The following is a 131,589-nucleotide window of genomic DNA, read 5'->3' as shown; positions in this document are numbered from 1 at the left end:
GCGTGCAGACCGAGGCGGGGGTCGCCGACCTGTGCTGGGTGGCTGACAGGGGCATCCTGGTGGCCTCCGACTCCGGTAAGCAATCCTCCGCCGAGGTGAGTGGCGGTGGCGTCCCCTCTGCTGAGCTGGGTGTCCCCCCGTTCCCCTCCTCTGAGGTGCGTGACCCTCTCTCCATCTCATAGGTGGGGGTCTCTTTCACTGAGGTGGGTGTCCCCCTGCATCCCCCAGGTGCTGTGGAGCTGTGGGAGCTGGAGGAGAACGAGAGCCTCATCGTGAACAAGTTCTGTAAATACGAGCACGATGACATCGTGACATCGGTGTCCGTCCTGGCCGGCAGCACCCAGGCTGTCAGCGGGGGCAGGGATTTCTGGTGAGTGTCCCCAGCCTGGCAGCCGTGTGCCCGGGCTGTGCTGGGAGCTCACTGCTCGCTCTTGTCCACAGCGTGAAGGTCTGGGACATCCCGGAGCAAACGGTGCTGCACTCCTACAGAGGTGAGTTCCGACCCACCTCCCTCTCTCCTTTTTATAGGCCCCTTTATATGCCACTTTGATCCTTTCCCCCCAACCCCTTGTCTGGCTCCCTCAAGCTCAGGGGTGTCACAAGGACTTGTGGCCATGGTTGGATTGGGCAGCTCATCACTTTGGTAGGAAGCAGTTGGCGGCTGCTGAGCAGAAGTTATCCTGTGTCTGGGCATAAACTATTCTTTGTCCAACTGCTGTGCCTCTGGAGGTCCTTGGGAGTATGCGGGAAAGTTGGATCCAATCTTTGAGGCTCTTTATCCTTTTGTGCTTTTGGTAGCTCACTCCGCTGCAGTGACATGTGTGGCTTCCTGTCCTGGTAAGGACACTGTGTTCCTGTCCTGTGCTGAGGTAAAGCTCACTCTATTGTCTAAACCTACCCCATAGAATGAGATTTAACTTTAGGTATTGACAGTTTAATGCACTTAGAAACCACCTCTTGTGTTGCAACCTGCCTCCCTGTATTATTGCAGTGTTGCAGTCTGATAAATTTATAATCAGTTTACCAAGCTGATTCCTACAGGTTTGTATCAAATTTTGGGAGCTCCTAGTTCTGTCCTGGGGATGACTGAAGGCTGCACTTACTGACAGCACCATTTTAACCCAGAGGAAGAGGCAGGGTCATTTTGCCTGTGAGTCAGCAGTGAATCTGAATTTATGCCACAAAGAAATTGTAAAATTCTTCTCATTCCTTTTGTATTTATAGGACAACAGAACTTTACTCTGGGACACCAGATGCCCCAAACCAGCTACCCGAATTGGTATGTCTCTGTGTGCAGTCACTGCTTCTTCATGAGTTCGTGTTGGAAGAAATAAATTATTTTATGTCTGATTTCTAAGTCTTAACTCTAAATCCAGTGATGTGCCTGTTAAATCCAGTGATGTGCCTGTTAAAACCTAAGGAGGTCTAACACTGTCACAGATAATAAGCTTAAAACCCTTGTCGTGATGCAGTAGCAGTGCTAAATGAGTTAGAGCAGGAATATCTTTGTGCTGCCTCCTTCCACACTCACCCGTTTCTTCCCTCGCAGTTTGCAGTGCCTGTAATTACCTCCCTACCTCAGTCATGTGGCATCCACAGAAAAGTGACATCTTTGTCTTGGGTAAGAATCTTGACTCTCACCAGGCAAAGCAAGGGCATTATTTTCACAGAACAGATTTTGCTGCTAACTTCCCTCCCCCTCTGTCGCAGGTGATGAAAGCGGAACAGTTGCACTGGTGGACACAAAGAACCCCGACTCTGCCCTCAGCGCCGCTGTGCACGCCCGAGGCATCACGGGCTTTGCTTTCTCTGCACACAGGTACCGAGTGATACTGGCACAGAACGTGGGACTGCATCCCCTTAACAGCCTGAGTTATTTTTGAGTAAAACCTATGAGAGTGCCAGTTTTGGTCATCTTATCAAGGAGATTGTAGCAAAGAACAGAGTAAACCAAACGTTGTCTCACTTCTGACTCCGTGAATGTCCATGACAAGAATTCTGCAGTTCCAGAATTACTGACCCACACGCTGTGGGGATTTTTCTAATTACAATCACCTCTGGTTAAAGAAGGATCACTCGCTTTCAGACTCTAATAGAATATTCCCGCTCAGTGTGCTGGCACCCTGCCAAATGCTGATGAAAACATTTTTGTAAGATTTTCTGTGAGTTAATTCGCTGTACCTGGGTCAGGATCACTAAGACTCCTGCTTTTCACAAATTTATCCCTAAAATTTCTTGAATTTGATTGTTCTAACTGTGCTCTCATCTCTCTCTAGTTCTCCCTTACTGGCTTCAATCAGTGAAGACTGTTCAGTTGCTGTTCTTGACTCAGACCTCTCAGAGGTGTAAGTACAGACAGAATGTACTCACTGCTGTTGTCTTCTTGAGTTAATTACTAATACACAGAAACCCGGGTTTGGGGTGGAAGGGACCTTAAAGATCATTCATTCCACCCCCTGCCATGGGCAGGGACACCTTCCACTATCCCAGGCTGCTCCAAGCCCCGTCCAGCCTGGCCTTGGACACTTCCAAGGGTGGGGCAGCCACAGCTGCTCTGGGCAACCTGGAGTTGAAAATATTCCTAAGCAGAGGAGCATCATCCTAACAAACCAGCACTTAGGGATTGCACAAGCCCACATACTCCCAGTGCTTGATGGCTAATGGAGTGTTGGTGTTTTCCAGGTTCAGAAACCGTTCTCATCGAGACTTTGTAAAAGGCTTGTCCTGGTCTCCTTCAGATGATGCCTTGCTCACTACAGTTGGATGGGATCATCAGGTTTTACATCACACTGTCCCCATACCAGCTGGTGAAGCTTCTGGAATCAACTGTGTAAAAGAATAGTTTTATAAACTCATGGTCCAAGTTCCTTCCTGGCATCACTTTGATTCTGCTGAAGTCGCAGGTGTGTGAACTGGAGTGGGGATGGTCTGTTGTCTGCCTTGAAGCTTGTGGCTAAGAAGGTTCCTGTAGTAATTTTGATTTAGGCATAAGTTAGTTACAAACCAAGCTTTACCCTTTCCTCAGGAGTGGCTTCTCCTGTAATAAAAGACTTTGGTTTTACTCAGAAAAAAATTGACTTCAGGCACAGAGGAGACTTGGAGAGACAGGGAATTAGGTGTAATGAAAATAGAAATAAAGTCAAAAAGACTTGATTCCTTCCTCAGTTCTCCAGACTACCCATGGAATTAATAGAACCTTTTGGGGGAGGTTAGCAACACACCTCTTGTTGGGTAAAAGTGAGAGCCTCACCCATGAGCAAAGTTCTTTGCTCTGTAAATCAGGTGGAATGAAAAGACCTCTTGGGATTCAAGGACTGGAAGGGTTCCAGTGCTGTCTTTGATGCAGCACATGGTTGAGAGTGTTGGGCCTCAGTACCAGTGTGGAGCCTCTGGTGAGCACTGGTTGTGCACTGGTCTAAAACACCAGTGTTTGGTGTCAGGATGTAAAATGAGGATCCCAGCTGGAGCCCTGTTGAGTAAACATCTTTGGGGTGGTGCTGGAGTCCTGGGATGGCCAGCACGTGCTTGGCCCCAGGGCCAGTTGAGGGGACTGCCAGAGGCTGGGAGCCAGGAGGGAGCGGGTGCTGTGCTCTTTGACACCACGTTTCATCTCCTCTGTGCTGAAGGCAACTTAGCAAGGATAAGACCTGTGAACGAAAGGCTTATTTGAGGGAAAAACTGGACTAAGGACTTCAGTTGTCATGTGCTTGCTCCTGTACCAGACTCTGCTTAGTGATAAACCAGATTCATGCACTTGTGACGAGTGACCTCTTGTGCTGGCGACTGAGGGGACAGGACATTCCCCTACTCCCCAAAACAGACTCCACAGAACCCTGAGAGGTGTGTTTGTCAAATACCACATACATTTCTAACTCAGCTGTTTCCCTGGAACATATTTACCTGGAAAAAGTCATTGCTCTGCATGCATTGCTGCTGCTCTAGATAGGGCTTGGTCTGGCCTAGTATTTCCTAGACAGAATTAAGCAAGTCCTGACTGATGAAACAAAAATGATGTTGAAATGAATGTTACTCTGATTCTTTAGCATGATAGCAGCACTTAAATGTACACTGCTTCCAGTTCTTACCTCTGCATACACATAGGTTTAGTTGTGCAAAGCCCACAATTAATTTTTAGGCAGACTAAGCTTTCCCAGGCTCTGTACTTTTCTCATTTACTCTTTATAAACCTCACTTGCTGCTTTTTAAATTCCCGTGTCATACAGGTGTTGACAGAGCAACTTCCTGTTCTAGAGCAGTGTATGGCCAGAAACAGTAAATGATTATAAAAACTGACACATTTCTTCAGAAATACCCCTTGAACCACAAAGTTCCCTGTTAGGGACCTCTGATGCTGTACTGAAACAGGTCTCGTGCTGGTTCTGAAAAAGTTGTCTTGGAAGATGGTTTTCATTTGTAACTGGGTTTAAGTTTCACTGGGCCACTTCTGTAGCACTGAAGAGCCAGCTGAGATCATCCACACAGTTAAAGTTGTGATTTCAGTCCCTGATATTAAAACTGTTCTTAAATAAATGTTCACCGTGTTCCTGTTCAATGCCAGGGTGCTACAGTTCTTCAGCACTAGTGCAAGGCAGGCTCTGGGTCCTGCTGCTTTTCAGGAAGTTTTTCTTTCCAAAGGTCTGAACATGGGTTTCCATCATGCACAGCTAAAAAGAAAAGTTCAAATGTCAGACATTAAACCACGTTAAGTTCTCATATTGCCACACCTGAGCAAAACACAACAGCACATGGCAAAAGACTCGTGGTGGATGGTGAAGCCCGTAGGGACAGCAGGTCACTGGTGGTATATTAACTCTGCTTTTACAATCAGAGACTAAAAACCCCTCAACGCTTCAGCATCTGGCAGATGTTTGTTGTGCCACAGGATGGCAGCAGCTGCCCTTGACAAGGGCAAGGCAGCACCGCCCCAGCTCTGCACCTTGCCTTAAAGGGTATCTGCTTTTGGGGTTTCTAGCGCTTGCACTTGGGGTTCTTTCACTCTCGTAAGGGAAGCACAGAAGAGCAGCAGTTCAGGAGTCACTCCTGGGTTCAGCTTGGCTCAGAGTTGTTGTACCAGTGCTGGCAATGCTGCAGTAGTCACACGGACACGTGGGCAGCGTGGCACGAACGCCACCAAGCCCACATCAATCCTTGCTGCCTTTGCAGCTCTCTGCCAAGGAATGGAGGGAATTCTGTGGGGTTTGTGGCTTGCCCAGCTGTCCCTGCACCACATGCCTTTCAGGTTTGGGGACATCCACTGCAGCTTCAGCAAAAGCTTCAAGGCATACGTTGCACCCTTTCCCTCCCTCAGAGCCTGCTTCTGTAGCCAGAGCTGGATGAAGGAGGTGAGAATGCAAATCAGTTTGAGTGGAGAGAAGCCACTGCAGACAAGCCTTTTATGTTGCTGCTTGTGTTGCTCACACTGCGCTTGCAGTTTTGGGCACAACATTCGAGTTGGGACTTGCAGCAAGGATGAGAGTTTCGTCCCTAATGAACGGCTCCAACCCAAGAACTATTTATAGAAGCTGCACCAGCTCCTCTGCCAGCCTGCCCAACCAGCTGGGGGTGAGTGACAGAACTCTTGGGGCTCAGCTGCCCCTTCAGGCCTTGACTGGGCTTCTAAAGACACTGAAACGGCCACGGGCTTTGGATCAACTGCTCAGAGAAATTGGACCGAGCCCTGGGTGAGCTGAAATTCAAACCCTTGCTGAGCTACATTTTCCCATCCTTCCAAGGACATGCAAACTTCTCAATCTTCCAGCAGACAGACCACATACGCAACACTAGAAAAGAAGTCAGACCACACATGTAATAAAACAATACATCCAGAAATGTTTAATGCAAGAAGGTTGGTGTTCAATGGCACTCATAAATAAGAGACTTTGTTCAATACTTTACAGCTCATGCTCTGTTACACTCCCCTAGCAGGAACGTGTGAGGAAGAGGCAGCTAAGTTGTATCACGACTTAAATGACCACACTGCAGCACAGAGGGTGAAGTGAATAATTCCACGCTCAGGCTTCAGGATTGCTGTCAGCACTGGGCTGAGGCAGGTTGCTTTGCACCATTAATACCCCTTAGTTTTGTTTCTTCTTAACTCTGTTGCTAAATGTCTATAGTGAAAGCTGGGAGGAACAGAAACAGGAATCCAAGGACAGTTTATCCACATACCTGACAGAGTATGTCTGCCCCAGGAAGAGGGAGCTCTTCCCCATCCCTGCAGTCCTCATTTCATGAGAGATTTAACTCTGTCCCCAAGTGCTTTGGCTGCCAACAATTTGACAGTGGTTCCTTTGTCACAATGGCCCCAGAATCAATGTCGAGTTGTTACTGAAATACCAGAATTTGCTGAATGCATTCAGGAGAAGCAGGGATAGTCCCAAGTGTTTAAAGAATAGAAGTGTTCCACTACTGAAAACCTGCGTGCTAACCAGTTCTACAATTGGGAGCAGAGTCCAGCCTGATTTAGTGACAGCTCAGTCCCCTGTGCAGTCCCAGAATGGTGTTCTTGAATGAAGAATGGCTATTTTATAAAGCTGACTTATATTATCATGCTTCTAATACTAAATTAAAACAAATTTATCTGCTAGAAATGAGACACTCCATGGTGTCTAAGACTATATTTTGACTACACAAGAATTGTGTGTCTGGGTGAAGTAGCAAATGTGACATTTAAAGCTACTGCCACCATGGGAGTGTCACATTTTTCTCTAAAAAGAAAAAAACTTGTGCTGGGGAGATTCCAATTCTTGAGGTGGAAAATTGCACACACACACCCCCTGCCCTCCCCACTTCTGGGCAAAGTCAATACTAAAAGCTGAAATCGCCCACCCAGCCTTAAAATTGTTTTTGAGAGCTCATTTGCAATTATAGCTTACTATTTTGGAAAAAAAAAGTATCAGGAAGAAAAAAACATTAAGTTGCAATGTTATCAAAGTGACTTCTTCTTTCAAGTTAAACTGGTGAAACTTCATCCAATACTAAAACATGACCCTGAAACCCCTCAAAGAGGAACACGGATTTACTTCCACAGACGAATAAGAATCCTCAAGATGCTGTATTTTGGGGCGGGTGGTATTCCACGTGACACCTGGCACACTTAAATATCCTTATAGTTACTCCTTAGTTACTTTTCTCCATGAATATTTTTTTAAAACCAACACCCGGATATTTAAAGTTTATGATTTCAATATTGGCTGGGGTGAGCAATGGAAATCTTCCAAGTCACTGCAACTTACTGGCATAAAAATGCCCTTTGAATTAGCTATTAGACCGATTATTTTATTTGCATTTTCATTTTATTCACAGCAAAGTAAAGTTCAGACTACTTTAAAGCTGCTGCAATATCTGAACGGGCTGTTAAATTATTAGGTGAAGCTGGAAATAAAACAGAATGTCAATGACATGATACAAGTATCAAGATAACTTTTGAGAATTCCACCGTGAAGGAAAATTTATCCCTGATTTTGAGCTGAACTGTAGAGCAAGATCTGCTTGCAGGCCACGTACAGGTGTGTGCAAGGCAGGGTAAGCTGGAGTGGAACCAGTGGTATTTATAGCATTGAAAATAGAAAGTGCTTTCCATAAAAATAGACTAATGTCTCAAAGTGCTTTTAGTTTGTCAGTGATTAGAAAATATTCTCTACACGTTTTTACAGTTATCTTACAGTGACTTTCAGCAAGTTTACCTATGAGGAAGATTCTCTATTTCTAGTTTCAGGCCGCTGGCTATTCACAGCTCAGGTCAGCTGTCGTGAGACCCCATGGCTCACTCTGAAGGCTAAAACCCTCTTTAAGGCTACTCACACCTCCCACCCCTGCACAGCCACCACCAGCTCTCAGAGGCACCAGCGGGAAGCAGGGACAGGTTTGCACACCCAGCCCCTGGAAAAGCACTGAGGGAAACACCGGGAGCCAGCTCCCTTCAGGGTGTCACTGCAGACACCCCACACACCACGAGGATAAATAGTCACACTGGAATTTAGCTTCTTGGTCCCCAAAGCAGAGATGGAAGCCAAGTCTCAGTAGAAGAGTTTATAAGGACACTGGGGGGAGGTTACAGGGGTGTGAAGTGGCAAGAGACCCCTCGGGGAGAGCACCAGCAGCACAGCACCTTGGCGAGTCGCTGGCACCCACCCACCAAAGGAAAAGGATTGCTCCATGTCCTGTGTCTCCAAAGTGCTTTACAGCCATCCAGCCAGGCCTCACAGCCTCCTTCCATGAGGAATAATTACCAACAGAAACATTTACAGTGACCAAAAGGCACAGCAAAGCAAGGCCCCTGCTCCCGAAACTGCTCCTGGAGAAGGGGTCAGAGCCCAGCTCGGCAGGACAGGCCCTGACTGCCCAGAGCTGGGTTTAAGGCGTAATTCATTTGCTCCAGACTCCTGAAGGACAGAAAGGGTAAGGATCTAGGCATCCTAAACTCTCCTCCTATCCCACTGGCCTCACATTCCTATTTTAATCCCTGACATTTAGCTATACACTGCTTTGCTTCCATTGTGCACATCTCCAAGTTGGTTTCTCCCTGCTCCCAAACATGCTGGAGTTAACCCAATTAAAAAAAAACAAACTGAAATCCATCTTTCCAGTGGTGATACTCTTTAAAGAGAGCTAAGGATGCTCTTTGGCTTTCCTAGACTGAAATTCTGAAAATAATCCAGGAGGGAAAATGGGAAAAAGGGAAACCACGTTAGCTCATGTAACAAGGCAGCAGCCTGCCCTCCGCAGTAACTACTCTCCATGACAGTCTTTTTTGAGAAAAGTCCAAGTCTCGGGCTCGCTCCCCACCTTCCTCATCAGCAGTTTCAAGCAGTGCATTTTCAGGCTGGGTTGGGACCATCCCCTGGTGCCCGTGGAGAAGGAAAAGACCAAGCCAGGCGCGTTCTCGCCCTTTCCCAGCCGGACGCCAGCAGGGCAGCCCCGAGGTCCGGCCTACCGGTGGCTCTGGTAGGCGTAGGAGATGGGCTGGCGAGTGCCCGGCCTGACCGTGAAGGTGTTGGTGGGTCCCCCGTACTGCGAGGTGCCGTGGGCAGGCCTGGAGGGGAAACAGAGGGGAAGTCACCGAAAGCCCAGGCAGACCTTGGTGTTTAGTCAGCCTTGCAATGATGTATTTTACTGCTTCATGTCTCCACTCAGTGAGGTGGGGAGGGGAGGGAGATGGGCACCAGGGTCACAGCTGGCACCAGGGAGGAGCCACGGAACAGTCACTGCCCTTGGACCAGGACAGCAGGAGGAGCCGGGAGTGAGCACGAGCCAAGGGGCAGCGACATCACTGGAGCCCTGGTGCTGCTCTGGGGCCGGTTAGGGACACCGAGGACAGGAAGGGGTGGGCTTAGGGGGACACGTACCTGCTGGCTGTCAGCACGCTGGCAGGAGAGAAGTCCCCGTTCTGCCCCTTGTACTTGGCGTCAGCCCCGGTGCTGCCGTAGGCCGTGGGCTTCCCAGCAGCGTCCGCGGATGCCCGCCTGCCCTGGGCGCTCGAGGGGCCGTTCCTGTGGGCAGAGCCCAGGCGGCTCTGAGCCCCGGCTGTGGAGCTGAACCCCCCGGGGCTGTAGGAGGAGAGGGCGGAGGAGAGGGTGCCTGAGGCCCGGGGGGCTGCGGCTGCCCGGGGGTAGGAGCTGTCGGGCTCCGACATGTACAGGCGCTTCTTGATCAGCGGGCGTGGGTTGGGGCCGTGGCTGGAGAAACTCGTGGAGCTGCTGTAATCCAGGCACTGGGGCGTGAAGTCGCCGTTCCTCCAGCTCTTCTCCAAGGGCGGTGGAGCTGCTGGCTCCTGGCTGCCCCCGCAGCTGCGGCTGTAGCCAGACCACCTGAAATAGCGTGGCTCACCTGAGCCCCGGCTGCTGTCAGGGACACTGGGGCACTTACGGTTCTCCTCCCGACTTGGGAGGGGACCCTCATCCACCTCGTTGCTGAATTCGGGAGGTGGGGGGATAATCCCATAGTCCAGCGCCGTGTCCCCATTCTCCTCCTCCTTGGGCACTCTGTGGCAGGCTGGGCTGGGCTGGCTCGGCTGCCCCGAGTCCAGCAGGCCCCGGAGCAGGCTGGAGGCAGCGGCTCGCCGGGGCCCGGAGGGCTGTGCCTCGCCAACTGCCCGCACGTCCCGGCCCTGCTCCGAGGAGCTGGAGAAAGAGGGGGGTTTGCTCCAACCGGAGCCCGCTGGACTGGCCGCAGAGGGCCGAGGCACCACGGTGAAGGAGTAGGGCTTGGCCTCGTGGCGGAAGAAGCTGGTGGAGGTGGTGTCCGACGAGGCACTGCTGAGTCTCAGAGGCGGCTTCGCCCTCAGCGCGGCTGCCCCGTCCCCGCCCTGGCGGCCCCGCTGGGCGCGCTGCCGGGCTGCCAGCAGCAGCGCCATGGGTGAGCCCCGCTCCACGCGCTCCCCCGTCACGGGGTGGATCAGCACCTCCTCCTGCCCTGCTCCTGAGGTGTCCGGGGGGCTCCTGGCTGAGCTCCCAGGGCAGGGGGTTTCAGCTGAGCCCAGGGCATGGGGCAGCTCAGCCGAGCTGGCCCCAGCCCGGTGCACTTTGTACTGGAAGACGGCTGAGCTGGGCTGTGGTGCCGGGCTCTGTGCAGGGGACACAGGGGGTGATGGGGGGGTGGGAGCAGGGGGCTCCTCTGCTGGTCCCTGAGGTGGGTCTGGGGGGCTCACGCTGCTGTTGAGGGACCCAGGAGCAGGGCTCACGTTCTCTGTGGCCTTGCCAGCAGCAGGAGCAGGATGGTCCTTGTGATCTGTCTCACCCTTCTCCACAGCAGCCACCCGCGTTGGGAGTGGGCTGGGGACCGGTTTTGGCACCACTGAGTCACTCATGCCAGGGGGGCTCTTCCTCAGACCAGGGGGGCTCTTCCGCACTTCCGGGGTGCTGATGCCATTCTCCACACCCTGCTTCTGGCTGCTGAGCCCTGGGGAAGGTTTCCCCTCTTTCTTCAGGGACAGCATAGCCTCCAGCTCGTTCCTGATCATCATCACACTGCGGGGCTGTGGGGCAGGGTTGCTCTCTGGGCCGGTGATCGCCGTGCTGAGAGAGCCCCCGTTGGTGCTGGGGGGGCTGCTGGGCACCTCCTTCTTCTCGCTCTCCCCTCCCTTGGATAACTCCGTGTCCTTCCTGGTGAGCTGGGGCTGGCTGAGCCCTGGCTCACGGCTGCCAGCACGGCTGGTACTGCTGTCCATGGGCTGGGGAGCACCCAGCTTCTCCAGAGGCCTCTCCTCCCGGCGCGGGGAGCGCAGCAGGGCCGAGAGCTCATCCCGCAGCCTGTTCAGGTTGTTGGCATCCTTCCAGTCATCCTCGCAGGTCGGATAGTCCGGAGGAGGGAGATCCAGGTCGTTCGCAGTGAGAGGTTCAGATTTTGGAGGGGAGTCTCTCCCAGCTGTTTTCAGCTGGGGAATCTTCTCCCCCTCTGAGCCCGGCAGCAGGGACCGGTGGCCGGTGGCATTTGCCCCTTGGCTGAGCCCTGGGCCCGGCTTGGGGCTCAGTGGAGGGGGTACAGCTGGCTTCCCAACGCCCTGTCTAAGCCCGGAATTTCTCTGCTCGGCTTCTCCCAGCCGCGCCTTGGCCGCGGGTCTGATGGTGAAGCAGGGTGGGAGGGGAGGCCGGGCGTGCGGCTGCCTGGGGATGGGCTCCTGCCGGCCGGGCTGGCCCTCCTGCACCGGGATGGACGAGGAGCGCGCCGGGGCCGGCGGCGGCACCTTGAACGACCTGGGGAAGGTGAGGTGGGGCTCGGGCTTGGGCTGCAGGCTCTCCTTGGGGCTGGGGGCTGCAGGCGCCCCGGCCTCGGCAGGGCAGAGCGGCCCCTCGGCATCCGCCTGCCTCGTGTTCAGCACCGTCTCCGACTTCCACTTGGAGATGCTGGGGGCGAAGGGTGCGGGGTCCCGGGCACCCGGCGGGGCTGGTGGGATGAAGTCTGGAGGAGCCGGAGTGCTGGGGGAGGACAGGGCAGAGGTGGGAGGCGGCGGGGCTGCCACGGCAGGAGGTGGTGGCACAATCTCAGGTGGCGGTGGCGGTGGCAGCATTTCGGGGGGTGGAGGGACCGGCGAGGCCGGAGGGGGTGGCACAGGCACCGGTGCTGCTGGAGGGGGTGGTGGGGGCACCGATGGCGGTGGGGGGATGTCTTCATCCATGTCATCCCCGTCGAGGGCCTGCGGGCGCAGGTCCCCCACCGAGCTGTAAATCCGATAATTGCCATTGACCTGGGAGCCAGAGCCTGGAAAGCAGCGAGAGCACAGCTGTGTGAGCACCTCTCCATCAGCACTGAGCCAGCCTGACCTGTGCCAGTGGCCCTCCCAGGGAGCCAGCCCCTTGCTAGGCTTGTCTAAAACTTCCTGAACTCAAACAGCCACTCTGCCTCACCCCTCAGGAATTAATTAATTTTCAATTACTTCAAAAAATAATTAATAGCAGACTCTATTTTAGCATGAAAATATATGAGCAGACTGTCTGCTCCAGAGCTCGGTACACACACACTTCCTGCCCCGAGGGCACGGTGAGCACTTTGTGCTGGCCAGGACTCCACAGAGAAGATCCCTTACCAAGAGCTGCCTTTTCCTCAAAGTCTTCTGGCACCGACGGCGTTGGCACAGCCACCCCATGGGATTCTTGGGCGTTCTGCAAGAGTTGAGAAAACAGAGCTGTCAGTTTTACGCCCAGGGATCAGAGCGAAGGGCTGACAAGCAGCCAGTAATTTGTCCACACAAACTGGAGCCTGATGGGATCCAGGGCAGTTTCTGCGATATGGAGGTCCCTGTGGAAGCTGCTGTTGACAGGGTTTGAGGGGATGAGTGAAGTGTTCAAGGCTGCACAGGCCATGGACACAATTCCCCCGTGGTCAGGTGCGAGGGCAGGAGAGGAGCTCAGCTATTTCACATCTCCCCTCGGGGCTCCCCAGCCCACCAGCAGCAGCACCGGCTCCTCACCATCCATGTACCAGCAAATTGAGCAGCTCCCCTGGGTTTGGAGGGTATTTTTCTGCAGCAAGCGCTGCCACAGTCACGTACACACCGCGCTGAGGCCACAGACAGACCTCCAGCCTTTTGGGAAACTGGCACCAGCATATCTGAACACTCTGGGGAAAACTGCTCCTTGTGTGGCTTCGCTCTCAATTACTCCCTTCACATTCAAGCTGAGAACTCAGCAGCGCCTTTAGCTGGGACAGGACCAGCAATTTAGCAGCCTACACATCTGGGAGGACGCCTAAAGCGAGGGCACTGCGGGTAATTAGAGCCACCCAGCGTGAGCCATTCGGGCAGGCTGACTCACCCGGAGCGCCCATGGGGCGCTGCCAGCAGCACAAAGCCTCTGCTGGCCCCGGACTCAGGGCTGGGCTGGCTCTGCGGGGCTGCAGGGGCTCCGGCACCCACGGAACACACGGCGCTGCCGAGCCGGGCACGGACGGCGGTGGCCAGCACGGCCCGGCTGCCACTCGCCAGGGCCCGGGGACAGCCTGGGGCACCACGAGTGTGTCGGAAAGACACAGAGCTCCGAGGGAGCGTCCAGCGAGGGACACGGCGCGGGCAGTGGTCGGGGACACGCTGCCCCATCCCCAGGCTCCACATCCACCCTGCGGCTTTCCTGCTCACCCCAGGCAGCTGTTTGCAGCTGTTAACAGCCCTTGACAAAGGAAATGTTATCCTGCCATCAGCCTGCGCCTCTCCCCAAGCTATTTCCTGCACACAAAAGCCTGGATAATGATTGAGCCCCTGCCCTTTGCCTTTCACTGCCATTATCACCATTTTTACATCAGATTGCTACGGGATTCCAAAGTCTCCTTGATCAAAGGTCAGGTTGGATTTGTTCATCCAGCCCCATCCAGGCACATTACGGTTACACAGTGCCGTGTCTGGGGAGCTCAGGAGCTGCTGGGGCAGAGCTGATTCAACAGCAGCACCTGGGCTCCTGCAGAAGAGCCCTGGAATGCCCCAGCTTTGGCCAAAATAATAGGAAAATACACATATTTCACTTGCTACGTCCATCACCCTGCAGATGACCAAAGATCCTCTACAACCACAAAGAAATGAGCCAGTTACTGGTGAGCCAGGAGTGAGTGGGAATTCACATTCCTGGGATTGCACAAAGGATCAGACAACCCCGTGCCGATGGAGAAGCCAAGGTCTGCAAAGGCATGAGCCCAGATCCTTAACTTCCTCTGAAAGCCAGAGGGAAGACAAAGGCCAAGAGAGGCACTTCAAGAGCTGATAGTTAAATTGTCCAGAGCAATGAGATTCCAAAACCACAAAGAAAAAAACCCCAGCAGTTCCCATTCGCTGTGGAAATCCATTGCTGCTGGTTTCCAGAGCACCCTGAGGGTACCTGCCCATGTACAGGGAAACAAAGACGTCTGAGCTCTGCATTACAAGCAGCATATGCATCACCTGCCTGGACAGCGGTGGAAAGGGACTGACAGTCAGAAGAGAGCTATGCAAAGCTGGAGGACACAGTCTGCACTTCATAAAGGAGCAGTAATTTTGGACGTGTCATTTCAAACTGGGCAAGCCTGTTCATCGCCAAAACCTTCTGTGGCAGTTGCTAATGCTCAGCATCTCTCAAAAACCACCCATCCCCACGTCATGAGCTGGCTTCTAAAATGGAAAGCATCCCCAGCACGCTGCCAGTCTGCGGACATGACTGGCAAGATTGTTCCCGGGGTTTGCTCGGGGTGTGGCTAGCCCAGAAAACCTCCAGCTGATTCAGAGCAGGCTCGGGGTGCTGTGCCAGGAACCTGCATTTCCAGTTTGTGGTACCTGAATCAGATTTGTGCCTGCTGAGGATCCCGTGGGGGGAAGCTTTCACTGTAACCACCAGGAATCACTTTTCATCCCTGGAACAGTCAGACGTCCTCAGTGCAGGGAGCCTGCCCGTCCACAGGGTCCCCAGCTCCCCGGGCTCTCAGGAGCCCCCTCTTCCCACCCATTAAATGACCAAGGTTTGAGGCTGCCCGTTACAAAAGCCACCCCAAAATACAACTGCTGAGCACCCCGGGGGCTCGGAGAGGCCAAGGATCTCTCTGAATATGAAGAGCTGTCCCTAAACTTGTTTTTGAGCTAGGGCAGTCTGGTGGTTTGCTGAAGGCATTTATTCCCCTGGGATGCCAAAGCCCTGCCTGCAGCTGCAGTGCTGGGGAAGCCAGGGGGGCAGGGGGACGTGGGGGGACCCCTCTCCTGAAATCCCTGCTGCAATTCCGTGTGGGACAGCCCAGGGCCACGGGGGAAGGGAAGCTGCTCCGTGTGGGAAGAGCTGCCAGGTGCAGAGGCGCAGGAGCTGCGGGGAAGGGCGTGTGCATCCTCCTGACTCACTCGGAGCTGCTCCCCGTGGGTGGGGGGAAAGGGTTAAGGCAGGAGCTGCAGAACAGCCCCGTGCAGGTGTGTACCCGGTGCAGGTACGTACGTGGCAGCAGAAGAGTCTGTGCCAGATCAAATCATGATCAAACCTCCCCAAAATAGTGCAAACATCCAACACAGACCGATCCTTCAAAATGCTGCCTTTTCCTACTATTCCTTCAGTTAAAGCCCAGGTTTGTGAGGGACCCTCACAAGGGAAAAGGAGCCCCAGGGCCAGCTGTGCCTCTGCAGGCAGCAGCAGAGCACCAGGCCTTGGGTGACAGCCCTTAGGACTTGTTAATTCCTCTACCACACACACTTCCATCAGCAGAGGTCACCTCCTTGTCAAGACCAAAGGATTTCAGCGTTTTACTGTCTTCACTGACCTCCTGACCTGCAGGTATCACTTCAATTTAGCTGCTGATATCTCTGGAGCCTCTCTGAGCACCCTGCTCTAGTGGCAGGGGGTGGAACAAGATGAGCTTTAAGGTCCCTTCCAACCCAGACCACCATTCTGTGAATCCTGTGCCTCACTGTGCTCTTTAGGGGATAAGACCTCTGGAAAGTGCAGCATGGGGTCCCTCCTAGCCAGCCACAAGCAAGTGTGGCTTCTGGAGTTAAAACCACCTCCAGGCCCTCTGCTCTGGCTGTGTTGGCCCTTGCTGCTCCAGGCCCTGCTCCCAGCTGCTGCTGGAGCACTGGCAGCTCTGCTGGGAAAGAATCATCCCCTGCACACCCACAGCATCACCTCCTGATTCCTCTGCTGCAGCAGCACTCAGTTCAGCACTGCTGGCTCCAGCAACTGCCTGATCCCGGGACAGATCCTGCCAGCAGTGGGGAGATAAACTGCAGTGCAAGCCTGATCTATCATCTCCATGCTCAGCAATTATTCTTTAATTGAAAATGCAAGTCTGACGGTGCTCACGCCTCTCCCCCGAGTGCCTCGTCCATGTCCCACACCAGCCCTGAACTCAGATCACCTCCTAATCCCTCGTACCCAGCGTCATTACAGAGTGGTTTTGCTTTCATTTCTTCTCTCCCTCGGGTAGGGGCTGAGAGCAGCAGCCAGCCCGGCTGGTTCTGGGCACCAGTTCCACCCCAGCAGTGACTCGGGCACTCACCAGGGGCAGGAACGTCAGCAGCGGCCGGACCCTTGGACGGGGCTTAAGCGTTGCTGTGCCAGAGTCTGTCACTGTCCCAAAGCGATTGTCACCGTAATACACCTCGATCACATCACCTGAGGGGAGAGCAGACTGTTAACAGCAGCACTGAGCTTGGGCAGTGGGCAAACAACACCGGACACTGCGGAATTTTAAAAAGAGCTGTGGAGAATTTGCTGCATCAGCTGCCAGGAATGGGCAAAACCCACCAGATTCTGAGGAAAACCTGGGTGTCTTGGAGGTGAGTGGAAGACAGGGAGAGAAAGGTCCTGTGTGTGCAGGACAGGCACTCACAACCCTGTCACACACCTGCAGAGCACGGAGAGCCTTCCCTGAGCTCCGGGGATGGAACTGAAGCAGCTCAGAAGGATCCAATCCTGATCTGAGCAGCTGGAATTGAGGGGGGAGGCAGCAGCAGAGCTGACCAGGAGGAGGGACAGCTCCTGCCCTTCCTCCCCTGCTGAGCACTCTGTGGGCAGAGCACTGGCATCCAACCCAGAGGTGATTCCAGGTGCTTCACAACACTCCCACACTCCAGCCTGCTTTAGGTGACTTCCCACAAAATACTGCTGTGGATGGAGGGAGACACCAAGGCAGGAAGTCACAGGGTCCTGGTGTGACAAGCAGGAGAAGGCATCAGGAATTCTTGGTTCCCAGCCTTGTGCTTTCACCTTGAACCACACCTCTTGGGCCGGTTTTTTTCTGACAGTGAATAAAGCTCATAAAACTAATTTAATTACATTCTTTGTGTCTGATTAGCAGCATGAATTAACAAGCAGAAATACTGAAGCACGTAAACCCCACCTTGGCTGGAAGGAGATACACAAATAACTCGTAGCCAAGGAGACCGACATTAAAGAAAATCTGAGAGTTTGGGGAAGGAGGGGGAAGCAACAAAATGGCTGTGATTGAAGGGAAAACTGCAGGAGAGTTCCCAACAAGAGATTTCAATAGTGAGGAAGGGAGGAGAGGAAGGAGGAAGAACCAAGCAACCTCGACCCCAAAATGCAGACACCAAGTAAAAAGCTTTCTTCTTTTGCCCCCTTCCCTAAAAAGTCTGGGAGCACAGACCTCAAAGCTGAGCCCCTGCTGAAGTGTGAGGCACAGAAACAGGTCCTGTCCAGTATGGGAAGCTGAGGAGCAGAAGGGTGAGGGTTGTGTAAGCTCTGGGCTGCATTTCCAAGCCTCCCAAACCCAAAGGCAGCGCTCTCCAAAGCGGGTCTGTGGCCGAGGAGCTCCGTGCCCCAGAGTCCCTGATGAGACTGTGCAAGCCACGGCCTCTGCCACAGCCCCAGCCAGTGTCCCACTCCCTCCTGCGGGTCCCTGCTCGCCCTTGGTGTGCCCTCCCCACACTGCCTGACCCAGTGCCAGGGTCCCCACCCCATCACACACTGCCCTGGCACTGGCTGTGGTTGTCACCAAGTCTCTGCCCTCCTTGGATGGGCAGAAATCAGGAGGAAGCTCACAAGGAAACAGCTTTACACCAGGTCTGGTGAAAAAAGAGGAGGGCAAATGCCTGTGTGTGCATCCCACAGAAGGAAAGCACTTGCATGAACACCTGGAATGAAGAACGTGACCACGCCAGGGGCTGGGCATGAGGCAGCACAGCCTCTGCTGAAGAGTTGGAGGCAGATGAATTCCACACAACCTTGAAACACACCACTGAGTCCAGAAGCATGTCAGCTTTTCCCTTCTCCCACCCAGCACCCCCCAAGTTACCCTGGGACACCCCCAGAAATATCCAGGGTGCTATCACTGCCCTTCCAGGCAATTGCAGCTTCCTCTCCCTGACACCAAACTTCTCCCACCACAGGAGATTCTTTACACAAAGGACATTTTCTTCAGCTTTCAAATCACCAATCAACCTGTGCTTCAGTCAGCCTGGTCCTACCAAGATTTTACCACTTCCCTGCCTGGGAGGGGCCTGAGCATACAGGAGGAGCTTCTGGAATCCCAAGGACAGAGGTGCCAGCAAATTGCCTGGAAGTGTTCAAGGCCGGGTTGGATGGGACTTGGAGCAACCTGACCTAGTGGAAGGTGTCCCTGCCCATGACAGGGAGTGGAATGAGGTGAGTTTTAAGGTCCCTTTCCACCCAAACTCTGTGATTCTGTGATGATTAATTCTGTGGGTGACCCCGCATTCAGTGAGTAAGGAGCAGGAATTAAGGGCAACAGGAGAGTTTGGACTCAGACCGCCTGAGCAGCAACAGAGTAGTTCTGAGACTTGAAATGATGAGTTTTATATTTAACAAGTCGCTAGGTAAACCCAGTGAGAAACTGGATTAAAGATCACAAGGACTTTGATCCTAGATTACTAAGCATCGCTACCCTGAATGCTTTAATTAAAGTAAAATGAAGTGCTTGTAGTTGTGTTTTCTTTGCTAGATAAACAGGACTTGCCTGCTGGGAGCCTGTCACCAGCAAGACCTGAGCTCTGCCAGCTTCGTTTCCTGGAAGGAGGGATCAGGAAATGCACCCTTGGAAGCTGCGGAAAGCAGCTGGCTCAGAGGACTGGCCTTGCTTCGGCCACTTTTTGACATTCAGCCTGTCCTGGAGACATTTGTGTTTGCTCAGCCATGGGAAATTAAATAAACAATTTGCCATGCATGTAATGGAACTTCTTCCTCGCCGGGGGTTGCATCACCTGGAGGAGGCACAGCAGGTTTGAGCCGGGGTATCCACAGCTCCCAGGAGGAGGAGGAGGAGGAGGTGGCATCAGTCACTATATTCAGGAATCTCTGAGTCAGGGACATGCAAACCTACACCCATTCCACATTGCTTAACTTGTGTTTACTTTGTAATGAGAAACTAAGGTGGAGATCAGCAGGAGCAGCGGACTCCTCCTGGCAGCAGCGCTGGTGTGAAGCTCTGCAGGAAATGTCCCAGAAACAGGGCCAGGGACGGGGCTGGGTGGGGGCCCAGGTACAACAGAACTGTCCCTTGGGACTGTCCCTTGGGCTGCTGAGCAGGGAGCAGACCCTTCCTCACACCGACCCACACACACCACTCTGAGCGCGGTCCCTCAGCCCTGGTGTCACTGTCACAGCACCCTCCACAAGCCACATTCAGGGCAGAAATGCCAAGAGGATGCTAAGGAGTGATCCAACAGCTGTTAGGCTCAGATTTCAGGACTCCTGGCTTTTCCTTTGCAATCTGACCCACACCTGAGCAGAACGCTTTTGTACTGCCATTGCAGAACTGCAGCCACGGAAATCAGGCTTGTAATAAGCAGACACAGCAACTTCTTTTCTTTTTTTTTAATCCAAACCACATCAGAGAGAAGCTTGAATCCTCCTCAGATTTACGACAGTTAGAAATCAGCAATTTTCTTCCTAGGTTGCAGAGTTGCATGAAACTGCCTGTCACATTTTCATTTTATCTTGGTTTCAGCAGCTTGGCCTTTGGGGTGTAACCACCTCGCAGTTGCTTTCACAGACAATACTTCACCCTGCACAGCTCAGCAGGCAGCACTTCCATTTTTTTTAATCTTGGAAGAGTTTGTTGGGCTCTTACATCCACCAAACTTCATCCACAAACTGCTATCTTCTATCTACCTGGATCCATTACTATTAATTTGGCTCCCTCCTACATGAGCCTCCAGGGCACCGTATTGCAATTAAAACCACAAAGAAACACAAATAAATCCCGAGGAATATGCAACCCTCAGCTCCCTCCTCGCTCGCAGCCCTGCGATAAACAGGTTCATGAGTAAATAACTAAAACCTGGGAAGGCGCAGATCAAACATGGCGTGGGAAAGCGCGACGGGAAGCAATAAAACAGATTCACAGCCACTCATCAGCCTCTTTTAGCCAAGTTTAACTCGCCGGGTGCGGCGAGCCGGCCCCAGCCGAGCTGCGGACCGTCCGCGCCCTCTCGGGCCCGGGACCTGCGCTGCCGCATCCCGGTGCCACCGGGCGCTCCCGGAGCCTCCGAGCCGGGCGCTGGAGGAGCCCCCGCCGCTCCCCGTCCCCACCCCACCCTTCTCCCCCCGCGACCGCCCCGGCCCGACCCCGCACGGCTCGCGGCGGGCGGGGGACACTGACCGGTGCCACCCGCGCTGTCCGAGGTCACCTCCTGCGTGAAGATCCAGGGCGGGTTGGTGGCGAACAGGGACGTGGCGGTGGGGCTGGAGTGGCGCTTCCCGAAGAGGCGGCTGAAGGTGCCCTGCACCGAGTGGTGATGGTGCTTCTTCATCCTGGCCGAGCCGGGCGCTGCCGCCGCGCTCCCGGCCGGGCATCCCCGCGGCACCGCGGGACGGGGCCGAGCGGCTCCGGAGGGGCGGGGACGGTCCCACCCCCGGCCCCGCCCCCGCCAGGTGCCCCGGTGTGTGATCAGGGCGGCCACAGCGGGAGCGGTCGGGTGTGAGAGTCACGGAGTGACCTGAGCCGCAGGGGATGCGCGGGGATCATCCCAGCGCGGCTGCGGCCCTGCGCAGCCACCCCGAAATCCCACCCTGTGCCTGACACCTTTGTCCAAGCGCTCCTTGCGCTCTGGAGAGCCTGGTCCAGTGCTCAGCCACCCTCTGGATGAGGAACCTTTCCCTGATATCCACCCCAAACCTCCTGACCCAGCTCCGGCCGTTCCCTCGGTCCGAACCCTCGAGGGGTTTGATTTTTCTCTCTCTCCTTTGTTTCTCTGTCCGTTCACCTTCTGCTGAGCCCCGGCTTCCCCGGCAAGGCCAGAAACACCCGGTGAGACCGGGGTGCTCCGAGGGTCTGAGTGCTTTCGATGCAAAACCCTAAAGCCAGTGGGACTTGACCCCAAACCATTTCTAGTTTCAGGTACAAAAGCAAATTTCTAGCACTGCTAACGATTTTTTGTGCCATGCAAGTAAAAATTGAGAGTTAATGAGTAACACTAGCTACTAATAAATGTAGGGAATTCTGGAGAACTTTAAACCCCAAATAGTTGTCAAAACATTAACTCTGAAACACAGCTCCCAGCTTCAGGTTAAGGTCTTACATCTCTTTCTCTCTCTACCACATTCTGAGAGTGAAAACAATATAGATTTCTTTTTTCAGCGATAAATATCACTTATGTAATTACTTTGAAATGATGCTTTTCTTGTGGAAAGTGTCTTCTTTTTTTGCCTTAAAGTACAAATTAGAGCAACACATTAAATCCCCTTGAGGAATGAAAAATGAGCACTGCTATGATATTCCAAAAGGGAAGTCTAATCGTGGCACAGATTGTGAGGCAGCACTTAAATAAAGTGAATTATGAATGGGAAATGGGGAAGGAAAATGAGAATTAAAAAGTTAAAATTCAATCCCGTGGTTGTGCTAGAGGAGCTGTAATGATTTAAAGCGTTTTCCAGGGGATTTAACCCGGGCCGCAGCTCCGTCCCGCTGGTCGGATGCCTTTCCCTGGCTGCAGCGGGCAGCCCGCTCCCGGCTCCCGAATCCGCTCCCGGAGCAGGGGTGGCTTTGTGCCCTGCAATTAGTGGGACTCTCCTGACAGTTATCTTAAGTGCTGCTTGTGAGACGGAAACGCCGCTGCGGACTGGCACCCGCCCTGGCACTCAGCAGGGACCGGCTTTAGTGGGGTGGCAGGAGAAGGGATTGTCCTGCCTGCGGGGAGGAGTGGTGGTGGGATGGAAACTGGGAAACAGCAGAGCTGCATCCTGCTGAGCTTCAGGCAGCATCGCAGCATCGCAGGATCAGTTCGGTTGGAAAAGACCTCTGAGATCACCGAGTCCAATCTGTGGCATGTAAAGAAAATTCCCTGGGACCTCTCGAAAGCAGAAATCAGGTGGAATGAAGGACCCACTCCCTGCTGGAAAGACAAAGGACACAGTATCTCTACAAGACAGGCAAGGCAAAAGTGCTCGCTGATATCCACAGTCCTTGAATGACCAAATGGAACAGGACACAAAGAGAGGCAGTCATGGAAAAGGGAAGGAGAAGAGGAACTGTTTTAAGAAGCGAAGCCAATAAAATCCTGTGGAATGAGAGAGCCTGGGCTCGTGCACAAAGGTGTCCCACAAAATCTCATTACAGCAAGGAGACTTCAAAGGGGCTGCGGGGCTGCAGCGCTGCTCTGCGTGAGCAGAAGGGGTGATTCAGCTCCCTGACACTGCTCCGAGGAGTTCCTGAGCCCCGGGGCTGGGGGTGCCACGGCCCTGCCCCTGCCACCCCACCAACAGCACTCCTGCCTCACCCTGGGTGGTGAGTGCAGGAAAACATCACCCTCACAACATGAAGGGATTTTGAGGTGAATTTATTATCCCACTGAACACCAGCTGCTCAACAATTCTGCCAGGGCTCCTGTGCACACTCCCATTTGTTTGTTCCAGGTGAAAGATGTTTGTTCTTTACCTTCCACCTCCCAGCAAAGCACAGACCTCTCCTCAGAAAGGCAGAAAAAGCTCGGGAGCAGCACAGGGAGCAGGCTGGGTGTGCTGCTGGGCACGGCGACTTCTGTGAAGTGCAAACTCCAGAGAAACAGGAAAGTTGCCAGGTTTGGTGGCTTGGCTGTATTTTTAAGGAAGGACAGCTGTCAGTCCTGAGTGACTGAGGCCACACAGCTAAAGGGACTGGTGGGCTGGGCTGGGCTGGGCACGAAGCTCAGGAAGGCGCTTGGAAGATCTCCAGCAGATTTTATGGCATAGAAATTGCCATGTGAGCACTGCTGTGATGTAACACTCCGCAGTGTGAGGCTGCCTTTGATCCCAACGGGGGTAAACACCCCAGAACAATCTGCTTTTGCATCAGGGTGAGGAGCTGCACCTTCAGCTGTGGATCGTTCCTGCTGCACTCACGGGTGTGAGAAGGGTTTCCACAGTGAGGGCAGCACTGGCTGGACCTGGAGCAGGGAAGAGAAACCCTCAGGTGTGGCTGCAGAGCAGCAAACAGCTCTCATGGACAGAGAACCAGCTCGTGCCAATGACGACAAGGGCAGCTGGGGGTGGCAGGGCCAGCAGAGCGTCCTGCAGAGCCCGGCCGTGCTCCAGGCAGCAGAGGTGGGTCCCAGGAGAGGGTAAATCCTGGTCCCCATGGCTGAGCCTCTGCACCCTCTGCCCCACTCAGCCGAGCCACCCCTGTGACATCCAGCACCCTGTGCCACCCCCACGGTCACAACGGCCCCTGTGCTCACAATGACCCCGACGGCCCTGACAACCAGCCCTGCCCACGCTGGCAGGGCCGCCTCCTGCTTCACCCCCGACAGACCCACACTCCAGGGCCTCCATCACCGAGAAAACCTCACAGGTGGGTGTCCCAGGCTCACAGCTTGGCAGGAGGGACATGTCTCACCATGTCCCCTTCCTGTGAGCTGAAGATCCTTGCCCTGAGGGTGACCAGCACGACAAGGTCCCAGTGATGTCAGCGTGATGCTTCATCCCATCCCTGCTGCGCAAATCCCGCTGCTGCCGTCAGCCGGCTTTGCCCCCGTGGTGCCGAGAGCTCACAGCAAACCACACGTGGTAGTCCTGGGATGGCTCCTGGGATGGCTCCTGGGATGGCTCCAGGGGGACAGGTGAGGAGCTGCCGGCGTGGGGACAGTCCCTGAGCGGGGACAGGATGGGCTCCAGCAGCTGCCCAGGGAAGTCCTGCCCAGGGAGCACCACTGAGCCCTTCCTGCCTCCCTGATCACGGAACCAGCCTTTCCCTCTGACCCACCTGTGGGATTTGCTCCGACAGACACCAGACAGTTTGGGAGGGATTAGGGATCTGTCTGCATAGGAATGGGTGCAATAGGATTATGTGGGACTCTTCATTCAGGCACGGAGCGCTGGCAATGCCATAAATAGCACCGGGACCTTAAGCTGGTGCTTCCCTCCACGGCAGGGATCACGCAAGCAGGCGCATTCACCCGGGCAGGGAGGATGTTCCTGCAAACCTTCAGGTGCCCCAGAGGACAAGCAGGAACCGGGGGCAGCCTAGCCCCACGGCAGGAGCAGAGCCCAAAGCTCAGCACGCCCTGGCTCGGTCTCTGCCTGTCACTGGAATGACTGTCGGGGCTCCAGCGCCCAGCGAGGCTTGCTCATCTTGAAGGCATCTACATGACTTAGCAATTGGGTTGCCAAGGCAGCTCCAGCCTCCCCTCCACGCCCCAAATACAGGGGATTAATGCCTTTAGTGCTCCTGCTGGGTGGGTGCAGAGGCAGCAGCACAGTCGTGTGTGTACTTGTCTCTTCCAAAGTGAGAATGGCCGGGAGCTACCAGCGCACACGTGTGTGAAAACAGCAGTTTCTGAACAGTCTAAGTCCAGAGCAGGGGTACACAAACCTCACTGAAATGGCAGTGGTGGTATAAAATCTGCTTTTCAGGAGTCAAAATCCCATTAATTACCCCTGGGCAAAAATGGACTGAGGTTTCCTTGCAGCAGCAACTGCTGAAATAGCCCCTGGGTGCTGAGGTCCCGCCTTCCAGGCTGCCCCTGGGGAAATGAGTGACAAAAAGAGATGGTGAATCTGTAGGGATCTGGTGATTCCCCTCAGAGGCTTTAAGGAGATTTCTAAACAATTTGTGGGCATTCCCCTCCTAATAGGTTTAGGAGTCAGGGAGCAGAAATAGCACCGAGTACGTCACGGAAAGCAGGAAACCTCTTTACAAGGTTAAAAATAAGCAAACAGCAAAGTGTTTATTTAGGACAGGCAGGAGTAGAGCTGCTTATTGCTGAGGGAAGAGCCAGTTTCCATTCGCACAGAGGTGTCGTCAGTGAAAACAAGATACCTGAGTCATGCTTAGGTAACAGCAGCAGAAATATCTCTGCCATCAAGCACAGCCCTGCAGCAGCCATGGGTCACAGGTGACCCCATGTGTGTCCTGGGGCTCATGTCCACCCCCCTCCTCTGCAAAGGGTTCTTGCAAATGCTCAGGCCAAACGGGCTCTTTCCCTGGTCCTTGTGCCCTGCGCGGGACCATCACATTTCTGGGGGAAAAACCCGCTTGGAGATCCACTGAGAGCAATTCCCAGAGCAGGAGGAGGCTCTGGGAGGAGGGTGGCGTGAGGTCCCTGCAGAGGCACCCAGAGCTGCTGAGCTGATGCTCCAAAGGACAGTGTCAGGCTCTGCCACCACTGCTGCATCCTCCTGCGTCAGATTGTGTTGAAGCATTTTCAAGGCAGGTTTGCCATGGCTGTGCTTTGGTGACAGCTTTACCAGGAGCGTGTGCTGCTGGCATTTATCACTGTTGTAACTAAGAGTCAAGAGACAAGCAAGTCCTTTGTGCCTCATCATTTGTCTTTCTCAGCATTTGTCTAAAGTCACTTCCATATTTCCAGAACATCATTTGAGTTTAAACTCCCTTTCTCTTTAAGCAGCACCACCTCAGATTTTTGGCTTAGGATGTGTAACCCGCTGACACCTCAGCACTTACACTGCCCCCACTGCCCTTGCAGGAGCTTCCCAGGCTCTCCTGGTGGGGGTGGTGAAGGGTGGGGGCAATTGCCACACATTTTTCTGGATCTTTTGCTCCACAGGTGGCTAAAACACCAGAAGCCCCTGGCAAAGACCACACAAGACCCGAGGGAATGGAGAAGGCCAAAGCAATGCCAGAGGTCACCAACACACCTCCCATGCCGAGGAACCGACCGCCTCCAGCTCCTCCTCTGGGCTCTCGCTTTGTCCCGTTTGTTGCCCACACCGGGGGCCGTCCCCTCGGCTCCTTCGACTTCGTCTTCTACCGCCCAGAGTGCTCCAACTCCCTGGCCCCCTTCTGCACCATGCAGAAGCCCTTCTGCAGGGCCCGCTTCCAGGAGGGCACCGACCACTGCCGGAGGAAGATCGACGTGGAGAACGCCAACATCATGAAGTGGAGATCCATGCACGGCAGAAAACCATAGCTGAGAGCAGCAGAGCCCAGGCAATAAAGCACTGAAACAGCAGCTGGCGTGACCTCAACGTCCCAGCAGCGTGTGAGCTACGGCCAGCAGTGAGCACTGTGCCGAGGGATGGGTGGGGACGCTGGGCCACTGCTCCCCAGAAAAATATGCAGTGTGGATTTTGCTCTAAAAACCTTGTCCAACTTGTCCTGCCATTTATTGCCCGCTGCACTGGGTGTCACAGCACAGGGCACTGAGTGAGTGAGTGGCCACCCAGCCCAGCTCCTCTGGCCTCGGCACAGGCTGGGCTGGAGCTCAGGGCATCACTGAAGGTTCACCTTGCACAACAGGGGCCTGGCGGCGAGCACAGAATTAGCACATCCAATTAGTGTTCCTCAGCTTAATTCCTTTTCCATAGGTGTTTTATGATTGTGTAATGCTGCTTTTTTTAGTAGAGTTATTCCTAATTTACTTTGGTGCAGAAGCAACACTGGGCTCTTTTACTTGTTAGGTAACTACAGTTGTCAGGTATAAACTATGTGTTATGGATAAACTCTCTGTGGGAGAGACCCAGGAGTCACATCCATTAATTTCTAGCCAAGGACCTGGCCCATGATGCTTTCTGGGGATATTTTATTCCTGAGTCCTTCTCAGAATGCTGCGTGTCAAAGTGAAAACAGCATTGGATTTGGCTGTATTGACATGGAGAATTTTTCATGGTAACCCATCGTCAGTGAAAATTGAATCTGCATTTAACTCCACTGGTGTGAGCTGAGTTTGTAACACAGCAGCCAGGACACACTCCTGGGATGAGCAGAGTGCGGGACAACTTTGAGGAAAAACCACTCAATTAGCAGGGCTAAGACTGGACATGGGACTCTGCAGCTGGGGGGAGAGGGCCCTTCCCATCCCTGCTGTCTGCAATTAAAGCACTTAAACCTTTACCATTCAAAGCAATTATGTTTCTGTATTTGACTCCTCACCCCAAATTCACCCTCCTGGTCACCCCTTCCAGGACTGAAGTGGCACTTCCCCCTCCCTGAATTCCAGGCTCTAGAGCCCCTCTGGAATCCTGTGGCAGAGTGAGGTGAAGGGAAAGCAAAAAGCAGTAACAGCACAGAGGATCCAGTGTGGTTTTCTCTCTTTCTTCTTGCTCTGGTGCTGGTGCAAAAGTTGTTACTCATGTGACACCAGCCCCCCCCAACTGATAAATGAAGTGGATTAAGAGATTAGCTCATCACAGAGAAAATTCCACCCTCCTAATCTTCTGCTGGGCCTGTAATCTGCAAGACTTCCCCATTTTACCTCTTTTCTATTTTAACCCTGACCTCTTAATGCCTGGCAGGAGCCCACCACCCCCCCCTGAGCCTCATTGGCTGGGGAGGGATTTGCTGGGTACTTAAATGTCACCTTCCCATCCAAACGGAGTTCTGTGCTTTTGGGTTTTCCCAGGAAGACGAGTCTCCCGTGTCCATCACCACCACGGAACCTGTACAGCACCAGGCACTTCGGGCTTTCCTGATGCTCTGACCCCTGCAGTGCTGGGGACGTCTGGACTTTGAAGGCAAGAAGCAGAATTGTGAAATTTTTTTCCTAAATTTCACAAACCCTCCATTTTCAGCTGCAAAGGGACCAGCACTTGGTGTGGAGATGGGGAACATGGACGGGAAAACCGTGGAGGAGCTGAGCACCACCGAGTGCCACCAGTGGTACAAGAAGTTCATGACGGAGTGTCCTTCTGGCCAGCTCACCCTCTATGAGTTCAAACAGTTTTTTGGCTTGAAAAACCTGAGTCCAGCAGCGAACAAATACGTTGAGCAAATGTTTGAGACATTTGACTTTAATAAGGTAAATATTGTCCTTCCCACTCGGCTGCGCAGGGATCGGCCGTGTCTGCGCCCTGGGATCCCGTGTGCTGGGGCTGGGTGGGTGTGAGAGAGAAATGGTTCTGAGTATGTACAGCCTGATTTACTGTGGCCTCATAAATTGTAGAATCAGTTCTGGAACGTGAAAAATGCCAGGAAAAGCTCTTCACCCACTGCCTGCTCTGCGAAAACACAGAGACACCTCCCAGAACTGATATTTTCCTTTTAAAACAGTGGGGTTTTATCTGGCAGTCTTTGATCCCTTTAAAATGAAGTGCCCTTTAATCCTTAAACACTGGATGTTGTGACAGTAAGGACTCAGTGGTGTGAGGACAAGGGCTGCATTCATGCAGGGACAGCACGAGCCACCGTCCGCAGAACAGATCGGGGCTGTTTGCGTTGTTTGAAGCTGTAAATGGATTGCAGTGGGATTGATTTTATTCCATGTGCTCCCTGCCATGGGATAAGGAGCTCGGGCTCCCTGTGGAGAGGCTTTGTGCTGGACCCCTGGGACGGGGCAGTCCTGGAGCAGGTATTTGGGAAGGCAGTCCCAGAGCAGGTATTTGGGAATGCTGCTCCCCCAGCTCGGGAGCTGTGCCAGGGAAGCAGATGGATGCTGTGTCTCCAACAGGAAACAGCATCCTCCTCTACTTGTAAATGATGTGAAATTGCACTTCCTGAGCGATGAGGAATTTATTTTATGGCAACCCAAAGGGCTTAGTGGTATTAATCCCATTGACAAAAATGCAAATCAGGCCCTAAATCCTTCAGGTGTTTGGTTTGTGCCTTGGCCTTTACCTTGCTCACTGCCCTGTGCTTGAATGCACTCCTGAAAAGGGAATTGATGCACAGGAAATCCTGCTGGGAAAGGGGCTTAGTAGCTATTTATACCTAATCTGGCTCCGGCAGCAGCGGGATAAAGCAGATGATCTCCTCTGGAACTGGCCCTGGCCCTGCAGGGCCGTGGCTTTGTTCACTGACAAAATCCTGGCTTATGCTCTGCCCCTGGTTTGTAGCGGGAATCACGGAATCATTAAGGCTGGAAAGGGCCTCTAAGATCATTGAATGCAGCTGCTAAGCCAGCTCTGCCGGGTTCACCACTGAGCCGTGTCCCCAGTGCCACATCCACACGGCTTTTGAGCACTTCCAGGGAAGTGCCACAAGCCACAGCAAGAACCATTTCCCTTCAAAGTTCCATGGAATGCACTGTGGTGGGCAGGAGGCATTTCAGCAACCTTCTGGAAGCTGTGAGCATCATGGGCAGTGTCTGGGGGAAGTTTGGTGGCCTGTGAGCTCATCCCAGCAGCTTTGCAGTGGTGCCACCACCCTGGGTCCAGCTGGACGTCTCAAACACCGTGGTGTGAGCTGGGTGGGCAAACACCCAGCAGGAAAGTCAAAGATAAAAGTGTTTGTGCTTTGGACGTGACCAAACGTGGAGCAGGTACAGAAATGGCACAAGGACAGAGAAACACCTTCCCAGCCCGAGATGTCAGCAGCGTGCTGGGGTGACTCCTGATTTTACTCCTCTCCTGGAAATGAGACCCCCTTGCAGGAGCAAGGAGCTGTAGGTGTGTGCAGGCAGGACGAGGTTGGGTAACGTATCAGGGTTCATCTACATGAACCTCTCTGACCTCTGAATTACCACTGCTTTGGGCTGGTAATTAATGCCTCGCATGTGTTAATTCCCTGAGCACAGCCCAGCTCTCAGTCCCCAAGCCAGGTCCACCCACCCAGTGCCTTCCCAACCTGTAACGGTCCAAGGTGGACCTGATGATCTTAGAGGCCTTTCCCAGCCTTAACGATTCTGTAATTCTATGATTCTACGACATCTCTGTGCAGATTAGGTGGAACCTTGGCTTTAACCACTGTGCTCCACAAGCCCCTGGTCTCAGGGCGGAGGGAGCAGCTCCAGAGGGGACTTCCAAAAGTGACCAGGAAAATCACTTACTGCCTGCCTCTCTGCTTTTAATCTCACCATAGCTTCTAAACTTCTGCTTTTAGGACGGCTACATAGATTTTATGGAATATGTGGCAGCTCTGAGCCTGGTGCTGAAGGGGAAGGTGGATCAGAAGCTGAGGTGGTATTTCAAGCTCTACGACGTGGACGGGAATGGCTGCATTGACCGGGCTGAGCTGCTGAACATCATCAAAGTGAGTGGGCTCAGCTTTTCCATTCCTGCCACAGATGGGCACTGGGTGCAGGGAGACAGGGAGGCTGTGACAGGAGCTCCCAACCCCGTGAATTCCATGGTGGATTAGCAGACACTGCCCAAACCTGCTGCCTGTCCTCTGCCAGTGCTCCCAGCGGGCGCCTCCTCGGCTGGGCCTGCCTCCCACGCCCCCTCGGACACCCAGCAGCCCCTTGTCCTCTCCTGGCACGCTGCTTAATGCTGTTCGCTGAAACTGGGGCTGAGATAAGCACTTGAATTTAATCTAAGAGTTTTCAGAGGTGACCGGCTCCCGGCTTATGCCAGCACACCCACTAAAGCTTGTAAAGCATTGATCGCCTTTTTAGGTGATTTTAATCTCCAGTTTTTTAGACAGAACTTATTCCTTTCAAAGCCTAACTGCCTGAAAACAAGTTTTAGCCCTGAAAAAGAGTTTGGCCTTTCATGTCTGGTCACTTGGCCACTTGTTCTGATGGACACACAAACCTGCAGAGCACTCAGTAACTCCTTGTGCCCCTCGCTCCCTCCAGGCCATTCGATCCATCAACCGCTGCAACGAGACGATGACGGCGGAGGAGTTCACAGACATGGTGTTTAACAAAATCGACATAAATGGAGATGGTGAGGACCTTCCCTGGGCAGTGCCACTGCTCCTGCCTTCCCCCTTACCTGCACTCCAGGCTGCCAGAACAACTCCTGCTGCTGGATGTCCCAAAACACCAGGACAGGGAGAGCTAGCAGAGGGGGGCTCCCTGTGAAGGTTGAGCTCCCCGTCCCCTCTGGGCTGCCCGAGGGGACACCGCCCACTTCTCCTCCTGGGTGGGGATCTGTGGTGGCATTTGGGGTACAATACATAGCGCTGAGACCCCAATTTCAGGGTCTGTACCTGTCCTGGGGGCAGCTGCGAGGGCGGCGCGGGGAGGAGCGAGGCTGCGGGGTTTGACAGAGCTGTTGTGACCGTGCTCTGCAGGTGAGCTGTCCCTGGAGGAGTTCATGGAGGGCGTGCAGAAGGATGAGATGCTTCTGGACATCCTCACGCGCAGCCTGGACCTGACACACATCGTGCGGATGATCCAGAACGACGGCAAGAACCCGCACGAGGGGGAGCAGGATGCCCAGGCTGCCCAGTAGCTCCTGGGATGCTTTCCCTTCGCCTCCCCCCTGGCACTGTCACCTCGGATCGGGCTGTGGAGCTGGGAGCTCCCACTGACAGACACTGGGAGCAGGATCTGCCTGGGCAGCGAGAGGAGAGGCCTCTGCAAGGAGGGGGTGCAGAGCTGGGCTCGTCTCACACGGCTCTGGGATGGCCTTGGGGCCTCTGGACGCTGCTGCTGAGCTCAGAGGGGGCACAGCTGGGGCCCCCCAGGCAGGGGAGCAGCACGAGGCTGTGCAGGTCAAGAATGCACCGAGAGCACCCCAAAATTCCCACTGAGGCCGTGGCCAACAGCTCCTCGGGGGGGTCCAACCCCTGGGCTGCCCAGGACTTGGCCCCAGTGAGAGGGGTCCTGGAAAAGCAGATCTAAACCTTCTCCTTCCATTTCTATTTCCAGAGCAAGCAATCACTGGTTTTGGTCACTCCTTCCTTCACTTGTTATTATTTGGTCAGCAGTGATTAGTGATAATGCGAGTTAAAACATTTATGAGCTAGAAAAAGGGGAGGGGTGAATGCAGTGGCTTTTCTCTGTTCAAAAGCATTAAAAACATCGAATGGTGCCTTTTTTAAAGAACCCCCTGAAGTGTACGGGAATGTGTCTCCCTGAAGCATCTGGAAGGAAGGAAGCGTTCCCAGATAAGCAGAATCAGCAGTGCAGGGGAGAGGGAGGAGCGCTGTAGGACTATTCCCGCACCTTTCACCGCCTGGATAAGGAGCTCCAGGAGGTTTTGGCTCCCATGTCTGCGTGGGCTTTGAAGGGGGAGCTGCTAGAGAGGAGTGAGGCTCAGCTCTGAGCGCCCACAGTAGCTGAGGACTCCTGAGCAGGCCCTGGGGCCCAGCACCTCCAGGGTGGGATCACGGCCAGCCCCCACAGAGCCCAGAGCCAGCTCCTCCCTGGAGCCCCCGGGCAGAGCGGCCTCACGCCCCGAGCCGGGGCTGCCCAGGACCCCGACACGCACAAGGGCGGCTGCAGGAGCGCAGCCTTGCCCCAAACCATCCCTGAGCTGAGCTGGGAAGAGGTTCCTCACCAACCAGAGCAGTCCCAGGCGTGGTGAGGCAACACAGGACACCAGGAAGGATTTCTTGCCCAGCTGAGAGTTTTGCTATTTAGCACTGGGTGTTTGCAATTCACAAGCAGCTTTCTGACCATTTTTCCTGTGCATCTTTTTCATTTGACAGAGTTTTACCTGGAAGCTTTTGTACTTCCAGTCCTACAGTGAACCAATAAAGGTGTTTTACAATATTATTTCAGGTGGTGCTTCTTCTCTCTTCCAATCAATCCTTCTCTTTCCAGCAGGACAGATTAAGTGGCTCACACAAGTACAGAAACTGCTCTGGGGTTGTTCTCAGGCTCACAAACCATCCTGGACAGGAGCCCTGGATGGGCCAACTTGTCCACTCACGGCAGTGCAAGAGGGAGCAACTGCAACCCCTCATTAGAGGTGGGCTGAGCTGTTTACTCAGAGTGTAACTCTCCTTCTTGCAGCAAAACCAACTCCCCCACAAATGACCAGCACAAAACTCAGAGTCCTTTGGCTTTGCACCAGCACGAGGAGGGAGCTGAGCTCAGCGTGGGCTTTCTGAGCAGCCTCCTTGGGCAGAGATGCCTCTCCTCTGCCCCTCGGGAGCAGCAAGAAGCAGCTCTGAGCAGCCAGATTTCTATTTATAAAGCCAAAGTTGTTCTAAAAGGGCTGTCTCAGAACTGTCCTCAGGCAAAAAGCACCTTTCAAACCTCAGTGTCTCTCTCCAAAGGATGTTTTTTCAGCCTCTAAGAGAGCAAATATGAAATAATTAAAAACTAATACGATGAGTGTCTCGGCCTTAACTCATGCATAATTAATTTATTTCAAAATCCTGATGGCTGCTGAGGTGCCTCGGGCACGCTGCTCACCCCTGTGCCAACACCCCGCAGCGGGGAGGCAGCACGGGCTCTGCTGAGCATGGGGGGAATTTTTGGGAGCTGCCCTCAGCCTGATCCCCTGATGGGTGATTCTCGCTGATATCCCATCCCAATCCCCGCTTCCTGTCGCCCCTGTCCCCATCCCCGTCCTATCCCTGTCCCCATCCCTGTCCCATCCCCATCCCCATCCCATCCCCGTCCCATCCCTGTCCCATCCCTATCCCATCCCTATCCCCATCCCTGTCCCCATCCCATCCCCATCCCTGTCCCATCCCCGTCCCATCCCTGTCCCATCCCTGTCCCATCCCTGTCCCATCCCTGTACCATCCTCATCCCATCCCTGTCCCATCCCCGTCCCATCCCCGTCCCATCCCTGTCCCATCCCTGTCCCATCCCCGTCCCATCCCTGTCCCATCCCCGTCCCCTCCCCTTCCCCATCCCGGTTTTTGGGACCCCTTTTGTCCCCCCGCGCTCCCGCCGTGTCCGCCCGTCCCGCAGCGCCTTCTGCCGGCCCCGCCGGGAACAGCGGGAACGCGCCGGGCTCGGCCGCACGGACCCCAAACCCGAGGGGATCCCACAAACGGGCAGCGGCAAAAACATCCCCGAGTGCATCCCCGGGGGTGCCCGAGAGGCACAGAAGTGCCACAAACCCGATTCTCGGCCAGACGCTTCCCAAGCCCCTTTTCCGCAGGTTTTGGCTGCTCTGCCGGAGCTCCGGCGCTCCCGCAGCACTCCTGCAGCACTCCTCAGATCCCAGAGTATCCCCTAAATGCAGGATCTTTAAGGGTGATGCCCTTGAGACACTTTCTAAACTTCTGAGGTGCACTTAACTTTGAAGAAAAGAAAGAAGAGAAAGAAGAGAAAGAAGAGAAAGGGAAGGAGAAGGAAGAATAGTAAGGAAAGGAAAAGGAAGGACAGTAAGGGAAAGAAAGAAAAGGAAAGAAAGGAAGGAAAGGCAGGCACGAAGGCAGGAAGGAAAGAAAGGAAGAAAAATAAAGAAGGAAAGGGAGGAAAAGAAGGAAAGGGAGGAAAGGAAGAAAAGGAATTTTGCCATGGCACAGCTGAGCACAGGCACTGCAAGAAAACCACTGAGACCACAGCCAGTCCCTGCAGTGACCAGCACGGGGCTGAGGAGGTCACTCCGGCTACCCACAGGAGATTTTCAAAGGGAACTTGGCCACGGGTGCTTCGGGAGTGACCTGGACACAAACCCTACCCCGGGCAGCCCCGAGTCCCGGGGGAGCCGCCGCTGCCCAAACCTCGGCTGCACACGGAGCACGGCCGAGCACAGAGCGGGTGCGAGGATCCTCCCTCCTCCTCCTCAGCCTTTCATTGCTGCTGCTCAGCGCCTTCTCCAGGGATGCATCTCCCAGAGAGTTTTAGGATGTGATGCCTCCTTGGCTCCTGCTCCCTCTTCCCTTCAACAACAGCCTCAGCTCCACTTTCCAACCTGATCCTTCCACCTTGAGTCCTGCCCAGCTGCAGGGACATCAAACCCGGGAGCAGATGGTAGCCCGGAAAAATCACACGGCATTTGTCTTTTCCAAGCCATCCTGTTTCCCAATTTAGAGCAGAAAGAAATCCAATCAGTCAAATCCAATTCAAGCTGGGCCTAAGTCTGGAAAACCGATTATGCAAAATGCCTGACATCAGTGCTTGATGTGAATGTTGAACGGAGTTTGGGAGGACTCAGGGTGTTTATACCCAGGGATTTAAAAATAGCACTAAGGCCAAAGCACCTTTGATTTCTTGACAAAAGATTACAATTGATAAGAGGAACAATTTTCCATTGGGTTATGCCAGCTCTGACACAAACACATCCCCTGCACCTCCATCCCACATCTGCCCAGGCCACAGGACGTGGAACCACCCAGCTCCTGAGCCCTCAAGGGTCCTGTTTCAGTCCTGGAAGGGTTAAAAGAGAAGCGTCTGATTGCAGCAGTCAGCTCACTTTATTTAAGCACCTATTTCAAGTTCCATTGAGAAACATTATTTTTTAAATGATACTCTCATGGTTCCTGCTGTCATCACAGGAAGTTAAACAAAGAGGCTCCTTCCCTACTCTGCCTCTGCAACAGCATCGTCATCTCTGCCTTATCTCTGCCTTATCTCTGTTTTACCCAGCTGTTCCAGCAGCTCCTCCCCTAAATTCAATATATCAGACTCACAGGCTACAGTTTCAGTCAGATACTCAGGTGCTTGCACAGATCTTCACCTAATTAACAAATAAGTACTACAAAACAAATGTTTTTAATAAATATTTCTTTATTCAATTCCTGTTTTACAAAACTTCTACCAACATCTGTACAAGTGCTCACCAGGGGAGGGCTGCTGGCCTGGGGGTCCCCAGACAGCCCCTGCAGAGCCTGGGCTGACCAGGCGAGCAGAATTGGAGAATTTGGAGCATTTCAGTGAACCAGCAAAATGCAACTCTAGGAACTAAAGAGCCTCTCTAAAACTGTGCAAGAAGCAGAGCGTGTTACCTTGGTTGAGATGCTGAAATGTAAGGAATTCGAGATTTGTATCCTCCAATGAAAACATTTTTTTCACAAGCTGGAAAATCAATAAAAGTGAATGTTTTCATCCAGGCTCCCAAGTCAGATTTTTCTTTCAGATCTTTGGCTGATAAACTATTGACTAGAGAGAGCTTTGACCAACTGCCTCAGAGCAGCATAAAGCGTGAGTCTAATCAGCTCTGATAAGTCAGCTCACCACCAACTGGTCTGTATTTACAGAGAACTCACAGAAAGGCTATTTCAAAGTGGAAATGTGCACGATCTGAACGCTAGCATTGATTTTGTCTTCTCCTGAACACTTCCTCATGGAATTTAAACTCTGGGTAAACTGACAAGACCACAAACCAGCAAACTAATCAGCTAATGAGAGTTCTCACAGTCCTAATTAAAGGCCACAAAAAAGGGGCTGTAAATCTTTTCATTGGTATGACCTGGCCCACTGATCCCATGGGAAAATTAAAATGAAAGAGACAAACTCATGTTATTTTCCTGGGGAGTTTTTTTCTTGTAAATGAACCAATACATCCAATAAAGTTGAACCAAAATATTGATTCAACCCAAATTCATTTTCCACACACATCTATGTAGAAACACGGGTCAGGACAGCAGAGCTCAGCCTGCAACCTGTGTAAATTTTATATCTGTGGTCGGGGGCTAAATTAAGTCCAGTGTAAAACCACTGTACTGGAATTTTTGTCACTTTTTCCATTCTTTTCAAGGCCGGTTTAGACAGGGCTTGGAGTAACCTGATGTGGCATCCCTGCTCGTTGCAGGGGGCGTGGAACTGGAGGAGTTTTAAGGTCCCTTCCAACCCAAACCATCCATGATTTATGATTCCGTGGTCCTGCCAATGGAGCAGCACAAGTCCTCTCATTGCAGATACTGCCAAGCAAAACTCTGCTCTTCCCTCATCTCTGCTTCCATACTAAACTTCTCCCACTGCAGTGAAAATCCTGGAGCTCCTTGAGCTCATCCACTGTTCCCAGAGCAGGAAAAGCTGTTCCAGAGCGATGATTCCCTAAGAACCAGGGGCTCAAAAGGAGCCGAGTCACACCCGTGCCGTTCTGTCCTCTAAACGGGGCTGTGAAATGTCAGTGTTTGGAATCAGCACCTATCAGCCCCTCAGGCCTCGAGCAGGCAGAAGGAGCAGACTCTGGTCCCCAGGAGGGAGGGGAAGGAGTCCCTGCTCCTCCTGCCCAGCCCTCACGTTGTTTCCCTCAGCTCTGAGTGTTGTCCTGGCCACTGCTCTGATCCAATTCTCATTTTTGGTAGTTGTGTGTTGGTCTTCAGGAATCTGACATGAGCAGCAGTAAAGGCTACAAAACACACATCGAGACACCCTGAATGCCCAACACCTGCCAGAGCAGCTGTGTTGGTGTGAGCTGTTGTAACTCTGCAGCAGTGAGCGATGCCAGCACCAGTCTGCTCTGGAGACAGCACCCCTGGCTCCTTTCCTCACCTCCCAGTCCCATCTGTCACCAGCTCCAAACCCTGCTCAGGGTCTGCTGCAGGAAGCCACAAAAAGTTTGTTCCTTGGGGTGTAACCAAAAACCAGAGCTGACAAACACAGTATTGTGTACACAAAAGGACTTATTCATGGGCCAGAAATAGTCCCTGGGTACCAGCGGTGCTCAGCACGTGGGTTTTACATCGAGATACGGCTCCTTAAACCACTCAGGTTTTCATCTGCATGCTGAGATCGAATTAAAAAGGAAAGTCACTACCAGGCTAGAGGAAGGGTCACACTTGGGAGTCAGCATCAGGTTTTCAGCTGTGCCAAACCCGAATTTTCTCAGAACAAAGCACTCTTCCTCCTCTGCTCAGTGATCCATCCCCCAGGGTTCACATCCATTTGCAACATCTTCATCACCCACTTGTCCCTCCTGGCTCCATCAATGAACTCATCAAGAGACAACTGCCCTGTGGGTGAGGAGGGGGACACGAGATGGGCAGTCAGAACACAGAGATAAGAGACAAGGAGGAGGCAGGAAGCAATTCCAGCCATGTGTCAGATAAAATGCTAATCAGACACGACCTTACTTAATTTCCCCACCTCTGCCAGGCCAGGCAGCTAAAGACAAACCAGGGGCTGTGACCCCGGGCATTCCCACCTGCCCCATCCAACAGGAGACTCCAGATGCTGCAGGGACTCACCCAGGCTCTTCCAGGACCGGTGCCAGTCAGGTCCTGCTAGCCCCAGTTTGACTGGAACCAGCGTCTTTACTCAGCTCTTTGTGCTGGGATTGGGACCTGCCCTCTGGTTGCTGGGGGCTGTCAGAGGATGGGATCTGAGTGACATCCAAATCCAGACAGAGCAGTGACTCCTTGGTATTTTACATTAAAATAACAATGGAAAAGATTTCACCCTGCTGCACCTTCAAAGTCACTTTTGACTGTGGAACAGAGCAGAACCAAACCCAGCGTGTGCATTGTGAGTAACACAATAGAGCCAAGTGATCTCTGGGCAGCCAGGATCAGAGGCAGCCAGCCCAGCACAGGTGAGCTCTCATCAGGCAGGAATGCAATCTGTGCCATCCATCACTCACCATCCCCGTTCTCATCCACCAGCTGAAATATCCTGTCCACCACCTCCTCTGGTGTCAGCAGCGGGGTCCTGTCCTCCACGTCCGACCAACACACCCTCTTCAGCCTGTAGATGGACTGAAAGGAGTTCACAAATTAGGAAAGGGACTGGAAAATGAAAAGCAGTGAACTCCATTATCATCCCAACACTGAGAAGGTCTTTTTCAAAGGCTGTGGGTTTAACCTTTCTGGAAAGATCTGCCCCTCAACAGCCTCAGATCTAGAACAGAACCCCTGACCTTATGCCTACCCTCACTGCACGTTAATTACCTCATTTGCTCTGTGCAGCTGCTGCCCTCCTGTTTCCCTTACACATATTGGTCAGACCTCAGGGTTTCTTTGCAAAAAACAAAGCAACAGTTCCACAGACGGAAAAAATCATAAGCCTTGACTGTGATTTTTTCCTAACATCCAAAGCCAGGCACATCTGGACTAACCCAGCCCTCTCTCTGGGGAAGCTGTGCCCAGGCTGCAGATCAAACCTGTATTAGCACAGATTTTGACCCCCAGTTTCTGCTCCCCTTTGCCATGGGAAAGGGTCAGATTTTATCTACTCCTGTGGCACCACCTGTCCATCGTTACCTTTACTGCTTAGGCTGAAGGGTTTTGTCTAAAGTCTTCCCAGAGAGAGGATTAGCAGTGGCCTCACAGTTCTGGACAATTCTTGGTTGACCTCAAAACTATAATGGGTCGTGGCCCAGACAGGCTGCCCTGCTGCCACACCAGCTGCTGCAGGTGACCAGCTGCTCACCCTCCCCAGCCGGAGGCCCTGCTGTCCACAGGGGCAATTCCTGGCACTGCACTCCCCTGAGATGCTCAGATGGGTGATAAGCAGTGGTTATCACCCTGCCAGGCAGTGCTGTGCAGGGGAACCATCCCTGCGGTGCTGCAGCACAGCCACCGAGATATTTCAGCTCAGGTAAGAGCACAGGTACCTGTCCCTGGCTGCCTGCTCAGCCCCACAGCATCCTTCAGGTTGGAAAAGAGACCTTCAGGATCCTCCAATCCAACTGTTCCCCCAGCACTGCCAAGGCCACCCCTAACCCCTGTCCCCAGCTGTCACATCTACACAGCCTTTACATCCCTGCAGGGATGGTGATTCCTGTGTCACGGCTGGACAACACTTTCAGTGAAGAAATTTTTCCTGATAATCATCTAAACCTCCCCTGGTGAAACTCGAGGTGATTTCCCCTTGTTCCATCACTTGGCAGAAGACACCAGCTCCCACCCTGCCAACCAAACCATGGAGTCACTGCGAGGCCTCTTCTCACACCTCCACACCATCACTGGTTACATCCAAGGCAGGACACAGCAGAAACCCAGAAAGGCACCGGTACAAAGGAATTTCGGTGCTAATTGGTGCCTCTCAGGGTATTCTCACCAACCACCCAGGCAGGACACAGCCCCAGCAAGGGCATGGGGTGAAACCCTCCTCCCCAGGCCAGCACAGGGAACCTTGGTGCTGAGAGGTTGAAAAGAAAGGCAGAGCAGAGCTCCAGGATCTCCAGAACCCAGAGGGTGCATTTCTGGGCAGCAGCAGGGCCAGGCTGCCCACAGTGGGTACAGCAGAGCCCTCAGACACCCCAGCAGGCTCCAAACCCTTTCACCAAGGTCAGGCATTTTCACTTCATCACCATCCACAGCTGCCCTGAAACCTGATTATCACAAACCCCATACACATCATAACATTGCCAAAGAGCAGGGATTGCTTAAAAAAGTGATTGGGCAATGCCCACTTACTTCAACAATTTCCAGCAGCTCAGGTTTATCTATGCAGCCATTCCCATCCTTGTCATACACTTTGAACGTCCACCTCAGCTTGTGTTCCAGTTTTCCTCGTAAAACAAGATTCAAGGCAGCTACGTATTCCAGAAAATCAATGGTGTTATCCTGTGGCAACAGAAAAGCAGCAGCTGGATGACATTAACTGGGTAGAAAGTTGATAGAAAACTGCTTTACAGATTCCAGAAAACCTAGGTTAAAACTGCCAAAAGGATAATGCATGGGACAGGTCTTTGTCAGGCACTGTAAAGAAGGTTTGGAGCAGTTCAGGACCAGCAGCAGGCACAGCCACACCCTGTGCACCTCCTCCCCCATCCTGTCACGCACCAGCAGCCCTTAAAACCAGATTCTCTGTCCTGTCAGGGAAGCTCCCATAAATTAGGAATGGGACTTCATCTTTTATGCACAGTTTGCTCTGCTACCTTTTCTGCACAGCTTTCATAACAGAATTTGGGACCCGAACCTTTCATTTTTTGCAGGAATTTGGGTTTTTACAACTTGGAATTCTGAGACAAGCCTGACCTGCCCACATCTTCCATGGCCTTTTTTAATCCTTTCTCACAAACTGACTTTTGCTGCCACTTCAATGTGATTTTGCTGCTGTTTTCAAAGGGAGCTTAAGGGAGATGAGTTGATCAGAGATGAACAACCTGAGTCCCCCTTTCCTGTATGGATACAAGGAACAAACATCCCCACACTTGGAATGTGATCGAGAGCTTCAGGAAAAAAATAATTGAACCATTTGGCAAGCGTTGCTCACCCAAGGCAGCTGAGTGCCACTCTTTGAGAACCCAAAGCATCCCAGGCTGCCCGTGGCAGCAGTGCAGGGGATGCAGGAACTGTGACTAAACCAGAAAACCCACTTCTCCCAGGTGTCTCATGACAAATACGGCAAAGGGAATCAAGACCAGAATGTCTGAATTGTTCAGCATTCCTTTCCTTCTGGAAAGCAAAGCTAAAATCAATATTTTATTACAAACCACCTGTTCATACTTGATGCAGACACTTCCTCCGACACAGAACAAGCCTGAGTAGGACTTTCCTGCACTGTAATTTCCCCCCAATCTCAACAGAGAGATGTTTCTGCCATGTGGGAGCCTTGGCTGTTTGAGGGCGTTACAACACTGTCTCAAAGTGTGACTGCCTAAATTAATTCAATCTTAGTCCTTTCAGGGGACATTCTGACCTTAATTTAGGTAGAGATTTGAGGAGATAATCCAGACCAGCCTGTGCTCCTTCTCCTGCCCTCGGGGGTTCCTCGCCCCCACCTCAGTCCCATGAAGGGTGGGCACAACCCAAACACCTCCCCACTGCAGAAATTGTTACACAAATACCTGTAAAACCTTCTCAGCACTTACCCCATTCTTGTCAAAAGCCCTGAACATGTTCTCCACATACTCTGCTGCTTCCTGATTATCGTGGACCCCGAAGAACCTCTTGAACTCGTGCATGAAGAGGGTCCCACTGGGACATTCCACCACAAACTTCTTATACCATTCCTGCAGCTCTGCAACATCAATCTCTCCTTGATCCTCTTCAGCATTGGTGAACTGCTGTCCCATTTTCCCCCAGAAAGCAGGATTAAAAACAGAAGGAAAAGAAGAAAAGTCCTTTGTTCTTTTTCTTCTTGCTGTCTCGTGCCTCTGTCTGATGTTAATGCTGTGTCACCTTCTCTCTTCTGTGTTTTAGTTTCTTGTTCCTCCTCCCCTGCCCAGCTCCCGGTGCTGCAGCTCCGTGTGCTCCCCAGGAGATCTGAGAGTGGCTCCTCTGCCCCGGAGCACAGAGCACTGGGCACGGATAAAAATAACTAAAGATCATTAGAAGATTCCCACCCATGAGCCCCAGAGACCTTCAGATGTTCTGAGCTGTGCCCTATTTAGAAGCAAACTCCAGGGGCTCAGTGTCTTTCTACACATTAATACCTCCATGTCAAAGAATTTGGGAGCCGAGGTTCCCTTTGCACACAACACACAGCCCCGCTCTGTCCTGTAGAGTCTTCCAGAGGAAAAAAGGGATTATAGGGGAAGGAACATTTATCTTTGCAATGCTGGCTGTATTACCTGCCTGTGGGGGTTGCTCAGTGCTTCAGTGAGAGGGGGCATAGGAAAAAACAACAATCACAGAGAGGAACTCCTGAGAAAACAAACACTTCCATAAAGAAACCTGCTAATGCATTAAATTAACTGAATGTCTGCTGTAGCTGTGCTCTACAAAATGGTTGAGAGAATTAGTGGAGGCACCTGGATACAAACACACACATTCCTCTTATTGTCACATCTCCATCTTATAGCTTTAAGCTAAAAAGAACAGGAATTTTTTCCATATTTTTAGAGCATATTCTTCTTATTTCCTTCCCCTTTTTGTGTCCATGGGAATTCCCCTCCTGCCTACCCTTCCCCCTGACCCTCATTTACTGAGTTGATTACAGACACCAAGTGTGGCTCTTCCTTCCCTGGGCTCCTTCTGTCCAGCACCGCTCACAGCCGTGGCTCAGCCCCTCCTCTCCACATACACAGAGCCCTTTCCTTCTCCTGCAGGAGCCACCAGCTTTCCTCCACACCAAACCAGTTGCTCTGAACCCAGTCTGTGTCCGCTGGAAAGAATGACCTGAGCTATAAATGTGCCCAAGCCAGCCTGATATCTTCATTAAGAGGATTGGAGCAGCATTAATAGAAAACAATAGATTCTCCTATCCTAATGCCAAGGTCCAGATGGATTTAAGCTGCTCACTTTTTTGGAACAATTTTTGGTGTTGGTTAGGTAAGAAGAGCCTCTCTCATGGAAGAATACTGGCTAAGAACCAGGCTGAAATTTGAATTTGATATTGCAGAACAGTAGAGCAATTCATGCAGCACTGTAAGAGTGGGATTTGCTCTGAATGCACTGACACCTGCAAGTAACCCAGCAGTGTACTATGTGCATATATATATATAAAATATATATATATACATACAGAGATTTGCAGGAGTCTAATACAACCTTACACTGTTACATGTAAGGATACCCAGGCAAGGTTTGGTTTCACTTAAAAGAAGAGCAAAGAGAGGATAGAGACAACACAGCAGAAGCCTAGAGATGGATGGGAAGGGCCAGAGAAGTTGCCAGAAAATTTAAGACTGTTCTATTTAAATTAAAGCATTTTTATATAATAATATTCCTGTCTATCCTCGCGCCCAGAAGAATGCAACACAGTTAATGAACTCAACCCTTCCCTTTGGAAATGCTTCAGCTGAATTTCACCTCTGACTTGGAGATGCCTCGTCCACAACAGAGCAGCTCAAGGGCTGGCTCATCAGAAAAATAACAGTAAATCCATCCCCCCCGTTTTTCTCTTCATAGAGCTACTGGAAAGAAGTCTTTGGTAGCCACAGTCACGTTTATAAATTATTTTATATAATTTTTGGAATTATCTTGCCTGGTGAGGCCAGGAGTTCTCCTGAGGTCTCAAACAGCCCCAGGCCACAGAGGTGCTGCCAGGACAGCGGTGGGGAGGATCCATTCCCTTTTCCTGCAGCACAGCTGGGGAGTTTGGGATGTGCTGGGGTGAAGCCTCTCCACCATTTTGTGCAGCTCTCCTGCACGGAGCTGCCTGCTGGAATGCGAGTGCTGAGAGCGCACAGCAAGACTCCACATGCCCAGGACATTGTCTTGACTCATTGCATAATTTTGTTTTGCCTTATGGGAACTTGGTGCTCTGTTCCCAGGAGAGAAAATGGTTCCTCTTTGTTTTGATGACTGCAATCTTCTCCAGCCAGGAACAAAGGGCTGCAAGAGACCTGGAGTACAAAGCCCAGCTGCTGCTATTGCAGGTTTCATGGCATACAATCGTGTTGATAAAATAGTGATATTAATTTGGCACTGAAATAAAGTAAATCCCATAGCTCCTGGTATGAAAATTCCTCTGCATGTCCTCTGTGTGCTCTGCAGACTGCACTGAGAGAGCTGCTGTCTCTCAGCCAGCAGGATGTCACTTAATAAGGCACAGTTTATCAGTCAAATTACTTCTTACTTTGATTCAAAAAAACTGATGCAGATAGAGGTAAATATAAACAGAGAGAAGTAAAAATAAAAAGAGTCATTTCTAGAAAACACTGCAGTGAAGAGGTTGGTGCTGTTTGTCTGCCTGAAGGAGCAGGATCAGCGCTCTGTGTGTTGTGTCAGAGCGAACACTTTGGATGATCAGCTACAAACAGGTAACATCTGATTGCATGTCCTGCCTAATGAGTTATCCCTGGATTATCACCTCTACAGCTCCAAAGCTCCGGAGTTTCCCAGCCAAAAGCATGGAAAAAGACAGCCTATTTCCCGTCAGCTGCCTACCCCAACGTGCTGCCACACGCTTCAGCACAGGCTGGTAGAAACTCAAGAGGAAAAAAAAAAAACACCAAACCCTGCAGAGGGCTGGGAAGACTCATTTGTTTGGCATCTGTGTCGGTGCTGGGAAGGCAGCAGTGGCTGTGGCAGAGGCAGCAGGGTGCTGGCAGGCACAGCTGCCTGCCAGAGGGGACCAGCTTCAGGGAGACTGCAGGCAGGACTGGACCCTTCTCCCGAGCTGGAGCTCCCAAGCTGGAGCAGTCCTCACCCAGCTGTTTTGCCACATTGCTCCATTTTTTAAATCCCCCAGCCCTGACCTGCGGGTTGGGCATCTTGAGTGTCCTTCCTGTGTGCCCAGGAAGGGCAAAACTCCACCCAGGCAGCTCCCAGCACTGCCACAGACAGCCAAGGCAGCAGGAGCACGAGCAGCAGCACTGCTGGTGGCTCCTTCCATAGCTCCCCAAGCATCCACCACAAACAAAGCCAACCCAAAGCATCCTTAAATTTCCCTGTCGTCGCCAGGCGGGATGGAGGCGTGGACAGCAGGAATGCAGGGAGGATGAACGGCAGTTTTTGTGCTGACCCATCTGAGGAGAGATCAAAGAGCCTGGAGTTCAGCCCAATATCTCCCTGTGTCTCTTCCCAGTTGCTCCCAAAATTGTCCTACCACTGCATGTTTTTATACAGCAGGAATAACAAGGGTGTTTCATTGCAGGAGCAGCTGTCCCTTGATTTACACATCAGAAATGGTCAGGTACCACCAACGAAACCCATCCACTGCAGTGTCACCCAACACAGAGAGCACTGGCCCTGGGGTATCTTCTGCTGATTGCCAGAAAGATTTTCTTATGTGCTGACAAACTCCTGCTAAATATTTCCTCTGAGTGGAATTCCATGCTGGATGAAGCCTGAATTATCCACCTTGCACTTGGCATCCGGCAAGGCAAACTTCCCCAGAAAAATGTTGAATTGTTTTGTCTGTGTGTGAAGATCTCCAACATTTTGTCTAGTTCCAAAGTCTTGGCTCAGGACTGAGCTGTGGGTGTAAGTCAGCCTTCCCAAAGGCAGGGTTCAGCATTTTCCATAGGGCTCATGATGAGAAGGAGAAGGGAAATTCCCATTTTTTTCTGGTTAATTGAAACTGAATGGTGAAGTATTGTATGATCCTTGAAACCAAGATTCACCACTGAGTCATGGCTCTCCACCTACAGGGAAAATAAATAAGACGCGAGGCTGGAGGGCAGGAGACTGCGGAGGGACCAGGGAGAAGCTGCTGAGCCCCTTCCCAGGGGTAGGTGTGACCCCAGAGTGGGGATGGAGGCAGGGAAGAGGGACATTTTTATGCTTTTCAGAGAAAAAAGTATGTGCTTGTGGCTTTAATCAGAGCTGACTTCAGGGTTTGGCTTCATCCCGTGCTGTCATTGACCGGATATGGACCTATATGGATGGATTTAGGACAAGAGGAAATGTACTTAAATTGTGCTAGGGGAGGTTTAGATTGGATATTTGGGAGAATTTCTTCACTGAAAGGATGGACAAGCACTGGAACAGGCTGCCCATGGAAGCGGCAGAGTCACCGTCCCTGAAGTGTTCAAAACCGTGCGGATGTGGTGCTAAGGGACACGGTTTAGTGGTGGGCCTGGCAGTGCTGGGTTAATGTTTGGACTCAATGATCTTAGAGGTCTTTTCCAGCCTTAATTATGCTGTGATTCTATGACTCAGCTGAATATGCTTTGAACTGCGAAAAAGCCCAGGAACTTTATGTTTTCTTCACAAAATATTCCATTTAAAAGGCAAAGATATCCCGTTTAAAAGCAAACTTCCTTTCCTAAATACTCCGTTTACAAGGGGGGAAAAAAAAAAAAAAAATCCCGTGTGGAAGTTTCCTAAATACTCCATTTGACAGGAAAAGGGCCGCGGCAGAAGGCCGGGGGATCGGGCGCTCCGCTCGTCCCGGGTCCCCGTGCGGGGTTCGGGGGCTCTGCGGGCTCTGCGTGCGGTCCCCCCGCGGGGGCGGGGCGGGCGGCGCGGCTGCGCCGAGCGCACCTGGGCAGGTGAGGGGGAGGGCGGGGCGGGCGCTGCGTGAGCGCAGCCGCCGCTGCCCGAGCGCCGCTGCCCCACGCGTGGGCCCCGCGGGGCGGCCCCGAGCCCCCGCGGGACGGACCCGCCGCAGCCCGACGGACGGACGGATCGATCGATAGAAGACGGACGGACGGACCGGGTGAGCTGTGCGGGGCTCGGACGGGACCGGCCGCGGGATCCGCCCGGCCCGGGAGCCGCCGGGCGCGGCCCCGTCCCGCGTAGAGCTCCCGGGCGGAGCGGGGCCGACGGGGCTCGGGGCACACGCGGGGCTCCGTGCGGGGGTCCGGAGGCTGGAGCGCCCCGGCCCCGGCAGAAGGGCGGCGGTGCGGGGGCGCCGAGCGGGTCCGGGCGCAGCCGGGAGGGCAGAGCCCGCTGAAAATGCCAATTTACCGCTCCTTCCCATCGGCTCCGCGGGCTGCGCTCTGCTAGCCCCGGGCTACGCCTTTCAAGTCGGTGTAAAGCGAGCCCTAAAGTTAGGGCAAGGCTGGTGTTTTCCCCCCACCCCCTTCACCCACTGCAGTTTTCGGATGGCAGCTGTTACACCCCAAAACCCCGCACTTCATGTAACAAACAGCTCGTTCCCCTTCCAACTTCACGGGCTGCCTGGCCGTGGCAGGGGCTGAGGTGACCAGACTGGGATGCGGAAACTGGGAATTCAAAGAGTTAATCGTGTTCAGGTGTGTTGGGGGCAGCACGGGTGGTGGGAGGCAGGAGATGTACAGAACTCTGAAATGTGGGAGCCCCGGGCTCTCGGTGTAGGGAGGTGATTCGGCGTCGGATGGAAATTCAGCCTCAGTTTCTCTGGGTGAAGGTTTGTCTTTGAAAAAATTAATAAGTTCCATGAAATACAGGATAATGTAATCAAACAAAGGTAACGAGCAAGGAGCGGGGTCTGTGGGTTCGCAGCAGTGAACGCCGAGCAGACCCTTCCTTCTCCAGAGGCTTTAATGGATGAGGTGGAGCAGGAACTGAATATATCTGGGTCTGCAGGTGGGGAGCGAAAGCATCTGTGCAGCAAACTGCATCGGGCTTCAGGTCGGTTTTCCTGGTGCTCCGTGTGTTGTTGGACTGTCTGGCACCTCAACCAGAGCCCCGAGTGTCACCAGAGCTGGCCGGGGCTGTCCCTGACCTTGGTCACTCCTCGGCAGCCCTCGGGGGAGTGGCTGCAGGCTGGCTGCTCCTTCCTGAGTTTGAGTTGTTCTTGTCGGGGTGAATGTCTGCAAGGAGAAATACTAATAATTAGGGTACAGGGAGTAATTACATCACTGACCAGAGATGCATTAGCAGCACAGGGATGTGCTAATTATCCTCACACACCACCCAAATTGAGTGGGAATAAAGAGAACTGGATAATCCCTGGGTTTGTGCGCTGAGGAGCCTCGAGAGAGGGCCAAGCCTGCCTTGGCAAAGCCGGTGAGTGTGCACAGACATTCCCCAGGAGTCTGGCATCAGTGGAACCCACCGGATCGAAGTTGAAGGTTGTAAGAGGCTGACTCACCGTCTGAGCCCAGCAATGGGATTCAAGTTGATTTGCTCTCAGTTATTGTGTCAACAAGTCATTGGTGATAAAAGGTCATAAAGCATTGTGGTGTGGAGCACTGACAGACGCTGTCTGCGGGCCCAGGGACAATCCCAGCCAGCACCCACCTTGTGACCCGACTCCTCTGCTGTGAGAGGGGAATGAATCTCTCCTGTTCTGGGGGTTTGAATTTACTCCTGGTCTTGCAAACGTGTGTGCACAGCACACGATATTAGAAGGGTCTGCTTGCAGAGTTCAGTGTAAAAGAGATCGTGGAAACCAGCCGTAGTAAGGGTTCTTTAAAATGTCACTTTTTTTTTTCCTTTTCAAGAGAAATCAATACCTGGTTTTGGTCTCAGTTCTAAGTCCAGGATTAATCTGGACCTTGTGTCTTTGCAAGCATGCTTCTGAAAATTTAATTCTGACAGCATTTTCAAGATAGAGAACCAACACAGCAGAGTTTCAGGAGCACTAAAATAATTTTGATGATTGCTTCCTGACCCTTTGCAGTTCCTGGGAAACAGTCTGGTAATGTGACCACACATTTTCAAACTATTATTTAAAGGTGGTTTGCAGTTGAAGCTGAACATTTTCTTTGCAGAAAAGATTAACAGATAAACTGAGTTGTGTTTGGATTAATTTTGTGTGAGCACTTGCATCTGAATGGGATCTGCAGGTATTTGGACAAATAAAACCTGTTCCTAGACTAGTTCTTGGATAGGATTTTTTAAAATTTTCTCCATCTCTGCTACCAGATGCATTTTGCAACTCCTCCGGCAATATTCAGGGCTTATGGCAGAGGTTTTACTTGTCCTGTAACTGCTTTATTAATGGGAATATTTGTAATTTCTCACCTCTGTTTCAGGATTTACAAATGAATATAGGAGATGCACCTTCTGAGCACATGTGTAGTGCAGAAATCCCCTCCCAAAATCTAAAGATACTGAATGTTGCCTCTTCTTGGAGAGGAACGGGCATTAATTTTGCTTGTTTGGCTTTGTTCTACACAAGGAAAATATTGTTGGCTGGCTGCAATTGTGTGAGCAACACGGGATTACTTAAGAAAAACATTAAGTAAACAGCACTCGATTTTTAGCAGCAGTGCAGGCAGACTTGCAGTTCATGTCCTTCTGGATAAACATCCTGGTTATTACAGGTCAGTGCTGTTTGCCAGTGATTGTGCTGCATTCAGGGCATTCATGGAAAAGTCATTAAATGACTTTCAGAGTTTGTCTCTGTGGTGAAAGAGCCCCCTGTGCTTCAGCCTGGGCCCCTGCACCTCGGCTGGGCTAAAGCCTCTCAGTTGGGTGAGCCTTTCTCCTCCTCCGTGCCAGTCTGACAGGACTGAAGGAGCAGGAGATCAGATCAGCCCCTTCTCCAAGGTGTAAGTGGAGGCTTTTGAAATTCTGCTGCCTGTTCTTGCTGTTGCTTGTTTGTGGCTTTATCTCCTGCTCAGGGTTTGCAGCCCAGGTCTGCTGGGGGCTTGCCCTCCGTGTGCTCGTTGAGCACAAATAACGTGCTCTGGAATGTTGAATTGTGGAAGCTGTATTGGAACTATTGAAGCTGTTGTGCTTGTAACAGTTCTGGGCCCCACTTAGTGAGGTGTGTGTGACTCTTCCTGGCAGAGGAGTCACCCAGCTCGATCTGGTGGTTTCAGGGTGCAGTAACATACACAATACAGCAGTTACACAGCATAGGGCCTTTTCTCGTTAAATTAATTCAGTTTTTTTGAAGCAAATGAGTCCCAAGTAACCTCTAGCAGTGGCTCTGCCGTTACCCCAGCAGATCATGGCCCTACACCCGCGGAGGGTGCGCCTGAAGCCGTGGCTGGTGGCCCAGGTGGACAGTGGGATGTACCCCGGGCTGATCTGGCTGAACCGGGAGGCGAAGCGGTTCCAGATCCCCTGGAAACACGCGACTCGGCACAGCCCCCAGCACGAGGAGGAGAACACCATCTTCAAGGTGAGGCAGGGGAGAGCTCGGGGATCCCACGGCTCTGAAATAGAGACAAAAGGCTGGATTGTTGGCCCAGGAGCTGGACAGGCATCTCGGGAGCTGTTTCTAGGCACGCTTTATTTATCTGACCTCAGAAAAGCCACTGTGTGCACCTGGATGCCAAGCTTGGCACTGCCTGAGACAGTGTTGAGTGTTTTAACCCTTTCCCACCACCAAAGGGCAGATGCTGTGTGATCCGTGGTCTCTGGAAGATGACTGCTGTTGGCTTCATCCACTCGGGCTGGGATGTGGTAACTGGCTTGTTCTTGGCAGCAAACCCTGAAATGCTGTTCTGTAAATCTTAAGGGGTCCACCACAAGCTCATCACAAGCAAATATTAGTGCTGTCCCTAATATTCTTATCCCAAGGGATTCACTGTAACTCCCTACACTCCTTTGAGGAATTTCTGACCTCTGTCTTGGAGGGATCTTGGACCAATAATCAGATTTTGGGGTGAGAGAGGGAGAGGCCAGCCAGATGTCTGTGGCTGTCCTTCCACTCCATTTTAACCGAATCCATTCCTCCTGCACAGGCTCCCTGTCAAAAATGACTTCTGGTGTTGAATCTGAGACCCACAAAATCTCTAACCCAAAACTGCTAATGTTCTTCTGGAGTTTGGATTTACATCTTTTTTTCTCCACTTTATTTTAACGGGAAAAACTATTAAAGTGGGAATTTCCATTTTTTGTTATCACAAGAGCTCTAATTAAGACTTCTGCAAGAGAAGGGTTTGACAGTGGATTTGTTTGGAAGTATGATTTCTGATAAAAGCTGCTCTGTGGGGAGGGCTGGACTGAGCTGGCTGTACTTTGTCCCCAGGCATGGGCCGTGGAAACGGGAAAGTACCAGGAAGGAGTGGACGAGCCAGACCCTGCAAAGTGGAAAGCCCAGCTCCGATGTGCACTTAACAAGAGCCGGGAGTTTAATTTGATGTACGATGGCACCAAGGAGGTGCCCATGAACCCTATTAAAATTTATGAAGTGTGCGACATCCCGCAGTCGCAGGGATCAATCATTAATCCAGGTGAGGGCCTTGCTGACACGGGCTGGCTCCTGGGCAGGCCTTTGTCCAAGGCACCTCCTTCCCTCTCTGCATTAACTCTTCAGCTGCCAGGTGAAGACTGTACTTAAACTAAAAGGACTTTGAGTCATGCTTTAGTACTAAAATTAATAAAGCTGCACACAGTTGCATGTTTTCCTGCTAAACAATCTAATATTGGCAATACTGTGTCTTACTCCATCAATACTTTACCTTCGCTTTCTAGAATTATGTATTAAACTGAAATTAGCATCTAGTATGGATCAGATTTATCCTTTTTTACTTATATTTCAAAAATACACAAATGAATATCCAATATTGTGCACAACCAATATGAAGATATTTTTTCAGTGTTTCATGCTGATCATCCACCCACAAGAATGTGCTTGTTTGCAGGTTCCACTGGTTCAGCTCCGTGGGATGAAAAGGATAATGATCTTGATGATGAAGAGGAGGAAGAATTGAATCAATCTCAGCATGTCCCAATTCAAGAGACATTTCCATTTCTTAATATCAATGGTTGGTGGCACAGACTAATGTATTAGTGAAGGTATTTGTTTGTAAATTGGCACATGCTTGAAATAAAATCTTGATTTACTGAAGAGTTGTGTCCTTTTTGTAGATTCTCCGATGGCTCCAGCCAGTGCAGAAAACTGCAGCCCTGAAACTGTGTGGCCAAAGAACGAACCCCTGGATATGGAAATGCCCCCGACAGCACTGCAGCACGACTTCTTCAGCAGCCCCGAGCTCTGGATCAGTTCCCTGCCAAGTATGTGCATGGGTTTGTAACAGTGCTTCTGCTTTTGTACTTTAAAACCTCACAGAAAATAGTGTTTTACCTTTTTCTTCCTGTGGCTGTTTGTGGGTGAGCGAGGAGAACTTGTGTAGGTTAAATAGAACTGTGTGTGGTTTAAACATCCCTGTGAAGGCAGCGGGGCTTGCATGGTGTCCCTGCTGCTGATGATCCAGGAAAAGCCCCACTGACGGTTTCTCTCTCAGTGACAGACCTAGAAATCAAATTTGAGTATCGAGGAAAGGAGACCGGACCCACGACGACCGTGAGCAACCCGCAGGGCTGCAGACTTTTCTACGGAGAGCTGGGTCCTATGCCAGACCAGGAAGAGCTCTTTGGGCCCATCAGTTTGGAGCAAGTCAAGTTTCCAGGGACGGAGCAGATCACCAATGAAAGGCAGAAGATCTTCACGAGTCGGCTGCTGGATGTTATGGACAGGGGACTGATCCTGGAGGTCAGTGGCCACGCCATCTATGCCGTGCGGCTCTGCCAGTGCAAGGTGTACTGGTCTGGTCCCTGTGCCCCCTCCTCCACCACCCCAAATCTGATCGAGAGGCAAAAGAAGGTCAAGCTCTTCTGTCTGGAGACGTTCCTAAGTGGTAGGTAACTTGTGCTTCTGGCAAATAGCTCTGGACACTGGTCATGGCACTGCTGGAAAGGGTGGTCTGCACTGGGGCTCCGCCTGGATGCACCAGGTAGTTCTCTGTGGAGAGTGGGTCAGGGCCACTGCTGCCCTGACTTCAGGGGAGCTTGGAGCGGGTGTGTGGCGGGAGCAAAGGGCTGTACACTCATATAACGCTCTGAGAGACATCAGAGGGCCTTGCTTTTAAAGAGAGCACTTCACATGCAAGGAATGGGCTGTAATTGTGAGAGGTGGCAGAGGACAGTGTGTAGGTAAGAGTGGGGGTGCTGCAGTCAGGTGGGATGGCACAGGTGTTTCCAGCTTAAAGAGGACAACCCTGCAGTGCTCTGCTTTTCTTCTTAGAGCTGATTGCCCATCAGAAGGGACAAATTGAGAAACAGCCACCATACGAGATCTACTTCTGTTTTGGAGAAGAGTGGCCCGATGGAAAACCCAGGGAGAGGAAGCTGATCGTGGTGCAGGTAGGAGCTGGGGCTCTGCGGTGACGTGTGCCAGCCTTGTTGGGTCTGGGATCAATTCCCATGGATACCAAGACCTGTTCTTCTCTGCTGTAGCTTCTGACACCAGGAAAACTCCAGTAACACTGGTGGGGTTTGGGAGAGCAAATACAAATGTGACATGTGCTGAATAGAATTGGTTTGTGTGTTTTAAGGTATTGTGGAAACCGTCTCTGCATCCAGGAGAGGGGTTCCTGCAGAGTAACAGGGATATTCCGTGTGCCTTTAGGCTAGAACAAATGCCCTCTTTAACAGGTCATCCCCGTTGTGGCCCGGATGATCTACGAGATGTTCTCTGGGGACTTCACGCGCTCCTTTGACAGCGGCAGCGTGCGGCTGCAGATCTCCACGCCGGACATCAAGGACAACATCGTGGCGCACCTGAAGCAGCTGTACCGGCTGCTGCAGAACCACCAGGAGGGCTGGCCCATGCAGGCCCCCGCCATGCACATGGCACAGCCACTCCCAGCACAGTGACAGACCCTTGGCATCCACCGGGGTTTCTTATGTTGTACATATAGAGAAGTGTTTCTTAACCAGTGCCTTGCCTAAATCTGAATAAATAAAATCTGTAAATCTCGTCATCTGCTTCCACAATTTCAGCGGTCTGTGGTGCTTTTGTTTTGGAAGTGGCTGAAACCAGAGGAATACTTCTAACTCCTTCACCCTTTTCAGCTGTTTGCTTAAGTAACCCATCTGTATAAATCAGATTTTCAATTCTGTAATATTTTTTAATCTGCTATTAATACAATGTATATAAACACTTGACCATTAGAGTGGAAGAAGAAATATTCTGTGCTCTATTAAACCTGCCTGCACAATATCACCTTGTCTAGTTTTTTTCTCTTGAACGGGGCTGTAACAGCAACCTCGGAGGCTGATACTCCTTAGAGTGTGCGGTTTTGTAGAGGGGGGGGTGTATGCAGGCATTGTAAATGCGTGTATCCCGGAATGGGGGTGGAAGGGGCCTCTGGAGCTCCTCTAGCTCAGTCTTCTGGGCTCTGATCCTTCAGATCCGTACACTCCAAAGCATGCTGTGATGGTGCAGGCTGTCAGCGGCTCCCAGCAGGGCTCGGGCTGTCCCTGTCCCTGCTTTGTGCCCGGGCTCCGAGCGCTTCCGTGGGCCGTGGCGGGGCGGTGGCTCCGCCCGGGGCCGGGCCGAGCTCGGGCCCGCCCCGGAACCGCGCGGCCGCGCTGGTTCCGCTCATGGCCCCGGGGCCCGCGTCGCTGCCGGTGCCGCTGCTGGTGGCGGCGGCCCGGGAGGCGCTGGGAGCCGGGCCCGGGGCCGGGCGGAGGCGGCGGCTGCCCGCGGCCCGAGCGCTGCATGCGGCCGGGGAGGTGCTGGCGGTGGCGGCCGGGCTGAAGCCGGCGCTGCTGTGGGACTGCGGGGCCGCGGGCCCGGCCGAGCTGCGGCGGTACCTGGGCAGGCTGCGGGAGGCCGGGCTGGCCCGGGGCCGCCTCCACGTGCTGGGCATGGGCGGCTCGGCGCTGGTGCTGCGGCCGGGGCTGGCCCGCAGCAGGGTCCGCGCCGTGCTCCGCGCCCGGCCCGCGCCGCTCGTGGATGTGTCGGCGGGGCGGCGGGGCCCGGCGCTGTGCGCCCCGCCCGAGGCCCGCACCATCCGCGGCCACCTCGCCGACCTCCTGGGCCACCTGCGGGACGCTGAGGCCGCCAGCGCCGAGCCGGTGACCGCCAGCGAGGTTGTTCCCGGCGACTGGAACCTGTGCACCGTGGCCGGGGTGCTGCTGGGCTACCCCGCCGTGTACACCTTCGCCAGCGCCGAGGGCGCCGAGAACTGCCTGGCCCTGACCCCGCTGAGGGTGTTCACGGCCCAGGCCTCCTGCCCCCGGATAAAAGATGGGCTCAGGGTCCAGATCTACTCCTTCAGCGTCCCGGAGAGCCTCTGCGCAGAGCTCAGGGAGGTGCTGGATGCCTGGTGCGAGGAGCTCAAGGAGGCTTTCAGTGCTCAGGATGATTTTGTAGATCTCTGCATTTCGAGCGAGGTCGTGTCTCTTCCAGCGGTTGCCTTGTGAAACACGAGCATACTCACAACTTTTTAGCCTTCCTCGCTGCATCAGGGACCAAGGCAGAAGATCCAGTTCCCTGTGTGTGTTGTCCCCTGCATCTCTCTTGGTCCTTGAGCACTGAAGGCTGAATTGTGACAGTCACTGCAGGCCAGTGGCAAAACCCAATACATGTACCTTAAAGATGAGTGTGTGGACATGTGTGCTCCCAGCTGCTCTGCTGCCTCAGCCCTGCCTGCACATCGCACCCTGCAAAGTCACTGTGCATTTATTTGCAATAGGCAGATGAAGATTAATAAAAGATTTGAATACCACAGTGTTTTGAATTAGTGAAGTTTATTGTAGGCTCCATGTGTATTTACTGCCTGTATATTATGTGTATATTGCGTGTATATTTCATGTATATTTACTTCCGTGCGAGGTGGTGTCGTGCACTGTGTTGTATCTGAGCCTGCACATGAATGAGGGGCAAGTGCTGCCCTAAAACCTGCACAGTGCAGCTGGAAGAGGGACTTTAAACCCCTGTCTCTGATGAATTCATGTGCTGGAAGTGAAAGGGAAGCGGGTGTGGCTGTGGGGATGCTCAGCCACAAGAGGTGCTGGAGGAGTGGGATAGAACAGGGCCTGGTGGGTGTGAGGTGGGAAAATTGCTCAGGACTCATGAGGGGACTGTGCTAAAGAGCCCCTGTGAGCTGGGTTTATTTGTCAGGTAAGAGTAGAGATGGTCCAGGATCGAGGACCTCCCATTTAGGGAGGCAATAAAAGCAGGAAGAGAATTTGGGGGCATAAAACCCAGGCAGGCTGGATCCCAAGGGCATGGGATGCCCCATCCTCCTTGCCCTGTGAGAGCCACGGCAGTGGTGGCCAGAGGGGCTTCATCCCCCAGTGCCTCGGGGGCTGGGCAGTGCAACCTTCAGCAGGAACAGAGTAACCGCAGCAGCTGAGGGAAGGGGTGATGTTCCCGTGTTTATTGGGAGTTGTCTGGAGTGAGACCAGCTCAGGATAAGAACCAAATGTGCACGTACGAAACAGCAGAAGGTGCGGTGAGGTCGAGTTGCTTTTGGTGAAGCAGAGGTCAGTTCCTGCAGTGAAGTCAGTCATCCAGGAGCTCCTTCACAGCCTGTAACTCGCGAGGAAGGTGGCGACGGCCACTGCTACCACTGCCACCAGGAGAGGGATCCAGTGACCACGCTGTCTCTGCCAGGAGAAGCATGTGTTACTAGGAATGTGCTGGGGGATGACACTTCTCATCTCAGCCCTAGCAAGGATGTCATTCATCTCTCTGCACTGCACAAAGGAGGGGGGGATCTTTCCCAGGCCGCTGCGCAGCGCTGGGGGTCGGGACAGGAGCTCCCACCTGTGCCTGGCTGCCGTGGGAGCGGTTGAGCTCGTCCCGGCACTGGCGCAGCCGGGTCAGGCAGGACTGGTACTCCTCGCTCAGCGCCTCCAGCTCCGAGCGCAGCTTCGAGCACTGCAAGCACAGCAAGGGGCTCTTAGCAGGAGGGGCCCCCTCGGGTCTGTACACACCCAGAGCGGCCGGGCTGCCGCAGCAGCCGCAGCGCTTCACCTGCCCACGGGCACGGGCACGGCCCAGCTCTGCTGCCCAAGTGTCCTCATGAACCTGCGGGACAGAGCACAGCTCAGCGTTACTGGCAGCGTGGGGCTGGGGGCCATGCCCGGGCTGCCACCATCCCACCGCCTGCCTGGCTTTGCTGCCAACGTTCACATCACGGGGGGGGATAGTGATTTTTTATGATCGCAGGAGCGTGCAGGTCAGGAAGATGTGGAATGCAGACTCCTACCAGGGCTTGCCCCTCAATCTGAAATTCCTTCTCCATTTCACTGATCCCCACAGCAATTCCTGACAGTTCTTTAAGCCCTCTGAGACATGGGACACCTGGGATAGGCACCTTGGTTGTGCTGTGCAACCCCAAAACTCAGGGATGGCCCCTTCTCCTGAACAGTCAGATGGAGTGAGTTCTCCCTGACATTCTGATGAGCAGAGCATTGGCAGCAGCACCCTGCCTGTGCCCAGAAGCTTCAGGAGCCAAAGTGGGGGCAGCTGGGGTTTCTTGTCCTCCCCAGCTGTTCCCTCTTGCTGTGACTGTGCTTTATAGACCCCTCCTGGGAGCTGCTGGGTGCTACCTGATGGTGGTACCCTCAGTCCTGTGGGTTAGTGTGACAAGCTCTCCTCCTGCATGGCTCTCAGCTCTGTTACAGTAAGTTATAAATCATTTTTATAAGTCCTTTTTTATAAATCCTTGCTGGCTGAACACTGCAATAAGAATTGAGGTGCTGTTGGTTGGCAGAAGCCTGGTTTGATGGCAAAGTGTGTGTAAAAGGCTGTATAGCTTTGGTTGGTTGGGTTTTTTGCAGCCCAGTTGTAAGGGCATTGCTTCTGTTAACAGACCCTTCCTGTTCTTTTCATTGTTGCTATTATTGCACGCCTTTTCTTTTCCTCCTCTCCTTCCTTTATGTTCAGGGGGTTGGTTCTTAACGTGTGGCTTTGGCTTTTCCCTGGGAGGCTGTTGAGGCTCTCCTGTCTGTGACAGCAGGAGTGGGTTTGTGTGGGGAGAGCTCTGCTCCTGCAGCCAAGGCTCCTGGAACCCTGTCCTTGTGTGTAGGTGCTTCATCGGGGGTTTAGGCAAGAGTGGTACCAGGACAAAAACTTAGGGGAGATAATCCTTACAGGAGAGCCCAAGCCTGGGTTACTTGCAGGAGCTTTGGTGTGTGGTGTTTCTGCTGGAGCTCTTGCACCAGCAACAACTGAGGGACTTCCTCACCTCGTCCTCCTTTGCTGTGAGCTGGGATGTCCTTTTCTGCATCTCATCCTTCAGACTTTCTGTTCCCTCCTCCTCAGGGTGCTCTAACAGAGAGTTTTGTTTTTCCTTGGCAGGAGTGAGAGGTGGGGTCTGTGTGGTGAAAACCTGGTCTAGAAAAGAGTCAGGCTTCTGATGAGAAACAACTCCAGGCTCTGGGTTGGCTTTAGCTCTTGTTTACTCAGCACAGTTTAAGGATAATATTTGTGTGCTGTGCACAAAGCAGAAGACACAGGAGCTGACTTTGTTATCACAGGCCTGTCTCTGCTGTAAGCTACAAGTTCATCATCTTTAGAGCAATATTTCTAAGCATTTGCCAGAAATAATGGGGAGGGAGAGTCAAAATGCTTTTTTCATTAATTTCTTTTGTCAGGTACAGCTGTAATTGTAATTATAAGCTGGAATGTATTTTGTTTGGAAAAAATATGGCGTAGCCACTGAAGTAGAATTTGCAGTGAAATCCATTTATTTTTTAAAGTCCTTGCCATCATAAATACATTTCTGTTTTAATGTTATCTAGCAAAACAACTCATTCGGTGTAGCTCTAGAATAACTGTTCATTCTAAACCAATGTAGACTTTTCCTAGAGTCAGGGCTAGTGTTCCTGTGTCCAGGGAGTGCTATGTGGGGATTACAAAGTTTGCTGACCTTTCCTTTGCACCATCACCTCCTGGCTCTCCTGTTGGTTGTTCTGGTTGTGGATCAAGTCTGGGAACACAAAAAGCCACATTATTGTCCACAGCACTAAAGAAGGTCTCTTACCTTGTGGATCTCTGTGTTACTTACTCTGCAAATGGCTGATTGTTGCTTCCAGTGTTACCTTCTGCTCCTGCTCTTTTTGCAATTTATCTGAAATAAAGACAGAAGGAAATCAAGGTTGGTGTAAATCTCTGTGTATCTTTTTGCAAGGGTGGTACTTTTCTGTTCTCCCCGTGTGCAGAGTCGAGCAGACATTGTAGGCTGCACTGAACTTTCTTCTCTGAAGGGATGTGATTTTTAGCTGTTCATTGCCCTTTTTTGGCAGCTTTGTCTTGTGTGCCTTGCGTTCAAGTCATTTATGGTTTATTTTAAAGGTGTTCATGCAAGACCTGTTATGAGATTAGAACTGCAACCCACTTTCTCTTCCTTAATTATGCTTTAAAATAGTCATGTGTGAATTTAAAATAACGTGTGTGAGTTTCCTTGCCTGTCTGAACTGGTGCTTTAGGACACCATCAGCTCCTGTGTAATACCCAGCGCCGGGGGCTGCAGCGCTGTGTTTGATGCTCTGGCAAGGGTGCAAAGTCCTGATGGAAGCTGAGGACACATCTCAGATTTTTATTTCTTTTCAGGTCTCCCATTCCATCCTTTCCTCTAGCAAAGTCACTTGACTTCTCTGAACTCTTTAATCTAGTCGGAAACAACTTTTGGAGGACTCTGGAAACCAGAAGCTTTTGTGGCAAGCTGAGGTGCGCAGCGTTGGAAGCGAGCCGTGTGTGCGTGCGGCTCTAAGCACCGTGGGTTTAGGAGTATTTTCCTTGTCCCTCCGTTTTTTCGGAGGGCACGGCCCGGTGCGTGTCCCGGGTACCTTGGATGTGGCGGATGTGGCCGGCCTGGCGGTCGTTGTCGCTGCGCAGGGCGCTGGCTCTCTGCAGCAGCTCCGTGTGCTCCTCCCGCAGCACCTGCAGCTCCCGGCTCAGCCGCTCGTTCTGCGCGTCCGCCCGCTGCCCGAGGGGAGAGACAGTCACACACTGCCCGGGCTTGGCAGGACATTAAAGCTCGTCTCGTCCTGCCCCCCAGACCACCTTCCATTGTCCCAGGTTGCTCCAAGCCCCGTCCAACCTGGCCTTGGCCACTTCCAGGGATGGGGCAGCCACAGCTGCTCTGGGCACCCTGGCATCAGCAAAATCCCGAATTCCAGAGGAAGCTGCTCCTGCAGGGAACCGACATACCTGGAACTCACTCTGTAAAGACTGGAAGCTGTTTTTGAGCTCGGTGTGTGCTGTGGTCACCTTGGTCAGTTCGGCTTTGAGGGCGGTGTCGTGCTCCTTCCAGAGGGCAAGGTCCTCTCGTGTCTCTGCCAGGCTTCTCTGGGGAGGAGAGCAGGGACCCGGGGTGGGTGTGACCCAGGGCCCAGTGGGACCGGGCCAGGCTGCCCTGGGTGACACAGCTGGGCTGTGCTGGGCAGCGCTGGCTCCCCCAGCACCAGGATACAAAAACCTGCGTGGGGCTGATGCCATCTGATGGACAGAGCCAACACGGGCAGTGTTCCCTCTGGAACACGTCCCTGTGCTGCCAGCAGGCTTGAGAAGCCTGGTGGTACTTGGGCTAAAACTCGCTTGTTTTTCTGCAAATACCAGTTATCCTGTGGGTCAAAGCAATTTGCTGCCTCTTGGGGAAAAGGTATTTTCATATAAACGAGCAACTCTGGAGACATCGTGCCCTGGTGTGTGTGTTCAGAGCAGGGAAAGGCACAGAGGGGTGGTGGAGGGGAAGGGATTGCAATTCAAGCTGACAAACCCGAGTACACTTCCCCAGCTGTGAGCTGTCTGTAGCTTGATGTGCAGTGCAATGAGCACAGGTTGCATTAAAGCTGCTTTGGGCTTTGCTGAGTAGCTAAAACGTTGTATTTTTTTAATCTTTGCTGTTAATGGTAAGCCTGTCATTGCCTTTCCCTGACGTGTGGGTTTTCTTTGTCACAGCTGGACTAAATTAAAGCCAAGCCAGGTGTAAAATGTGTTGCTCACCTGAGAGTTTTGCAGCTGCTGCTCTGCTTGGAGTTTGTCCTCCAGCATCTTCTGAAGAGCCTCTTTTGCCTTCTGCTCATAGGTCTGCTTCTGGTCCTCCATCTCTATCAGGATCTTCTTCACACACTCCTTTGAGTAACTCTTTAAAGAAAGAAATAAAGAGCTTGAAACGCTTATCTGTCAGACTCCTGACCCTGCTAAACCTGAATATTAGCAAACCCGGAATGTGTAAATGCTACTGCTAATGTGCTGTGAAGTTGGGCATTGCTTCAGCAATTGGGCATTGCTTCAGCAAGGAGTTAAAGTCCTTTTTGGATAGGTATCTAATCTGATTGGTGTAGAAACTGAGACTCGACCCAATTACAAGATTTGATTTTGGTCTTCCTGCCTTTCCTCACCTGTTTGTCAGTGAATCAGACATTACCTGGGTGCAGGCCTGCAACTGATTTTCCAGCACCCGTAGTTTACACCTCAGTTTGTCTTCATTCAGCTGACCCTGGGGAAAAAGAAATTGAAGTGAGATGTGAAATTATGAACTGCACAATGTGCCCCCAATGTTTTGTTAGGTTGTGTTTTGATTCTTTTTCTCTCTTTGTCTGTAATCAATTCAAAGTCTCTTCAGTGCTGAGAGCTCAAGTAAACCTTCCCAGCTTCAGAAGAAATGGGATATGGGGGAAGTAAAACTTTTATGGATTGAAAACTTGTCCTGAGGCAGTTTCTCTGGTTACTGAGTGCAGGTGCTGGCAGTGACATGCCAAGTTAAGAGCGAGGGGATTTTGGGTTGTTCTGGCTGAGTTTAGCAGAAGTGCAGCTGCTGCCTGTCCCCATGGATACCCCTGTTCTCTGCTTGTGCTCCCTCCCTGCCTCAAGCTCCAGCTGCTGGAACGATCTTGTCTCACTGTTCTCCTTGGAAAATAGGCTGGGTCTGCATTGCAACATCTGTAGTTGGGCAGGGGGATCGAGGGCACCGGTGATGATTCATTTTGCCCATTATGATCATCTCCTCTCGGTGTTAGTCAGGCTGCTCAGGCTTTGTGAAAGCAGACTGCGTGCAAATTGAGATAATGTTTCTAGCAAAGAGTTCACGTAGGCTGTTTTTCCACCACCAATACTGAGAACACCAATATCCTCTCTGCCCACTGCTGTTTGAAGTCACGACTCTGAAAAGAAACTCCTTGATGTTACAGGAATAGCTGACAGACCCAAGCAGAACCAGATTCCCTGGTGTCTCAGCACTGTTTAAATTTGCACAGAAGCACGTTTACAGTCCCAAAGACTAAATCTTCCCACTTCAGTTGTTGGTGCAAAGAACTAAAGGCTCTTAGTAAGTAGGTGGGATTTTGGAAGGCAATTTTAGATGTGCAATATTCTTCCTGGTTTCCTCCTGTTATCTGCATGGGCCCCAGCTGCTGTGCACAGATGTGGCTGTGCCATGGACAAGGCAATCAGGCCCTTCCTGTGCTTTGGAGCAGAAATCATGGAAGGGTTTGGGTTGAAAAGGACCTTAATCATAACGGAGACTCACTTAGCATCATCCTTCACCTGGCAGCATTTCTGAATCAACTGTGCAGCTTTTACAACTGGTGGGGGATTTAAGGCACAGACCCGGGGTAGGAAGGTCTCTCTAACCTCAGAGTGAAATTGTGAGAGGGGGAAGGGCCCAAATGCTTTGTCCTTTCAGTCTGACACCCCCATCTTCCCGCAGAGCGTTCACTTGCCCCATCAAGCCACAACCACACATGAACGGCACCTCAAAAATGACTCTGTGGCCATTCTGAGAGCTACAGCCACGTCACTCACATGCATTCAACAGCTCATCTTTGAAACCCAAAGTATTAGAAAGGGTTAAAAAGCTGCTACAACAAACATTTGGCGTCTCACCTGAGGCTGGAAAGGGGCAGCCAACCCTCACTTTCCATCGCACAGCATCACGGGGAAGGCTCCATCCATCCCTCCCTCCCTTGGCCAGCACCCCCTGGAGAAGCCCCCCAGCCCCACCTGCCTCCTGGAATTCCCTCCAAGCAGCAGCATCTGCCTGTTCACCCCATCAGCTCCAGCACCAAGGGGATTTTTAGGCCGATGAAAAGCGGAGTGCAAGAGGCAGCAGCAAAGTCTCTCCTGCAGCAAGGGCAGCGAGCAGCAAAGAGCACCCACCTGTTTGTAACCTGAGGTTTCGTGGCCACTTCCTGCGAGTGTGGCTGGGTGTTTTTTCCTGCTCACATTATATTGAAGGAGCGAGCGAAGGCGGAAGTTTCTGACCACAGGATGTCTAACACAAGTTTTTGTGCCCCCTCGCCCAATCGCTCGCTTTTCTGCCCCAACAGAACTTTCTAACTACTTTTTTTAAATGGCACAAATTAATATTTGATTAAATAATCCTTTAGGAAATCTTCATATATTTCATTAAATGCATCACCCTAATTTTGTGTCCTTACAGCATAAAAAAAGGCCCCTGGCTCAGGGTGCCCAGAGGATTTTTTTTGAGCTGTGGGGAGACAGTTTGATGCCAGGCCACAATGCAGCACCAACAGCCTTGGTGTTGGGGCTCTGGCCTGTGTTTGGGGCCCAGAATACATCCCTGACAGGAACAGGGAGGATAACCCTGTTATTTTATCCCCACTCACTGCTGTTTGCTTTAAGAAACAGTGGGAAAGGCAAGCTATAAAAACACCCCAAACCTTACAGGAGAATACAGATTTTTAGACTTGCTGTTGATCTGAAAGCAAAGTACATTTTGCAAGAATCTCTTGGGGCACAAAAGGGAAAAATTCAGGCCAAGTGCCCCCTTAACTCCTGAGTTTGTCCCACCCTCCCTAAGCAGAGAGGTGGCAATGAGGCAGGGAGGCACTGGGAGGGGATGAGGGGTTCTGCAGCTCTCTGGTACCTGCCAGGATTTCTCTGATGCCTGGAGCAGCGTGGAGAGAAGCTCCTGCAAAATCACCATCTTCTGCTTGAGCAGCAGCTCGCGGTGCAGGGCCTCCTGTGGGCAAGGGGCTGTGGTCAGTGGGACCCAGAGCTGGTGGGGACAGCCCAGAGCCCCCCTAGCCCAGGGCTGGGCTTGCCCTGCTTGGGGGGCTCCAGGTCTTTGAGGTCTGTTGGCTTTTTTGCCACGTTAAAATTGGGCATGTAACACCCCTTCATTTAGCAATAATAATACTAATTTTAAAAGTATTATTCTTAATGAAAACCAGCTGTCCTGGTGGGTGCTGAGCACTGTTTGGTACCTACCTTCAGGTAGTTGGAGAGCTGCACCATTTCCTGAAAGGGAAAGGGCAAATGTTTAAAAATAAGATTGTTTCAGTTTATAAACATTTCATGAACTTGCTAAAAAAATCTAAATATTTTGAAATAAGAGTTTAACACAGTATTAACAGCCTATATTTGGGTGGAGAAGGAGAGCCTGCTGGGGTCTATTGGGTTGCTTTTTCCAGGCAAGTGGAAATATTTCCACCACAGTTTAACTTTCAGAAGTTCTTGGTGGTCATTACTTGTGCTTTGCTTACCTTATTCAAAACTGCAATTCCCCAACTGAAATGAAAAACAAAGTGTGTTACTGAGGTGTCAGGGAGGGTCTGCAGCCATCCCTGGCCCTGGACCCCCACCCAGGCTGAGCTCTCTGTGCAGCAAACCTTGTGCCTTTTGAGGGGGAGGGAGGGAGGGAGGGCAGGAGCTGCTTACTCTGTCTGCTGGCTCGAGTCTTTCACTGCTGTGCTGGCGTCTGGGAGGGTCTGGGTTCCTGTGGAAGCAAAGTGAGAGGATGTGAATGATCCCCATCTGAGGATGTTTTCCATGAGGGTGTCCATCTCTGCTCCCAGATGGCTCCCATTGCTCCCAGTTTAAATAGTGTCCAGCGACAGCTCAATGGGCACAGGAGGCAAAGAAATGCCCTGCTCTGATGGACAGAGAAGCAGAATGGAAGTTCCCCTGCACTGAAGTCACTCCCCAGAGCCCTGGATGATCTTGGGACAGCAACAGGGCAGCCCTGGGGCAGAGCAGCTGCTCGGCAGCACTGGTGGTCAAGCTGTGGGCTGGTTTATCCTTCCCCAGGAAAAATATTCCTGGTTCCTGCAGTCTGCAGGGAAACCTCAGACTGGGATGGTAAAGCAGCACAGGAGTGGGGATGCTGGCTGGGGAGCTGCCAGCTCATCCCAAACAGCTCCATGGAGACGTGAAGGTGGGAAGGGAATATTGTGCTGGGAGGTCTGAGCATCCCTGACGTACCTTGGGTGTTGACAGAGTCCCCTCGTCCCTGGGGGATGCTGAGGTGCAGCAGGGACTGTGCAGGGGACAGTGTGGGGCAGCTCCTCGGGTGCTGGAACGAGAGGGCAGCTGCAGTCAGTGTCTCCCCAAAACAGGCTGAGGGGAGGGGCTGTACCTGCAGGGAGGGACTGGGTGAGGAGCAGCAAGGAGATGCCGAGGAGCTGTGGCAAATCCACAGGAATCTGCTGCTTTGGCTGCTGCTGCTCCAGAGTTTTGTGGGAAAGTGGGGGAAAAGCCTGCTGACTGTTGGGATGGGGGAATGACAACCCCAGAACGGGACAAGGTGGCCGGGAGCTGGGCCCTGGGGTGGGTCTCTGCTGCCATCTCGGAGCAGAGGTGCCGGTTCTGCACCGGCTTCCCCCGGGCTGGGGCCTCTGCACAGCTAAACAGGGGAAGGCCCCGTGCATGCCAGTGCTTGTTCCAGATTCCTGGGACTAAAGCTGCTGAACCAAGTGGCAGCAGGCGGTGGGGGATTGCTCTGCACACTCTGGTGCTGCACAGGGAGCTCCAGGGTGTGTCTGTAAATCACCTCGTGCTCAGTTGTCTCTGCTCTCACAGGTTGAACATCTCACAAGGATGAACTCAGTGTACCAGAGAATTTTACACAGATACGCATTTACCAGGAGATCTGTTTGGCTCTGCCTGGGGCGTTTTGCACCTTTCCAGAGGTGTTCTTGAAGGCAGGGAGCCCTCTGGGTCACTGTGCAGCACAGGGTGGGTAATGAGTACCAGGGAGTCTCCTGACTCCTCCACCTTCTCTGCTCGCAGTGAAGGCGATGGAGGGAAGCCAGGTGGCTGCAGCTCACTTACCAAGGGTGAAAATAATTTGTGTAACTGCAAAGCTGCAGCCTGGCAGCAAAAAATGTGGGGTTTTACTTGGAGAAATGGCAGAAAAATCTCCACGTGGTTCAGGAGTAGGCAGGGAGGAGGTGACTGCATCCCCGCGCCTGACTCTGCAGTTTGTAGGGAAATGCGCATTTTTGTCTGTGCAATCTCCATTTTGGCTGTGTTTTGACGTGGATCCTGATGCTTTAGCGGTGGCTGGAGCAGGCTGAGCCCCGAGCTGTGCTGCAGGGCAGGCGTTACCTGGAGCAGGATGCTCGGGCTGGGCTCCACCCGTGAGGAGGGGTCCGGAGGGGTTCGTGCCTCGGGCTCCTGTCCCGGCAGGGTCCCCTCGGCCTCGCCCGCCAGGTTCCTCCTCCTGAGGAACTCCCTTTGCCGGGGGCTGTGCTCTGGCCGCCGGGCGGGCCGGGCCGGGGGGCGGCAGGCGGTGGCATTGTCCCTCCTGCGCAGCCCCTCCCTCGCCTCCTGCCGCCGCTCGCTCCTCTCCTCGTAGCTCTCGCCCGGGCGCCGCCGCTGCGGCCGTGCCCGCCTGGGCATGGTGGGCTCGTCCCCTCGGGGCCTCTGCCCTGTGAAACCAGGGCAGAACACAGGGGCTGAGTGAAAACCAGTCATTTCTAGCATTTAATGGTTGTGGGGTATCCAGCGGTTCGGAAGTGGCATTTACGTGTATAATACTTCCATGCTTTTTAGTTCGTATTAAAATCTGCTCTTGTAATTTCTTTTTACTGTCCTTGTGGTAGCTGTGGGGTGCTCAAAGCTCATTCCTGGTGATATCTTTTACTGTAGGGGCCTCCTTTGAAGGAGAGCAGCATTTTTGGGGTGGTCAGCTGTTGCCCTGGGTGGGGAAGGTACTGACAAGCCCCAGCCAGGACACTGCTCCAAATGCTGAGTGTTTTTCAACTCATTTTGCTGTCTTTTAGAAAAGGTCCAGTTGCATGTCCTGCACAGTGTCCACTCATCCATCTCTTCCCATCAGGAAAAGCTCAGCCACCCTTCCACCTGTGCTGCCTCTGGGTTGCCCAGCCTGTCCCAGGGCTGTAAAAGCCTCAGTTCACCAAAAATGCGCTCAAAAGCAGGGTAAAGCTTAAAGAAACACAGTCCATTACTCACCTCGAGCTGAGCAAACTGTTGAGGCCTTCTTGACAAGCTAATGCTCTATTTCCTCCTTCTGTTACCCCAAATTACCCTCTCTAATTCAACATATCCTTTATCTTTCCTTTCCAAGCTGTTACACTTCTTGCTTCAAGGGAGACCAGAAAAAAAACTGTGCTTCTTGCTGGTTCATGTTACAGTTACCCGGTGCAAGTTGTGTAGGCTGAAAGTGGGGTGAAAAAAGAGGAAAAAGATGCCTGGTGCTGCCTTCAGCCTCCGCTCCCCTCCAGCCCCATCAGCCTGGCTCTGTGGGTGCTCCAGCACTTACCTGGTCCCAGGGGTCCCGTCCTACCCTCGAGTGCTGTGCAGGAGCCGGGTGTTATCAGGCAGGAACACGCCCCAACTGCCCTCTTCATGCCAAGCACCTCATCCTGTGCTCTCGCTCTCTTTTTCTCTCTGTAAAACAGGAAACGTTGCAGCTGCGGCCGAGCCCCGGTTCCTGTCTGTGCTCGCAGCCCGGCTGCGGGACACGGGCCCGGCTCACTGCGGGATTGGGCTTATCTGGGGAGCCCAGAGTGCCCAGCCTGGCTCTAAGCAGAGCCAGCAGTTGTCTCCTGGGGCATCTCCCCTTGCTGGTCTGACACAGAGGTTGAGCGCTGGCTCATGGAACTGCTTGTGGCACTCGGTGACGGAGTTTCCCTGAGCAGCTTTGGGGCAGAGAAATCCAGACTTAGGGAAGTACAGTAATGCTATTATTTTAAGGCTTCTTGCAGATTGGAAAGAGGAAAAAGAAGGTGTTTTGGCAGCTGAGGAGAGGTCAGGAATGGCAGAAATTCGTTAAGGTCTTTAGAGAAGTGAAAGCTTCCTTAATGCAAATCGGGAGGAGGTCACTTTAGCCAGCTGGGCACTGATAAAGGCTCCATGCCCTGATAAGGGCTCCCTGCTTGTGCACGTGGAGAAGGAACACCCAGAAAAACAGAGATCTCAAAGTAACATTGGATTTATTTTTACAAAGACCGGCATGGAAGGGATGTGTGACAAAAAATGTCCAGATTCAGAGACTCTCTCATGGCTTTGGGTGATTTGTGCTGCTTGGCCCAAACCCTGGTTCTGGGCCAGGGCTCAGCTGTCTCAGTGGCTTTGCAGAGGGAACAGTTTCTGCAGGTTGAGCAGGAATCCTGCCGCTGAGCAAGACACTGGCAGCGGATGCTGCTGCAGGGCCTCTGAAGGGCCTCCTGGTTGGAAAAAGCCCTTTACAAGAATCCATTACTAAAAAGGACATTTTTGTGCTGTTACAGACTCCTGGAGTGTCCTGTCCCAGGCTGCCAGGGTGCCAGCACAGGGATGCCCCAGTGGTGTGGAAAGGGGCACCCAAGCAGCAGGGTTAACACCCAAATCCCTCACGCTTGGTCCCGTGTTGCAGTCCCGGGTGTCCCAGCACAGTTCCAGGGTCTATGTTATGTTCTCCTGACATTTTCCACGTGGTAGCTGCTCCGGATGATGGAGTCGAGGAATTCTGGGGCTAAGCTGCGGATGAGGAGCATGCTGCCCACTGCCCGGGGCGGGTAACGCACCTCCCGCTGGCGCAGGGCTCCTCCTCGGATGATCTCCAGGGCACACTCCTCCTTTGGGGCCGGCGCATCCGGGATAACGTGCGAGACGGCGCGCACGGCGCTCTCTGCAAGGGAGGGGGGACAGGCACGTGTCAGGTGGGGGCACTGCCACAGGCACCACCAGCTCACTCAGGGTGTCAGGGGCATCCTCAAACCAACAAACTCCGGGGATCGGACCTATTTAACAAGGCTTAGAACACTGAAAAGAACAATTATGGGATGCCCTTCCCTTTCCTTTCCACCTCTTGAGCGGCCACAGGACCTCCCCTGGGTTCCCAGTGGGGCTGAGCTTACCTGTGTCGATGTAGCCCAGGATGCAGAGTGTGATGGAAACATTGACCTTGTCTATGATGAGTTCCTGTCTCAAGGAGCTGAAAAATCCATCTAAGGCGAACTTGGTTGCAGAATAGGGAGCAGTAAATGGGCCACCAATTCTACCTGGAGCAGAGGCACAATGCTGGGGTTCAGGTACTGGGCAGGCACCAGGCTACACAGACACAGTATAAACCTCCCAGAGGACTTGAATTGTGCTGATTGATCTAAATCATGTGCTGATCCAGCTCTCTGCCTCGTCGCCCTTATCCTGCCTTTTGAAGAACAGTCTCAGCAGGGATCCCTGGCAGGCAGAGGAGGGGCTGTGGGCAGGGGGACCTTGGCCCCCGTGAGCTCACCTGCTATGGATGAAACCACGATGATGCTGCCCTCGCTCTCCTTCAGCATCGGCAGGGCAGCTGTAGCCAAGGCCACGTAGCTCACGAAGTTGATTTCCATGAGCTTTCGTACGTGCTCAACGTCCCCGTTGAAGTAGGTGAAGCCACTCTGGCCGATGTGGTTCAGGATGAGCATGTCCAGGCCACCTGGGGGCAGAGCAGGTTTGCCACTAGCACCCATCATCCAGACCAGGCGGCCTCTTGGTGGCTGGGATGTGCTGTGGGGTGAGGAGGGGCAGCTCCACAGCACCTACCCCAGGTGTTCTCAGCCTCCCTCAGCAGCTCCTCGGGCAGGGTGGGGCTGTCCATGGAGCCGCTGACATAGCGGGCGGAGGCAGCACCGAGCTCCAGGCATCGCTTCACCACCTGGGGGGACAGAACGGGGCTGGATGGGTTCCTCTGCAGGGAACCCCCCATCCCAGGCTGTTCCTGTCTTTGGCCAGACAGGGCTCGTGCTGGGGAAGGCCTGGGGTGGATCTGTGGGGTACCAGGCGTTCCCGTGTGCCTGGGCTGGGGTGAATGTCCACATCCAGCCCAGCGTGCCATTTACTTTCTGCAGCTTGGCCTCTGTCCGTGCCGTGAGCAGCAGGTGGGCCTCCATCCGTGCCAGGTGATAAGCCATCTGCTCCCCGATGCCGCTGCTGGCTCCCGTCACGATCACCCGCTTCCCCCGGAGCATCTCTGCAGAGGAGGGTGCAGAGCTCAGAGCTGGCACAGCCCTGTCCCTGTGGCTCCTCTGTGTCCCTGCCACCCTCGTCAGACCCCGCTGGAGTCTGATCCCTAATCCCAGTTTGGTGGGGAGCATGTGTGAGGCTCGAGCTCTGCACCTGGCCTGGCCTGGGAGCAGAGAGAGTTGACCAACAAAAGGATTAAATGTTTAAAGTGGGAAAAGCACCTGTTTCCCGAATAAGTCATTTGCAGAGGTCAGACACGGTGTCCCAGCAGAGCCAGTGTAATTCCATGAGTTTTTCCTGGGCTCTGACCCCTTGCCCAGGGGCTGTCTGCCCTCCCAGCCCTCCTGCTCTGACAGGCCCTTCCAGGTGCCTGTGCGTGGCACATGCTGCCCCTCTGGCAGCAGCCTTGCTGCCGTTGTAAAGCCGGTTTTCCCCAGGACTTACCTTCATTGAAGTTCTCAGATGCCGAATAAAAATAAAAGGCCAGTGCTGCTCCCAACAAAGGGATGAAAACCTTCAGGAGCAATCCCATCCCTTTGCAGAGGTGCAGGCAGGAATGAGGCGAGCCCCACAGGGAGGTGAAGGTGGCTGGAGGTTGCAAATGAGGCTGGGAAGTTTTGAGCTCGTTCTTATCTCACGCAAGTTTGCTGGTATCAGTTGGAACTTTTCTTTGCCCTGCCGGTGATTTAGCAAACATTAACCTAATGAAGAGTGTGGCTTTGGACTTTAGGCTGTCCTTTTGCACCTTTGGCCTGCCAGGAATGTCAGGTGTGCTTTCTGAGAGTGCTGAAGGGAAGGCAGTGAGCAGCTTCCAGCTCCACAGTGTGGTGGGGATGTGGCTGCCCTCGGGGCTGGGACAGCAGTGTCCCCTCAGAACTGACATCCATGGTGTGAGTGGACATCCCTCTCTCCCCACTCCTCATCTAAACCAGGAGCAACCAACCCTTCCCTTCCTTGCTGGCTGCCACAAGCATTTACTGATCAGCGCTATCTCTGTTGTACAGGTTCATATCAGTATCTGGAGAGAAAAGGGCTGGCAAAGGTTACATTTTCCGACCATTACTGATGGTTCTGGTTTATCCTCTGGGATATCACCATGGGTGTTATACTGACAGTTTGTTGGGTGGCTCCTACCCCTGAAAAGATCACTTTTGAGGAATCCATGAATTGCAAAAGGCAGTAAAAGAGCCAAGTGGATGAATAAGAAAGAAAGATCTTCAGCTTTCTCAGTGTTGTGGTACTGCTCAGCATCTGCTGGGCAGATGGCAAATGGGTTTGAGAGTAATTTTTTGAAAGTTTAAAGGGCAGAGCCCACTCTGTGTGTGCTGGCTTGTGTCGGTGATCCTGGGGTAAGGAGGAGAGAAATTAGGAAGAAATCCTTCCCTGTGGGGGTGGGGAGGCCCTGGTACAGGGTGCCCAGAGAAGCTGTGGCTCTCTCTGGATCCCTGGAAGTGTCCAGTGGAGCTGTGCCCATGAACAGCTGAGGAAGGCGATAAACCCCCCCAGCACACGCAAAGCTGTCCGGTTAGTACACTTTATTAACAATCAGCTTAATAATTAGTTTTCCGCGGCCGGGCGGGGCGAGCAGGGCACGGAGCCGCCGCTGCGGGCCCCGCTTTGTCCCTGCGGGTGCCGCCCGCGCATCGCGAACCGGAGGTGGCGATGCCGGGACAGGGAGAGGGGGTGCCCGGCGACCTCCCCCCTCCCCCCGGTGGCCGCGGCTCAGTGCGGGGGGCGGGGGGCGCCGGGGGCCGCGGGCAGGCGGTAGCGGCTCCGCACCAGGTAATCGAGGAGCTCGGCGGCGCAGTCCCGCAGCAGCAGCGGCAGCCGCGTGGAGCTGTAGCGGTAGTAGAGCTCCCTCCGGCGCAGCGCCGCGCCCTTGAGGATCTCCAGCGCGCACTCGTCCCGCGGCGCCGGCCGCTCCCGCAGCACCTCCGCGGCAGCGCGCACTGCGCGCTCTGGGGGCCGCATCAGCGCCGGGCACCCCCGGGGGGCGAGGGGAGAGAGGGGACCCCCGGGGGCGCACCGGGGGATGAGGGGAGAGCGGGCCCCCGAGGGGGTGTTGGGCCGTGCCAGCCTGTAGGCAGCGCCCGGTTTTATGCGGCTTGGGGAAATAAGTGACTTTCGAGGCTGTTTTTTGGTGCCAGAGAGGTGCGATCCCCCAGAGGCACTGCGGCTGAGGCCCCGGCAGAGGGGTGGGGAGGGGCAGGAGGAGGAGCTGGGATGGGGATGCTCAGCCCCTGAGCAGGGGTAGGAATAGCACTGCTCTTACCGGTATCGATGAAGCCGAGGATGCAGAGCGTGATGGAAACATTAATGCTCTGAATGGCGAATTCCTGCCTCAGGGAGCTGAAAAATCCATCCAGGGCAAACTTAGTCGCAGAGTAGGGGACGGTAAAGGGAAACCCGACTTTACCTGGGCACAGAGCGAAGTTCTGTGTTAGCACAGGAGGCTGTTCTCCCTGAGCCTCTCTTTTGCCCTTCATCAGAGAAAGTATTTTTCCCAAAGGGAGTTTACAGTCAGTCAAGTGTCATCCTGGCACCTGAACAGCAGCATTACAAATATTCTTGTTGGCTTCCAGCTCTCAATGCCAAAGCCATGGCTCACATCTCTGCTCAGGTCACGGGCAGTCCACAGGAACCACAAAACCCTCAGTGGGGAGAGATGGAGCAAAGCTGAAACTCTTGTCCCTGGACACTGAGCTGCTCACCAGAACACTGGCCAACATAGCAGCTGTGAGGTTTTATTGCAGCGCTGGTCAAAAAGCAAAATGGGGTAATTGGATTGATCAGAAAACAAATTCCATCAAGAGAATCCCAAACCGATCTGGGTTTGGGTGTTGGGGCTGGTTTTGGTGAGGTTTCTGAGTGTTAGGCAGTTATGGCTCCTTTAGGATGCCTGGTGTCTCTGTGTGCTCCCTCTGACAATCAGCCCAGGTGCCTTTTGAGAGAGTCCCATGTCACCAGCCAGGTGACACTCCCCACTCACCTGCCATGGATGAAACCACCACAATGCTGCCCTCGCTCTCCTTCAGCATGGGCAGGGCTGACGTGGTCATGGCCACGTAGCTGAGGAAGTTGATTTCCAGGAGCTTTCGTACGTGCTCAACGTCCCCGTCAAAAAAGCCAAAGTAGGATGCACCGACGTGGTTAAGGATCAGCATGTCAAGGCCTCCTGCAAGCAGAAAAATGGGCATTAGTGCTGGGGGGAAGAGGGCTGCAACCAGCAAAACAACATTTTCTGGGAGCAGAATTAGTGTGATCCAAGGAAATCAGGTTTTTGGGTCAGAGCTGCGGCCTGTTATCTCCGGAGCGGGGATGCAGCCTCGATGGTGGATACCAGTAAATATTTTGTTGTGATATTTTTTTTTTAGTTCAAAACACAAATACCATGGCCCAAGGGAGATCACCCCTGAATTGTCTGTGGGCCGGGGAGGGAGAGGGAGTGCTCCATACGGAGCTGAACTGGTGCATTTCTGCAGCCGTGTCCCCTGGCCTCAATGGCCAGGGCTGCCGGGTCCTTCAGGCCCTGGCACTGAGCTGATGAAATCCAGGGCTGGGAGACTGCAAGAGGATGTCAGGAGGCCACAGAGCTGAAATTGAGAGCGCAGTTCAGTTTGAGAGGCAGCAATGCAGGCAGAGGAGCAGGGCTGCGAAGGGCAGGATTAGGGGAGAATTTTTCCCGTCTCGCCCCATCTCTCCCGATTTTTTCTGCATGTGGCAAAAAGCAGGGCCGGGGGGGGAGATGCCAGCACTGTGAGGAGCAGGTTGCAGACGTACCCAGCGAGGTCTGTGCCTCCCTCACCACGTGCTGGGCGAAGGCTGTGTCCTCCATGGTGCCGCTGACGAACCGCGCCGAGGCTGCTCCCAGCTCCAGGCACCGCTGCACCACCTGCACGACAGCGCGGGTCAGCAGCGCCTCTGCCTGCCCTGGGAGCCCGCCGTGCTCTCTAGAGTGGGTGTCTGAGCTCCCTGTGATGTGTCCACACCTTAAACCAGCGGTTTGGAGTTTTGGGAGTGTGTTTGGAGCCTTGTGAGCTTCAAAGGGAGTCTGGAAAATGATTCCTTGGGTGAGCGCGTTACCCGAGGCAGTCTGGCTCCTCTGTGCAGGCTGAGCTGCAGTTGCACGTGTGCAGGGGAGCAGGAGCCTGCCTAGCGCTGCAGTGGAATGAGGGTGTGTGGGATGTGTGTGCATCAGTTCAGACACTGTAACGTGGAGTGCAGCGTGCTGTGTCTGCAGGAGGGGATTGCTGTGTGTGCAGGAGCTCCCAGAGCACAGGGGGGCTGTCACCATGCCCGGCTGGGACCTGTGACTGTCACCATGCCTAGCTGGGGTCTGTGCCGTGGATGTTCCTGTGGCTGGGATGGGAGGTCACCTCCGTGTGTCTGTGTGAGCCCTGCCATGACCACGTGAGAGTGCCCCGGTTGCCATTTACGTTCTGCAGCTTGGCCTCTGTGCGTGCCGTGATGAGGATGTGGGATCCCATCCGTGCCAGGTGGTAGGCGATCTGCTCCCCGATCCCGGTGCTGGCTCCCGTCACGATCACCCGCTTCCCTCGCAGCATCTCTGTGGACCGAGGCATAGCCATTTAAGTTATCCAAATGCTATTAGAAAAAACCGTAAAACTAAAAAAAAAAACCCCAAGTGCCGTTCAGAATCAGCAGTTAATTGGGAGGTAAACGAGCCCGCGAGCGCAAAGCATCCGGCTCCCATCTCATGGAAAAAGCTGCGGAGCCGCTGCAGCTCCCTGTGGAATGCAGTGACACAGGGACAGCCCTTGACTCTTCCAGCAGCTTTTTCCACAAGCCGGGGCACAATTTATCAACGCCCCAACTATTCTGTAATAAAAACAATCCACTGAGTGCATGCTCCAAACTTTAACACGCGCCACGTTTATTAACTCCTTTCCTACACCCAGGAAAATGGAGTGCTCGGTGCCCTGTCCCTCTCACCCCCTGCCTCACCTGCTGCTCCCTCAGGAGGTTTTTCTGCATAGTCCTTGCTCAGTTTGGTTTCAGATCTTTGTTAATGCAACTTCCCAGTATCTGCCACCACACAGAGGCTCGGATGTGGCTTGGTCCGAGCTCTGTCCGGTTTCTATGCAAAACACCCAAATGTGGCTTTTCGTAGTTTTTTCCTTAAAGACAGATTCACTTTGGATACTTACCCGGTTTGAAAGTGTCCCTCGCAGAATAGAACCAGAAGGCCAAAACCAATCCCAGAAAGGGAATGAGAATCTTTTGCAACCGACCCATCCCACTGTGGAGCCAGGAAATAAAGCATGAGAGAGAAGGAAGGAACAAAAAACCCTCTGCAGAGCTGCTCCTGAGGGAAGCAGCAACGTGACCCTTTAAAAACCTGTTAGCGGAGGAGCTGCAGCTTCCAAAGCCCTGGAAAATCACGGGTGGGTGGATGGATAAGCCAAGCAAAAGCCTCTGGTTTGCTCCCCGCTGCTCGGCCTGGCCAGCAGGGCTGTTTGGGTTCTGCCTGGCTCTTTTCATATTTCCTGTCCTACGTTAGAATGCAGAATTTTGCACAACACCCTGGAAGAGGTGTGTCTTTGCTGAGCAGCATCAAGTTTCACTTGGAGAACATCAGAGGGAGCCCAGTGCAGGTGGTTAAACATTGTCCTTTATTCCTGCAGGCCCTGGACATGGCTGTGACCCGGCTCCGGCACTGGGGACACCCAGAGCCAGTCCCGTGCTCCCCAGGGCGTGGCTGCTCTGTGCCCCAAAGCAGCTCCTGCCACTGGGATGCTGGCAGCAGGGATTCAGCAGCACATTGCACCCCAAACAGCCCCAGAAATGCTCTGCTGAGGCTGGGCTGAGTTTTTCATCTCATTTTTATTCATCTGTGAGCAGATGAGGGAGCAGGGGCCGAGCTGAACCCATCTGTGGGGTGCAGCCACCTTGGCCCCAAGGGGCAGTCTGGGCACAGGGAGGTTTGCAGGGAAACTCTGGATGTGTTTTCTGCAGAGAAATCAGTGGCCTCGCTGCTGTGGTTTCTGCTGGGGGTTTTGCAAGAGCTTTGTTCTGACTTTTAAATGAGTATAATCTTGAGGAAACCCCACAGAACACCCTGTAGCTCCCTGAGCCTCAGCAGCAAATTCAATGCTGTGGATCTTGTGCCATAGGGATAAACCATGTCCCAGCTTTGGACAGGGCTTTGTGGGGCTGGGATCTCCATCCCACAGTACCAGTGATGGGGATACGCTGTGGGAGCTCCTGGAACTGCCCTGCCAGAGCCTTGGCCTCCTCTGGTGGGACAAAAGCTGTGTTTGTGGGACAGGAGCCTCATCTGCAGGGCAGCAGCTGCTCCGGGGTCTGATTTCTGGGGGCACAGCACTCTGCCCAACAGACTCAGAACCAGACAGAATCGTTTAATGTTCTTTTCCCTTGTACTGCATCTTTAAAATGCAGGTGCTTTAGTTCAGTGGTGTGCCTGCTAGGGCAGTGTTGCTCTCTGGCCTTGCTGCTGCTTTATGGATGATTTTTTGTTTTTCTGCCTTTCTGCTCCAGTCTCGACTTTCCCTCTGATAAGAAGCACTCAGCCAGATAACACCAGTGCAGTCACTCTGCTTTTCCTGCCTCCCTTTGCTTTGAACTTGGGTTGTGATCATGGGGCAACCATTTCATTCCTTGGCTATGGAAAAGAGAAGAAAATGAAGTAATTAGCCAGATGTCAGATGTCTGCTGTGGCAGGGAGAGAGGCTCTTTTCAAGATATTTTAGTTTATTACTGGCATTAGTAAAGCAATAACCACCACCCTTTGTGCACCATCTGCAAGTGTGACGGGAAGGGATTGTGCTCTCTGCTCCCTGGTGGCACCAGGGGATGTGGGGATGGAGGCACCGGGGGGTCCCAGAGCCAACGCTGTGCCTGCCTTGCTGGTGGCAACGAGAATTGTGGGGTTGGGTTGGGGTTTTGCCAAGTAGCTGATAATAAAGGACCGAGAGATGGAATATTTTGGGCAAAACTGACCCCAGTTTTCCTGTAAAAGCAGTTTCAGTGCTGTTTGGTGTGCGGGAGGGGGCGTGGGGGGTGCGGGGCCAGGGCTGGGGTAGGAGCTGCCGGCTCTGGCCCCGCTGCGCTGCCCGCAGGGTTTGCTCCCATCCCTGCCAGGGTGCTGCTGCTCCTCACTCCCACTCGCGGCTTTTTCTGGCCTTGTTTTCCTCTGTGCAACTTAAGAACTTGTTTTTAACTTTTTCCTGGGGGCGGGGAGTGAGAGCGGCGGGGGGGCGGCAGGAAAGGGCTGACAGGGAAGGGTTTTGTGATCCCAGCTGGTCCAACCTCGGCAGCGGCGGAGCCCAGAGCTGTGCCCGGCCCTGGGCCGGTGCGAGGGAGCCCTGCTGCTCCTGCAGCACCTCACTGGGGTGATCCTGGATGGATTCCCCTGCTGCAGGTCCCTCCTGGGTCCCGTCTGTGGGAGGTGTGCTTTCCAAGGGGATGCTCCTGCGCTGCTGCCCTCTCTGCTCGGGGCTTTCTCCGCTCCGGAGCTCGCGGGGAGGAACCGAGTCCGGGAAGGAAACTTGTTCTGACAACAAACTGGGAGAGGGGAGCTTGGAGAGCCCCTGGAGGAGGGAGCACGTTCCAGGGCACGGCTGAGGCTCGGGCAGGTTTGTGCAGGCAGCTCAAAGACTCAAAAACACTTCGCAGGAATTTGGATACCGTTGTTTTCTTTTCCTTTTTTTGAGACATATTTGGCTTTTTTCAAACCTTTATTAAATCTTGGTCTAATGCACAGGATTTCCCTTTTTCTTTTTTTATTTCCCCTCTTGCTTTCCTTTATCTCATAGACATTAAAATATTATTTTTCCTACCCAGCTGTCCCAGTGCCCTTTCCCATGAACACAGCTCTAATTCCTTTCTTTACAGACAGGGCCATCATGATATAAAGGGCTGTCCTCAGCTCTGCTTTTCTGCTTGCACATCCTGCAGAACCCCATCGCTGTCACGGTTACACCACTGGAAAAATGCACTCCCAGTCCCATGGGAGATGAGAGGATTGTAGGATGGGTTTGGTTTGGTTTGACATCATATTTCTACGGGCTGCTGGTTCAGAGAAAATACTGTAATGTTTAAGTCATTTCCAAACCCTAAATTTGCATTTTTTTCCCTGTGTGACCAATTGGGAATTGCTGCCTTGCTATTTCATTGTTGGAACTGTGGCTGCTCTGAGCCTTGGCCGCTGTCCATGTTCCCAGTGCCCTTGGAGCTGCATGGCTGAGGCTGATATGGTTATCTGCACCCCTAAATTTAGCCTGGCAGCTCCTGGAATATCCAGTGTCCACACTGCAAATAGCAAGTGAGGACTCTCTGAAGACATTCAGCTCCTGCCTTTGAAGTGTTGAGCTGTGAGGGGAGGGCTGCTGCTCTGAGTGGCCTTCAGCTCCATGGCATGAGGGGCGGGATGACAGCTTCAGGCTGAAACCAGATCTTTGAAGAGATGGGCACAGACAAAGACTGGCCAGATTTTGTGCCAGCTGCACTTTTTCTGAGGATTTAATGTACCGGGAAAGTGTCCTGTTTACAGGTTGGAATAAATCCGATTCAGACAAGTCTGAGAACAACAGAAATCAACCTCATGCAAACCCAGCAACGTAACTCAGCCCTGGGGCAACGTGTGGCGCTCCCCAGGAGTTTGTCCCTCAGGACTTGGGTTTAACTCAGCCTGAAATGCTCTCTGCCTCTCCCCAGCAGCTCGCCCGAGGTGTCCTCCCTGGTCCTGTCTGTGTGCCTTATCCCATCTGGTCTCTCTCTGCTCTATCCCAGTGTTTATAGTTAAACTTTGTCTCTGCAATTCACCCGGGGGCTGTGGGAATGGCCCTGTGTGCTCCGGGGATGCTGTTTGCTGTGTCTGCGGCGTTGCTTTGCCCGGGCTGTGCTGCAGGTTGGTGCTGGGGTGCAGCTGTGGTGGGGCTGGGGAACAGGCTGGGCTGGAGGCTGTGCTGGGGTTTAGAGATGAGGAAGTTTTGCTGAAGCCTTTTACTCTGCTGTGTCAGGCCAGTTGGTCACTGGTCACCGCTGGAGTGGTGTCAAAGGGGTTACCAGGCCTCGTGCACACCGAATTTATTGTGTGGTTTAAATAAGACTTTATGTGGTCATTGTGGTAAAGTCAGTGATTAATACTCCTCTAATTCCCCCTGCTGAAGAGAGCCAGCCCTGTCTCAAGTCCCTGCAATCCCCTGGCGAAGTGGCAGCACGCAGGGCTGATGCTGTGCTGTGTGTCTGGTTCCCACCCAGAGCCTGCAGCACGTCGGGAGGCAGGGCAGGAGCTTGTCCTGTGCAGGGGGGTGGCCGGAGCAGGGCTGGGCTTTAGCTGTCTAATCCCGTTAGTGTCTTAGGAGCAGCTATTCTGACTGTTCACAACCCTCTTTGCTTTAAGCTCATCACCCCGGCACTGGAGCACTGGGAAGAGGAGGTGCGGGCAGCAGGGCAGGCAAAGCTGGGGTCCACGCCCAGGAGCGGGGGGAGCCAGCCTGGGCGGGCTCACCTGGAGCCCCCCGGTCACCTGGGCACTCAGGAGCTCCCTCTCCTCCCTTTTCAAGCCCCTCTTTCCCACGGGGCAGGATGAGACCCCTGGAACTTGCAGAGGAGCTCTGATCTTGGGACTGAGGGGTGATGAGCAGCTCCCAGCTGCCCCGGGCAGGGCTGTGGCTCTCACCTCGGTTTCATCTGTGGGAGTGCTGGGCTCTGCCTGGCGGTGATGCAGGACAAACCCGACCTGGGGACGCTTCCATCCCTGATACAGCCACAGGCGCCCCGCTCCCTGCTTTGTCTGTGCACCAAGCATGCCCCAGGGAATTCCAGCTCAGCCTTCCCTGTCCCTGAGGCCCTGCTGGAAATGTAAAACCTCTTTAAAAGCTGGAATTGATAGGGAGGGAGGAGGACAGTGGGCACTCCTCAGCTGATGGCTCCCTTCAGGCCTGAACTCTCGTGTTTTCCCATGAAACTTCCATTGGTACCAGTGAGGGGTTGGATTGTTCAGCCTTGCCAGAGTCCAAAGGGGTGGTTACAGAGTAAATGAAGTATTTCTCAAAGGCCATTTAAATTAAAATATACTTTTAGTTGAGGAAAAGGTACTTTAAATTTGATTGAAAGAAGCTTGAGCAGGGTTTTTGTGCAGATACTGGGTAGGATTCTTTCTCCACCCTCTTTGTTTTGGTAACAGAAATAATTGTCAACAAAATGAATTGTGGGTATTATGAAAATGAAGTTGTGAATTTCATCTGTATTCTGACGTCTTCAGGTTCTGATCTTACCTTGTGCAGCTCTGGGAGTGCGTTGGGCACTGGGGTCTGGCAGGGGTTTTTCATTTCCCATGGTCCAGTGTTTGGCTCAATTGTTTTGCTTTTAGCTGGAGAGTGGCACATGGCTGGTGCATCTCCCAGTTTCTTTTCAAGGTGTGTATCCTGCTACTCCCCCTGCCCTGCTGGTGTGTCTTTGAGCAGATAAAGAGGATTTTCTGCCCTGGTCAGGACTGGCAGGGCCTGTTTCCCTGCCCTCCTCTCCCAAGTGTGGTCAGGATCACTCAGCTGTGGTTGCCTGGAGAATTTATTTGACTGACATGACACAGTCCCACATGCAACAGATTCTTGCTCAGCCCCAGAACAATTTTTAAATAGGTGAAAGTCCTCTAATGATTCTGGCAGCACTCTGAGCAGAGCCTGAAGCTTGGAACAGTTTCCACACCCTCCAGCCTGACTGTGCCATCTCTGGGTTTTTCCATCTGTGACACCCTGTGACGCTGGAAGCCAATATTACTCTGCACAATTAGGTGTCTGTGATGGCTTTGAGAAAGATCCCAGGAAAGGTAGAAGGTTTTTGGTTTGAAGGTTTTTAGCTGTGCAGCAGCTGGAGCCTGTTGGAGGATTGCTGGGGCAAGAACTGGGTTTTTATTTATTTTAAACCAGTTCTGTGCACACGTGGCCATGGCAGAGACACAAATCTGTGCCACTGAACCCAGATAACCCCTGAAGTACAACTCCAGCTCGGGGCATGTGGCACCCATTGCACAAATGCCACCTCCTCCCCAGCTGGCCCCTTCTGGGAAGGAGCAGCTGCCAGAGGAGAGGGACAGACAGAACAGACCCCAGAGCAGCCTCACTGGGCGTTACGGGGAGGGGGCAGCCCCCTCCTCCACTGTCCCCTGGACTGTGCCCCTCAAAAGGAGCCAGAGGTGTGAGCAAAACCTCTTTGCAAATCAACACGAGAAGGCTTTGAAAATAAATGCAGCGAGAGAGAGCACTGGTACCATATAAAATATTTATTGATCTTGCAAAATGGTGTAAAATGCGTCCGTAAGAAAAATAAGAAACCATGCTGTGCGTCGTGCACAGGTTCATACCAACAAAAGGTAATTTTTCCCACTGCTGCACAGCAGCAAATATAACCCTTCACTTCTGGCGAGTCTCACACGTGCAGTCTCCCTCAGCCGAGCCTTCTCTTCGTGCTGGAACCACCTGGGCGGGCGGGGCCGCGGAGTCTCTGCTGAGCGCTGAGCCGGCCTAGGACGCGTGGTGCCGGGTCACCAGGGCCCTGTGCAGCGCCGGCGGCTCCTTGCCCTTGTCCAGCACCAAACCCTCCCGTGCCGGCGGGACCCGCTGCTCCCGGGGCGCCGCCGGCTTGGCCTTCTCCTCCTCCTCTATCCTGCCCTCGGAGCTGAAGGGGCTGCACACGGTCTCCACCAGCCCGATGACCACCCCAAAGAACGCCAGCACGCTGCCCAGCATGTACAGCTTGATCATCTTCCTGTTGGGCTTCTGGCTGAGCATTTCTTTGGCGAAGGGGATCAGCTCGTGCATGGTTTCCATTTTAGCTTTGCAGCAGCAGGTTTAGATGTCAGTTCTGGAAGAGAAGAGAGAGGGACGTGAGTTAAATCCAGCTGCTGTGGTGGCAGGAGTCTCCGGGCTGCCCGAGCTCCCCGCAGACCCCCGGCTGTGCTTTAAATGGGGATCGGCGATTTTTGCTGAAGGTTTGCTTCAGGAAAACGCATCCACCCTGTCCCCGCGGTGCCCGGTACAGAGCAGACCCTCCCCAGCCCAGCCGGGCTGCGGTGAGAGGGGGACACAGCTGGTCCCACGCGTTTTGCACAGCGTCCCCCGGCCCATCGCGTCCCACCCCACTGCATCCCCATCGCGTCCCACCCCACTGCATCCCCATCGCGTCCCACCCCACTGCATCCCCATGGCCTCCCCATCCCCTCGCCCCCCTCACCGGCGGTGTTGCTGCGGGGCCGTGCCGTGCCGTGCCGTGCCGTGCCGTGCTGTGAGCGCTGCGGGGCCGGGCTGTGCTGTCGCTGTCGCGGCCGCTCCTCTGCAGCTGCTGCCCGGAGCCGCCGCCGTCGCCTTTTATCGCTGCCGGGCCGGGCGGGGCGGGGGCCGGGCCGGGCGCGGGGCCCGGAGCTCGGGCCAGCCTGGCCCCCCCGCCGCTTGGCAGCTCCTGCCCCTAATCCGGCCAGATGGAAAAAAAACCCTCACTTTTTTTTTTTTTTTAAGACCCTTCCCCCTCCCCTTTTAAAATTTTTTTCTTCTTTTTTATCTCTTCCTTCCATTTCTCCTTCCGTTCCTCCTTCCACTTCTCCTTTTTCTCTTCAAAAACTTGTGGTTTTACCCCTCCAAAAAACACCCCAAAATTGTCTCGAAGTCTAATTGTCGAACCAGAGATCTGATGCCTGACCTGCTGTGCAGCTCTGTACCTGCTTCTGCAATAAATATTTAATATGTTAATAGAAGCTTTACTGAGTGCCTGGGAGGGAGGGAGAGGATCTTTGTCCATAGCTCCCAAAACAGGGCAACGTTTGGATCCAGGGCTTGGGGCTGTGTGCGGCCAGTTCGGCAAAATGTCCCTGCCTTGGTGCCCATTGTCTCGGTGAAGTGGGTGAGAAAATGCCCCAGGGAAGCACAGGTCGGGTGTCACCCAGGCCAAGGTGTGACGGTGTTGGGGAAAGGTTTCTACAGGTGGCTCATGGCGAAGGGAGCCGTTCGCAGGTGATGCTGCGGTGTGTGACAGCCCTGATTTCCCGGGAGTGAGAGAACAGTTGGAAACTCCAAAGCTGGAGGAAGTTACATCAACTTGTTAAGACCCGATCTTCACTTTCCCCGCACTTGATGCTGAGTGTCTGTCACCCCCTTTGTGTCACTCCTGTGTCACCTGCAGGATGGTGCTGTTTCCATCCTGGGTAAAGCAGGAGGCCACTCTGCTTGCCTGGATTGCAGGAAGGAGTGTTGCACCAGTGACCCTCGGCATTACTGATGATGCCAGAATGATTGCATCATCACCACCACCATCATCTGTTCCCGCTGCAGGGTCCATCAGAGCACCGACACTGCTGTGGCTGCAAGAATCCTGGATATTCCACACCCATCTCAGCAGCTGCTGAGCTCAGAGAGCCGCTAAAGCCACAAGAAGTTGCTGGGATGTACAGCTTTTGGTTTCTAGCAGATGATGGACTCTGGGACAGATTTCTTGTCTGATCCATATGGCTGCTGATGGGAATTGCTCTGCCAGGGCAGTGTATAGAAATTAAAATACAAGTTGATGCAATAGCAACAATTTTAGAGAGAGACTGGTGCATGTGGAAAGAGTAAAGCTCAGAGGGAGCCTTCAACGGAGGCTGTAAAGGAGGTTGAATCCCTTGGTGAGGCACAGCCCAAGAGTCAGGCAGCCCCCAAAGCATCTGGAGAAGAAGGGGGCTTGTCCTCAAACCAGGGAGGGATGAAGGGAGGTTCCCTGACTTCCTGCTCCCGGCACATGGAAGACAGGGCCTGAGGCACAGGGAACGTGGGTGTGATGCTCCTGAGCTGGGTTTTGTCTCAGCCCATGCAGGGGAAACCTCCAGTGATGGAAATAACTTGTGACGGGAGTGGCTGGTGCTGTGTTTGCCCTTCCTGCCCCTGCGATCCTCCAGGTGAGGAGTGTCCTCCCTTCCTCCCCCGGTGTTGATGCCCCACACAGGTTCCCTGCCCTCGAGAGTACGGGCACTGCCGACCCGCCCCAAAAAGGGACGCGCTCCTTGAATTTGTGGGGTTTTTCCCCTTCCTCTCTGAGCTGTGCCGCGGGGTGGCGGGGCAGTGAGTCAGCCCCGCTCCTCACATCCCGCACGTCCCGGGGAGGCTGAGGCTCCCCCTGCCCCCGCAGCAGCAGAGCGCTCCAAGGAAAGCTTCTAGTGAAAACTTGGGGTTTTGTTGCAAGTTTTGAGTCTGCTTAGGAAATTGTATTGCAAGACTGGCTGTAAAAGTTGCTAAAGACTTGTCTATCCCTCCTCAGCGTCTGGCGTCTTTTACTTTAAATAAAAGGTCCTTATCTTCTCTGCCAACTTGGCAGCCGAGGTTGCAGCTGATTCCTGCGTTCGGGCTGTGTTTTTTCTCTTCTGCAACACTCAGAAAAATGAGCACTGGAGAAAAGATAGCTGGAGGAGCCAGCAGCCAGACAAGGGAAGTTCAAGGTCACCGCCAGTTCTTTGGGGGTCATTGTGCTGACCCTTCCCAGCACGAAGGGAGAGGCAGGGGCTGCCCCGGTCCTGCTCAACCCCAGCAGTGTCTGAGCTGCACCTGGTCCCTGACACAAAGGTCACTGTGAAGTGTTGGAATTGTGACATTTCACCTAAAAAAGTGATTTTTGGTTGGTTTTGGGTTTTTCAGCCAGGGTTTTTGTTGCCTGCTGAACCTTATATTTGCAAGTCTTTCCTGAGGGTTGGGAAGGGTATTTTTGTTCATTAAATACTGATGGAGATGTCCATGCATTCCCAAAGAGCTGGAGCTTTTGGGATAATAGAGAGCTCAGGATAATTTTGAGCATTAAGCAATCATCTGATAATCATCTCTGGCAAACGCTTCTCATAGCAGCACTCAGACTGTGTTGATCTAACTTAACAATATCCAATTCAATTTTGGTTTAGATTTCAGTAACAAAGTGTGCAAGCTTGTTGTGTGCTTCATTTAAATTGAATTAAGTGTGGATAAAACGATTAATGATTAACAGTAAATTAGACTAATTTTAGCTGTTCTATATCTTATTTAGGAGAGTCTGCATGTGGATGTTGTCAGGTTTAATAGCAACTTTAATTAAACCAGGCTTTGTGACTGGGGAAACTGCACAAGTTTAACGTCATCAGGGGGAAGAGCTCTGTCTGAACTTCTAAAGCAAAGTCAGCAGCCGAGGCTTAACCTAAATCTGGCAGGGAGGAGAAGCTGGGATGTTCGACAGCTCAGGGGGGATGATGCTGCACAGCCGCCCGGAGCTGCCAGCTCGCGGAAATCTGCTTAGAATTGCCCTGGAGGAGGGCGCAGGTGATGCTGAGCTGCCGCCTCTGCTGCATCGGGGTGTCTCTCCCAAATTTCGGTCTCCTCCTGGCTGGCTCTGCACGGGGACAGCCTTGGCGGCTCTCTGGGAGCGCTGCCCTGGCCGTGGGTGGACATGCGGGAGCGAGGAGCGCTCCCAGCCCCGGGGAGGGAGGCTCGGCTCCGGTTTCAGCCGTGCCGGGGCCGGCACCGCTCCGCGCTGGCACCGCGGCCCTGGCAGGGGCGGCAGGCGCTGGGCACGCCGAGGGAGCGTGCTGGAGGCTCGGGGAGGAGGAGAACTGCCCTGAAAGGGGCTGGGAGGGAAATGGAGCTGCCCCTCCTGCCAGAACACCTCCATAGGAAGCTCCAAGAAATTCCCAGGACAGCTGATCTGCTCGGGCACAGGCTCCTGTAGGTGCTGTCACCCTGAAACACTCGAGGGCATAAGGACAGGAAAAGGAAAGGAAAGCCTAAAGCCCAGCAAGCCATGTTAAAGATCTGTCCTATTGAAAGTGAATAAAGTAAAATAAAACCTGCAAAAATGCAGGTTTGGCTCCGTGGGCCTGGCTGTGCCTGCTTGGGCTGGGCCCAGAGGAGCCTCCCCCAGGCTGTGATGGGCACAGAGCGAAGACAGCTCTGGCCATGGGGCCGGGCCGAGGTGACCTGGTCACTGCGGCGTCTGAGGAGCGATTGCTGCCCTGGACAGGTCACAGAGGCACAGCCACCGGGACTTTGCTGCTGGGTACCCAATATTGCCCTGTTTTGTGCAGTTTTGCACCCGGGTTCCAGCCAGCCTGGCCACGTTCTCGTCTCACCCCAAGTTCCGAATCCAAATTTTATTTTTCTTTGCTTCATCTTGTTTACATTGGAAAGACATTCAAACAGAATGAGCTCAATGCTTTTCTGCAAGAGCTCTGAGTCTGGGGGCCCCCCCGACCTGGTCACGAGTCCAGTCCCACCCTGAGTGGCACCTTGGCCTCGATGGCCACTGGAAGCCCCTTCCCACCAGCCTGGGCTGTGGTTCTGGGCTTTGCAGGGTCATGGAAGGGATCTTGAGACAAAACACTTGCCTCTTGGTGCCATGTCCTCGAGTGTGGCACAGCCTCCCCTCAGGGGGCTTGGCAGGAGCACGAGAGCTGGACAGAGGTGTTGCCTCATCTCCCACAAGGCCATGAGTGCACAAGGGACGGGCACTGCTGGACTTTGTCTGGGATGAGTGTGAGCTCCACGGGCTGTGCTCACCCCACAGCCCAGCCAGGGAGGGAGCAAAGGTGGGCCCAGACTCTGAGTTTTAGCTGGGCAGCTCGAACCCCTGCACAGCCAGGCCCCTGCTCCAGTTGCAGCACCCGGGGGAGGCACAGCTGGCAGCCAGGAGCAGCAAAGAGCGTGTCCTTTGTGTCAGTCACGAACAAGGAGAATCTGTGCCTTAAAGGGGGGGGTCTTAAAATACCCCATAAAAACTTCTGCCCTGGATGTTGCAGGGGGAGGCAGGGTTGCTGTGGGGGGCGGTTGCTGGCTGGCACCAGGGGTGCAGAACCCCTCCATTCCACCACCTGGAAAAGCCAAAACCCTCCAGAGGGGAGCTGGATGCTTTCCTAATGGAATATTTTCCCGTTTAGAAAACAGGGACGTGACAAAAATAACGCTGTTCCCCTGCAAGGATAATTTTATCAAGGTCCCGGTGGGAAGCGGGCGCAGTCCCAGCCTGTGCCCTGCCAGCTCTGCACCGTGTCCCTGTGTGCCTGGGGAGCCTGTGCAGCCCGGCCCCTCCTGCTCCACGGAGGATACTGGGGGACTCTGTGCCGACCCGTCGTGGCTCAGGGCACAGGGAACTCCATGGGGTGGGGGAAGGAGCTGGGGGGGAAAAAGGAAAACCCAATTTAAGGGCAAATCCTGAGCCTTTGCTTTGCTGTACAGCTGCTGCGTGGCTCCTGAAGGGATTTGGGACAACTGCTCTGCTCCATCGCTGGGCTGGGGCTGGAGCAGGCGCTGAGCTCTGTGCTGGGCAGAACTGTCCCCTCCATGGCAGCTCGGGCCATGTCCCAGCTGTGCCTGCAGCTGGCACCGGGCAGGGGCTGCAGGGCTGCAGAGGGAGGCTGGGGTCACAGGGCTGCTGCCCTTTGGAGCCAGCTCCCAGAGTTACTGAAATTTAGACCTAAAGTGGGTCAGTGGTATTTCGGTTCAAAGTTTTATTTGCTTTCAGAGCAGGTTTTCAGAACATGAATTGGAATTTTGTCAGGAATTCCTGAAATGCTTTTAAAGGAGATCTTGTTAATTAGCAGAGCCAGTGCTGTAAATCATCTCTGCTGGAATAAGGAGGTGGTTTGCAGGTCAGGTTTGAATTAAAATGGGAAATGAAAAGATTAGCTGGAGGAAAACCTGTTTTATTACTAGTATCAGTAATCTTGCAACTGAGCTGTCAAGAAGGTACAACATGAGACATAATTTCTTACCCCTGACAAAACCTTCCCAAGTTTTCCTCTTCCCAAGCAGCTTCAGGGTTCCAGTTCCATGTCCCGTGACTCTTCCAGGATTTTCCCACGAGGGTTGCAGGCACCTGACAGGACTCACACAGGCTGTGCCTGCCCAGTGATGGGAGGTTTCATCCCAGCTCTGGGAAGTCGGGAGCTGGAGGGGCTGGGAGTCCAGAGTCTGCCCTCCTCTTGCCAAGATCCTGCTCAGCATAAGCAAATTATCCCTCTGCCTTTTTTTTTCCATTGTAAAGCAGCTGCTTGTGCAGCAAATGTGCTTTCAAGAATTGTGCTTCAGACATTTGTTAATCCTTCAATGAAAAATGTCACAGCAGCATTAAGTATTGTTCAGTTTTTGTATGCTTGAAATATAAAACTATCCTCAAGCAGCATCCTTTTCCTTAACAGAGGTTTTGCATTTCAAGAAGAAGAGAGAAGTTAAAAACTAACTGAACACGAACATTCCCGCCTGGCCAGCGGGTGTCACAGCAGCTGAATCCAAAGCTGCTGAACTCAGACAGTGTCCTTGGAAAGCTCCCAAGGGAGTAAAGTACTCGTGTGCCTGTGATCTGAACAGAAAGCAATGTCAGCCTGGAGGAAGTAAAACAAAGCCACTCATGCAGGAGTCACATCCTTTCCCCCTTTGGCTGCAACGCCGGAGTGTGTTCAGGCCCGAGTTCACCCAGGTCTGGGTTCTGAGGAGGCAGCAGCTCCGTGGCAGCGGTGGGGAACAGGAGCTCCTCGAGAGCTGCTGCTGCTCTGGTCCTGGAGAAGATGCTTTCTGCAGAGTAATGTCCCCTACAGCCTCCTCAGGACAGGGGATGTCCCATGACTCAGAGCACGATTTCCTGCAGGAGTTAATAATATTTGTTTTCCAGGGAATGTCTCGCCCAGCCCTCTGAGGGCTGTGGGCACAGCCTGGCACAGGTTAGCACAGGCTGAGCTGGAGAGGAACTCGAGCCCTGTGAGCATCCCCCTGGTCTGTTCCACCCGTCCCAGATTGCTCCATTGCTTACGTTTCATTTGCTGTGGTGCATTTTTACCATTGCCTCCATCTGCAACATATTCCCTCGCTGCTACCCAGGACAACACCGGACAGCCTGGAGCTGTTCCAGCCTCAGCCTCCTGACTCCCATCAGGGCCCAGGGCTTGCAGGGATCCCCTATCATCCAGCTGCCCCTGAGCACCCACCCGTTCACAGCTGGCTTTTTCCTTTCCCGTTTTTATTGGTGTGCAGTTGATGTTCTGTAAATGAGCCTTTTCCTCGGTTTTGTTCTTGTTTGAACTTGTGGAGCCTGGAATTGCGGGTGATGTTTGTTTTACCTTTCTCTGGCAAGCCTGGGGTCGGTGGGAGCACTTTACACACACGAGGTTACACCGAGGGGTTTCACTGTCCGGGGTTCACTCATCTCCAGCGTGCAGAGGCCGCGTCGGCAGCTCGGGGCATGTCTCATCCCTGCCTCTCTCTAAAGCATTCCAGGGTTCCTTCTCGCTTCCCCTTTGCTGCCGGCCGGGCCGGGGCGGAGGCTGGGGAGGAGGAATGCGGCGTTACCGCATTGCTGAGCAGGAGCCGGGCAGGCACGCCCAGGTGTGGCACAGCTCAGCCGGAGGAAGCTCAGCCCAGCTTTCACACACTGTAGCCTGAGGGACAGTATTTTTTTTCCAGCTCTGTGTGTACCCTTGCTCCGAGCTGCTGGTCCTTGACGTGCCTGTGTCACTCAGCGTGGGGATGGGAGGTGGGTGACACCAACAGCAAAGCAACGGGAGGAGAGACCTGCAGTCATCTGATGGGTCCGGAGCCCCTCACCAGTGCGGGAGAGGCGGTGGCTTTGGGGTTATTTCAGTGAAGTAAATGGAAAAGGCTCAACGCAAGGGCTCCTCATCAGCCGGGCATGCGGCTGGTACCCAAACACGGACCACGTCTCTTAGAAAATGTGGCTCTCTGACTTTTCACAGCTGCTGGGTTCACAGGAGTGCGTTTCGCAGAGCTCATCCTGGGCAATTTCGTGTCTCGAGGAATTCCAGCACTGCGGGCAGGAGGGGGATCTGCCTTTCTCCCTGCTTGGGCTGCAGTCTGATGTGAGAACACACACGGTGTGATTGCAGCTCACGTGGGCATCCCGAATCGGGCTTTGAATGACCGAGCGGAGGTGCTGATAGTGGCACTGCTCTGCCAGCCGCTGCCAAACTCAGCGCGTAAAACCTGCCTGGGAGGGTGGGCGAGCACTGGGGCGCAGCGGCCGATGCTGAGCCCAGCAGCAGCTCCGAGGGGCCGGGCCCAGGCTCCACTGCAGCCCCGGGTGGGTTAGGTGAATCCCAGCTGGGCTTTCCCCCGCTGGCTGCCCACGGAGCAGCTGCCGCTGCCCTCACCCTGCCCGGGTGATTCGTGTGTGCGCTGCGCCCGTCTGGAGCTGTGGTGAGTTATGCGGTAACAGGGTGTGGATGTCTGGGGATCCCTGAATCACTGCTTTATCGTCACTGCACCCACAGGCACCTTCTCTCCAGGTGAGGCAGCTGCGCGTTAAAAGCCTGCGAGGAGCACCCGGCGCTCAGAGGGCTCTGGCGGCTGCCGGGAGGGACACGGGGACACCGCAGGGACCGTGGCCGTGCTCCCGCAGGGAAGAGGGCAGGTGAGGTTTCTGGCTGCTGGGGGAGTGTGCTGGCAGCATTTCCTCCCCTGGGCTGCCTATGAAAGGAACCCCTGGGGTTCCTTTCCCTGGAGGAGCCATTCACAGGAGGTTTTTATGGGTTTCTCCTTTTCCTGGAATGAGACTTTGGGCCATCACGCGACGAGTTTGGATCGGGAATTGACTCTGGAAGCGCAGGGCGAGGGTGGGGCTGGAGCACAGAGAGCGCAGTGTGCCTGGGAAGGGGTGGCGGGGGCTGTACGGGGGTGTGTGTGCACACTCCATCCCTTCCAGCCCCGCATTCCCGGCTGGCACCAGCACCGCTCCCGCCACGCTGCGATCGCGGCGCTGGGGCAGGGGCTCCTTGCGTCATAGGCAAATTCCGTTTGAGCAGCTGATTTTCCTCTTCATTAGTCTTGATTTCCCCCCTGTGTTATTCTGTGTAGATCAATTAAAAGTGTCTCTCTGTAAAGCGAGAAGGAAGGTAGCGGACCTGGGTTCAGCTTTTGAACTGACATTTTCTGCTCCTTTTCACTCACGCTGCAAACTCTTCCCTAGGTGTGTCCGTGGCCGAATGGAGCCTCGCTGCCAACTGTGGCCATGGGCAGTGTTTGTCCTTCTGGGTAAGGCTCACATGCAGTGCTCCCGAAAGAACAGGGTCTGGCTGACTAAAGAGCAGCGCTGCTGATGGGAGCTTTGCATGGGCAGCAGCAGAGAGCCTGGGTTTGTGATAGTGCTGGGGGCTGGCAGGAGGCTGCTGCTCTCTGCCCTGAGCTGGAGGGCTGGCTCTGGGAACAGGGGACACCACCAGGGCTGGTCAGTTCGAAGGGGAGGGCACTAAGCATCCCTGCAGCCCAAAGCCTGGGGCCAGGGCAAAGAAGGGTTTTGCAAGTAACTCTTAGCACAAAGCACCATTATTAAAAATAAAGGTGTCTCGGGGCGAAGCACCCTTCTCTTTGTTAGCACATGGGGTATGTTGTCCCAAGCATGGCCTCGTGGCTGGTTTGGTGCAGCAAACAGCTCCCTGTTCTGTGATGCTGGTTGGCGCCCGTGCCTGTCTGACATCAGCCCTGATCCCTTTTCCCTGTTGCAGCAGCCCCACGGCTCCTGGGAGCGCAGAGAGCCTGTTCCCAGGGAGCCTGCTACCCTCCCCCTGGGGACCTGCTGCTGGGACGAGCTGCTCACCTGAGAGCCTCCTCCACGTGCGGCCTCAGCAAGCCCGAGACGTACTGCACACCCCACGGAGAGGTACTGCTCACCCCTGCACCCCAAACCTTCCCTTCATCCATCCCATCCTCCTCACCCTTTGGCATGGATGTGTCCGGGCTTCATGGGGCTCTGAGTTGGGCTAGTGGGAGCTGTCCCTGCCCATGGCAGGGGGTAGAATGGGATGAGCTTTGAGGTCCTTTCCAACCCAAACCATTCCAGGATCCTGGGATTTGTCCCCCTCCCAGCCATGCTGGGTCATTGCACCACCTGCAGTGTCCCCTGGAGCCCTTCTCTGCCATCCTCATGGATGAGGAGCTGAGCATGAAGGCAGTGACAGGGAACGGGCAGCAAAATTCTGGCATGAAGCACTGTGGGCAAATTATCCCAAACCCTCCTATCTCAGGACATTTTAGTTCTAAACTAAACTCGTGTTTTACTTGTGAGAAAGGGAAATGTTTCAGGTCTTTCACAAAGACTTGGAGAAGCTGCTAAAGTGAACAACTGTTTTCAATCACTGGTGCTGCGGGGGCAGGAGATCCTGCTGGGGGGATAATGCTGCGTCCAGCTGCAGATTCCCAGAGCTGCCATGGAATCAGGGGGAGAATTTAAGGATAAATCTGCCCGAGCACAGAGCTGAGAGCTGCAGGGGTGATGTGTGGTGTGAGCACTTCCTAAAGCCTTTCTGTGACTGCTGTTAACCCCGTAACTGACTGGGGAGGAGCCCCAAGGGTTCAGTGCAGGATAGGCAGAAAAGGTCTTGGAAGAGATGCTCTGGAGGAAAGGAAGTGGCAGCCCTCCAGTGGGGCAGTGTTTTCTGAAACCCAGCTCCAGTGAGTCAGCCTTCCCCTGGTTTGAATTCCCCTGCAAATTGGAGGCCAAGATGTGGTTGTGAGTGGATTTGTTGTGGAGCCAGTGGTGTTCTGGCTGGGCTGGAGAGATTTCCACTCATCCCTGAGCTCAGGGAGGGGGCAGCTCCCGGCCCAGGGGGGTGAGAGCATCAAATCCTCCTGGATGCTGGGCTGGCTGCAGCATCTCTCCTCCTTCAAGTTCTTTTCTGGGCTGGCAGTCACAGTCAGGCATTTCCTCCATTCCCTTTTTTTGGAGCTTTTTTGCTGCTCCCGGGATTTTTGCTCACCACACAAATAAACCCCTGCTGCTTCCCGTGGCTGCTGCGGCCCGTGGACGGGGGAAATGGAAGCAATTATTTCTGCTCTGACTTAATTAGTTGTTCCTTCCCAATTTCTGCTTATAGATGGGGAAAATTGCACATAAACATGCCTCTGAAATCTTCATTTAACATCGACTTTTGGCATTGACTTTTATTTGAAAAGGGGCCTTGGGGCCTTGTGCTTGGGAAGTGAGTGTGGACAAAACCTTGATTAAGCTGCTCATCCTAAAAGCAGCTGCAAGGGGCTGGTTACACCCCGTGCCTGACCTTGGGAGCTCCTTCTGAAGGGCATCATTGTGATCCTCGGCATCATTTGTAATCTTTGAAGTAGAGCCTGGACATCTCTGCTGGCTGTGCTACACCTGGAGCAGGAATGATCTGCTGGGCGCAGGATTAGGGAGTGCAGGTTCATGGATGTGCTGTGGAGGAAGGCAGGGAGCAAGGCTGCAGAGGTCTCTTCCAGGCTACAAGTCCCCAAACTATTCAGTTTTCATGTTCTTCATCCCTTACAAGTACCAGGGTTAAAGGGGATATGGAACAATTAACATTATGTTGAGTTGGATTCTCCAGTTCTAGCTCTGGGAATGGGGTCTTTGCTTCCTTTCCTTTATTGAAATGAAAGATTCAGAGTTACTGATAGCAAATCCCCTGATTTCTGTTCTGCAGCTGTAATTACCGATGGAGGTCTGATTATACCAACTCTTAACTTGGGAGAAATTCCCACGGGTTCAGCATTTCCTAATTTTTCCCTCCCTTTCTCTACTTCTCTAATTTAAGCAAAACTGAACTCGATTTCCCTATTCCCATCCCATAAAAAGCAAGCTCATTTAATTTATACGCTCCTATGAGTCCTTTTTTGATTACAAGCCTTGCTCTTGTTTAGTTGCCAAATAGGTACAAATCTGGAGGTGGTTTTGCAACCTCAGCAGAGGGCACAGGACGAGGGGTTGCTGTCATTGCTGCAGTGCCCAGGGCTGCCAGCGCTGCCCGCTGCCCGTCTGCTCCCTGCTTGCCCCAGGGCCCTCTTTTGCAACTCCGGTGGTCACTCATCAACTTCAGCCTCTGCTCCATTGTCTGCCCCGCTCCAGATCCCTCTAACCTTTATACTTTGCCCTCCTGATTGCTCCATCCCTGGCTGGGGGCTCAGCCCGGTGAAATCCAAGAAGGACGCTCAGCACTGCCATTTATAGCACACAGGGCAGTGAACAGAGCAGCGGTGGGAGGTGGAACCAGGCAGGCCAATGGTCCAGCCTGGAAGTCACTCAGTGCTTGGGGAGCGCTGCTGGAGTCAGCCGGGGAGGGAAACTGAAAATAGAATAGGAAAATAAGCCAGGCTGGATTTGGAGTCAGGGAGGTGCTGAGGAAAGGCTCAGTGTGAAAGACTGTGAGGGACTGAGGTGTGATTGAAGCCTCAGCTAACACTTCTCTTTCTTTAAATATAGATCTATAATATATGCAAATATATATGTTATATCTATGTAAATATAAATGAATGCATGGAGATGTGATGAGGAGCACGGAGCAGCTCCCACCGGTACCTCCAGCCCAGGGGAGGCACGGAGGGGCTCTCACAGACACCTTGAGCACCCCTGTGGGATCCTGTGCCAGAGGACAGGACGGGAGCAGAGCTGTGTCCCTGTGCTGGTGCTGCTGCCATTCCCTGCATCCTGCTGGAGCAGGTTGGGCTCTGTGACTGTGAGTTCTCACCCTCCAGCCCTTGTTTGCATAAGATTTTCTGCCTTCTCTCACCTGATCTTTTTGGGCACTTGGTGGACGTGAAGGGTGGGAAGTCACCTTTGTCAGCTCTTTGTCGTGGTGACACGGAGCCATCCACAGGGGATGGAGAGGACAGGTTCCAGAGGATCCCAGTCCCTGTGGGAGTCAGGGGAGGGGGATGTGAGCCCGCTGGAGCTCCTGGCACAGCACAGGGGGTCCCTGCTGCTGACGGATGGTGGCAGCTGCCTGGCAGGGCTGCTCTGCGGCATCTCTGAGCCTCAGCACCAACTCCTCTTTGGCTGCTTCCAAAAATACCGGCCAGTGTCTGCCAAGAGGGAAGCGCCAGACGGAGCTGGTGCTGTGCTGGTGCTGGCTGGTGCTTTCATCTGCCAGGCCACCTGCCTGAGTCACTCAGGGAGCTCGGAGCCCACCCCAGCACGCTGGAGCAGGGAAAGCTGTGCCTCCCAGCTCACTTTCGTTCCACATCCACGTCGAGCTCTGTACAGGCACAATGCATCCAAAAAATCATGATGGGACCAAAGCATGGCTTCTAGTGTTGGGCTTTTCTTCATCAGGTCGGGGTTTGCACTGAATAATGTGTGCTCCTGACTGGTTGAAGGTAATACAGCAACCAGAGGCTGCTGCTCAGTGCTTATCTCACTCAGGCATTCAGGCACTCCCTGCTGTTTGCTGCAGGGATGTGCCCCTACCTGCTGAAGAAAAAGCCTAATTCCCTTTTTTTTTCCCTCCTCCCTTCTCTGTATCTCATTTTTTTGGCCACAGGGCTGCAGATTGACACATGCTGGGAGACATCTCATCACTGCCTTGCAGCCGAGCTGCAGAGGCAGCAGGACCCGTGTGGGGTGTGGGATAAGCTGGTGCGGTTTGGGGTTTGCAGCCTGTCATCCTGGCAGATTTTAGATGAAGTTTAGCTGATGTGAGAACAGATGGGGTGAGGAAAACAGGCATCCACGTGCTTGCTTTTAAGCAAGGGAAAGGAACTTTATTTCCTTAAACCCCATCCATGGGATGTTTGTCCAACTCGTGTCTTTACCCCATCTCTGCCGCCCACTCTGAATCTGGGGTAAAACCAAGCTGGGGGGCAGAGGCCTCTCTCTGTGTTTTGAGCGTAACCTTGGAGCTCATTTTCAGTGTCATTTCCAACCAGCCAGGCAAGAAGTGCCACTGATGTCACGGCAAAGAGAATCTCAGGCCCAGGGTGGGATTTTGGAGTGTCCTGTGCAGGGCCAGGAGCTGGACTCAGTGATCCCTGTGGCTCCCTTTCAATTCCATGATTCTGTGGTATATCTATGTTCCAAAACAGAATCCCAGTCCGGTTTAGTGAGTACCAGTTGCTCACTGGGAAGTATGGGCAGAGCCATGGGAACTTCTGCTGCCTTTTCCCATGGAAAATGTATGGATTTCTTCACAGGCATGACAAGCCCTGCTCCACGAGCCTGGCACAGCCACGTCCTGCAGATAACAGTGCTGGAATAGAGAGCTGTCCTGCAGAAAACGGGCTGGAATAGGGAATTACATCACTTGGCTTTGCAGGTGCCTTTGTCCGGGTAACTCGTGGCTGCTGCCCACCCTATTGTTTAATAGCCCATAATCTCTGTGTGTGTATAAATTCCCACTGCCTTCCAGATTGTTCCTAGATAAACTTGGAATGGTAATTGCTGTCCCTATAGGATATTGGTTGTGCAAGAGCTCCCTGGTGGGAGGCTGAGTGCCAGGAGCCTGGCTGGCACAGTGCTCGCTCTCCCTGCCACGCTGCAGGGTCACACATGGGACCCCCAAGGTCTCCACAGGGATGAAAGGTCTCTGTTCTGTGGCTGCACAGCTCAGCTTCCCTTTCTGCTGATGAATAAGTGCAGTTTATTTTGGGTTGTGCCCCTGTGCCAGGAGGTTTGATTTCAAGGGCTCTCTGCTCGTGTTAAAATGGCAGCAGGAGCTCCTTAAATAACTTTGGGCAGGGGCCATCAGGTTAAAGTCGTTGGAGCTTTGCTGCCCTGCATGAGCAGCGGAGCAGAGAGGCTGCTCAGGAGCCGGGTCACAAGTCAGGGCAGGAGGAGAGCAGCACAGACATGCAGAAGTGTCACGCTTGGGCATTTTCAAGTTGTTTTTTGTGGACTTTTCTCCCCTTCCATTTATTTCTGAGACATGGCTCTATTTATTCTGAGCACAGCAGCTTTCCCTCTCACACAACCGTGTTGTGAATTATCCTTCAAAAGTCTGGAATGAATTTCCCTTAATCCCAGGACTTCCTTAACCCATATTTTGGGTGACTCTGGAGTAGCTCAGAGGCACAGAGGGTGAGAAATTATTTCCTCGCAAACCCACAACCTCTTTTACCTCCCTAAAATGGCTTTTTCAGCCCCCACCCCTTCCCAAGCACAGCCCAGTTCTCCTCTGCCTGGCAGGAAGGGAGGACGTGCTGGAGAGCCAGCGCTGCCCCGGGGTGGATGACCCGGGGTAGATCCCAAAACCTTCGCTGCCATTTATCACGTAGTGCTGCAGCCCTCGTGTGCTCCTGGCCCAGCTCCCAGGGATCCACTGAGCCCTGGTTAAAAAATAAAAAGGGAAAGAGCTGGAAAAAGGTACGTGCTGGTAAATCCCTCCGCATTTTGGGCTGTCATTTTTGGTAATTGCCTCTGTCCCAAGGAACTTTGAGACACATAGTCACAGCTGGTGAGAGCAAATCCTGCTGTTGTGCAATACGGGGTTTTCACAATTTACTCCAAGGACGTGAAATGAATTTGGCTTCAAGTATTAATTTTAGTCTTAATTAAAAAACTGAGAAAAGAAAAAAAATAGGAGATTTTTGCACCCAGCACAGCCCTGGGCTGCCTGGGAAGGGTTTGTCTCACACAGTTGAAGCTTCTTTTTGACTCAGCACCACGTTTGAAGTGGGGCTGCGGCTGCACTGTCGCTGCTGGAGAGCACCGGTGTCCCTGGCTGTGTGAATGATCTCATAAGTATGCACGAGTCAGTCCTAATGAATAATTTAGCCAAGATTAACCTTTCCCCTTGAAGAAAGCCTTCCCTTCTCCTTTGCTAAGCACGGTCAGAACTGGTGGGAAGTTTAATCACCGCTGGCAATTGTTCAGTAGATTATTTCTGTGGATAATTCCTGCAGCTCCCTGACAATTTGCTGCTCGTGGCCATTATCTGGAATGAGTTCTGCCTAGTCCTGATTAAATTATTTGTGATTCTCACTGGTAGAGCCAGGGAAATTGCATGATTATATATTTCCAGTGCTCTGTTTGCTTACTTAGCGATATTGTTATAAATATTGTAGTTTGCCAGCTCCTGTGCTGGGGTATTTATAGACAGAGAACATAAAGATTGTGGGGAATATTATGGAAACAGATGGGTTCCAAGTGAGGATCTCACTGTGCACCCAGCTGGGGAAGGGTTCCCAGGCCTGGGACAGAGCAGAAGCAGGCCTGGGCTGTGTTAGGAATGAAACCTCAAATCAATTTTTGTAAACCACAAATTAATTTCTAAAGGGGAAAGCAGAAATTGTGGTGCCACCGTGGCCCAGTGGCTGCCACCTCCTGCTGCTCTCTGGAGCACAGACCTGTCCTTCCCCCAGCCCTAGGAAAGGCCCTGTTTGGGGTTTGGGTTGGAATTGGCTCCTCTGTTTTAAGCATCCCGTGGAAGATTTTAGCACGGAGGTGGCTGTAAAAAGCTCCTTGTCACCCGGTGTCCCTGCTCAGCCACTGAAAGCTGATCTCGTCACTGGGGTCCCAACATCCCTGTGCCTCTGGTGTCACCTTAAAGCCACTGCAGCGCCTGCCAGCCTTGCAGAGGGGGATCTCATTGCTTCCCCAGTGCCAGCTGTGCCCCTGCCAGACCCAGTCCCCCAGACCCACTTTGCACCCAGGGTGACCTTTCTGAGCCATCAGGGCCAGCTCCTGCCACCTCTGGCAAATTCTGCTTGATCCTCTCTAATCCCTCAGGCTCCGGGATGTGTCACTGTGATACATGTGTCCCACTGCTCCATTTGAGCGGCCCCTCAACAGCTCAGGCCGCTGACAGCTCAGAATCCCAGAAGGTTTGGGTCGGAGGAGATGATGTAGTTCCAGTGCCCTGTCATGGGACACCTTCCACCATCCCAGGTTGCTCCAAGCCCCGTCCAACCTGGCCTCAGACAATTCCAGGGATGGGGCAGCCACAGTTTCCCTGGATAACCTGTTTCCACCAGGCTGGAGGTGCTGAGCCCTTCATTTCATGCCCTGAGCAGCATCTTTCCCCTCCCAGGGCCTCTGCAGTCCCTGGTGTTCACTCCACTCCAGAGCTCCAGCCGGGGCCTCCCTGTGTCCCCCCAGGACGCTGCTATGGGCTCTGGCACCATCTCCTAATTCACCATCCCCCTGCCCTTCCCCACCTTGGCCTCACCTGGCTGTCTCCCTCCCTGTTACCTGGTGGTCCTCGCCCAACCTGCTCGCCCACCCCGCGCCTGCCTCTCCCCTTGGCCGCCGTCCAGCCCTTCCCCACTCCCGGCTCTTGCTCAATCTCTTTCCTGCTGCCTTCTGCCCATGTCTGGGCCTGCTCCGGAGCCCCGCGGTGTTGGCTGCAGGGAGCATTGCCTGGTTAGCCACATTTTGGGTATTTGTTTGCTCCCAGGGGACCGTCTTCTCCCGTCCCCACATTCCCCGTGCTAAATCTCTGTTTACTCCTTGGGTTACTTGCTCAAGTGAAGGGCTGAACTTTGAGCCACTCGACTTCCCACCCCCTGGCTTCTCACCCACTGCTTGCTCCTGCTCTGCTCCCAGGGGAGAGCCCGGTGGCCGAGCATCGCCCAGAGCCCTTGGATAGGAGAGAAAGGCCCTTCTGTTCACCAGACAGCCCCTGGCTGTGCGGAAAGGGCAAACCAGTCCTGAAAAGCTGCAAAAGGCTTTCTATCAAGTGTTGGCATTGTGGAAACCAGGGGCGTTGCTTAAAAACCGCAATTTTGATGATTTGCCAAAAATCTGTGTTAGTCAAAAGCATTTTGGGTTTAGTTTTTAGTCAATAAAACCTTGAGTCGTGATTTTTAACAAGGTGTGGATGGGAGCACTTGAGGCCTGTGTGTCATCGGTCTGACTGGTCATGGTCCTTCAACTCTCTCTAAACGAGCTGTGCTGATGCTCTCTGCTGCTTAAGGAGCCCACCCTGCCTTTCCTGCTCATCCCTCCGGGATGCTGGGATGGTCACTCCTACTGTCCTTTCTTTTGCAGTGGAGCATGAAATGCTGCAGGTGTGACTCAAGGCTGCCCCACAGCTACAACGGGCACCGCGTGGAGAACGTCCTGTCCTCGGCCGGCCGCGCGCGCTGGTGGCAGTCCCAGAACGGTGAGGGCCACCGGGGTCACCTGGGACACAAACTCCTGGCAATAACCCGCCCGAGGGGAGGAGGGAATGGCATTGAGTTCTGTGGATGGGGAGGAAAGAAGGAAAGGACTGGCCTGACTGTTTATTCTCCCCATGTCCCCAGTGTGTCCCTGTGACGGTGCCTCTCTGTGCCCGCAGGTGTCGAGCGTGTGTCCCTGCAGCTGGACCTGGAGGAGATGTTCCAGCTGGACAGCGTCGTGCTCCACTTCAGGGTTGGTGTCTCTGGGCAGCTCCTCTGCTCCTGAGGAGGCCGTGAATGGCACTGGAGGGGCCCTGCTGGCTCCGTGGGTTTGGGGATCTTGGGGCACAGCTCCCTTCAGGCTCCTGATAAGAAGCACGCCAGAGTCTCTGTCCTTTTCCCCTGATTTTTATGGCTGTTCCCGTGAGAACTGGGAATTTCATTCCTTTGAGGGGTGGTGGGGCAGGGTGGTGGGTCCCCATCCCAGGAATGTCTGTTGAAAAGCCTCCTTGGTGCAGGTTGTGTGTGCTGGCTGCAGCAGGGCTGGCCTAGGCGTGAGGGACCCTGCAGGGCATGGGGATTGCTCCAGCAGCCTGCAGGGAGGAGGAGGGACAGGTAGTGCCAGGGCAGGGCCTGGCTGGGGCTGTGGTGTCAGCCCGTGGTGCCAGCCTGTGGTTCTCTGTCCCTGCCCGCAGTCGCCGCCCGCAGCGATGCTGATCGAGCGCTCCGTGGACGCCGGCAGGACGTGGCAGGTGCTGCGGTACCTGGCCTCCGACTGCGCCGCCGCCTTCCCCCGCGTGCCCCCCGGCTCCCCCGAGGGCTGGCAGGATCCCCGGTGCCAGGAGCTGCGGGGCCACCCTGTGCACGGGGGCACGGTAGGGATTTGGGGTTTGTGGCAGGGACCCCCTCTTGTGGCCCTGGGTTGGGGTGGGTGGCCTGGGAGTCTTGTACACCTGGTGAGGGATGTGGCCCGTGGCCACCCAGCACTGCTGAGGGCAATCCTTGGGATTCCTGCTCCTCTGGCAGGAAATCCTTTGCTGCTCTGTGACACATGAGGTGTTGTGTTGGTTTTCCTGCAAAATCCTCTGCAGCTCCAAAGGCTTTCCCTGTGTTTAGTGATGTTGTGCAGAGGCAGGTCTGGAGCACACGGTGCCCCAAGCAGGAATAGAGAGCAGCTCGAGTTTCCTGCTTTTTAACCTGGTGTTTGTCCCTCTAAGGTGAAATTCAGTGTCCAAGACCTGGGGTCTACAACCACCTCCTCTTACAGCCAAGCCATCGAGAGTAAGTGATGGGCCTCCTCAGAGCTGAGAAAGGGAGAGAGGAATGAGGCTCCTCGTGGTTCTCCCTGCAGTGAAGGGAAGCCCTGAGCTGGGGTAACCCTTGGGGGACCCTGAGCTGCCCGTCCGGGGCGTCAGGCAGCAGCGTTTGGTCTTTGCTGACGGCTCAGCTGCTGCTCTTTGTGCCAGTTCCTCCTTCCCTTGCTCCAAGCCTTCCCACCAACTGCAAAGAGCTTCTGCTGGGCACCTGCTGCCCCTCACATCACACCTGTCCCCTGTCCCCAACAGAGCTGGGGCCCTTCACCAACCTGCGGATCAACTTCACGGAGCTGCCGCATGTCCCACGCCAGGGGTACCACTCGCCCAGCACCTTCTACGCCGTGACAGAGATGCAGGTGCTGGGGAGCTGCTTCTGCCACGGCCACGCCGAGCGCTGCGCCCCTGCGGGGGACCAGCACAGCACGGTGAGCTCAGGGCACCAGGGGCCTCGGCACCAGCGGGATGGCTCCAGCACCTGCCTGGAGCGCTCCTAGGGATGCCTTGGCCATGGTGCCCAGAAATGGGCTGTGGGAGGCTCTTCAATGGGCATGAACCAGAGAGGCAGGAGCTGGAGGGGCACTGGGAGGATGAAGCTCTGTCCTGAGCCGCTGCCACCAGGATGGGTCACACCTTGTCTTTGCAGCAGGTCTCTGGTCACTGCGTGTGCCAGCACAACACGGCCGGGCCCCACTGCGAGCGTTGTGCCGCCCTGTTCAACGCCCGGCCCTGGGCACCCGCTGAGGACAGCGACCCCCACGAGTGCCAGAGTACGGCCAGTGCTTCCCCCGCCCCAAATCCTGCCCAGCCGTGAGCTCCGAGCCCCTTTCCTGGGACCCTCTGTGGGGTGGGTGGTGACACGGGTGTCTCGGCACCTTTGCCACTCATGGGCTGCACCAGTGCCCAGCTCCCCGGTGCCACTTGTGGGGCTGTCATCGGGTGTCCCTGTGTCACACAGGAGCCTTGGGCACCCTCTAGTGCCGCTGCTGCTGCTGCTGGAGGGGTTTGCACGGTGCCGGCTCCAACCGAGCTGTGTTCTGGGATTTTTTTAGGATGCGACTGCAATGGCCACTCGTCCTCGTGCCACTTCGACCCTGAGCTGTACCGGGCCAGTGGCGGGGCCAGCGGGGGGGTGTGTGACAACTGCCAGCACAACACCGAGGGCAACAACTGCGAGCGCTGCAAAACCAACTATTTCCGCAACCACCAGCAGCAGCTGAGCCACCCCGAGGCCTGTCTGCGTGAGTGACATCCCTAAAGCCCCGCAGCCCCTTCCCCAGCCCCTGCGCCCCTCAGCTGGGACATTTCTTGGCCATTTGCAGCCTGTGAGTGTGACCCGGATGGCACCATGCCCGGCTCTGCCTGTGACCCGGTGACAGGGCGCTGTGTCTGCAAGGACAATGTGCAGGGGGACCGCTGCCACCTCTGCAAGCCGGGCTTTGCCCTGCTGACCGGTGCCAACCCCGCTGGGTGCCGCAGTGAGTACCCCTGGGACATTCCCCTTGCCCCCGGGATGCCCCCTCCCCACCTCTCCCCCTTCCGTGGCCCCAAAAGGGACCCAGGTCCTGCCCAGCTTTGGTTTGGGGTTTTCAAGCCAAGGGCCTGTTTTGTAAAGGTTTGTAAAAGCTCCTTGTTCAGTCTGGGGGTGGTTTCAGGTGTAAGTTTAGCAAAAAGCACAGGGCAGGTGGGGTTTGGGGGGTGCAGCTGTATCTGAGTGCCCCCGGGGCTCAGGGCAGGCAGGAGGTGATGCCGTGCGCAGAGCGGGGCAGCAGCACGGGGCAGCCGTGGGTCAGGGCAGGCCTGTGTGCCCCTGGGCTGGAGGATGCTGGGACCCCTTGGGCTCCAATTCCTGCTGCAGCATTTGGGGGGGCTGTCAGAGCAAGGTGCACATCCCTTGAGCTCGGGTGGGAAGGGAGAGATGGGAGAGCCCCTTTGGGTGGCTACTAGGTCCTTTGGGAGGCTGGCCTGGTGCTCTGCGCTCGTTTGTACCAATCCCAAACCAACCCCTCCGCGTTCCAGGATGCGCCTGCAATGCCCTGGGGACACGGCAGGACGAGCCCTGTGACGATGAGAGCGGGAGGTGCTCCTGCCTGCCCAACGTGGTGGGCAGCGACTGCGGGCAGTGCGCGGCCGGGCACTGGGACCTGGGCAGCGGGCAGGGCTGCCGGCCCTGTGCCTGCCACCCCCGCGGCTCCCGCAGCCCCCAGTGCAACCAGGTACCCCCAGCCCGCCCTGGGCAGCCTCGGGGTGACGCCTCTTCCTTCAGCAGGGTTTCCTTTTTGTTTCCCTGTGCTTGCTCCATTTTTTCCTTTCCCGACTCCACAAGTGCTGCTGTGAGGGGCTCTTGGGAGCTGAGCTGCACAGACCAGGGTGCCACGGCCACGTGTCCCCTCACTGGGGACCTGTCAGAGCATCAAACCCACCTGTTGGGTGGCTCCTTTGTCTTGTCCCATCCATGGGAACCTTCACAAAAAGAGCCGTGTGTTCCCCAGTGCATCCCACTCTTACTTTCCTTCTCCTAATTCCTAGAAAACACCATGACAGATTATTCAGGAAAATGAAAGAAGGTGGTAATTACTGAGGCAAGATTAAGTCATTTTAAGAAGGCTGATATTTATCAAGGAAGCCCTAATAAGACATCTTCATACAGGCGAGGGAAGTTAATTATGCTCATTTGTCAATGAAAAGCATGTGTGCCACTTCAGGCTTAAGAGGCAACTGGGAAAATTAAAGTTAAATGTAAAAAACCCCAAACCATGACAAATTCTAAGAGCCTAAGATAGGTTCCAAACGAGCTCAGCGTGGGGAGGAGACCTGAGATGGCAAAGCAGCTGCTCGTGGGCGATTGCTTTGTTTTTGAAACAAGGCTGAACACCCTCCTTGTGGTGCTGGGGCTGTTTGGAGCCTGTTTGCATCCTGTGCCTGAGGTGCAGCCTGGCATGGGCAGCGCGGGCACGGCCTGGGCACAGACTGAGCAGAGGAAATGGTCCAGGTGCTGGTTTTGGTGGTCAAGAGCAGCTGAGGGAGAGTGTCCAGCAATGTCCCTGACGTGTTCCCCTCTCAGTTCACAGGACAGTGCCCGTGCAGGGACGGCTTCACGGGACAGACGTGCTCGGCCATGGGGCAGCAGCTGTGCCCACCCAGGCACTACAGAGATGCACGGGGAGGGTGCACAGGTAGGGACCTTTCCTTTTGGTTTGGCTTGGCGTTTCCCATGTGAAATCACGGATTATCTGGGAAAAGGCGTAGCTGGCCCATGTCCTGACATCCCAGTTCCCGTGCTGTTTTGCAAGAGAAATTTCCTCTCTGGAGCAGCCTCCCAGGTCATCTGCAGTATCCACAAATGCCCTCCCAGCAGCTTTGGGCAGGCCCTGGGCCACCCTGGGCTGGCCCTACGGGGTCAGGGGCTCTTCCCATTCCTCTGCCCATGCCACCTTTGTCCCAGCTGCTGCAGGAGCTGGTGGGAGGGGATGGACGTCAGGTTGGGATCTCATTAACCCTAATTAAGGGCTAGTCTTATACAGATATGAAGTTGTTCAGCACCACCCTCTTTTGGGCTTCACCTCTCTCTCTCTCCACCTTTCCTGTCCCAGAGTGTGACTGCGACTTCCAGGGCACGGAGGAGGTGGGCTGTGACCAGGCCACGGGCCGGTGCCTGTGCCGCAGCGGTATCACTGGGCCCCGCTGTGACCAGTGCCAGCGGGGCCACTGCAGCTCCTACCCCGGCTGCCAGCTGTGCCACCCCTGCTTCCACACCTACGACGGGGACATTGAGCGCCTACACCTGCGCCAGGCCAGCCTGGCCAACGCTACGGCGTGGCTGCCCACGGGCACGGGGGACTCCCGGCTCGGCCCTCGCCTCTCGCAGGCGCTGGGGAACTTGCAGCAGGCACAGGGGATCCTCGGCCGCTCCGCTGTGACACCGCAGAGCCTGGCCCAGGCGGGCAGTGCGCTCGCTGCCATCAGGTGAGGGATGGGTGCTGCCTGTGGGGCACATCCCTGATCCAGGAGGAGCTGCTGGGGTTTCTCTGGGAGCTGCTTGCATGGGTTCTGCTTTGTTCCTGTCCCTGCAATGCCTTGCTCTGCTCACGGAGTGAGCGGGGATGCAGGAGAGCAGCGCTTCCATGTGTGCCTGTCCCGTGCACCCAGGAGGAGCGTGGGCAGGCTGTGTGCTGGCACTCTCAGGGCACATCCAGCATTCCCAGGCCCTGCTGTGGGGGGCTGCAGCCCAGCCCCTCTCTCTGCAAACCTGTGAGGCCCTGGCGGGTCCTCAGCTGTCCCTGGGCTCAGAGGTGCCCCTCTGCCAGGTGCTGGCAGTGCCCCAGCACAGATGGCTCTCTCAGCCCTGCTCTCTGTCTGTAGGTGCTTTGCTCTGTGCTTAATTCACATTTTGTTCTTTTTCTCTGCTAGGGAGCAGGTCCGAGGCATAAATCCTGACCTTCGTTTCCTGGATGACACTGCCTCCCTCTCGAGGGAGCTCGAAGCCCTCAACAGCAGCTTGTTTGCCACCAACTCCCAGTACCAGAGCAAGAAGACCCAGTTTGAAGCCAGCCGCAGCACGGACCTGTCAGGTACAGCTCTGCAGCTGCAACATCTCTTCATTTGCAGTTATTAATTTACCTCAGTGTGACTGTGCCTGGGGTTTCCCCCCGGATGGGCGGATGAGAAGGAGTTTTTAACCTGCTGTCAGCCTCAGAACAGCAAACAGATCTCCTTTCCCAGTGAGAGGGATGCTTCCAATGCAGCCTCTGCTCCATGACCTGGGCTTTCACACTGCTGGGGTATTTGCTCTGGTGTTTTGGGGCTGGGAGCTCATTTGTGTTCCTGTTCCCCACCAGCACAATCTCTGCTGCCGGGGAGGGGGGGGAAGGGGACAGCCCTGCTGGGAAAGTGTCACTGAATCCATGGCTGAGAGGAGGGAGGTTGTGCACAGATGGAAGGGATGGAGGGTGGGGAAGAGAGCCAGGCGGCTGTCAGGCACTTGGGAGGAGAAGAGCTAATTAAGCCCTCCGATGCTGCTGGTGGCTGCTGCCATGAGATCCCCGCTCCAGCTCCTCTCCCAGTGCCTCCCTGCTGTCCCCTCGCTGCCACAGCACACACTCAGCTCGGGGACGTGCCAGCTGTGCCCAGTGGCTGCACCAGGGCAGTTCACTCTGCACCTCTCTGTCCGTGCAGGGCTCAGAGCTCCATGTCCTGGCCACCCTCCTTCCAGCCTGTGCTGGAGAGGAATTTTGGGGCTGCTCAGGAGCTGGGAAAAGGCTCTGAAATCTGTCCTGCCCTGCGAAAGCCCAGGATCAGCATGTGTGCCTTGGCTGCCTTCAGTTTTGTTTCAGCCTTTTAACCCCAACCCAGAGTTCAGTCCTTCAGGAGACCTCGAGCTCGCTGAAGGAATGGCTGGAAGGTGTTTGGAATTAAAAGGAGTTTTTGGTGATGCCTCAGTGACTAATCCCTGGCTGCACCCCGCTCCTGTGCAGGCAGCCGCTGCAGGGCAGAGCCAGCGCCTCGCCGAGGGGCTGTGCTGCATTCGTGCGTCATTTGTGCCATTTACCGGCTTTATTCCCACAGGAGCCTTCCAGACCATCCGCTCTGCCCACCAGACCTCCAGCAGTGCCAGCAGCCTGGCCGCCGGTGCCCCGGGGCTGCTGGCCCAGGCGCGGGAGAGCCGCCGGAGCGCCGCGGGGCTGCAGCGGGGCCTGGCTGCGGCCGCGGCCGAGCTGCTGGCCCTGAAGGGCGAGCTGGCCTCAGCCCCCAACCTCACCCCTGTCATCAACCAGGTGAAGATGCAAAGTGGGTTTTTAACTTCCCCACGGGGTGTGTGCGGTTTTCGGGGGGCCCTGCAGAGCTCGGGAGGCAGAAGCCTGGCCTCGCAGCCGTGCCATCTCCTCAGGCGGGCCGGCACGGCAGGACAAAGTCTCTGTCCAGACAGACTCAGCTGCTGCTGGGGCCATCGGTGGAGAATTGGCTGAGCAGCCCCTGCCCGGGGATTACAGATCCCAAAGCACTGCCCACCACCCCCTCCCAGTCATGTGCTTTTCCCTCTGGGGGCTCTCTTGTGGCAGTTCTGGTATCTCCAAGAACCACTTAATTTCTGGATGAGGTTTCTCTTATTTCTCCTTCACTGCTTTGTTATTGCCATGGAGATCCATTTCAGTGTCGGTTGCTGTGGAGACCACCAGCCTCTCCTCTCTGCTGCTCGGGGCACCAGCACGTTCTGAGCCGTCAGCCTGGCCCTGGCTGTGCACGTGCCCCTGCTGCAGTGTGAGCTTGGGGCTGACTCTGCCAGATGCTGTGCAGTGCAAACTGCTGCTGCTCTCCAGGGGCTTCTGGTCCAGGTCTCCCCACAGCAAACAGTGCAGGGTGGATGGGTGGTTCTGCAGAGGTGTTTGCTCCACACAGATGTGCTGTTACTCATCGTGAGCCACTGGGCTTTGGCTCCTGTTTCTGCTCCAGCTCGGGCTGGTGAGGCGATGCTGACCTGGTGTCGCTGGCTCAGGTGTGGGCATCCAGCTCTGCCTGCCCTTGTCCAACAGTGGCACATCTGCAGTGCTTTGGGCTGTGCCACCCGTGTCACTGCCAGCCCCTCTGCGCTCCCTCCTGGTGCCCAGGCAGCTCCTGCAGCTCGAGCTCAGCAGTTCCCAGCTGCCCTGGCCGGGTCTGCAGCCCCTGTGGTTCTGTGTTTGCCCCCCACGGGCACCAAGGGTCTCCAGCCGGGCGCTGCCCAACTCCAGCTGTTCTCTCCCTACCCAGGTGTGCGGAGGGGCCCGAGTGGAGCCGTGCACCCCTGCCCGTTGCCAGGGGCTGCTGTGCCCTCGGGACAACAGCTCTGCCTGCGAGGCCGGCCGGCCCTGCCGCGGCCTCTTCCCGCTGGCCAGCGGGGCCCTGGCTGCGGCTGGGCAAGCGGCCAAGGAGTTCGGCAGCCTGAGTGCCCGGCTCCGGGACACGGCGCAGCTGGTGAGTGTGGGCACTGCCTGTCCCCCTGCTTGGACCTTTGCTTACCGCAGCAGAGAGTGAGGAATGCCCCACCTCAAACCTTATTTGAGGCTTGATCCTTTGGGTAGCTTCAGAAATCCAGGAGCTTTTGAGTGGGAGGCTCCCTGCTGTGTGCGTGGGTCCTGCCTGCCCAGCTGAAGGCACGTGAGTGGCTCTGGACACACCACAAGGAAATCTTTCTCACTCCTGGGTTGGGATCAATACGGCAGAAGGGGTGGGAATATGGAAAACTCTTGGATCCTTTAGGTGTGTCTGCTCTAGCATTTGGTGGAATCAGGGAGAGTTTGTGTGTTAGGGCTCTTGCAGCTTCTTTCTGTGCCTTGCAAAGAGAAAGTGAGGGTTCAAAGTCATTCAAAATCCATTTCAAAGGTGTTTTTAGAAGCTGAAAGGTGCTGTCTCTCTTTGAGAGCCTCCTTTGCAGATCCAACCCTCAGTCTTTAACATTCACAGTCCTTTAAAGCTTAGGCACAGAGAGAACAGGGAAGAGCATCGTTTCCTCGCCCAGTTCCCTCGGAGCTGCAGCAGGGCTGTGGGCTCTAGGACGAGCAGAAGGCACCATCAGGTCGCTGTTGTTTGCAGATTAAGACAACAGAGCTGTCTGCGAGTCAGATCCAGAGCAGCACGCGGCGGCTGGTGGAGCAGCTGGGGGTGACCAGGACGCAGATCGAGGGGGACGTGCGGCGCATCCGGCAGCTCATCCAGCGAGTGCGGAGCTTCCTGTCAGGTACCCCTGGCACTGCAAGGCTGGGGCTGCAGCCTGCTTTGTGCAGGGACACAGCTGGTTTTTACAGTGATCAGAGAATCAATGAGGTTGGAAAAGACCTCCAAGGTCATCAAGTCCAAGCTGTGCCTGATCCCCACCTTGTCACCAGCCCAGGGCACTGAGTACCACGTCCAGGTGCTCCCTGGACACTCCGGGGATGGGGATTTGCAGCCAGCAGTGACCCGATGCAGAGAGGTTTTGTGGCCAGGCTCAGTGATGCAAACAGACAGATGACCCTTCTCTGGAGCAGGCTGTTAATCAGATGAGAATTCCTTGTTGTCCTACAAACTGATGGGATGACTTATTGTTCACAGACAGATTGTAATAACATAATGAGCCTCCTGAGCATTAGCTGAATAAGAAAATCAGGTCATTTGGTGCTGCCTGGTGCTAATGATGGGTGAAGATATTTCTGAGCTAATCGCTGGGCTAATGTCCCTTGGGCTATGCCTGCTTCTGATTTATTAACTTTTATTTCTGAAATGAAAAAAGGCTTGTCTTGAAACACACCCTCATCTGCTCAGTGAGGGCTGCCTGACTGCTCTGGGCTCAGCCATGGTGTTCTCGTTGCCAAATTCAAGGTATCATTTCAGCTGTTTGCTGAAAGTTTTGCTGGTGTGAATGAGAAGTACATGGAATTCAAAGAGATTAATTCAGAAGGGATGCTGGCAGCTGTCTGGAATGAGACGTGTGTGAGATGTGCATGGGTGTCTGCCCTCCTCCTCCCTTGCATTTGCACTCCCACCTTTCCTGATGCTGTCTGTCTGCAGACAAGGACACGGATCCTGCCTCTATCCAGGAAATCAGTGAGTCAGTTCTGTCCTTGCGCCTCCCCACGGACGCTGCTGCAGTCCGGAGGAAAATGACCGAGATCCAAAAGCTGGCGACGGAGCTGCAGTGCCCGGAGGACATCCTTGCCCAGACGGCCGAGGACATTGCCAGGGCCAAGAGGCTGCAGCAGGAGGCAGAACAGGCCAGGTCGGTGGGGGTTCAAGGCCTTTGGCAGCTGAGGGTCCCTTGGCTGGGGTGGAACTGGTGGTTCTCAGCTGGGTTCAAATCTTGCTCTGCCTGAGTTGTCCTGGCTTGCACAATCTGAAGTTTTAGGCCAGAACCTTCTGCGTCCATCCAGTGCCTAAAAGAATGAGTCTGCAATCTCCAGACACCTCCCTGGGGCCCTAGGTGAATAAATCTACCAAGAATAGATCCTATTATAGATACCAGGACAAGAAGGGCTTTATCAAAAGCAATGGAGGCTTTTCTCTTATCTCGAGTGCCTGTGTTGGGACATGACAGTGTTGCCCTGGTATTAGTTGATATTGGTGACCTACATCCTAATTGCACAAGAGAGCATGAGGAGATTCAGTGGGCTATTTGTTTTCTGGGTGAAAGTTGGGAGGATTATTCCACGGTCCCTTAAAAAGTAATTACAGGGTGTCCTTGCCAATTTGGAGCATCTGCTTTGTCACAAGTTGACTTGCAGCAATCCCCCAGTGAGAAGGTCAGCAGGATAAGTCTATAAACTCCTTGGCAGTGTCTGACACCTGCTTAACCTGCTGGAAGTGATGAGACAGGGGAGCCTGGCTTTCTCCAGGGCTCTGCCACCCAGCCTGAACAGTCCCACTGCGAGCAGAAAACTGTTCACTGGAACTGCTCCCATGGTTATTGCTTCCCCTTCAATACCTTGTTATGCACTATGAAATATTTCTGACTAGTTTGAAGGAAGGTGTTTCTCTCCCCTTCTTAGTTTGTCTCCTTTGCTTGAGGCTGTGAAGTGGAACTAATGTTTCTCTCACAAGGAAACCTGCTGCAGTCCAGACCTGTGGGTTTTGGGGATGGGAGATGGCAACTTTCCCAGTAGCAATCCTGTCTTGCTTCTCAAGCTCCCTGATTTTACCTCTGTGACCTCGACTTCCAGTCTGTGCCCTTACCCACGCTCACTCCTGGCTGCTTCTAACCTTTCCCCAGGAACCGGGCCAACGCTGTGGAGGGCAGCGTGGAAGAGGTGGTGGGGACCCTGCAGCGAGCCAACACGGTGCTGCTGGAGGCCCAGGGGGCCCTCAGGGGCTCGGGCTCCTCCCTGCGCTTCATCCAGGAGCGTGTGGAGGAGGTGAGCGATGCCCGGTGCCTTCCCAGTAGCGATCCTGAGTCCCTCGGCCAGCAGAGCTGGTCCCTGCACAGGGAGGGCCTTTGGATGTGACCTGACGTGGATCCCTCTGCTCTCAGATCGAGGCTGTCCTTGGTCCGGCCGAGAGGAACGTGGTGGCCATCGGGGCCGGGCTGGCCGGGCTGGCCGGGCGGCTCTCGCAGCTGCAGCGCGGCACTGACCAGAACCGCCTGCGGGCCAGGGACATGCAGGATATGGCGGGGACAGCGGCACAGCAGGCCAGCAGTGCCCAGCAGGTACCAGCTGTGGGGTGTCCCGGCTCCCAGCAGCAGCACAGCACAGCCAGCTGTGTCCTGGCTCGGGACGAGGAGAGGAGATTTTCCTGTCCAGGCCATGGCTCGTGTGCTGTCACATCGCAGCATCATCCCACAGCTGAATTTCTCCAGAGTCATTCCCAATCCTAACGCCCTTTGCTGGGAACTCATTTCTGGTCTGTCCTGCCTGAGGCAGAGCGGCCCATGGAGCTGTCTGTCAGTCTTTGAGTGCATCACAAACTGTCACACATTTGGTAACAATGCTCTAGTGCAGCATCCGTTTAATATCTAAGCAGGATTCAACACTGGAAAAACCCCTTCTCTGCAGCCTGCTGGATCCTACCTGCAGTGCTTGTTTGCTTTTCCCCAGGCTTTTGCACAAGTGAAGGAGCTGTACACGGAGCTGCAGGGCAGGATGGGGCAGAGCCCGGCGCTGGGCGAGCAGGGCAGGAGGGTGCAGAGCATCGGCCGGGAGGCGCAGGCCCTCTTCGAGGAGACCATGGGCATCATGCTCAGGATGGAAAGTAAGGCTCTCGCAAACTCAGCGTAATTGTGCCCTGGGGAGCAGCTCCTGGGCTGCTGTGGTGTGAGGGAAGGGAGTGACGAGGAGGACAACGCACTTTGGGCAGTGAGAGGGTGGGATTTGGGCTGTAGCTGGTGGTGCTGTGCCAGGAAATTGAGAGTTTTCAAATGCCACTGTGCTCCCGTTTTCCTCCACACACTCACTTCCATTTTTAAGCATTCAAAGCAGATGGCTTTGTTGGGAGTGGTTGTTTGGGGTTGTTTTAGAGGGGGAGCAGAGGCAGTGCAGGATGTTGGTTTTCTTGCCCCATCAGAGCTGCGCAGGAGGGAGGTGGAGGCTCAGCCCAACCCCACCATGTAACCCTTCCCTTCCCTTCCCTTCCCTTCCCTTCCCTTCCCTTCCCTTCCCTTCCCTTCCCTTCCCTTCCCTTCCCTTCCCTTCCCTTCCCTTCCCTTCCCTTCCCTTCCCTTCCCTTCCCTTCCCTTCCCTTCCCTTCCCTTCCCTTCCCTTCCCTTCCCTTCCCTTCCCTTCCCTTCCCTTCCCTTCCCTTCCCTTCCCTTCCCTTCCCTCTCTCCTCAGCTTTGGAGTCGGAAATTCAGGAAGGCAACAAGGCTCTGATGTCCAGGCTGTCCCGGCTGTCAGGGCTGGAGGAGCAGGTGGGGAGGATCCGGGACACCATCAAGGAGAGAGTTGCCTACTACGAGAGGTGCTCCTGAGGAGCCCCCGTGCTCCAGGGCATTGCTGCCTCCTCTGCACACACGGACTGGTGCATTCATTCCCGTTTTCCAGCTGGAGTTCTCCTGTGTCCAGTATCTCTATTTTTAGCAAGTTAATTTTCCATACCTCTGGAAAATAGCTGCACTGAACCAAAGGAGCAGCCCCACAGAGTGGGTTGGACTGGCCAAAGCTGCCCAGTGGTTGGAGGAGAAAAGGGGAGAGACATCAGGCTCCCATGGCAAATAAACACATCCCCAGGTTGTTATTTCCAGAGGGCTTTAGAAAGCAGGACATTTTTTTTTTCTTCTTTTAGCCAATTCAAGCTCTTTAAGCTGAATTTCACTGTTCAAATTAAAGCCCTCCTGTGGGGTCTTTTAAAGCTTTTTATCTGTGCTGCAGTTAATTCTTCAAACATGCCATGGCTTCAGTACTTCCCTCTGAGATCTTCCTTCAAATAAGCAGATCAGAGAAACGGAGAATTTTATCTCCCTCTCTACAACATACCTATATTTATGCAAATTAGAGAAACACATAGTCGAAGGTGAAGTCAGATGTCTTGTTTGATTTTCTGCCACAATCTGCTTATTTACCACGGAACATTTTGCCAGAGAAACACCAGCGGGAGCAGGTCTGGGATGCACAGGGAAAGCTTTAGGAGGGACTTAACAGACCATTTCCACATCAGATTTCTATGAATAACCAAGAGGCGCTTTAGAAAACAAAACTCAGCTTTATTAAGCAAGTATTCATTGTGCAATTACAGCCTTGGAAGCGGAACTCAGACCTTGCTGTGTTATTGTCAGACACAGGGAGGCTTCTAGCAGGTTCTCTCTCCTGTTGCAGCTGCAGTGAGGGCTGGGCAGCTGAACTCCAGAGTGCCAAAGCCTGGGACTAACCAAGCACAAGGAGTGGAGAGGGTGAGGGTTGTAAAAACAGCTGAGCTGCCACGGAGTAAAGCTCTGCATGGCTTTGGTTTGTGGGGTTGGTGTTGTGCAGTGCATTTGTGCGTTGACAACTAAACAGAAAACAAAAGCTCGTAGCACTGATGACGCCCTATGGATAATGTACACTGGGTGTGGGAGCAGGAGCCTCAGACCTTCCCGTGCCTCCTCCCAGCTATGATGATCCAGAAACACCTCGAGGCCACTGCAGCGATGGATTCCTGGCACTACTGTGCCCCTGTCCCCAGCTGGTCACTGCTCTCCGAGAGCTGCTGGGGGGCAGAGCCTCCTTTCCTGCTCACACTGGCGGTGTCTGGCTCTGAAGTGCAGAAAAAAGAGCCCTTCTGGTTCTGCAAGAGAAAGAATTCCAGGTGAGGACTGGGCTTTGTTTCACTCGCTGCTGCCTGCAGAACGTGCTGCTAATGAGCAGCAGTGGGGGCGAGGGACAGCTCAGATCCCTTTGAGGGCTCGGTTACAAAGGGCTGTCACAGCACTGATTGTTGGAATGGGCCTTTTTGGAGTCTGTAGTGGCTCTAACCCGCATTTGTCTCTGCTGTTCATCCTTTGTGCGTAACAGTCCTGTTCAAACGACCTCATCAGCGGAGACTGGCACAGGACATGAGAGGAGGCAGCTCCCTGATGTAGCTTTTGAGGAGAGCTCTGCCAGCAGGAGCTCACCTTTGGGCCATTCCTTAGAGCAGGATCTAACAGCAAAGCTTCTCACTGCTCACACACAAAGCCATGCAGATGATAGCAGGATTGAGCCAAGCTGTGGTCAAACAGGATCAAACTCGCATTATTTTACTCTGCTTTACAAAATGAGCGTCTCTGTGCTCTGCTCACAAAGACATTTAAACCTGCCTGGGCCAAATGTGGGAAAGAGAGGTCCTGCCTGTGCTGAGCCCTGCACCCGCAGCTCTTGTCAGCCCTTTGCTCATGGTCTGAGACCTGGCTGAACAGCCCCAATCCCAGCTGAGGGAGAGGCTTGCACCAGTGTTTTTCCCTCATGAATAGGTTGAAATAATTGTAGAGTTTGGTGTGACAAACCCATGCTTGGGTTCCTCTCTCACGTTCCTGGGCAACCTTGTTGTGATGTAAAAGTTGGATTCAGAGTCACTGGCCTGGCCCTGATGGAAGCTGAGAGCTGAGTCATTGCTTGAGAGGAGGTTTGGTGAAAGGCTTTTTCTGCTGCAAAAAACCCGGGTTCATTTACTTCATGTACAGTCACTGTGCTATTTGTGCCTTTCCCTTTTGCCTGCCCTAACTGGATTAATTAAAAGCAGCTGGTGATTGGATTGCAGAGCACTCACCTCTGACCAGGTGGCTGCCTCCATCACATGATCAAACAAACTCCAGTTTGCCCAGTGCCACAGTGAGATGAGTGTTTACTGGTTTTCATTGGAACAAGAACCTCTGACTTGAAATGACTGGTTGGGAATGGGTGGAACAGAACAGAAAGACGAGAAATAGCAATTATTTACAGTCATTCTGCAGGGGGATTGTGGTGTTAATTACAGAACATCAGCTATGAGAGCAAAGCAGGGCTGGGTGCAGCCCCTGCAGCCACAGCAGGGTCTGGGCACTCAGCACCAGCAGCTTGGAACACTGAAAGCTTTTCTGGAAAACCAGTTGTGCTCCAGTCCGTGGGGAGCCGGGCCACCCAGCCCGGGCCACCTGCCCACCCCGTGCTCAGACACACCCAGGAGAGCCTGGGCTGGGCACAGCTCCCAGCCAGAGCCTTGGCTCATTCCTCCCCTTCTCCCTCCACCTGGCACCAGCCCCTGTGCCAGGCATCTCCTTCCAGGGATGGTCATTCCCATACAATGTGCTGGAAGTTAATGGAAAGGACCTGGATACCTACTGGGATTTTGAAGACTTTTTGGGCAGCGCTGTCTCGGAGCAGGAGGACACCTTTGTCCTCTCGTGGCCCACACAGGAGGGGCTGCAGCCGCAGGAGCTCCTGCCCGAGGGGCTGTGGGTGTCCGGCAGGGCCAGGCTGCTGTCCCCGGGCAGGGGTCCCTCCTCCGGGGGGCTGTGGGTGTCCGGCAGGGCCAGGCTGCTGTCCCCGGGCAGGGGTCCCTCCTCCGGGGGGCTGTGGGTGTCCGGCAGGGCCAGGCTGCTGTCCCTGGGCAGGGGTCCCTCCTCCGGGGGGCTTGGCAGCTTTTCCTCGCCCATTCCTGTGTCCTGCTCGGGCTGAGTGGGTGGGTTTGGGTACCCCTGTGAGGGGCCCTGCGCTGTGTCCTTGTCACCGCTTGGCGCTGCTGGCGGGGGGGTCCCCGTGGGGCTGCTGGGTCTGGGGGGCTCTGAGGTCTCTGTGACAGGGACAGAGCTCTCAGCTGCCCCGTGGCCGCTCATGTGCAGCTTCTTCATGTGGTGCACGACGGCCGCAGCGTTGAAGGCTTGCTGGGGAAGGAGACAAAACCCCTGGTGAGCACCTGGTGCTGCCAGGACACGTTGTCCCCCCAGGTGACACCGGGCACAGCGCTGTTGGCACTGGCTGTTGGCACGGGCACGTTCCTGCCATAAACTCCGTGTTTTCCATCGAGTGCAAGCTGCTGATGCATTTGGAGTTTCCACCCGAGGAAAATGGGGAACAGCTGGGAACGGCCCCCTGCCCTCTGCTCTCCTGGTGAGGCCCCGGAGCTCGATGTTTGTGGTGAATCTCCCAGCTCACTTTGCAGCAGGGAATATTGCTCCAAACACCCTGCAAACACTGACTGCAGGCAGTGTGGAGGATCCAGCTTTGGAGGATCCCAACTTTTGGGTGCTTACCCACCCAGCTGAAGCCCTGCTCCGTGCTGGCTGACAGCAACTGGTATTTGTTGGTGAAATGGCTCTGGGCTCCTGGCAGCAGCCACTTACCCTCCATTTGCTCTTTGCAAAGTTTTTCTGGATCTGAGCACTGACAGATGGGTAGATGTCACGGTGAAGGGCTGTATTTCCATTAATCCTGCAGATGGGAAGAGAAGAAAATGGGCTCGTAAGCAGATGGCATTTGTAAGGCATTCCACATTCTGGAAGCACTGAACTGCTTTGTACGTTCAATCAGCAATAATTAAACCCAAAGGAAAAACAGCAACAAAATGTAACACAAACACACACTTCAAAGCCTGAGAAAGCTCAGGGTGGGATTTCTTCTCTGCCTCTGTTTGTGGAGGCAAATATGCACAAATTGCATCTTTAATTATTCATCGTTTGCTTTCTTTGCTCACAAGAAGGAGCCAGCGCGGGGGCGGCGGTGACGTTAATGACGGGGTGGGGGACACTCCTGTTCCCAGGGATGCTCCTGTTCCCAGCTCCCACGGAGCACATGGAGCGAGACATGGGGGCTGGAGAATCCCCATGGCCACCCTGTCCCCTCACCACGGGTGCCGCAGGGCTTCCTCACAGGTGAACCTCGCGCTTGGGTTCTTCTCCAGTAAATGTCGGATGAAATCCTTGGCTGTTTGGGAAAGGGGGAAAAAAACAGAGAGAAAAGGTTATTTTCACCTTCTTGCCAGACCTGGCCCTAACAGAACATGGGAAATGCTGCTGGATGAACATCACAGAGGTCAGCCCTGATTAGAAGGGATTTGTATCCCTGCACCAGGGGAGGTGCAGGTTGGATATTGGGAAAAATTCCTTCACTGAAAGAGTGGTCAGGCACTGGAAGGGGCTGCCCAGGGCAGCGGTGGAGTCACCATCCCTGGAAGTGCTCAAACAGTGAGTAGATGGCACTTGGTGATGTGGTTTGGTGGGCATGGTGGGATTCATTCAAAGGCTGGACGTGATCTTGCGTGTCTTTTCCAACCTTAATAATTCTGTAATTGCTCCAATAAAGGGAGATTCTCATAGGGACAGGCTCCAGATGAAAAAATATCAACTGTGGATGTGCCAAACTTCACTCTTAGACTGTGTGAGTTGCAGTTTAATTATTCACTTAAAAAATAACTCTAAAAACCATGAAGTGCCAACTGAGCAGATTTAGAAGTTGCCCTGAAGAGCTTTTACATCTCTCCCCTTTTTTTTCTTTTTCTTGCAGGAGGGATTGTGATGTTTGTTATTAAACCCCAGCACAGCCCTGCTAGGCTTGTTTGTTTGTATTAAGGATTGATGTTGGAATGGGCCGTGAGGATGCAGCCTGCAGTGAGCTGTGCACAGGGGAGCTCCACGAGCAGGTTGGGCTGGGGAAGTGGTGGCTGACAGGACACAGGAAAAAAATGCGGAAAACCCCTGGAGTTTCCCTTCTTACAGAATCAGAGACTATTTGGGTTGGAAGGAGCCTTAAAGCCCATCCAGTGCCACCCCTACCCTGGGCAGGGACACTTCCCACTGTCCCAGGCTGCTCCAAGCCCCATCCAGCCTGGCCTGGGACACTTCCAAGGGAAATCTAAGCCCGCTCAGAGCTCAGTAATCGTTTGTGAAAATCAGGTTTACACTAACCAAGGCCTCAGCTGAGGATGCTGCATTCCAGGCAGGCTCCAAGCACCTCCCTGTCTGCCAGGGCAGCTTTGCTTTGGCATCATTCCCCCAGCACTGAGGAGATGGAGCCTCTGATCATCCCCACCATCCCCACATCCGAGGGCTTGCTGCTGTGTGAGTGACTCCACTCAGAGCCCCAGCCCTCCCCTTCCCTGCTGAGGCAGCACAGGGCGTTCAGGGCTTGGCTGGTTTGGGGATTTGGGATTGAGCCTGCGGGAGGGAGCGTGGAGCTTCCCAGTGCCGGAGCTTTACCTGACTCGGAGATATCGTCCCAAAACGGAGACTCAAACTCGTAGTAGCCTTCCTTAATCTTTTCAAAGAGTTTGGATTCAGTTTCTTCATAGAAAGGGGGGTACCCACAGAGCCTGGAACAGAGCACAGAGCCAGGGGCCCTTCAATGCCACCACAAAGTGGGCACAGGCTTCTCCAGAGCCCGGGGAGGCCACAGGAGTGAGGAGTGGCAGAGGAGCTGCTCTGCCCGCTCCTCCGTCCCTCTCTGCTCAGTGGATCTGTAAAGATGCACAAAAGAGTTAAAAACTTCCCTGCAGCAGCGAGAGGACAAAGCCACAGCTGGTACCGAGCTGATCGGTGTGGGAGGGAACGAAACAAAAAGTCCCCGGGAAGATGGAACGGTATTTGTAGGGAATTGGAGAAAAACAAAGCACAGGATGAGGCACAGAACAGAGCAAATGTGATTCCTTTCATCTCCGCTCCTGCACTTGATTCCCCACAGCCCTTTAATTCCTGTGTTTAGGAGGAATTCAGTGCTGTGCTCCACAGAAAAATAGGAGGTCTGGCATCGCCCCCGCTGCCGCTCCACAGAGCCCCGGGGGAGTTGGGAAACTCACGGAAAAACAAGTGGGATGCTGCTGCTTGCTGGTACTCACAGGATGTAGGTGATCACCCCGATGGACCAGCAGTCCACGGCTTTGCTGTAGGGCTTCTGGGCCAGCACCTCGGGGGCTGCAGGACAGCAAAACCAAAGGGGAGTTCTGAGCAGTAATGAATTATCCAGCACTGGGAGAAGCAGCAGTCTCAGCCAGCACCAGCCCCATTTCCCAGCTGAACTGGTCTGTGGTTTTTGTATCTATTTTATGCCATTAAACAGAAGGAACCACAGACAATCTCTGCCTGCACAGTGAGGTTTAACCAGGGAGCTGCATCCTGCCAATGTAGTCTGGTGGGAATTAAACAAAATCCCATTGCATTAAAATAATTTTTATAATTTTTTCAATAAATACATTTTTCTCAAAATTACCCTTTTCTTTGCATTTTAAAAGTTTTGATGTTTTTCAGTCCCTACGCCTGTTTGTAGGGTCTGTGCAGTTCATCTGTGAGTAGCATGTCATTAGCAACGTATTGATGTATTTTTTTCCCTTCTTCCAGGCAATGTCCTGTATGTGCACAACTGTTTTCCAGGAAATCCACCAGCACAACCCCACTGCTGCCCCTTGGCTCACCCACGTATCCTGGAGTCCCACAGGCTGTGGACATGATCCCGTTCTGCTCCATTTTCGACAAGCCAAAATCCGTGATCATGATTTTGGAGTTCTCTTCGGGGGTGAGGTAAAGGAGGTTCTCAGGCTGTGAACACGGCGGGGGTCAGAGGGTGAAATTTGTGGCAGGAAAATGGCAAAGAGGAGCAGAAGGTGGTGGGGCAGAGCAGGTGAAGCTGCCAGCTCCCCACGGGCCAGGAGCCAGGGCAGGGCTCACCTTCAGGTCCCGGTGCACGATCCCGTTCTCGTGGAGGTACTTGACAGCTGTCAGGACCTGGTGGATCACCAGGCTCGCATCTTTCTCCGTGTAGACGCCTCGCTCCAGGATCCTGTCAAACAGCTCTCCCCCAGACACCCTGTGGAGAGGGCAGCTTAGACAGAAAAGGACTGGAAAAAACGTAAACAAAGCTAATCTTGCTTTGGTGTTAGGTCAGCTGAGTTTCTGGTCCTTTTACAGCAGAACCATTCCTCGGGCAGCAGCTTTTGGGAGGCTGAGGCCGATGGATGCTCCTGGGTGCGATTCCAGGCTGCCAGTGAGGATTGCTGGTAAACCTGGGGAACTTGGGTGAGGTTGTGAGGTAAATCCTGGTAGGGCTGAGCTGCAGGTATCCAGCCCTGCCTCAGGCTCTACTCCACAAGTGGTTATAGGCTTTTGTCCTTTGCTAAATTTACAGTTCAGCAGCAGCAGCAGCCGGGTGCTCAGGGCTCTTTCTCTTCTGCTGACACGGTGCCCATTCCATTTCTAGAAACCCTGCGTGGCACAGCTCTAATTAGAAATACTTCTGCCTCTGCCCTGCTAAACTGTGAGGAATTCATTTGCATAAATAGATCCAAATCATGGTTTAGAAAGCTGCTGTTAAAACGGGGATGAGCCAAGATGCCACAAGGAGTGTCCGGGTTGGTTCCAACCTTGGCACTGAGGGTGCTTGAATGGACCCTTGAGGGGCTCTGGGGTGTGGGTGCTGAAATCCCCCTGCTCCTGCCCCTGTGGCCCCACAGAAATGGCTCTGATGGTACTCACAGCTGCATGACCAGGTAGAAGTGGGTTGTGCTCTCATAAATATCTTCTAAAGTCACAATGTTTTCGTGCTTTATTCTGCAAAGGGAAACATGGGTCAGAAACAAAACCTGGCAAGGACGGAAGGGGCTTCTGAGGTGGGAAACCCGATGGTCATCTTGCTTTAATCACCAGTGAAATTTCACCGGGGTGTTCTGGGGCTGATGTCCCTCCCCCTGTGTGGCAGAGGATCACTGATGCCCATCCAAGTCCTTTTGAAGCACCAAGCACCATCAGTGGTGGGGACCAGACCCTTTATTTGAGGTACCCAGTCCGTCAGGAGTGTTCCTTGGACTGTAACACTCACTTTTTCAGCACTGCTATTTCGTTCTCCAAGCTGCTGTCCCTGTTGAGAGGAGACTTCTTGATGCATTTCAGAGCAAAGAGCTTGCCAGTGCTCTTCTGCTTCACCAGGAAAACCTCTGAGAAGGCACCTCTGCAGAGAGGGGGAGAAGCTGCATTTCAGTGGGTGCTGCTTCTGGGAGCTGGGAGGGACCGACAGAGAGGGGAAATAGCCAGGGAAAACAACGTGGTGGGATTGTAAAGCTGGAACTGTACCTCCAGCAGCCCCAATCTTAGGATATTCAAGGCAAGGTTATGCAGTATAGATAAAACCCCACAGTTTTATCTATAAAATAGATAGCCCAGCCCACAGGGAGCTGCAGCTTGGGTTGGTGTCACCTGTTGCCAGCTGTGTCCCCTCAGTGACAAAGTGACAGGGAGTGGCTGCTCCCTCCCTGGCCAGGGCTCACCCCAAGCAGCAGGAGCAGGTATTTATAACCTGCCTAAAGCCCTAAATCCTGTTAAAGGTTCGTCCTGGGGAGCTGAGCACGAGGCTCGGGGCAGTGACAGTGACACTGTGCCAGGTCAGTCCTCACTAATCCTCATCAAACCCGCGGGACATTAATTGGGGGCCATGAAATGGAATTTGCTCTGAGTCTGCGAAGCCCTGCAGGGAGCTGAGGGCAGGGCAAGGAAGGGCAATGCTATGGACCCTGGGGGAAAGTGATAACAAGTTTGAGGTGATTTTAGGTCCTAGATCTTAATTTCAATTCTTCAGGGAGCTGAAGCAATGCATGTGGGGAAAAATCCCAATTGCTAATGATAAATTTTCCTATTAAAGCAATAGTAGGAAATGAACAACCCACAAATCAGCTGCTGGGGCATCTGTTCTACATCTCTGTCCCAAACAGTTTATAATAATTATGCCCCTTATTAAAAATGACGAATCAACAAGTGGGATAGGAGAGAACAAAGCTTTTTCTAACCTCATTCCTTTAGTGAAAGCTGCTGGATAATTCAGTTAATTTCTGAGGCTGACAAGGCACAGAATTTGGAGTAGCTGCTTCTTTGGGAACTTTGTCATGGGCTCGGAAGTCACAGAAAATTTGTCCATGACAGAACTTGCTGGTGGAGGTAATTCAATTCCTCCCCCACCACCTTGGAAATGTTTTGTTGTCTCATCCCCATGAATAGGCAAATTAAGCTGTTAACGAACAGGGAAGGATTGTACAACTCCAACATCCTTGTTTTTGTTTCATTCCCCAACTGAGTCAGGGTTCCTGAGCTAAATATACGACTTGTTATTGTCATTCCTCTCCCTGCGCCAGCCCTGACCTTGCAGCAGCAGGAGCAGGCAGGAACGGAGCAAAAACTTATCCAGGCTTCCATCAGGGTTAGAGGGGATGGAGGGAAGGGCAGAGGGGACTCAGCTGTGCCTGGGGCTGGGGGGATTTGGAGCTGTTTGGGAACTGGAGCAGCAGCAGCCCTGGGCACCCCTCACCTGTTCCCGGGCTGACCCAGAGGGAGCCGGGTCTGGGGGTGCTCCTGCCCCGAGGGCAGGGCTGGTACTCACGATCCCAGGGCCTCCATGAAAATGAAGGTTGTGCGGATGTTGCTGGTCTGCTTCTTCCAGGAGCTGCTGTCGTCCTCTTCCTTGCGCCCCATCTCCTCCAGAGTGGAAGCAGGGAACGCTGTGAGGGGGAGAAGGAGAAGAGGTGCCTGACGTGGTTTGTGCTTGCAGGAAGCCCAGGACTCCCCAGTTAGAATTAGAATTAGAGCTGGCCGAGGTCTCGGAGGTGTGAAATGTTCCACAAACCTCTCAGCACTCATAATGAGATCGGGTCTAAGGACTGGAGGGACAATGGAAGGAGAGAAAGGAGCCTGGAAAAGAGAGAAAAACAGATGTAAAAGTGACCCTGGGCAGCAGGGGCATGGGGAGCATCCCTGGGAGTGTGGAGAATCTGCCTTCCCAGAGCAGGAACTGTGGGACATAGCTGGGCCTTTAGAAGACAAAGCAAAAGCTTTCATGGATGTTAGTTATCCATTTGGAAAAGGCAGAAGTATTAAAGCAGAGGAAAAGCTGAAAGGTCTTTTTTCATGAGAGACAGCTTAGATATTGGATTCGTCCTGAACCTACTTTATCTCCTTAATTAGCACGTTTGCAGGGTTTTCAGCTCCTTGACACAATTTTTAAAGGTTAATTTAATATTATTGAAACCAAAATTGACTCAATTGTAAACAGTTGAAGGCTTCAGTCCATAAAATCACCAAAGGCCTCATGAACTTGACCTTTATTTACCTCCTGGTTTCTGATGCCTGTGTAACTCTTAGAAATGCAGCTCCTTATAGAACCCAGCCTTATCTTGCTGTTTGAAATCAGTGAAGGTCAAAAGTCCCTCACAAAAATGCTGATCAATCAGTAGAAACCTTTCTGCCAATTATTTTATGCCCCTAAATAATGTTTTCTTTGAAGTCACCTGCCCATCCCAAATGTACAGGCATGGAACATCACAGAAGGAGAATTTGCTGGCAGAGACATTCAGCTGGTGATGGCAGGTGAGTTTTATCCACCTTAAATAAACATCAAACCCGGGCTGGCAGTGGTGCTGAGTGACAGGGAAATTGAGAGGAGCTCTTCACTCCTCTCCCAGCCTGCTGCCAACCAGAGAATATGAGGTGAAAAAAGAAAAAAACCCAAGTAGGTCAGCCTGGCCCTGGGGACAAGTGGCATTTTGGGCTCCTGTGCTGAAGCACGTCCTGGTTGGGAGCAGCTCCATGGGCAGCCTGAGAGGGGCAGAGGGACCCAGGGCAGACAAACCCCTCCTGCACTGGGCAGAGGTGACCGTCCCCACCGCCGGGGTGACGGTGGCGTGATGGACACTCAGTTCTGAGCATTTGGCCCATTCAAGCCCAAGGGTTAAGTTTGCCCAATCCTGGCTCATTTCAGCTCCATTCCTGGAGTATTTTGATGTTTAATTCCTTGTGAATTCAACAAGTTCCTTATTTTAAAGTGGATTTTGCTCCCACCGGAACGAAGTATCCTGTTTTCTTCAGTCTCCTGTGAATCACCTGCTCCTCTCAGAGCTGCTCCTGCTGTCACTTGGTGTGTGGCAGTTGGTGCTGGGGACAGGCTGGATGAGCAGCTCTCGCTCCCTACACGTGGATTTGATTTCCTGCTTTCTCAGTTTTTCTGTGCCATCATCAGCAAGTCATTTCCTGCCTGCCCTCGCCTCTCTGTGAGGAAGGGGAGTAAATGCTGCTATTTTGAGAGCAAAATAATGGAATGTTTGAGTTCCTGAGATGTAAAGCTGCATATGGCAGGGGGGGTGGAAGGGAATGGTTTTTAAGGTCCCTTCCAACCTAAACCATCCTGTGATTCCATATGTGCTCAGGTGAGGGACACTTGCCAACTCCCCTCATGTTGGATCACATCCTTCTCCATGGTTTTTCCTCTTTTGGTACAAGGGGAAGTGTTTGCCATGGTGCAGGACATGGCAGCCTGGGTCCAGCCATGATTATGGGATCAGGAGAATGGGAATTCCCTGAGTCTTTGGGAGCCCATCTTTGTCTCTCACTCTGGTTAAGTCACCTGTTGCACTTGACAGCAGTTGGTCACAACGCAACCTTTGATGTATTTGTTGTCTGTCTTTTGTTATTTGTTCAAGCTCTGGTGCAACAATCCCAGAATCCCAGAACGGTTTGGGAAGGGACCTCAAAGCTCATCCAGTGCCACCCCTGCCATGACAGGGACACCTCCCACTGTCCCAGGCTGCTCCAAGCCCCCTCCAGCCTGGCCTTGGACACTTCCAAGGTATCCAGGGGCAGCCACAGCTTCTCTGGGCACCCTGTGCCCTTTCCAGTGCCCTCACCTGTCCCACTGTTGGTGCACAAACCTGGGTTTATGGATCGACCCACGCAGCTGGAGAAGCTTCCCGCAGGACTAAGAACATGGCAGAAGTTGGGCACACACTTTGTGCTGGGACTGGCAGCTTTTCCTGCCCTGTGGTGTGCCCATCTGCACACTCCCATCCCATCCCTGCCCTGCCCTCCTTCCCCTGTCAGCTCCGTCCTGACCCCTCCAGGTGTGCCTGGGGACATTCCAGCCCCAGCAGTGGGATGCACACGGAGGGCACCCACAGGCACATGGAATACACGTTATTTTAACCCTGATCCCAACAGGGGTCTGTGGTGCCCTTTTGCCTGTTCACCTCTTGGCAGTGCAAGCACACCGGTGTGCTAAGGTTGCATAATGAGATTGAAGAGCTCATTAACTAATGCAGGGGAGGACCTCTGGAGCTGAAAATGAAGTGCATAACATGGCTTTAATTTGTGGAGCTTCCGTCTTCCCCATCATAACAAATACAGCGACATGCAGGGCTTCGGTCGAGTTTATATTCTAGAGATAAGATAATAAACAGGTTTGATATTAATGTCTGATCTTTGGGCTCTTCTACAGCCTGAGCCAACGAACTACTCTGCTCTGTCTGATCCAGCACGACACTGCTCAGAGTGCCAGGGATGTTATTATGACCTTGCTTAAATATTTCCTGAGGAAATTTGTTCTGCTTCCATATCCCACAGCAACAAATCCATCTGCAGCCAGACCCTGCTTCTGAATGGATGCACTGCATTAGCAGAATGATTGTAAGGCATGATTAATGGTCTCGTGACAAACTTCCATGTGCAGGGGGAACAGACATGCAGCTTTCAGGGGTTTGCCTTTGGAATTAGAAGTTTATAGGAGAAAGAGGAGAATACAAATTCAAATGGCTTTGATTTAAAAAAAAATACAGCAAAGCAAGTAAATCTGCACGTGAATGAATGAATGAATGAATGAAGTGCCAGGGCAGCCTCCGTGTTCAGGGACAAAAGAATAAGAAATTGAAACCACGAGCTCGCCATTAAAAACAAACCCATGTCAAACCTCCCGTATTCCCCCCACCACGCCACCCCTTCCAAAGCAACTTGGGGAACACTTACAAAAATCTCCATTTCCATTATAAATATCCCAGATTTCCTAAAATACTTTGGAAGTAAAATGCCAGAGACAGCTTTCCATGAAATCGCTAAATATAACACCAGTGCTGGAGGATACTACGGAGGAGAAGTCCTCCGGTATTTCCCTGTTAACAAGATAAAATCCATTTTAAAGAAAAGCAGGTGAGTGGGGATCCCACCTGCTCCAGTGCAAGAGCAGCAACAGCAAATGGCTCGTAAGGAAAGAATATTTTGCTTACCCAAGTCAGCACAGACAAAGCAACTCCTGTTGGCTGCTCCCGCTCAGCTCCGAGTCTGCGGGGATTAGAGCCTGCCCGGGCTCGGCGAGGAGGAGGAGGAGGAGGAGGAGGAGGAGGAGGAGGAGGAGGAAGGGATGGAGCACCGAGCTGGGAAGCAGGGGAGTCAGCAGGAGCACGGGGATAGTGCAGCAGGAGCGGCAGTGCCAGCGATCCCACCGGGCACCAGAGGGACGGGGCTGGGCCAGCAGCTCCTGCCCCTGCCCGGGCTGGCGCTGCAATGTTCCCAGGTGGAACGCAAATAGAATTTGCCTTCATCAAACAAACGACTCCTCAGCGTTTGGAAACCGCCCCGCTTTCCTTCGGATGGCGCTGGGAGTTCTGTGGGACTGGGCTGGGACAGGGTCTCCCAGCAGGAGCTCCAGCACTGGGAAGGGGATGCTCCTCGCCATTTAAATGGCACAGACCCACGGAGAACAATCACTGAGCTGAGGTTAATCTCCATGCCCGGAATTTGGGGCTATTTTACTCCATACAATAGCTCTATTTTGACTTTCAAAACCTCCCTCTGTGTGCCTGCTCAAGCACAGCACACAGGAATAGAGGAAATATTAATAATTCTTTGAATCTTTTCTACAGTGTGGGATTTTTAGAGCTGGCAATAACAACTTTACTGACTGCATTCTCAGTTGATTTACACTGCCATCTAGAATAATGCATGGAAAAAGTCCATATCATTGTGAAGTTTAGTTTTATGTCAGGAATAAATCAGCTCTGAGGCAATACTTGAAAATCACATTCTTTTTCTTAATATATTTCCCCTCAGTAGCTTGGTTCCAAGGCGAAGGCTCTTTGGTGTTTTTCCTTTCTTTGCTGTTCGGGTTCCATCTCTGGGAACTCCACAGGGACTTTGTTAGGATTTCTGGATGTGGGTTTGAGCATGCAGGTTTCCTTTAGTGCAAGGTTTTGGTGGAATTTGCATTGATTTTACCCTGAAAGTCGCTGTAAGGCCTCAGCTGTGGAGTGAGGGGGAGTCAGTCCCACTGCTGGGGGAGACACCAAAGCCAGAGTGATGTGAGGGGCTTTATTAGGGGGGTTTATTGGGGAGTTATTAGGGGGGTTTATTGGGGGGGTATTAGGGGGGTTTATTGGGGGGGTTATTAGGGGATTCATCAGCCGTCTTGGGATGGCTTTGGAGGAGTTCAAGGCAGAGGTGAGCGGAACAAAAGGGAAGCTCTGCCTGTGCTCCAGCCCCTGGAGCTGTTTGGAGGGGAGGTGGCTCTGGCAAACAGCGCTGGGTGCCCACGCCTTGCCTTGTCCTGCAGAACTCGCTGTAAATGTGTCATAAATCCACAGAAAGAGCCCGACTGCAGCAGGGCGGTGCTGGGGACGACCAGAAGCCAGAGTAGGAAGAAACATTCCTGAAAAAAATGGAAGGAGAGAAGAGCTCTTCAGCTGCAGCGTTCCCACATCACCAGAGTTCAGAGCTTGGCCACCAACAACCTGCAGGAGTGAGAGGGAAGAGCTCCCCTGAGGGCTCTGCTGTGCAGGAATCGATGGAGATGGTGGCTCCTGACCTTGCCTGATGGAAATCTGGGACAGCAGCAATTCAGTTCAGGGACTTGTGCCTAGCTCTCTGTGGGCTTGAGCTAAAATAGCAAAATAGCAGTTCTTAACCAAAGGCAGCGGGAGCGAGCGGCACTGCTGGCGTGAATCAGAGTGAGGGGGCGTGAGGGAAACAGCAGCAAGCACCACGTCACAGCACAGCAGCACCAGGGTCACAGCACCACATCACAGCACAGCAGCACCACAGCACAGCACAGGAGCCCCTCTGCACAGGGCAGGGAAGGCGCCGCTATCCCCATCCCCGGGGAAGAGCACCTGGAACACGCCTGGGAGGTTTTGCAAAGAATGAGGAAAGAAAATATCCCCTGAGTGTAATAAAAAAGATGAAGAGGGACTTTTTACAGAGGCAGCTGGTGAGAGGACAAGGAGGAGTGGTTTTAAAGTAAAAGAGGGAAGATTTAGAGTGGATGTTGGGAGGGAATTCCTCCCTGTGAGGGTGGGGAGGCCCTGGCACAGGGTGCCCAGAGAAGCTGCGGCTGCCCTGTCCCTGGAAGTGTCCAAGGCCAGGGTGGACAAGGCTTGGAGCAGCCTGGGACAGTGGAATTTGGAAATAGATGATCTTTAATATCCCTTCCTACCCAAACCCTCTGTGAGAGGGGAACAGGGCCCTTCAGGCAGGACCTGTGTGCACAGGGGGAGGTTCAGGCAGAGGATTTTGAGTCAGGACACCCTGAATGTAAACACACACTCAGAAAGCAAATACAGAGAGCCAGGGCTGGCAATCCCTGGGTTTTCCTGGAGCCTGACTCAGGGGTTGTAATCCTTGGGTCTGGCGGCACCAGAAGGGCAATCCCAGGTGGCACTTGGGGATGTGCAGTATTGGTGGCCGTGCTGGGGTAAGGGTTGGACTCGATGTTCCTGAAGGTCTTTTCCAACCTAAACCATTCTGTGATTCTGTGGCAGGGTCTGGGACAGCCTCTGCTCAGCTGGAGCATCCCAGGAGCTCCGGGCTCGTGCCAGCAGAGAGCACTGCAGCACAGCCAATGGAGCCACCTGGCCTCTGGAGCAAAAGGAAACAGGCGAGGAAAAACCCTTCTTTAAAGAAAAGTTGCAAAAACGCGAGTGATGCAGTTGGGATTTTGGGCAGTTGGCCAGGGGAAGGTGTTATTATTGTAGCTGAACTCCTTGAAATAATGTGCAGTCCGATAACACATTCCTCTCAGTCTGGGAGCATTATTTGCTTTTCTTTGTTGCCTTAAAACAGGGATTCTGCGAAGCAGGGAGGCTCCTTCATTTATGGCCTGATTGGGAATGAGTTGAGGTGGGTCTGGATGCTGATTATTTGAGTCACATTGTCTCAGCTGGAAAGAGCTGCTCTTTTTTCCAGGCTTAGTTTTTAAAAATTAAGTGGATAAATTGGTGGCTGAGTTACCCAAGGAACTCAGGTTTTGCACGTTCTCCTTAACCTGGGAATTCTGGTCCTGGAAACTACATGGTAACCATTCATTTAAAAATGGTAAAGAATCATGTAATTAGCTCCTGATGAGCATTACTGTTAATTACCCTGTTCAGTGGCACATTTACTGCACAGCTTCATTATCTGTCCCTAATAATTCCAACCATCTCTTTTATCTCCATCCTTTCCATAGAAAACTGCCTTTCTGGGACACAGCCCAACCCACTGCACAAACCACCATCCCAAAATTTACCCAACAGTCACACTTTGGGGGTGTAGGGCTGCGTTTCTCCAACCTGAGCCAGGTTTTCTCTGTGAGCCCACACGAGGAGTGGTTGACTGGGCACCCTCGGCCATCCTGTGGGGAATTCCAGCCTCACATTCCCGATCCGCACGGTCCCTGCCGTACAGAGCCCTTCCCGTGCTGATAGCTCCTACCCAGAGCTGACTGAGAGGAAGCCAATTAGGAACCTAAAAGGGCCTTTCATTACCCTTTTGCAAAATGCAGTGCTAATTATGCAGGTTTGAATAGATGTTTACTCAAGGGGTTAATTACGCATCCGTGAAGAGCAAAACTTCATTTAGTGCATCTGGGGAGGCTCGGGGAGCCGTGGTGGCTGCTGGCTGCGGTGCCTGGGAAGCCTCGGGGAGTTCATCCTCCCCAGACCCCGCTCACGTCCTCGGAGAAGCCTGCAGGGAGTGCCCACCCCTCCCTGGCAAGGTGGGGAGAGCTGGTGCCGGGGGCAGCCTGGGGCTGGGCTTGGCTTCAGTCCACGTCCTTCCCGCTGGAGTCTCTGGCAGCTCCCAGAACCGTCCCCAGGCTTCGGGATTCCCTGGAAACTCCATCCGGGACCAGGAGCACAGCGGGAACTTCAGCACCCTCCAGAAGTCACTGGTGAAGTGCTGCTCTGACTGGGGCCCTGGACACCTCCCTGCTCCGTGGTGCCAAAGGGAAGGAGGTCCAGTAAATCAACAGATCAGTTCTTACAGCCAAAAAAGGCAACAGGAGCAATGGAATTCAGAATTTCCAGAGCCATTCCTTTTACACCTTGTGATGGCCGTTAAAACCCTGACCTATTAAGGCATTCCCAACAAAAGAAATCTTTCAGGATGCCGAAATCTGCTTGAAAAACTTTTCCAGGAGCAATTTTTCTTTGTCTGCTTATTACTGTGTGCAGTAAATAATCAAGGAGATAACTGCACTGTAGAATTTAGCTTGGGGAAGAATCCAATTAGATTCTTCTGGGCTCGTCTCATACAGGATTATGCGTGTTTCAGATCAGGTTTTTTCCTCCTGGGCCACAGAACAGCTTTAAATCACTTCTTCTATTTTATCTGTGATTACAGGCTTAAGAACATGAGGGAAAAACCCCTCCTGTAAGTGATACACCAACACTATCTTGATCTCTGGTGCTTCTCAGCAGGTTCTAAAGAATTTGTGACAAGGACTGAGAGGAACCCTCATCCCTGGGGAAGAGGAGCAGGCACAGAGAGCAGCAGGACACGAGGGCTGGTTTCTGCAGGAGCAGGAGTGTTTGTTTTGCTTTCCGAGTGATGACAAGCGAGGAAACAAGAGCTGAATTTCACATCTGCTCTGAAGGCTCCTCTTACCCTCTGTAAGTAGCCAAAACATATCAGGAGTTGGGAAGACAACACGTCGGAGGGATTTGTGCTTTTTTTCATCAGCTTGCGGAAAAGTGGAAGCGAGATGACAAAACATTTCATGAGCAGTCACAGAGTCCATCTCCCGGCATGTGGGAGGCTGAGAAACGTGGGATTTGCCTGACATTGGGAACTGCACTCCAGTGGCCCTGACTGGAGCTCGGGAACATTCCTGAGCCCTGGCTGACCACCAGCATTGGGAGTGTCCACTGGACTCACCCACACGTGGGATAGATAAGAGCTGTGGAGAAGAGCAGATTGCAAGGAGAGCCCAGAGCACCTTCCAGCATCTGAAGGGGCCACAGGGAGCCCAGAGAGGGACCCTTCGGTAGGAACTGCAGGGACAGGACAAGGGGAATGGCTTCACACCGAACAAAGGAAATTCGGGTTGGATATGGGGAAGAAATCCTTCCCTGGGAGGGTGGGCAGACCCTGGCACTGGATTCCCAGAGAAGCTGTGGCTGCCCCTGGATCCCTGGCAGTGCCCAAGGCTGGGTTGGACAGGGCTTGGAGCAGCCTGGGACAGTGGAAGGCGTCCCTGTTCCTGGGATGCTGTGGGAATGGGATTTCCACCTGCTGCCTGCTGTGGGGACAGTGCAGAGCCTGGACTGGCACTGTGCTCATCCCCATGAAATCCTGTTTATCAGCAAAAATTCATTGGAACATTATTAACCTCGGTGGTTCGGTGTTTCTTTGTTTCTCTCCCTGTGCTGCACAAACCCACACTCACACTTCCCCTCAGGAGAAATGAATTAAAAAAGAAGGAAGAGAAAATCAGACCATTTTCCCGAGGCCCCAGAATTTCTCAGATATCCATTTCAAGGTGTTTATCGCAGCCTTTCATCCTCTCCCCAACTGTTGAGGCTGAATTCCCTGCCTGGCAACAGATGGGATACCAATTTATTTTTAGCAATTTGTTTGCTTTGATTGAACCCTTAAACAGCACCCTGTTTTTAAGTCCTGGAATCACCTTGGGGGCTGACAAGGTAGGCTGAACTCTGCACAAGGAAATTCAGGAGAGGAACTCCTTGAGGTGAGGAACCATCCCAGCTCTCTGAA

General features: G+C 53.6%; 13 protein-coding genes across 28 annotated transcripts in view; 6 read left to right on the top strand and 7 right to left on the bottom strand.

Annotated features, from left to right (window-relative positions):
- The window catches only part of WDR77 (WD repeat domain 77), a 4,946-nt gene extending 416 nt beyond the window's left edge, over window positions 1-4,530 (top strand). Inside the window, exons 2-10 of the mRNA XM_048327901.1 lie at window positions 1-75; window positions 229-370; window positions 442-491; window positions 799-869; window positions 1,225-1,279; window positions 1,550-1,621; window positions 1,711-1,819; window positions 2,277-2,345; window positions 2,683-4,530. The exon at window positions 1-75 is cut by the window's left edge and continues 111 nt beyond it. Coding sequence (XP_048183858.1) covers window positions 1-75; window positions 229-370; window positions 442-491; window positions 799-869; window positions 1,225-1,279; window positions 1,550-1,621; window positions 1,711-1,819; window positions 2,277-2,345; window positions 2,683-2,842 — 803 coding nt within the window. The 3' untranslated portion in view covers window positions 2,843-4,530. The remainder of the gene's footprint in view (window positions 76-228; window positions 371-441; window positions 492-798; window positions 870-1,224; window positions 1,280-1,549; window positions 1,622-1,710; window positions 1,820-2,276; window positions 2,346-2,682) is intronic.
- Window positions 4,531-5,809: 1,279 nt separating this feature from the next.
- On the bottom strand, window positions 5,810-20,730 carry C24H6orf132 (chromosome 24 C6orf132 homolog). Its single transcript, XM_048327900.1, has 5 exons — window positions 20,512-20,730; window positions 16,429-16,544; window positions 12,524-12,599; window positions 9,348-12,198; window positions 5,810-9,034 (listed from the first exon to the last, which is right to left on the bottom strand). Exons 1-5 carry the CDS (start codon window positions 20,660-20,662, stop codon window positions 8,932-8,934), a joined length of 3,297 nt encoding a protein of 1,098 aa, XP_048183857.1. The 5' UTR covers window positions 20,663-20,730; the 3' UTR covers window positions 5,810-8,931.
- Window positions 20,731-23,327: 2,597 nt separating this feature from the next.
- Window positions 23,328-26,254, top strand: GUCA1ANB (GUCA1A neighbor). The gene is made up of 2 exons (XM_048328349.1): window positions 23,328-23,429; window positions 25,892-26,254. Exons 1-2 carry the CDS (start codon window positions 23,328-23,330, stop codon window positions 26,252-26,254), a joined length of 465 nt encoding a protein of 154 aa, XP_048184306.1.
- A 1,401-nt stretch (window positions 26,255-27,655) lies between these two features.
- Window positions 27,656-32,665, top strand: GUCA1A (guanylate cyclase activator 1A). Its single transcript, XM_048328357.1, has 4 exons — window positions 27,656-28,081; window positions 30,100-30,249; window positions 30,797-30,887; window positions 31,237-32,665. Exons 1-4 carry the CDS (start codon window positions 27,884-27,886, stop codon window positions 31,395-31,397), a joined length of 600 nt encoding a protein of 199 aa, XP_048184314.1. The 5' UTR covers window positions 27,656-27,883; the 3' UTR covers window positions 31,398-32,665.
- A 2,587-nt stretch (window positions 32,666-35,252) lies between these two features.
- Window positions 35,253-41,985, bottom strand: GUCA1B (guanylate cyclase activator 1B). The gene is made up of 4 exons (XM_048328287.1): window positions 41,559-41,985; window positions 40,159-40,308; window positions 38,382-38,496; window positions 35,253-37,755 (listed from the first exon to the last, which is right to left on the bottom strand). Exons 1-4 carry the CDS (start codon window positions 41,760-41,762, stop codon window positions 37,628-37,630), a joined length of 597 nt encoding a protein of 198 aa, XP_048184244.1. The 5' UTR covers window positions 41,763-41,985; the 3' UTR covers window positions 35,253-37,627.
- Window positions 41,986-46,595: 4,610 nt separating this feature from the next.
- Window positions 46,596-53,905, top strand: IRF6 (interferon regulatory factor 6). Of its 2 annotated transcripts, none has more exons than XM_048328304.1 (8): window positions 46,596-46,735; window positions 49,901-50,077; window positions 50,930-51,134; window positions 51,546-51,668; window positions 51,772-51,918; window positions 52,149-52,541; window positions 52,928-53,046; window positions 53,338-53,905. In XM_048328304.1, exons 2-8 carry the CDS (start codon window positions 49,904-49,906, stop codon window positions 53,557-53,559), a joined length of 1,383 nt encoding a protein of 460 aa, XP_048184261.1. In that variant the 5' UTR covers window positions 46,596-46,735; window positions 49,901-49,903; the 3' UTR covers window positions 53,560-53,905. The 2 variants fall into 2 exon arrangements, with proteins under 2 accessions (XP_048184261.1, XP_048184262.1); XM_048328305.1 differs by having other exon boundaries at window positions 49,898-50,077.
- Window positions 53,906-54,280: 375 nt separating this feature from the next.
- Window positions 54,281-55,420, top strand: C24H1orf74 (chromosome 24 C1orf74 homolog). Its single transcript, XM_048328246.1, has one exon. The coding sequence runs from the start codon at window positions 54,289-54,291 to the stop codon at window positions 55,111-55,113; it is 825 nt and encodes a 274-aa protein (XP_048184203.1). The 5' UTR covers window positions 54,281-54,288; the 3' UTR covers window positions 55,114-55,420.
- Window positions 55,421-56,045: 625 nt separating this feature from the next.
- Window positions 56,046-67,653, bottom strand: TRAF3IP3 (TRAF3 interacting protein 3). Of its 7 annotated transcripts, XM_048328242.1 has the most exons (17): window positions 67,173-67,652; window positions 65,996-66,318; window positions 64,871-65,024; window positions 64,328-64,385; window positions 64,153-64,177; window positions 63,878-63,907; window positions 63,534-63,629; window positions 61,074-61,145; window positions 60,650-60,790; window positions 59,855-59,992; window positions 59,491-59,626; window positions 58,710-58,772; window positions 58,572-58,631; window positions 57,888-58,036; window positions 56,672-56,725; window positions 56,462-56,575; window positions 56,046-56,301 (listed from the first exon to the last, which is right to left on the bottom strand). In XM_048328242.1, exons 1-17 carry the CDS (start codon window positions 67,258-67,260, stop codon window positions 56,218-56,220), a joined length of 1,785 nt encoding a protein of 594 aa, XP_048184199.1. In that variant the 5' UTR covers window positions 67,261-67,652; the 3' UTR covers window positions 56,046-56,217. The 7 variants fall into 7 exon arrangements, with proteins under 7 accessions (XP_048184199.1, XP_048184195.1, XP_048184198.1 ...); XM_048328238.1 differs by having other exon boundaries at window positions 56,462-56,725; window positions 67,173-67,653; XM_048328241.1 differs by having other exon boundaries at window positions 56,462-56,725; window positions 64,871-64,961.
- A 175-nt stretch (window positions 67,654-67,828) lies between these two features.
- LOC125337824 (11-beta-hydroxysteroid dehydrogenase 1-like) lies at window positions 67,829-70,468 on the bottom strand. Its single transcript, XM_048327996.1, has 6 exons — window positions 70,286-70,468; window positions 69,718-69,848; window positions 69,422-69,533; window positions 69,129-69,314; window positions 68,752-68,895; window positions 67,829-68,522 (listed from the first exon to the last, which is right to left on the bottom strand). Exons 1-6 carry the CDS (start codon window positions 70,371-70,373, stop codon window positions 68,302-68,304), a joined length of 882 nt encoding a protein of 293 aa, XP_048183953.1. The 5' UTR covers window positions 70,374-70,468; the 3' UTR covers window positions 67,829-68,301.
- Window positions 70,380-75,363, bottom strand: LOC125337823 (11-beta-hydroxysteroid dehydrogenase 1-like). Of its 2 annotated transcripts, none has more exons than XM_048327995.1 (7): window positions 75,201-75,363; window positions 75,010-75,101; window positions 74,278-74,408; window positions 73,622-73,733; window positions 72,831-73,016; window positions 72,114-72,257; window positions 70,380-70,516 (listed from the first exon to the last, which is right to left on the bottom strand). In XM_048327995.1, exons 1-7 carry the CDS (start codon window positions 75,341-75,343, stop codon window positions 70,476-70,478), a joined length of 849 nt encoding a protein of 282 aa, XP_048183952.1. In that variant the 5' UTR covers window positions 75,344-75,363; the 3' UTR covers window positions 70,380-70,475. The 2 variants fall into 2 exon arrangements, with proteins under 2 accessions (XP_048183952.1, XP_048183951.1); XM_048327994.1 differs by lacking the exon at window positions 70,380-70,516 and adding an exon at window positions 71,362-71,799.
- LAMB3 (laminin subunit beta 3) lies at window positions 71,259-112,758 on the top strand. 8 transcript variants are annotated; one of them, XM_048327992.1, is made up of 25 exons: window positions 89,277-89,329; window positions 89,550-89,672; window positions 90,084-90,223; window positions 90,779-90,843; window positions 91,314-91,468; window positions 99,539-99,653; window positions 99,831-99,904; window positions 100,347-100,526; window positions 100,869-100,932; window positions 101,217-101,392; window positions 101,611-101,734; window positions 102,017-102,205; window positions 102,287-102,442; window positions 102,984-103,180; window positions 104,029-104,140; window positions 104,558-104,930; window positions 105,375-105,535; window positions 106,530-106,738; window positions 107,712-107,915; window positions 108,534-108,678; window positions 109,488-109,695; window positions 110,683-110,824; window positions 110,941-111,117; window positions 111,506-111,659; window positions 112,238-112,758. In XM_048327992.1, the coding sequence occupies exons 4-25, from the start codon at window positions 90,795-90,797 to the stop codon at window positions 112,372-112,374; spliced, it is 3,501 nt and encodes a 1,166-aa protein (XP_048183949.1). In that variant the 5' UTR covers window positions 89,277-89,329; window positions 89,550-89,672; window positions 90,084-90,223; window positions 90,779-90,794; the 3' UTR covers window positions 112,375-112,758. The 8 variants fall into 8 exon arrangements, with proteins under 8 accessions (XP_048183947.1, XP_048183944.1, XP_048183948.1 ...); XM_048327990.1 differs by lacking the exons at window positions 89,277-89,329; window positions 89,550-89,672 and adding an exon at window positions 71,259-71,365; XM_048327987.1 differs by lacking the exons at window positions 89,277-89,329; window positions 89,550-89,672 and adding an exon at window positions 77,131-77,457.
- G0S2 (G0/G1 switch 2) lies at window positions 81,093-82,172 on the bottom strand. Its single transcript, XM_048327997.1, has 2 exons — window positions 82,058-82,172; window positions 81,093-81,688 (listed from the first exon to the last, which is right to left on the bottom strand). The coding sequence occupies exon 2, from the start codon at window positions 81,652-81,654 to the stop codon at window positions 81,349-81,351; it is 306 nt and encodes a 101-aa protein (XP_048183954.1). The 5' UTR covers window positions 81,655-81,688; window positions 82,058-82,172; the 3' UTR covers window positions 81,093-81,348.
- Window positions 112,759-113,085: 327 nt separating the features above from the next.
- CAMK1G (calcium/calmodulin dependent protein kinase IG) lies at window positions 113,086-126,233 on the bottom strand. The gene is made up of 13 exons (XM_048327993.1): window positions 125,850-126,233; window positions 122,186-122,303; window positions 120,638-120,766; window positions 120,295-120,369; window positions 119,491-119,629; window positions 119,238-119,361; window positions 118,665-118,740; window positions 118,030-118,142; window positions 116,680-116,758; window positions 116,179-116,266; window positions 115,178-115,719; window positions 114,627-114,743; window positions 113,086-113,666 (listed from the first exon to the last, which is right to left on the bottom strand). Exons 2-12 carry the CDS (start codon window positions 122,275-122,277, stop codon window positions 114,650-114,652), a joined length of 1,551 nt encoding a protein of 516 aa, XP_048183950.1. The 5' UTR covers window positions 122,278-122,303; window positions 125,850-126,233; the 3' UTR covers window positions 113,086-113,666; window positions 114,627-114,649.
- Window positions 126,234-131,589: the final 5,356 nt, after the last annotated feature.

The sequence above is a fragment of the Corvus hawaiiensis genome, chromosome 24 (genome assembly GCF_020740725.1).
Source record: "Corvus hawaiiensis isolate bCorHaw1 chromosome 24, bCorHaw1.pri.cur, whole genome shotgun sequence".
NCBI lineage: Eukaryota > Metazoa > Chordata > Aves > Passeriformes > Corvidae > Corvus > Corvus hawaiiensis.
Note: the sequence above shows the minus strand (reverse complement) of the source record. Positions and strands in the feature narration are given on the sequence as shown.

Bases quoted from the DNA above. Each gene is read 5' to 3' on its own strand.
- C24H6orf132 (XM_048327900.1), bottom strand. From the start codon at position 20,662: ATGAAGAAGCACCATCACCACTCGGTGCAGGGCACCTTCAGCCGCCTC. The intron at 12,199-12,523 runs GTAAGGGATCTT...GCTGCTTTCCAG, and splicing joins TGAGGAAAAGGCAGCTCTTG to GCTCTGGCTCCCAGGTCAAT. The intron at 9,035-9,347 runs GTACGTGTCCCC...TTTCCCCTCCAG, and splicing joins AGCGTGCTGACAGCCAGCAG to GCCTGCCCACGGCACCTCGC.
- GUCA1ANB (XM_048328349.1), top strand. From the start codon at position 23,328: ATGGACAGAGAACCAGCTCGTGCCAATGACGACAAGGGCAGCTGGGGG. The intron at 23,430-25,891 runs GTGGGTCCCAGG...TTTGCTCCACAG, and splicing joins CCGTGCTCCAGGCAGCAGAG to GTGGCTAAAACACCAGAAGC.
- GUCA1A (XM_048328357.1), top strand. From the start codon at position 27,884: ATGGGGAACATGGACGGGAAAACCGTGGAGGAGCTGAGCACCACCGAG. The intron at 30,250-30,796 runs GTGAGTGGGCTC...CGCTCCCTCCAG, and splicing joins AGCTGCTGAACATCATCAAA to GCCATTCGATCCATCAACCG. The intron at 30,888-31,236 runs GTGAGGACCTTC...CGTGCTCTGCAG, and splicing joins AATCGACATAAATGGAGATG to GTGAGCTGTCCCTGGAGGAG.
- GUCA1B (XM_048328287.1), bottom strand. From the start codon at position 41,762: ATGGGACAGCAGTTCACCAATGCTGAAGAGGATCAAGGAGAGATTGAT. The intron at 38,497-40,158 runs GTAAGTGGGCAT...AACTCCTTTCAG, and splicing joins AGCTGCTGGAAATTGTTGAA to TCCATCTACAGGCTGAAGAG. The intron at 37,756-38,381 runs GTGAGTGATGGA...CCTCACCCACAG, and splicing joins GGTGGATGAGAACGGGGATG to GGCAGTTGTCTCTTGATGAG.
- IRF6 (XM_048328304.1), top strand. From the start codon at position 49,904: ATGGCCCTACACCCGCGGAGGGTGCGCCTGAAGCCGTGGCTGGTGGCC. The intron at 52,542-52,927 runs GTAGGTAACTTG...TTTTCTTCTTAG, and splicing joins TCTGGAGACGTTCCTAAGTG to AGCTGATTGCCCATCAGAAG. The intron at 53,047-53,337 runs GTAGGAGCTGGG...CCTCTTTAACAG, and splicing joins GGAAGCTGATCGTGGTGCAG to GTCATCCCCGTTGTGGCCCG.
- C24H1orf74 (XM_048328246.1), top strand. From the start codon at position 54,289: ATGGCCCCGGGGCCCGCGTCGCTGCCGGTGCCGCTGCTGGTGGCGGCG.
- TRAF3IP3 (XM_048328238.1), bottom strand. From the start codon at position 67,260: ATGAAGAGGGCAGTTGGGGCGTGTTCCTGCCTGATAACACCCGGCTCC. The intron at 61,146-63,533 runs GTACCAGAGAGC...CTTTTTCCCCAG, and splicing joins CATCAGAGAAATCCTGGCAG to GGTCAGCTGAATGAAGACAA. The intron at 59,627-59,854 runs GTATGTCGGTTC...CCCCTCGGGCAG, and splicing joins CTTTACAGAGTGAGTTCCAG to CGGGCGGACGCGCAGAACGA.
- LOC125337824 (XM_048327996.1), bottom strand. From the start codon at position 70,373: ATGGGATTGCTCCTGAAGGTTTTCATCCCTTTGTTGGGAGCAGCACTG. The intron at 69,849-70,285 runs GTAAGTCCTGGG...CCTCCTCTGCAG, and splicing joins ATCTGAGAACTTCAATGAAG to AGATGCTCCGGGGGAAGCGG. The intron at 68,896-69,128 runs GTGAGCTCACGG...CCTCTGCTCCAG, and splicing joins CGTGGTTTCATCCATAGCAG to GTAGAATTGGTGGCCCATTT.
- LOC125337823 (XM_048327994.1), bottom strand. From the start codon at position 75,343: ATGAAAAGAGCCAGGCAGAACCCAAACAGCCCTGCTGGCCAGGCCGAG. The intron at 72,258-72,830 runs GTGAGTGGGGAG...CTCTGTGCCCAG, and splicing joins GGTGGTTTCATCCATGGCAG to GTAAAGTCGGGTTTCCCTTT. The intron at 71,800-72,113 runs GTAAGAGCAGTG...TGCGGCCCCCAG, and splicing joins CCTCGGCTTCATCGATACCG to AGCGCGCAGTGCGCGCTGCC.
- G0S2 (XM_048327997.1), bottom strand. From the start codon at position 81,654: ATGGAAACCATGCACGAGCTGATCCCCTTCGCCAAAGAAATGCTCAGC.
- LAMB3 (XM_048327985.1), top strand. From the start codon at position 89,526: ATGTGGCTCTCTGACTTTTCACAGCTGCTGGGTTCACAGGAGTGCGTT. The intron at 91,469-99,538 runs GTACTGCTCACC...TTTCTTTTGCAG, and splicing joins ACTGCACACCCCACGGAGAG to TGGAGCATGAAATGCTGCAG. The intron at 110,825-110,940 runs GTGAGCGATGCC...CTCTGCTCTCAG, and splicing joins TCCAGGAGCGTGTGGAGGAG to ATCGAGGCTGTCCTTGGTCC.
- CAMK1G (XM_048327993.1), bottom strand. From the start codon at position 122,277: ATGGGGCGCAAGGAAGAGGACGACAGCAGCTCCTGGAAGAAGCAGACC. The intron at 119,630-120,294 runs GTGAGTACCATC...CCCTCTCCACAG, and splicing joins TTCTACCTGGTCATGCAGCT to GGTGTCTGGGGGAGAGCTGT. The intron at 119,362-119,490 runs GTGAGCCCTGCC...CCGTGTTCACAG, and splicing joins TCGTGCACCGGGACCTGAAG to CCTGAGAACCTCCTTTACCT.